At 39.2% G+C, this 106,442-nt stretch overlaps 2 protein-coding genes across 2 annotated transcripts; one reads left to right on the forward strand and one right to left on the reverse strand.

Annotated features, from left to right (window-relative positions):
• Nucleotides 1–45,179: 45,179 nt before the first annotated feature.
• On the forward strand, nucleotides 45,180–98,034 carry coro2ba (coronin, actin binding protein, 2Ba). Its single transcript, XM_073464443.1, has 12 exons — nucleotides 45,180–45,234; nucleotides 79,291–79,491; nucleotides 87,286–87,402; nucleotides 89,009–89,158; nucleotides 89,363–89,527; nucleotides 90,792–90,908; nucleotides 91,087–91,191; nucleotides 93,331–93,427; nucleotides 93,716–93,828; nucleotides 94,033–94,123; nucleotides 95,069–95,208; nucleotides 96,107–98,034. Exons 1-12 carry the CDS (start codon nucleotides 45,220–45,222, stop codon nucleotides 96,239–96,241), a joined length of 1,446 nt encoding a protein of 481 aa, XP_073320544.1. The 5' UTR covers nucleotides 45,180–45,219; the 3' UTR covers nucleotides 96,242–98,034.
• Nucleotides 98,035–99,541: 1,507 nt separating this feature from the next.
• Nucleotides 99,542–106,026, reverse strand: anp32a (acidic (leucine-rich) nuclear phosphoprotein 32 family, member A). Its single transcript, XM_073465188.1, has 7 exons — nucleotides 105,846–106,026; nucleotides 103,118–103,267; nucleotides 102,912–103,034; nucleotides 102,630–102,828; nucleotides 102,411–102,526; nucleotides 102,271–102,325; nucleotides 99,542–100,795 (listed from the first exon to the last, which is right to left on the reverse strand). The coding sequence occupies exons 1-7, from the start codon at nucleotides 105,897–105,899 to the stop codon at nucleotides 100,728–100,730; spliced, it is 765 nt and encodes a 254-aa protein (XP_073321289.1). The 5' UTR covers nucleotides 105,900–106,026; the 3' UTR covers nucleotides 99,542–100,727.
• Nucleotides 106,027–106,442: the final 416 nt, after the last annotated feature.

A 106,442-nucleotide genomic window follows, 5' to 3' on the forward strand; every position in this document is an offset into this window, starting at 1 on the left:
CATGAGTAATGTTCATATACAGTACATCCAGTGTAACCCATATATATATATATATATATATATATATATATATATATATATATATATATATATATATATATATATATATATATATGTATATATATATATACACACATATATATATGCTGATTCAAACATTTTTAATAATTTTTTTTTACTGTACTGGAACCATTGTGGCTCTTTGGGATTGATACTTTTCACTAGGAATGTTAAATCCATAGTTAGAGTATGGAATCCCAACTTGAATCAGTCTCCCAGTGCGGGTTTTAAAGAAAATAATAACTTGTTTTTATAGCCTTTTGATATATTTTCCAAACAAAATTTCACCTAAGCTTACCTCATTCAAGCAATCATTTGCGAGTTGCATCCCAAGCTAATCGAATTCCTGAAAAGCTTCAATGAATAGAGTAGGTCAACTCAGAATTTAAACAACTGTGCAGTCCAAGTGAAAATTACAGGGGGAGCAGCGGGCAAAGAAGCGAGTCCCAGTTCAGCCGTGCCCCAAAGGAAAGACACCCGACACCACTTTATAGAAAAAGCAGACCACGACCAACCTCCTGCAATGACTTCTAGGTCAAAGTCAAACAATTAAAGAAACACTGATCTTCAACTGAGGAATTTTTAGGTCAGGCTTGAGATCCCGACAGTTTCAAAAACACTTTGGTAATAGTTACGAGGAAAGGCGTGTACTCAGAACTTCCCTAATAATTGCATAAGGTTAGCATGACATGATAACACTACTAACCAAAGAGGTACTGCAGCATTTTGCATTTGATATAATTTATTAATTTGAAGCTGAACACCTTCCAGTATAAAGATTATATTCAACCCTGCACTGACAATCACCATTTAATAAATAAGGGCATGACAATAACAACAGATACAAGTTCACAGTCAATCAGAACAGATGGTTCATTTCTTCCTCCAAAGCGGTGATGCCTTGTCCAAAAAATGTTTTCTTTCATTTTGCAAGTAAGTCTGATGAGGACAACTAAAATTTCAAATGGATTCATCTGCTTGTGCAATTAAAGCTAAAAACCTGCAATGTAGTATAAAACATAACATCCATACCTTAGATTAAGTTTTGCTATTGTCCCTACTTTGACCTTTCCATTTGCTGTTTTAACCTCAGCAAGCCTCTCGTTTATGAATACACACATAAAGGACACACTACTGTATATAAAGTGAAAAATACCGTTTAAACAGACGAAAGGTCCCTGAACTATTTAGAAAATTGGACATTTGAGCATCATAGACAACATTCTACATTATATTTATGTTTAGGTGCTTTTTTTCTTTCTTGTCCAATAGATTGTGATTCTATTTGTTGATCTGGGTAGAAAGCTGTTGCATACAATCATCACCAGTATGTACTGCAGGGAAAAACAAATTTGTCTCAATTGAAAACTGAATCTGAAATTCCATGACAAATCGAGTCAATTTTATTTGTTTGGTGACAAATCATAACAGAAGTTATTTTGGGGCCCTTTGATTTACAGCAGGATAGACCTTAGTCTCCCACCATGAGTAAGCACTTGGCAACAGAGACATTGTAGGACAACTCCTGCTGAAAGAGATTGTGTGACACACTTGAGCTCCAGTACAGAAGTAGAACTTGTGGTGAGATTGTTTGTTTCCAAGGTCAAAAATGAACTTTGAGTTTTCTTCAGTGTATTTTGTGGTCATGTCGCATGACTGCTTGATTTTTAAATTTCTTTTAGGATATCTGTTGATGTGATGTATGGCACAAGGTATCAGTTATGATTTGATATTTAACAGCAGCAACTGAGGAAATGTTGGTCAAACAGTTCATCGCTGCACATCAACAAGTGACTCATATGGAAGTAACGCCAATGTTATTGCTCCCAAAGCCAACAGTTAAAGTCTCACAGACTCTGGAAGTCCATTTCACCCCATCAGCTCCAGCAGCGCTCCTATTTTCATAGCTATTAATATCAGCATTATTACTTCAGTTATTGCTATCCCTTGGCACTGCAGACACAGCAGCACAAGTTCAGGTTGGGATACAGCTACCTTGATGAAAAGGGACCATTGTTGCCTTTGACTTGGACGCCTGCCTCTGGACCTCCTGAATTTCTCCAGAAGCTGTTCAAACAATCATGTTCCAGAGCTCATTAGGATTGAATGCTAGCCTCCGTGCAGCATCACTGCAGGAATGTTACTGACACTGAAAATAAAAACTTGACTCAAAATGAATGTGTGGACATTTCCTACCATGGTTACAGAGGAATACAGGATTTTGGGGTTTGAGGAAGCGCCATCCTCAAGCCCAGGCTGTCATTAATGTGGTAATGTTTTTCATATTTGGACGGAAGAGATGTATACGCTGTGAAACCACATCCCTGCCCCAAACATGAGTGTGCTACTCCGATGTCAAGCTGGCTCATCACATTCCATTTGTCTGCATTAACAGGATATGTGTTCTTTTGCTAATGCTGCCTCATAAATCAGAGGAATCGTAATGGTCACATAATCATTTTCCAAAGGCATTTATTTATTGTGTCTACTCCATTTGAGAGCATTGGCCAGGGTGAGTGGATGAATTGTGAGAAATCTGCATGCACATGCTAGCTGCCTTAAGTCATTGTCCCACAAAGGTCTTTTTCAGCTCGAACAATGAGGCATCTTTATTTTATTTAAAGATATATTTTTAGCCACGTTAGCAGTATAGCTTCCAGGAAAGGGAATGTTGGTTGGTTGACCACTTTCCACCATACTGAAATATTTCAATAAATATTAGCTGGATTGGACTGGATGAAATTTAAACAGACATTCAATGTCCCCATCCTGTTGTTTTTGGTGAACCCCCAACTTTTCTTCTAGTGCCACCAGCAGGTCAAAGCTTTCATTTAAAAGGCTTCACATGCCTCCAAAATACTCTTCAAGCTACATATGTATACAGAAGATGTGGAGCAGCTTGGTCCGTAGGGACTTGGCTAGGGGAATAGAGGGTGGCTGGCTCAAGACCCTGTACAGACCAGTCAATAAACAGTGTGGACTGGTAGCTGGAGAGGTGCCAGTTCATCCCCTAGGCACTTCCAAGGTGCCCTTGAGCAAGGCACCGAACCCTTAACTCCTTGGGGTGCCTGACTACAGGCAAGCGTGACATGGTAGACATTATACACTAAAAATCAATATGTTAAAATTGTAATCGTGAGCACGGTGACATTAGCATTAAGCTCAAAGCACCATTGTGCCACATACAACCTCAACCCTATAACATGTACTGTATCTAACTTCTGACTCAAACTGTGGAAAATACTTTAAGCCGATAACGCAGACATTACAGTCACGTCACTGTGAAAGTTGTGTCCAAACTAAATAGATCGATTTCTGTTTTTCTACCTACCTCAGGAGGCATAAAGACACTTTTCTTTGCAGCTTTTCAAACAGGCTCAATAAAGGAAACACTATTTAAGGCCAGTGGTGAAAGACTGCACAGACTCCCCGTAGTTCTTTGTGATGTGCAACTCGTAACTGAGCTAAGGAGTAAAGGTCAGGTCTCCATTGAGGAGACCTGGTTCAACAGTAGAAAAATAAACAGTGGAAATACAAAGTGGGAGGGTTATGTGGCGCATGACTCAAGTATGCAGGTCCGCGTATCCCATCAGGTTTAAAGACCCAAGCTCTTTGCAAATTGGAGATGATGTGGCCTCTTCTGAGCTCCCCAAAGAGTGTCTGCTCTGGCAGAGTGTTTAGAGCTCCATAATGCTCAGTAGACACGTGAGGAAATGACACATTCTTGACATGATGACCTTTCCTCAACTTGGTAGCTCCATCAGCAGTCATGGACAGAAACTGTCAGCAGACCTGACAAAGATGTCTCAACTTCTTGATGTGTCTGAGGCCAAATATGGTGAATGTAGTATTTGTTTTCCTGCTCACTTAAATTTTGATTTGAAGAATATTGTTGATTGAAGAAAAAAATCTGATCTTCTTTTACACTAACTGTTCTAATATCATCAGATACATCAAAATGATTGTAAAGAACTTAAAGAAGCTCACTGGAATCAACAAACTTTCTTAATTTGGAGCTCAAAGAAAGCCTTCTGACTGTAGCTGCATGTCTGCCTTACTTCAGGTTCAGGTCATAAAAAGCTTTTCTCACAGAGTCACTTTCCAGCTGTGATCCTGTTCCTATCCAAACACAGAGCTGAGGGTTTGAGAGACAACTCTGGAAAAGTTGACAATGCTGCACACAGGCAACATCGGTAATTTTAACAATTTTAAATCCCCTGAATGGTAAGCTGATGTGAAACCACTTAAGGGGAAAGTGGAGTTTAGAAAGTTAAAAGGCATCTAGACTGTCCATTGCAATTTATTCTGCAAGTGTATGACTAACAGTTTTCTAACTGACTAATCTAAGTGGAGTCATATTTGTTAGTAGGGTAAATATAAACAGTCTCATAGGCAGTCAGATAAAGACACAAAATCAGCAGAAATGCCCCCTTAAGTGATGGGACTTGTTGAGCACATGTGCTGCTGCAGAGTTGGTGTCTGAAACTTCAAAGATGCATTTTCTTTCACGTGAAGCAAAAAAGAGCTGATTCCGTCCTGATGTGCAGAGATCACTGCCTCATCAAAACATTCACCTTGGGGAAAAAATTACAAATCCCTCTCAAACTTAGTTGACAGATTTAAAAATGAGAGACATGTGGAGGTGAAGTCATCATTGCTAGTAATCCAGATAAGACTTCAGTTCAGTTCAGTTCAGGGATGACTATTGGTTCTTTCACAGAATAGAGATTTTTGTAGTTGTAGATTTTTGTTTGACCAAGTAGAAAAAAAACAAATGACATATCACATTATAACAATATCCAAAATCTAAGATAATATAATGTCATATCACCATAACAATGTATCGATATATTGCCCAGCTCTACTTAAAAACATAATGAATCACATAATTTAATCCACGAAAAAGTATATAAAGCAGTTAAAACAAGAACACAGAAAGAGCAACTGATACAATGCATAATGATGCAATGCAAACGATGCAATGCATAATGTGTTGATAATAGCCATAACGTTTTTGTTTGTTTTTTACATACAATTCTGAATGCAGTACTTCTGCTACTTTAATGGAGTATTTTTATGTCATGGTATGTTATAATTTTACTTAAATAAGGAGTAGGAGGTCACATGCTCACGTCCTTCAGCCAGGCTACCACTGGTGATAGATAAAACTAACCTGAGCAGCAATATCTTTGAATTGGATGTGGGAATGTGGATTAAACAAATCAGGTCTTGTTAAAAATGAAAACATTATTTTTTCTTTTCATTTTATTCACCTTTCACACTCAATTATACTGTGTTTTCACATCTCCCTCAGATCCTGCAACATTCCTTTAGTCCAGCTGAGAACTGTCAGACTATGCATTGCACACACACACTCCCACAAACACACACACAAATATACAGACAGTCTCGAGATTGTGAATACAGCTGCATGTTCACATACCCACACCTACGCACACTGCTGCACTGACTAAACAGCCTCTTTAAAACTAAACTCCACAGGATGACCAACTTGTCTGCTGGGAAGACGGACGAGTCATAACTGTGGTGTAAAACAAGTGTGAGTCTCAGCACTGTGGGTTACACTGGGTTCAGCTAGACAGTATACTGAACAGTCACCATACTCAAACAATGCTTTATAACATTGTTAACATATATAAATGAGGGAGATGTTTCTTCTTCTTCTATCTTTCTATTCTTGCATCAGTTAGAGGACTTTACACAGCATCGCTGCTTCTTATGACTATCTTATTGCTCAGGCAAGGTACTTTTATACAAGATGTATGGACACCTAATAAGGATGACAAAATCCTGATCTCAATAGATCCATTTAGCTGGATGCTGTTTGCACAGGCTGTGCTACACTATTCTTTCAGTGAAAATGTTTTCACGTCGTTCTCAGACATTTACCTCAGGCGAGGAAGTGTCTCTGGTGACCTTTATTCCACACAAATCAGCCTCATCAGACCTTTTCCGTTCTGGTTGGCTGACAGTTGCTCAGAATGGGAAAGAGGTTGGATTTTACTGTGTCGCTGACATGTGTGCTCTGTGGCAAAGGAAGACTTGGACTCCTTTGAGCTGGCAGCTATCTCTAGTTTGTCACTTCCTTCGCCAACTGTGTCACTGTCCCTTCCTGTACAGGAAGAACACATATTCAGTCCCTAACCCCTAACCTAAACCTTAAAGGATAACACTAGAGGCAGTCTATATTTTACCCCCATAAAAAGACTAAAGCCATCACTGGGTCAATATTCTCTGATTTCCCAACCCTGTGTGTGGTTTCTACGAAATACTTAAAGATATAATATGTGACATTTCTGCATTTAAATTTCTAAAAACAACCTGACCACTGTAATATATTTAGAGTTGGGTACTTAGATTATCCCCAATGTTTCCAACAATATTCAAACCCAGAGAAATCAATATATCAGCTAGGCGATAGTATCGGCCGATATTGGATTACCCTGTGGATTTATCACAGATATCGGTATCGGGGATTAGATATTATAATGCAGAGAAATTTGCCTGGGATATTTTATGATTAATAAATTAGTAAGTAGTAAATAAACCATTTCAGTGCACTGATTTAGCCAATGAAGTTTATTGTATATGTATGTTTATTGTATGTAAAATATCCTGCCTCCGTTACATATCTTTGTCACAAGTGTTTGATAACCACATCAGACGGCGATCATGACTAAACATAACATGAATAAAATTCTCCCATAATCCAGCGCTACTTCCCGACGTCATCATCCATACATGTTTTCTTTTCATTGTTCCGACTGAGAGCCCCATAGTGGCAGAAAACACATAGTGTTCCTTAAAAACAGGTTAAAAAAAAAATACTTTTTTGTTATTTGTTTGTTGTTGTTGGGGACTTTGCGTTGGGTTTTTATCTGTAGATTAATACATGTGGTGTGTGGACTGTGTATCTTGGACTAACTCGCTCATTAACTACAGTGCCAAATTTCATTATAGTGAAGGAACATGTCACCCAGTGAAGAGCGTGGCTCATTAATGTGTTTTACTAGCTTTTGGACAATATGAAGGCTTTTGGCCCAGATGAATAACGCCTATCAGGCTTTGGCTACATATACATTGTTAGTTGGGTCAATAAATTGTTGTTTTTTGTCTTTTGTGGGATTTTTTGACAAAGAAAAAGACTTTAGCAGACTTGACCCACATCTCACTCCCATGGTCTAACACTTAAATTGGGCCTCACACTGATATAAATGCACAAACACATCTACACACGGCTCTCAATCAGCTTCTAGCATTTCTGCCTGTGAGGTTACGAATAGACAGTCATCTGCAGAATATAGTAATTTCACTGCCAAGTGCAATATTCTAAAGCTTCTTTATATGAATACAATACTCTCTCTCTTTTCACTCACATACACATTCAACACTGTAAACCTCAACCTGCCCGAGGAAAACAGAAGATGGATAACTTGCCAAGAGGAACAGTAAAAACAATCAGCATGGGACAGAAGGCCCAGTATAGTATTTACTGCATGTACACTGGTCCCATTATGTTTGCAGAGCAGCACTTAGTGTTAAAATTCAAATGATACCATTGGGCTGTTGTTTTGAAGGACATGGTGACAGATCATTTCTTAATGAGCTGTAACCCACTTCTACCACAATGTTGTTGCAACAATAATTAGATTAGATACAATGTGTATGGTACACTGCTATCACAAAGATTTTTGCATACAGGGAATGGGTTTGTTATCTATTTCCTATTTTAACCAGACAAATTCTACTTGCGGGAAGCATCAACAAGCTCTAATACTTAGATAAGAAAATAGGTCACCAGAACAACTCCTACGACTTTTCTAAAAAATCACCGAAGTGGTTAAGGTGGAGGGTTTCCAGATAAACAGTTGATAATCACTAGCTGGACACACGTTTTAACCAATAGAGTCTGTATCAAGTTAAAGTAAGTTAAGGTTAGATCATGGACAGGGTAATACAATCCAAAAAGTCCAGCTTGAGTCTTTATCCATGTATTTGACATGCAGTTTCGATTATTATGAGGAAGGATCTTACTGCCTGGGAAAGTTCACACAGTGGCAACCGATTACACTCACCCAGGAGATCCAAGTTTGATTCCTGTGTGTAACCAAAAGTCAAAGCTGACTTGTTTGTAACTTATGTAACTGAACATACATATTTTAGCCCGAATGATGTTTTGCTAAGCCTAACCAATCAGTTTTGGTCCCTAAAACTAACTAAGTCCAAAACTAAAATATGTGAAATGTTTGACGGAAAGCTTTATTTTTAAAGTCCAATTGAACTTTGCATATTAATTTGACTGGGGGTACATACAACATCATAGTTTGAAGCTTAGGGCCTCTGACCAAAGCTGCTGTAGTTTACATGTTGGGTGAAAAAACATGTTGTCCTGTTCAAATGAAAGAAGGGGCTGCATTTTAATTCAACTTCTGTGCTTAAAACGTCGAATGTTGGAAGGAGAGAGGATTCAAACCACGGTCAGGAGCCGATGCTGCAGGCACTGTACGCCCAACCATCCACCCTATCAAACAAAACTGCTTAGATGGGGGAGTCATTATTAACACAACTGCAAGTGATCACTCATCAGGGTACTGTAAACAAAGGTTGTTGCAATTTAACAAAAGACCAATGCTATCATTTTTCTGGTGAAGCGAGTCTGGCAGCCATTGACGTCAGAGAGAAAAAAATAGACATATAATTAAAAGATTTATAAACAGAACTAATGATTTACACACACAGAAGCACAACTGGAAGTCAGCATGGTGCTTGCACAGTTCCTGTGACCAGACGTTTCGGGGATGCCAGAAACTAATTTTGGCCACCACACAGTGCCAGTTGGCCTAATAATAGTGTGCATCAGGAGTTAGTTTCTGCTATGAGGTAATATGATGAATGTGAGGTATCCAGCTCAGAACTACAGTTTGTTTTGCAAGCAGAAATTAATGGGAGGAAACTTTGCACACCACAGAGGAGGTACGGTAGATCACTATCTCTCCGGGGGGAAAAAAAATCTAACTGCCAAGTCAGACAGTCTGTCAGCACTGTGTGTGTACAGTCATAATGTATTTGACCTCTTAATCTTTGCCTCAGATTACAAAGTCCTAAATTCTAAATTCTGGCAGTTTTACAAACCCTTAAATATACATCAAAATAAGAGATATTGTTATTTTATGTCGTAAAATATGGATGATGAAAGTGAAACTGTAATTCCAGTGGTTATTGTATAGTTTCGGAATAATGTCAATAAAGCTGAAAAAAGTATATTAGACACAAATAAAACTTTGCTGTCACATAACAGCAACAGGGCTCCTCTGCAATGTGCTAAACTTGAAGTTGTGGTGATAGTTTGCAAATAAGACAGAAATAAACGTATTTTTACAATACAATGTTGGCCACTTTGTATGATAAATCCGGCACTGATCAGCAGAATTTAACATAAAATCTTTGTAGTACTTAGCAGGCGCAAAACATCAACAAGCTACATTATTTCGCACAGCATCAATTTGTAAATCATAAAAGTTACTAACCACTTTTCTCCTCCAGCAGCCACGTGTTGCTGAACAGTGTATCCAAACTGGGCTTGTTTAGGGCCTTTGATGATCCTGTGTCTCTTTGTGTCGATATTGAAGCAGTTGTGGGACCCTTAAAAAAGAAAAGATCATTTTCATCAAAGAAGAGCTTTACATTTCTGTTGTAAAATAGTGCGTCAAGTAGCGTGGGAGTTGTCAGCTTTGTAGTTAAACAACAACTATTGCAGATAAAAATCCATCTAGTTTTCAGTGCCACGTGGGAGTATCTCAGCAGTTTTATGGGCCCCTGTACTGAATAATAACATTAAGATTAATTAGACTAAAGCATCCGGCCTAAGTGCAACAAACATTGGCAGACTCGTCCTTACTCATCCTTAAAATAATCCCTACTTTGTCTCGTGTCTGTTTCTCCCTTTGCATCAGTCTAAACACAGACTTCCCTCATAATGAAACAAGAGTTGCAGAGTAGCTGGGCTGCCGGTCACATTGAACTGACATTCATCCATCGTACATTTGCAGATCCAGAGGATTTTTCTCTAAACAATGTGGTGTCTTACACAACATATAAGAAACCTCAATGAAAGATATAAAATATGTGATTTATATTTCAGTTGTGGGGGAGTTGAAAATTTCTTCTATAAGACAAAATTACAAAAATACACTACACTATATAGATACATTATAGCTTGCAATTGTAATTAGCGTTGGTCAATACATCAGTACAATATCATTCTCGTGATTTGAGACTATGTTGTCAAAAAATTTGGATATCTTTATATCTTGATATGTCATAAGTGTTGTCTTTTCCTGGTTTTATGGGCTGCATTACAATAAAGTGATGTAATTTTCTGAACTTGCCAGACTGCTCTACTTGTTCTAACACTTGCTTTTACCAATTTTGTCATTATGTCCTCTTTAAGGGTGATTATTTATCAAAAATCTTATTGTGTTCATATTTTGTAAAAGTACCAATGGTTATCCCTACAGTAATGCTGCAATATCAAGATCAAGGTATTTGGTCGAAAATATTGTGATATTTGATTTTGTCACCAGTCCTAGCATTTATGAAGTGCTTGTCAGGAAATTTCAAAATATTAAGATATACTTACATTGTATATTGTAATAAGGCCTAAAAATGTTGTGATATTATTTTGAGGTCATATCGCCCCCCTACTATAATCTATGCACAACATCTAGTTTTCAGAGCCAACAGTTTTATGGAGGCCTTACTGAGCTATAACATTAACATCAATTAGACTAAAGTAGCTGGCCTAAGTTCAACCAACAGCTTTAAACTATCCTTACTCATCCGTAAAATAATCCCTACCCTGTCTTGTATCTGCTTCTCCCCTCACATCATCCATCGACTTCCCTCATAAGGAAACAAACATCAACCATATAGCTGTTGCAGAGCTGCTGAGCTGTCTGTCATAATTGATTGACATTCATCCATCAGGCATCTGCAGACCCAGAGGAGTTCTGGCTAAGCAGGATAAGATCAACATGACCACCTACCTGACCAGTGTTTACTTCCATACAAACTGTTTGACAAGCACCAATCTGCCTTACCTCATCTAAGTCAAATATGTAAAATATGTGATTTACATTTCAGTGATGAGGAAGTAGAAATGTCCTTCCATATGACAAAATTACAAAAGTCTGCACTATACAAGTACCTAATATCTTGCAACTGCACTTCTAACATTGGTAAACTCAGACTCAGCAGGAGTTTTGTTTTCATATTGCAGTTAATAGATGGTGAAGTGTAACCTGACAAGTAGCAAGATGGTAAGAAGTAAAAGCTGCTGTGGGACACGATCAAAGCAAATCTGTTTTCCCGATTGTGTACTTAAATTTCTCTCACATCTTTAGGCAGCTTACCAGGTGGTAGAAAAGAGCAGTGAACGTCTGCTTTCAATTAAAATGCCAGTCTGAGGAGGTATTTTCAGATTCTGCATATCACTAAGTTTTCTGTCATGGCTAATTATTGGTGACAGCATCATTTGGCGTTTTTATTTCCATCAAAGGAGGAGGACTGTATGTGAGGACATGGGGGTGATGAGATTTTCCTTTTGGCAGACGTGAAGGGGAAAAAATTTAATCGTCTACCACTCTGACTTCCTCTCAATCCATCTCTCTGCATTCATCTGTCTTCTGCCTAAGCTCCTGCTGATCTCTGTTTCACCAGTCGCCAGACCAATCATGAGTGTATCTGCTGATCGGTGTTGCTCCATTGATGTTTCAGCCACTGTAAGGTCATAGATCACGTTGACTTTTAAACTAGAGTTCACTGATAGTCTATATCCTAAAATAGATTGGAATAAAATGCATAAGGAAAAGTATGTAGGAGGGAGCATTAAGCAGACTTTATGCTTAATGAGACACAGAGATTTGTTTTCTAGGAGCTGAAGATTATTGCTTTAGAATAAAGTATTTTCTCACAGCTTGAGCTGCACAGCTGAGCCGAGAGCACAAATGCCTCTGCTTTATAACCACCACAAACTCGCCCACTTCTTACATCTCTGTGGCTCTTGTCCACACACTGTTGGGCTTATTCAATCCCTCGCCCTCACGCTAAATGACCCCACTCACAGCTCACTCCCCATCTGTGAGGCTCCGGGGTCATGTCAAGTTAAGTGGGTCTTTTTTCCCTGCCAGGGGAAATTCAGTTAAATGTAAACAACAAGGTGGAGGAATGCTCAACAAAGTTGGAAAACAAGTAAAATTCAAATTAAGCCATAATAAATGACAGCTGAGTGCAATTAAAAGACAGCTGCATGGAGGGTACTCTCATAATGATGTCAATCAGAGTAAAACCTTTTATTAAACTCACTGTATACAGTATATCTCACAAAATGATGTGAGTGTTCCTGGCAAAAATATATAACATAAAATATATATTACACTTGCGCTATTAACAACTGTTATAAACAGAAAACAATTTGAGTCTTTTAATATGATTGCTGTTGACCAGATATTGTTGCTATGTAATCAAATAACTAATTGTGAGTATAACATCTGTTTTCACTTTTATCCAAATGATACTTATCTGCATTGCCAAGATAAATCAAAAACCCAAGTTGCCCACATTACATAACTGTCTGGTTGATGTGAAGGACTGAGTGTCCCAAAACTTACCAGATGTAACAATAAGTACCAGTCTGCCATTAGGAAAACTACAGTTGAGTCTTTTCAACACACCTCACAGGAGCTGCTTGCTTTTCTTGGCCATCAATGAAAAACAATAACTATCAAAGTTTGCTACTGTCAGCTAGATGGAGGAAGAACAGAGCAACATTTTGAAAGATGAAGTAAGCAAAAGTTACAGTACATTTTTTGTCAATATTTCCATGAGATAACAGACTGTGGGAAGTTGTAGTTTGATTCCAAGTTATGTTTTCATAAATTACACCTATACTATATATTTCTAGTTGATTGTCTATTCAGTGTCAATGGGTTCTTTTGGAGCTGTGTGAAAAATAAAAGTTTGTGTGCGGTTTAATTCCACAGGATTTTGCTTTAGAGGTCCCTTAAGGCTGCGGTATACTTAATCCGAACTTCTGTCATGGTCTGATGATGGAAGTGTTGTCCCCATATTTATAATATTATTGCATCACCTCTCTCTTTTTTCACCCCGCCATCCAGTGTGGCTGTTTTGGAACGGCCATAAATACTGCAGGTTTCTGATGTGCTCAGACAACTCGTGGTATGGACTACCTCTTTCCTAGCATAAAAAGAACTAGTCTGTGCCTGTGTGTATTTTTCCAACTCAATGTCTGACTGATGTGAGAACTCACTAGAAACTCTCCTTTTTCCTCTCGTCTCTGTGCATTCATGCAGCACATTCATAAAGCCCCGGAATACACACAAATTTTACTTAAGCCGAAACATTTCCATCTGAGCTGACAGGTCTTAGCATCAATTTGCACCATGGCAGGGGAATTAGCATCTAATCCTATTCTTAACATTGATGTGGTAAGTAATTGTGCAGGCGCTAAAAATTCACTTTGTGTACATTCCAACACAGACTTAGGAGTTGATAATAGAGCACCAAAAACTAATGGCAGAGCTTTCTTGAACAGATTCTCACAGTTTTCTGAGGGAACTTTTGGGACTCACTATATCATATAAAAGCAAGATGATAGCAGATGGACCTCACCTGTACAAAATCTGATAACAACTTTTAGTTGAGTTTAAAATAAAATACAATACTGTGTACAGCTGCATCTCTACTACAGGGTACAGCTGTACTAACACTGGGTACAGCTGCATACAGGGTACAGCTGCACCTCTATACTCAGCTTTTTGTCTGTTACACGCTGACAAGATTTATTTGTTTGGGTGTGCAGTTGTTTGCACTTTAAAACACAGAGAAGAGGTTACATATTGAGCAGCTGTTTTCCTTGAAGGAAAAGGGGCCCTCAAATGTAAAATGTGAAGATGTCTGCATTCCTTAGATACTGAGTATACAGGAGTGTTAATAAGTTGTCTAAACAAATAGCAAAGCAAATATCTACTCCCGCTGTTCCCCAGCGAGTATCTGTAAACCTGGGAGTGATATTGAGGGTTTTGGGACTGCCGGCAGAGTCGAAAACACCACCACTCAAATTTTACCGCAGGACATAATGTGAGTGGAGTGACAGCCACAGAGTGAATAAGTCATTCATTTTACACATCTGTCAACTGACCAGGAGTTTATCACACCTTGATTGGCACAAACATAGAAAACTTGTTCTTTTTCATGAAAACCTCCATTAAAATAAATGGCCATCTCTACCATGCAGACTCTTCATGTAAATATTGACACATTCTCCACATTGCTCATTTCCTGTTAAATGAATGGTTCAAATGTTCGGCTGGTGTTTGATCCCAACCCTAAACATCCTCGCAAGATTTCTGTTTATCTAAACACATAAAAGGGGTGACTGAAAATAGATTGTTGGGAACAGAAAGGTGTATGAAAAATAAATACAAATCAGTAGGTGACTCTGGCCAGTGTGTTGCTGCATAAATCATTTTACAAATGATGGGAAGCCAGCTGTGTCTTTTTGAAGTCTATCCACCATTGTTCAACTAGAACACATAAATGTTAACAACTCTGGTAGCTGATTTAACGCTAGGATGACTTTTAAGTAGTGAAAATAAATTTCCCGAGACGCAATCGCAGATAGGTTGAAGTCTGACCAAGAAAACCTAAGCTAAGCTAAGACAGAGAAAGGGAAAAGTGTCAGGGTGAGAGCACGAGAATGGAGGTGATCCAGTTTCCATTTCAAGCTACTAATGTGGCAAAGCGTTTTAATATTCCCAGTAATATCAGCAGCTTCTGACGCAAAGGTCGGAGTCTTGCTGGGTTTCCTGTGTACCGGCTTCAATGCCCAGATAAATAAACCTCAGGCCAGTGGCTGCCGGTGCGACCCACATCAGTTCGCTGCTGCCTTTGGCCCAACACCAAGCTGCAGGAGCTCCACCGCAGACCCACTGACATAGGGCAGGCGTGTGTTGTGCAAACTGTTGGCTTGGAGACATCCTCATATCAGACATGCATGATGCAGCACTTTTATATGTTGATACAGCATTTTATGGTTTTTGTGAATTCATACGATACATCACGATGTTTCTTCATCTCACTGCTTCTTGTCTACGTTAATCAATTCTGGTATCGTATGTGAGTGTTTAGACACAACATTATGACCAGTAGCTTTTAAACAAATATGAGAACACAGACTCTGCATAAAAATGTACAGTTTTTCCATTGATCCATTCTGGGTTTCCATTACAATGGTTTTCTCTGGAAAGACACTTCATGGCTGAGAATACACTTTGAAACATTTGGCACCTCATATCACTATTACCACACGCCAACAAAAATACTCTGGGAGGCACGGGGTATCTAAAACCAGATGTTCCCAATACACAACAGCCAACTGGGCACTGCGTAACAAGCTGCTAACCATCTGAGCCAACAAAAGGCACTCCAAGGATTCAAACCAAGTCTCTAGGGAAGCATAATACAAGATGTGTACCACCGGCTGTCACACACCACTACATGACATTAAGACATTTGCATAGAGTTTGTCAGAGAAATAGCATGATGTGGACTTATTTAGGTAGAGTATTACTGTTTTTGGCCAGTGTAACATTACCGGAACACTAAATCTTCAACAGCCTATAAATATTAACGTTGTAAAACTAAACAACTTTTGATGAATGAGCAGGTATTTTTGTAAGTAACAGTAATTCAAACAAAAAATTGCTCCAATAATTCATTTTGATGTGATACTTTATTAACTACCCGCTGGATATCTGTTGCTACCAACACATTTAGTCTCAGTAAATGCCAACAGATAAGACTAACTTAAAAATAAAAATAAAAAAGGATGTGGACACAAAGATCCAAAAGTCAGTCGATACAGCTTGAAGAAACGAGGGAATCCCTCAGGTGGGTCCTCACCATACTATAATCATCTGATTCTTGGACCAGTTGTAATCAAATAAGATATCTTAGAAAGAAAACAACAGAGTTGTGTGAAACATAACCTCCTCCCACAGTTGTTGGCTGAGGTACAGTAAATACGTAGGATTGCTGGAAGTCCCTGGAGGGTTTTCAAACTTGGAAAATTGGTTCTTGTAAATGGAATAATTTCATTTCATGGGATTTGCTGATTTTAGAAACAAATTGGCAATTAAAATCATGCAACAGGACGCTTCACACAAAGTTTGGGTCAGTTGTTTCACACGCGAATCAACATTTCTTTATATAAATCCAAGTGAAGGGGGTCAAAAAGGATCATCCAACTCAGATGATTTATGAGCTATCCAGCCTTTTTAGCCATTGGTTTTGTTTTATAGAAATTCACAGTGTGGTTCAGTCTCACTGCTCTCATCAACCACAGCAGCAACAAACTGTGTTTTTTTCAGTAAAGAGACTATTCTCCCAAGTACAAGTATCAATTGTTTCAGCAAATGCCCCCAAAATGATGTAGATTTATATTCAAGTGACAAAGCCCTCTAGCAGCCAGAGGAATTAAGAGGCTTGTTAAATGATTGTGAAGGGGAGAGATGCATAATTATTACAAACGTGATTACTGAGCCACAACATCTGCATAAGGAAGAGGTTTGGGTGGTCGAAGATATCAATAAAACATTGGGTTTTTTAAATGGGAGACTGCTGCTGTGTGAATGCTTCCAAGATGTCTTATAACCTTGAAGGTGCTATTTGTAAGAAAAGTTGATTTTCGAGTCTCATTCCCAACTCATTAAAAACTGACGCTTTGGGATTGTAGGACGGGTTGGCCGCCATCCCAAAAGCGTTTTTGATGACTTGGGAAACCAAGCGCGCCATTATTTGACAAGTTGGGAATGAGACTCAAAAATCAGCCTTTTAGGTCTTATGTGAACCCAAACCATGATCTTTTCCGAACCCTCCCCAAGTTGTTTCTGTGCCTTAACTCAACCAAATCTTAACCAAAGTGTTGATACTTCATAAAGTCTAAAGTTATTTGCAACCATTTTGGAAAGCCCAGACAAATGGCATCATCCTGCTGATTGGAGCATCAGATTAGAAAAACAGTTTCATAGGGCAGTTACATATTAGGTATTTAGTTGTTTCATAGGACTTATTGTCAACAAACAAGCTCCAATAAACCTGTTGTTCACCACCTGCCCTGCACCAAACGTTAGCCAGACTGTGTTCAAATTAGCTGATGAAAACAGTGGAGCATCAAGCAGCCAAAGAGCCACATACTTTGCTTTGGTTTTGGACTGAATAATGGACTACATTTATTATCAGGCAGAAGAATTAATTCAAATTGAACACTAATGTTGCCCCATGTTAGCCATAGCAACTTTGTTGTTTTCATAGCAACTAAAGACTGAGTGTCTGTCAGATTGTTCTGGAGTAATTCTGGCCTCTAGTGGCCAAAACTATAAATGTAGCTTATACTACCATTAAGTAATACTAACGTAATGGTAAGGTAGGTGACAATAAGGCAGATAGCTCTAGTGTGGCACAATATGTAAAGCTTCAGGCTGCAGTATTATTAACAGAGCTAAACATGGGTTATACTGGCTACCAAAACAGTAACACACTGTCCCAAATTTCCTTTGGGAAGTGGCCATGACATAATTGCTACCGTGCACTTTGAGGTTTCCGCATTAAGAAATTAATGGACTTGGTCTCTACTTCAGTTATTATAATGACACCTCATGGAGCATTATTGTTTATTTAATCCAGCCGGAATCTGGCAAACTTTAGTTTCTGCCTTAATGGAAAATAAACAATGTATTCTGGAGGGCCTTCAGTATTGGCTTACGTTATTGTTAGTATTCCAGTAATTAATTACCAGTATAACTGCCCTTTTTAAGTGCACTCTTCATCTTCTACAATCCCAAGAGCAAAACAGTTGGGATGCTGTCTAAAACAACTAACCGCCTATCCTTGCTTGTGAACGACTGAGCCTTTCGAGGATGCCCCTTTCATACCCAATCATGATACTATCACCTGTTACCGATGAACCTGTTTACTGAAGTAATGTTCAAAACAGGTGTTTTTGGAGCATATCACAATTTTCTCATTCTTTCACACACGTTTGAAACATGTTGTTGCCATGAAATTCAGAATAAGCAGATATTTATAAAAATCAATAAAGTTGATGAGGTAAAACGTTAAATATATTGTCTTTGTGCTGTTTTTAATTGAGTATATGTAAAACAGGATGAGCAATTTCTAACATTCTGTTTTATTTCTGTTTTACACAGCATCCCAACTTCTTTGGAATCAGGGTTGTACATCAATATGAATGTCTTCGTGGGAACTTTTCATGAAAGCTGCATGGAGTGACCTCTAAAAAAAGATTCACACGAGTTAACATTCTACCAAACAGTTTAAACAAATTCATTAAATGTTGGCTTGATTTAGCAGTTTATTTATTTCAAATGGTAGATTGTCAAGGTTTCCAACTCACAATGACGTGTCATCTACATCTACATGAGATGGCTCAACTCAAAGTTATATCTGGATGGGATGATTGATCCAAAGGTCCCAGGATTCCACAAACATCAGACTAAAATGCAGCCTCCTTCTTATGTGGCTGCCAAAACATCCCACACCACAGCCAGCATTGAGTCTTTCTCCACAGACTCCAGCTACAAGGTCAGAGTCTCACTCACTTTGGTATCGGTCCAAACACTGGTTCCAACGAATTCCAAAATCAAACCAAATATTTATCATAGCGATTTCCTCTGCTCCACTCCTTAGTTTTGTTGCATTTACCAATGTCTAAATCAAAGATTAATGAATTTATTCTACTAAAAAAATCCAGTCTTGTCTCAAAGTTTCTTCTTCAGTATAACCTTGGAGTGATGCAACATAACAGAAAAAGAGGAATGCTTTATGGTTGCAAAAAGAATTGAAAACTATAATGGTGCACAGTATTTTATGGAAAAGTTGGCCAATGCACAGCGGGTTTAAATAATGTGGTTACAGTTCACTGTATAATGAGCTCAACACCTAACCATATTGATATCCCTACTGTGGCACTGCAGCAGTAGCTTAGGGGTCTACAGTATATTTAAAGGATGCAGTATTAGCCTTCTTGTTCTTGTGGAAATTATATTTTAAGTTTTGTGACTCATGTTAAAGGGTTGGCTTTGAAAAAAAACCCAAACATATATATGCTTTTGGTGCCTTTTATTCACTCTCTGTCTTGATGTGTTCCTGCTTTAGTGATTTCACCGGTAATTGACCACAGTTCTGGCTGAGCACCAACAGTTCTCCCTTCTCTGGAAACTCAACTTTGAAAAGATAGCATCAACTTTCATTTGAGAGAACACGCCTGCCTCCAATGAGACACAGAGCACCTCTGTAGACCTGAGGGGGGACAACATATCCCTCAGTAAAGTCACTGAGCTCTGCCTTCCTGTGTCTGACCACGATACTGGGTCAAGATGTCAGGTTATGATGTCATTCACACAAGCAGCCATTCATTCACTTAAAATATTACAATATTATTGTTCCTTCAAGAGGAGAATATCTTTGCATATTTCCATTTTAGATGAGTTCAGAAATTAAATCTTAAAATACTAACAGAAGTTTTCTAATGCAGCTTTTTAAAAACCTTTAAAAGCAGCAGTCTCAAAGTTTCCAGTTGCTGTTGGAGCAGGTCAAAGTATAACTAACAATTATAGTGCTATTACTATACTGCAAAGCTACTTCCAGAAAGAAAGGAGGTCAGGTTCATGCATCAGCAAAACACAAGCATGTGAGGATGCATACAGCATACACTTAAACAATAACACACATACATAAACACCTTCTACTCACCTAACTGCTGGCAGCAGATCCAGAGCAGGAGGAAGCAGTAGTACTCCATATGTTTGCCGGTGCAACCGTGCATGTGTTTGTATGTATGTATGTGTATGTGTGAGTGTATGTGTGTCTGTGTGTGTGTGTGTGTGTGTGTGTGTGATGCCTGCCGTGAGTGTGTATGTGGTGGGCTGAGGCAAAAGACCCAGTGGCAGGCACAGTTAAAGATCCCACTCTGATTGACTCCAAGTTAAAGCGCTGCCTATATCTTGGAGAAGTAGGAGGGGACTGAAGAAGAAGAAGGAGGAGGAGGAGGTCCACTCTGACACAGCAGGCACGAAAACTCTGTCTCTCACATACTCATTCAACTCAGTTTGACTGGTGGATACTCTCAAATGGTTCATCTGCAGGCAAAGTTTTTATAGTGGGCATTTCTGTTGTGGATACTTACGATGACACACATTTTAAGGGAAATTGTTTTGAGCTGTTTCGATGTAAATTCATTAGAAGTAAATCTTTATACTGAAATATTTTTTTTTCTTTTAAAAAAAACACATTGTTAGTGTGGAACAATTTAAATGAAAATGGTTACACTGATTTGACTAAACAGAAAAGTCTGATATTTACTTAACTACAGCTTGGAAGACAGCAGAGAAAGAAATCAAACAATGAACCAGCATCAGAAAGGCATGGAGGCATACATATATATATATATATATGTATATATATATATACACACACACACATACATACATACATACATACATACACACAAATATACACAGATACTGTATATATGTATATATACATATACACACACACATATATACCAGTGTATAAACATCATTAGTTAATACATTTTGCATTAATAATCTAAATCCCCAAGATAACTAAAGCTGTCTGACAAATATAGTTAAGTAAAAGCACAATATTTCCTTCTCAGATGTAGTGGAGAAGTAGAAAGTATCACAAAATGGAAATACTCAAATTAACTACAAGTACCTTCAAATTACTTAAGAGCAGTACTTGAAAAAATGTAGGTAGCTACTCACCACTACTGATAACATTACAGTACCATGATGACATATCTTCCCAAAGACTTCTCAACAAGTGAGTATAAAGAAATCTAAAGCAGATCAATAACACTGCCAGATCTTTTCTCATCACAGGCCTGAAACGTCTTCTGTCAGGCTCGAGCTATGCACCACAAATGCTATCATCATGGCACAACCACAAACTAACCAGTGTATTAACAGTGGAACGCAAATGTGGGGTTTGTATGTTACCTCATACCCTCGCAGTTGAACCATCCAGTCTTAACTACTGAACGTATAATGATCCCACTTACGCAATAAGACATCGTTTGTGTACATTAGCTCTCCTGAAATCCATTTGTGGTCACCTGGTAGATCTCCAATTCACTACTTAACCACTTGTATGTCACATAAATGCACATCTTTTCTTTAAATAGGCCTCATTTTCACTTTGGTTTGGAAAATGGTTTTTACACTGACAATGACTGAGACTATGTTTGAGTAAAATACAACACCTGCATATTAAACAGCTTACACACTATGTACATATGAAGCTGTTTTATAATATATTTAACAATCTGTGTCAGATTTGTGCCCACTAATACAATGCCATGATTACTTTGTTTTATTATTTTATCTAATTATTCTGTGTGCATCGTACCAATATTTATACTACAAAAATAGTGCTATTACTCCGATTAGCACTACCACTACTGCTACTAGTATTGATTACATTGCGGACATTGTTGAGATCTATCTTGGTGTTTTCTCCTGTTCTGTGAGGCATGTTGTACTGTGTGATGAGGGTGCTCGGTGAATAGAATACAGCATAAAACTGCTTAAATGAATCTTTTTAAATTAACAATTAACAAATAAAAATGACTGTCTATTTTGAAAGGTTGTAACGACATATGACAGGATGCATCTGTTTTCAAAGAAAGAGCTCTTAAATCTACTGTTATCTATGACAGACAGTCAAAGTTAGCTACTAGCTGTGGTATATCATGCACCTTTAGCCAAACAGATATTTCAAAAGAAAGTGAAATTGGACGTGAAAAATTCGACTCCAAATGAATGCTGATGTTGCTCTGTAACTGATGCATGTGTAAGTAAGCAACTTTTTCTCTTATAAGTTTGTTATACCAACTTAAAAAGTGACAACATATCAATGTTGTGTTCACACCTTGTTCCACAGTCACCAAGAGACCAAAAAATCAGTTACTACTGGTGTACGTAGATGCTGCTTATTGTTGGCATCTGGAACGTCAAGCAGTATGGTAAATTGGTTCATACTGAGTCTTGGAGTTGCAAAAATTAATCTATTAATCGATTAGTCGATCAAAAGAAAATCAGTTGCCTACTATTTTCATCATTGATTCATTTTAAGAAAGTAGTTTTTCAAGCAAAAATGGGGAACATTTACTGGTCCCAGCTTCCCAAATGAAGGGATTTGCTACTCTTCTTTGTCATTTATGGTTTTTGACTGATATCTGAAGATGTCACTTTAGGCTCTGGGAAATTGTGATGAACATTTCTTACTTTTTTGGGGGGATATTTTATACACTAAACTTACTTGATTTTTTTGCAAAAAATAATCTGCAAATCAACTCATGATGAAAATATTCAGAAGTTGCAGCCCTACTGTGAATATTTATTAATGGTTGGCTACCATGTGGGTACATGGAGAGAGTGGCTTATTTTATTGGATAAAGTCAACTGGGTAGGTATTGTTGATGAAGGTTCTCAGTCATCCTGGTCATGGTAATTCTAAGCGCTGTATCGTAGGCAACTGGACGTGTTTCAGTTTCTTGAAGACGTCTCACCTCTCATCCAAGAGGCTTCGTCAGTTCTAACTAACTGGAGGGGAGCTGCAAAATTTTAAACTCTGTGTGGGAGTGTCCTTACAGAGTCGTTGAGGACACGTGTGAGCTCTGAGTTTCAGAGTTGTTAGGGCTACTTGTGGGTCGTTGACTTAACTGGCCTTCATGTGGGTTTCTAGCACTAGGTGAGCCCAGGTATGAATGGTGGTTAAGCTGTCTGGGGAGGGAACTCAGTACTGCATTGTAGGTGGGTGATAACTAATGTCCTCTTCCACCTCCTCTGTTCAAAGACAGTTGTTCCAGTGGGCTGAGACCATGTCCACAAAGACATAGGGGAAGGAGAAGGAACAGAGAGCACATCAGGGGAGCACTTTAAACCTGTGGCTACTCAAACTGGACCTAGAAGAGACAGAGAGGGGGAGATGGAAAAATGTAACAACATTGTCATTCCTTATGTCGCTGGAATATCTGAGAAACTCAGGAGGATCTTCAATAAACATCATATCCCGGTTCACTTCAAACCTACCAACACACTGAAGCAGAAACTCGTCCATCCTGAGGACAAAACACCCAGGCATAAGCAGAGTAATGTAGTTTATGCTGTTCAATGCAGCCAGGACTGCACAGATTTGTACATTGTGGAGACAAAACAACCTCTCCATAAACAAATGGCACAACACAGGAGGGCCAACTCCTCAGGTCAAGACTCTGCTGTCCACTTACATCTGAAGGAGAAACATCATTCCTTTGAGGACAATAATGTGAAAATCTTGGCCAGAGAAGACAGATGGTTTGAAAGAGGAGTAAAATAATCCATCTATGTCAAACTGGAACGACCCTTGAACAGAGGAGGTGGCCTATGACATTACTTATCATCCACCTACAATGCAGCACTGAGTTCCCTCCCCAGACAACTTAACAACCATTCACACCTGTGCTCACCTAGCAACCCACATAAAGGCCGGTTTGGTCAACCACCCACACATGTCCTTAACGACTCTGTAAGGACACTCCCACAAAGAGTTTAAAAAGCCTGCAACTCCCCTCCAGTTAGTTAGAACTGAAGAAGTCTCTTGGATGAGAGGTGAGACGTCTTAAAGAAACTGAAACATGTCCAGTTGCCTAAGATACAGCACTTAGAAATAGGTAGGTATTGTGTCTTCCATCTTAAAATGTCAAAATGAAAAGATAAGACAGTTTAATAAGGAAAATATTTTGTATGAGTGATGTTTACAGGCACTGATGAATGAAGACATTAAGGAGAAAGAATAAGTAGCCTTCACAATAAGGTGTCCTGTACAGCTTTCCATGAGTACCTCAACAGACAGATGTTCAAACAGCCCATGTGAGACCAGGAGGTGCCTGTGAAACTCATCATGAAGTTTGTCACATGTCCAGATCTGATATCCATCCTGTGAGCAGTTGTCTATCTGAAAATCTGTCAAACTGACAAATATATGTCATTGGCTCGAACAGACACTTTCACTTGGTTTGCAATCACAGTCTCTTTTTCTTTTTCAACACAGAGCAACCACACATCACACAAATCAAGCCGCTGTTTGTGCTTAAGGACAAGGGAGCCTTCAAACACAAGAACGATTCAAGACTTGCTTTCATTAACGGTGCTTAAAAGCTCATTGGATTTTTCCCCCTTCATCATGTCTCCTCAGTAGACTGCTGTTTCTTTTAAGACAGGAAATTAAGCCTCTTGCTTACCGCTGGTGCGTGAAAAAGTTCACATAGCACTGCAGATGTAAATATCACTGGGCAGGGTTCTTGAAATGAGTTACTGCATAAGGTGAGTGAAAGGAAGCGATACTCCATGGTTGGATACAGTTCAAATGTCTGCATTTGACGTTAGGACTTTTCCTCTGTCTTAAACTATAAATACATCATCATGACACTGACATTATGTTGTGCTTCCTGCTGACATTATATTGTTTTAAAGCAATGGAAAGACTACAGGGTGTACCACTTTACATCATGAGCATATACAGTAATTTCCTCAGGCAGACTAACAAGACAATACAACAAGGAAGCCTTATAAAAAGGCAGCATTCCTTACCCATCGAACTCGGAATAAACATTCCCAAATTGGAGTGGAAACAAGAAGTTACAGGGGTTTGGCAGTCATTATAACATAAAAACTTATCCACAAACATGAAAAGTTTCATAACAGTAATTGTTTCATCCAGTATTGTGGGTACAATCTCAGAGCTCAAGAATCTCCCACTGTCATCTTATAAGACAAATGATATATCGGAGAGGAACCTGCAATTAAGAGGTGCTTGGGCTCTTTGTTGTTAGCGTTTCAAGAGCAGAAGGGGGTGGTGGGCAATTCTCCCCAATGCTCTGCTGCTAACCTAAATTGCCATGTAGATATTTAGCTCACTGTCAGTAAGGGGGGCCTGAGGTTAGGGGGACCGGAGCTAAACGGAGTGTGAAAAAATTGGTTTTGGTCCTATTTTTTTTCCCCCTCCTCCAGACCATATAAGCCATACAGAGTCCCACTGTGAGATGAAGCCAGAAATCAATTCTGAACAGGAGCTGCACTTACCTCACCTTTCCAGAGCCCTCTCTAACACCATACCACAACTGCAAGCAATTACCTCAATCACCCCAGGATTATCTGTTTGTGTGCGATATATGGCTGTCTCCTCAGGCTAGAGCGGGAGCTTTGGCCAGACACAGGACAAGTCTTCTGGGATCAAATGTAAAGAAGAAAATAGCCAAACCCCCGTCAGAGTTCAGGCTGGGTATGTAGAGAGCCAGCATCTATCACCCATCATTTGAGACCTCCAAGCCTGGTCTCTGGGGCCTTTATTCAACTACTTCTGAATTGCTTCTTTCTGAGGGATCATTACTTAAGTATAAGTTCAACAGTAAGCAAAGGTAAGAGTTGAATAATGCAGGTTTGAAGGGCCGTACCAATTCTGAAGGCTATATTTAAATCTGACATAAATCTGTTTTCCAGTTTTATTCATGGCTGAGTGGAAAAATTATTTACTGAAACACAAGCTCTTTATACTTAAGAAGCTCTTTGAAAGATGCATGGATTGATTTATGTCCACTAGGGGGCTGGAAAAACATCAAACCAAACTGACAAACACAAAGCACAAGTACACAATTCTCCTGAAGCTTTAACGCTAACCAAAAGTGTCATGCCTGGGGTAAGGGGGAGCAGAAGTGAACAAAGCAGAATCTGAAAAATTAAGTCAGACAGCCCCTTAGTGCATGTAAGTTTACATATCCGAACAATTCCAACACAACAACACAAGAGTAAGCACATTGCAAAACAAAACTAACTCCAGTTTTACACAGAAAAATATACATGACAATTTTTTCTCTGAAGAGATACAAATGTCTACGAGCACCCCTTAAAGCTAAATACAGTACTTTCCCTGACACCTAAACCTGCCAATAATCAATGCAATACAGCAGGCCTTTTGAAGCCAAGCAGGCACAAAGAACATTCAGTTTCCCAAGTATCCCCAAACGGGATCCAAGCAACAAAACAATGCGAGGGAGTGTTCGCCCTTTGAATCAAAAAGATGAACCACCAATTTCAAGGGCACAGATCTCATTAGAGCTAAGGGGAAGACCACAAAAATGGAAGAGGGGAGATCAATAGTATTACCAATGTGTATCAAATTATGTGCCATAACAGACACAGCAAATAAAAATAGCTTAAAATATATAGGACTAGTTGTGCTACGCTGTTCAAACAAATGCACCCCCGGGTTGTTAGTGGAAATTTATGGGCATGATCAATGGTTGCTTCCATATCACATACTTTTTCTTTTTCTCCTACATTTGACCCTCTTGCTAATACGTCCATCACACTTCATAAGCTAGAAATAAAACGGATGTCGATGTGACGGATCATTCACTGCGCAGAGGATTGTGGGTCAGAAAAGCCAGACAAGCATGCGCTCATACTGCAAACTGCAACCTGAAGCAGTAGTACATCCTGGTATTATTGGCAAAATGATTTTGACATACTTTGTATAGGTCCAAAATCTCTCACTTTTTCTCTTTACCTTAGTACATACAGTGCCTGAACTTCCAATGTACATAGCATGCATAATGAATATTTTGGAATGCAACTGGGACATAACAATTTGTCATAACTTTGCGCTTTTAATTTTTACCATCCCGCTCATACATCTGTTGCAGTCAATAGCATGAAATTCCAACGCAGCAAACGTAACATTGGTAAGCGAGCAAGCTAAACCAGCTAGCTGTCGCACTAAAGATGCAACTCACAGTCTACAGAGATGCTACAGAGATGGAATCTCAGAAACGTAAACCAGTAGAAAGCAAAGGTATCAGGATGAAGTAAACTGTCAACTTCATTACCCAAATTCCCACTGGTTTCAGAATGGTTCAGACCACTGAGCAGGATACATGGGGGGAGATGAACAATACCTTCAAAAAGTCTTGCGTTTTTGTGTGAAATATCAAAAGTGGAGTCAGCTTCTATTACATATATATCTACATTTTTTTTTTATACAATTACTTTTCAGAGGTTGGAGGGACTCTTCCCCTCAGACCCCCCGCAATCTTTCCGCAACGCAGAAACTAATATGTAGGTGTGAGGTCTCCACCATCTACTGATACTGGAAGTTTCATATGCAGCCTTTATGTCCACAGTCTCATATCCTGTTGTCAGAAGTCTTCTCCAGTTCACTGTTACTGCCAAAGATATTTCTTGGAAACTGTCCTTCAAACATTCAACTGTACATGCTGAAGCTTATTGCCCATGGAGATGTTACTTTCCGCAAATCACAGCCAAGTAAGGCAAGGGCAGCATGAAACAATGAATGGTTTTAAGACCAACAGAGCACACAGTCAGAGTTCTCCGAGGAGCTTTTTGAAACACATTGCTGTTCCAGCAGCTCGTTTTTTGGCCCCGTATCCTCTGCTGTGAGGACGGCAGGGAGAGATTACTGTGCAGTTCCAACAAGTAGCCCTGCATAAAGCATTAACCTGGAGAAAGTGTTGGGAGGTCATCTGCAGGAAGTTGTTGCAGAGCTGTCTGTCAAGCATTATGTGCTGCAGAATACATGAACCAAAAAGGGCACTATCTATCATCCACACAGAGAAAACTTCAAAATGTAATCATTCGTCAGTTCAAAATCTCAGGCCTGTATTCTGGTGTAATTTCATATTTGATGTACATTGTTTTTTTCCCACTCATTTCAATATGAAAATAGGCTAACTGGACACATGTTCTTATGCAAAAGCACTAAAATCTTCAGTTAAAGTCTAGCTTTCTATATGTTACTCCGTCAAAGGTATAGTACACCAATTATTAGCACTAAAATGTGGAAAAAACTGAAACTAAGAATAATCATTACATATTACAAGAAGACTTTCGAGCGTTAATCCAAATGATAAGTTCATAAAAGAGTCAACAGCTGTTTAATATTGTAGATGGCCTAAAAAAGGGCAACATTTAACAACTTAACCAACATTAAAGTACTTAATCTGTAACAACATAATCCTATTGTATACCAACAAAGAGCAACAGTATCCAGATAAATGTGGTGAAGTAAAGAGAATAATTCTCCACTTTAAAAGCTGCCATGAAAAAATATAAAGTTGCACAAAAAAATACCCAAGTAACTAACATTTTTTACTTAAACTATATATTTGAGTAAATCTACTGTAGTAAATTCCACTGCTGTTACATAAACATACTGTTTTAGGATTAAAAATACACAGTGTCAAACTTCATAACTGATTATATTTGTTATGGTTAAAGTTTCAAAACCAGGTCGTAAGTCTCACCAAATGTATTTAATCATCTTTCAGGAATGAGAGGAGATGGTAACCAATGTTGAAGCAATAAAAATCAAAGCAATGCGTGTTGGATTTGGATGAGGAAAGCTTGAGTGACAGTATGCAGGCCGGGAGGAATTTTGTGGTTTTCGGGCTGCCATGCAAAAAACTCCTGTTTCTCTACAGAATGCAGTCTGTGTTTTTTTGGGGGGCTAATTTATTTTTGGGGGGGTTACAGAATATCTTGAAGCCTTTCTTGTTGTTTCTGTATGTTGTAAGCATACGTGTGGCTTGTGAAGACCCCTTTGTTGTAAGAAAGTGATGTGTATACTCAACCCAAAGGCAAAATTATACTGTGATCAGTAAATAAACATAGCAAGGATCTCTTTCTCTCGCTCGCTCTCTCTGTGTGCGTGCGTGTGTGTTTCCTTGTATGTAAGGTCTTTGCTTCGGTTGTAGATGTAAACTCAACATGAGATCTACGCTTGTAAGATTCAAAGACTGTCAACCCACAGCTAAGCTGAAGTGGAAATAAATGTTATACATCCCACATATCATTATGTGGAAGTCACTGTGGTATCTTTGGAACTGCAAATCGGAAAACGCAGTTATATGCTGACTTCCGTTAATTTAGGGGTAAATATGCAGTGCTGGATAAAAAACAGGCACCTTTAAATAAGTATGTTAATTAAAGTTACATACCTGATGTCAGTTAGGTACGTTATGTAAATTAAAATTGGTCAAATTGGCTCTTGGTTTGACACCAGGAGCGGTCCCCTGGGTTAAAGTCTGGGTGTTTGAAAGATCTGTCCACTCCAACCTCCTCCATATGCATCTATATCCTTGACTTCCTCCTTTGCTCCTGTTATAATTACTAAGGCCAGTGGAGGTCGCTGTCTCACAATAAATTTGAAGATGGGATTTAATCAGCTGCTTGCACAGACGACCAAAGCGGTTGCTTTTCTGGTGAGGATTGACTGTTTGTATAAAAAAGATGTGAGCCTCAGCCTTGTTGGATGGGACTTTATTTTTCTTCTCAATTTGACATTTAAAGTCAAAATACAAACATCACCACAGTACTTATCGTGTTGACAGAACAGCTGAAGAACCAAAACTTTGGCAGAAGCATTGACAGCACTGTGTTATTAGCCACTTAATAGTTTGTGTTGGGATGTAAATTCATCAGTCTCAGAGGATCTTGCTCAGCGTCTCTGAGATTTGGCATGTTACTGTTCTTCAGTCATCTACTGCTGCTGGATCCAACATGGAGGTCCAAATCAGTTTAGGACTTTGAAAGGGAAATAATCACAAGAACCATGAATCTACCAGTGGTTCTAAGACGCCAAGTTAACTTGCACAACATTACCATGTCCACTGCATGACTTCCCAAAGAGTAAATCAATTATTCAGTAACTGATACAATCTCATTACTAGTTTAATACCAATGGAAAATCTCTATATATTGTGTATTAAAATGAACATATTAAAGAGCCACATACAGAGAATGAGAGAAGTAAATGTTTCTGTCTGAGCTTAAGTGAGTCATTCTAACTTTTCCAGATCTCTGGCAGAGCATTGTGCAGGTTGAGCTGTGCCAGTAGCAATAGTGGGAAATAGACTAATGTGGAAACTAAAGCCACACGCCACAAGATGGACGACACTTGAATGCCGCAAAAGCTCACACATCCAGATTCAGGGCAAAGCCGTGTCTCTCGACACCCAGCTTAAACACAAAGCCTTGCTGCCCATATGAAATTACTTCCATGGACGTAGTAATGTGCTATATGTCAGTAAGGATTTCTCTCAGTCTGACTCTTAATAATGTCATAGTCATACACATATAATATACAATCAGCTCTTATACAAGCCTTATTCTTGTAGTTGTGTAACTTTCCAGGAAATATGCACAAAAACATATAAAACATGAATTACGATCACTCGCCACATTCCTATATTCAATCAGGCAACTCAAAACTCAGAGGTCTTCACACAGAGACTGAGGTCATGCTGTCCTGTGGTCTAACATAAACGTCGGCCTCCGTCATATCTTCATCATGGGAGAACACACGCTCCTGTTTCATTGCGTTTGGATTAACATTCATTGTGAGACAGATGGAAAAATTGTACTACAGTAGGCTTTTTTCTTCTCTTGGATCTCAATGGAAAACCAAACTGTCTACAATTTTCTGCTTGTAATTATTAGGTTTCACGAAGCTTATACGCAATTGTCTGTTGCAGGTTGACCACTCAAACACCAAGTTAAGTCCCTCGCACATACTTTGTAAATGCAATCCTTATGACAACACAGTAACGGTTAATGCAACACATCTTGTGGTGTGATGTTTCCAAAGGGAAAGTCTACGTGCAATGGTATTTAATGTTGTTCTACACCCTGGCAGCTACTGTTACAATGAGAGTTTAAATCTTCTGTTTATTTTCATATCAGCCTTGGCAGTTCATTTGCACAGGAGAAGACAGATTTAGTTTCCCTAACTATGTTTGTATTTTTCAAAGAACTGTTTAATTTGGCGAGCAGAAGGTGTCTGCCCTAAATGGGTTCTAATCCAGTCATCGTTTGTGCTGTACACTGTGTTTGAAAGGATCTGCCAAGATCAGAGTGGAGGCCTCATAGGGAGCACAACCTGCTTTCATTGCTTAGGTTGAGATTTAAAAAAACTAAACTGAATGGAAATGTGATTACCTCAACAATATTGAAACTGTTCTCCATGCATTGATGAAAACATATGTATTATTTTGATTATAAGTCGAAAAATGATTATATCAAAATAACATTGCAGTTTACATCGGTGCATCCTTCTTGCAGTCAACATGGTCAGTTAAATCAAAGTTCAACAACAATTTGTAAGGGACAGGAGTGAATGTTAGGTTTACATTTTGGGCATGAGTCATGTGTCACTTATTCTTTTATGTGTAATATGAGAGGGGGTGGATAAATGACCAAACATTTAGGTCTGGTGCAAGAGGCCTCTCGCCATCAGAGGCCTTACCCTTTGGTCAGCCAGGCCCCACCCTTTGTCAGGGGCCCCTGGACACTGGGGGGAAATTTGAAATGTAAATATGAATGGGGGAAGAAATGGCCTAAAGGTTAGACAAGTGGGCTTCTGGCCTGAGGGTTGATGGGTCCCCAGACTGGCAGGATGAGTCTTGGTTTGCCCCTTCAGGGCTGTCCTGAATAGCCCTCATTTCCCGCATCCGGAGGGGGTTGTACTCTGCTATTTGTGTAATTATGATTCTAGTGAGAGATGAGGACAGGAGGGGAGAGATCAGCCACTGCCCATTCCATCCCTGCCTCCAAAGTCTCAAAAGACAACTGGACAAGGGAGCAAGTGTGGAGCTCTTGCACTCTTGTATGGAGGGTCCGGGACAGCAATTGTGCAGGTGGAGCCCAAACGCTCTCTCATGAGGATGGTATTCCACTTGCGAATACTTGTCTGTGCCCGCGTGTCACGTCTGCGTGCCTGGTTTTATATTGAGACTAGCAAAGTCTTGCAACATGCACCTCTCCAGTGTCTAACACATGCTTGTATGAGGTTAAAAAAGCGTTTCATTGGAATAAATCATAGCACACATTTCAGTAAGTCTTTGGTGTCTCTGGTCAGCAAATGTTCTAAAGAACAAACAAATTTTATCATCAACTATTAAAACATTACATGTGTGCAAAGCCCAGACTGAATCAAAAGCAGACTTATGACAGAACTTATGAACTAATGAGTTTTGTGCAGAAAGAGAGATAAAGATAGATTTGTAAACAATCATGTATCATGGAGTGATTAGGGACTATGTTGATTACAGACGTTAATGTAGTATCGATACATGCTGTATGCTGTCCCAAGGGGGGAACGCCGATGTGTCACATTTGTCACATTTGTCACATGTCATCATATTTGTTGATTCTTATGAATACAGTTGAATGTTTTCTAACTCATAAAAGTCACACATTACATAAACTGTGATACCTTTAGGGACATTTGAACAGGCTTAGATTAAATTGTGCGATTAGACATAATGTCCTGGGCAATACCTGGACTATGTAACATTTAGTTGGCTCCATACACATAAAGCACAACCTTGCCAGTCACATCAGATAAAACTACATTAAACATATAATGAACATCATATACCGTCCGCAACAAAGCCTGAAAAGTGAGCCATGGAAAAAAAATGCACAGCCACCTTTACCAAAAACCACCAAGATATATAGCTGGCCAGAGCCCCATTTTTACTCTGCTAAACAGCTGGTGTCCAGGAATGAATTGTTTAGCTGGAAATACCAACTCATACTTTTAAACCTTTCCAACGAACCCTACTGCTCTGTGATTTACAGTTAGAGGATGGCATGACTCCAGGAGCAGGGTCCAGAGCTGCACAGGGTCCCTGCCTGCTGAGCGTCTTTCCTCTGTCAGGCACAGGTAAATACGCCCCCTGTGGATGTTGACAGCTGGAACTCCCCTGTTCTATTACACAGTTTATGAGTTCATTCTATACCTCAAGACTTCTGGTTACAAACGTGTCTTCAGTTTCATAAAGTGTTCCTTCGGCTTTTATATCACTGGTCACAAGCCTTCAGATGTCTTGTCTCTTTTCATCATTTACAGTTTATCAGTCTCTGTTCCTGTCTCATCAGATAAACAGAACTTGGATGCAGAATGAGTCAGTCTGTTTCAAACCCACAGATTTGGACAATTAAATTATTGTTTTTTGTCTTCAACTGAGGAAGAAATGCTGGTCGGCCTCTCACCTAATTAGTGTGGTTGTAGTCTCTCTCACAGCTTCAAACACTTGCTCCTAACACCAGCTGTTTCCGCACAGATGTGACTGTGTAGACAACTGCTACATGATGATGCATTAGAGAGGGATGTCTACACCCTCATAAGGCAAGCAGATTGCAGACGGACTATTTTTGTCACAATGACAAAACACACTTTTTTTATCTGTATTTTTATAAAAACGGAGCAGTCAGAGGTACTTTCATCATCAACTCCAGAAAAAATGATGTGTTTAATTCTTTTTTACCCCTTGCCTGATCGGTGAGCAACCAATCCTTACTATTAAAGCCCTGACAAGCCCATTAGGAGTGTGCCATATCATATGGCTCATGATAAAAATTGTGTTATTTTGAATATGATCACATTGTGATAATGGCATTATTCCAACTTGATGACATAATGACGACAAACTGCTACTCACAGCAACTACAAGCATGGCTGGAAGAAAAACTACTACCAGCCCTACAGTAGAGGAGTTAACTCAAAAAATGGGAGTGATGTCAGAGTCTAAGTGGTTTGGCTACAGATGTATAACAAACTGCAGTAATATGTAAGAAGTGCAAGAAGACTGCAAACCTATTACGCCCACCTCAAGCAGAAGCACCCAGTTGGGTACAAGAAGAGCCAAAAATCCTGCAAGGAGAGCTCAACAGCTATTTAGAGTTCCTGACCAAAATAGTTTTTCAATATTTTAACATAACGTCAAGGATATCATAATATTATAACAGAAATACCCTGAAATATCATGCTAATATTTTAATGCCCATATTCTCCTGAAAATATAAAATCATAAAAAAATCCACATAATGATTTATTCAAGGAGTACACCCCCTGGGGCAAAGTTATGATTGTATAATATATCTTTGAGTCTTCCCTTGATATGATCCAATACCACTGTCGTGGGAAATTACATGTAAATTGCTTCACGTCACAATAAATCAAGGCAAATACCCAGTTTGAACAACACTGTGTCACTTGTTCCATGTGGTAGCAACATGCCACTGGTTAGAGACGGCTGGCACTAATCAGACCTCGCATGCATTCCAAGTTTGATCACCAACTCAAACACAATCAGGACGAAAGTTGGAACGCAGTCAATCCCCGGCAGTTAGGATTCAGGCATTTGTCTGATATAAACAATGCAACAACAGACCAGACTGCATGAGACAAAGAGACACAAGAGACACAAATTTACAAAATTGTAAGACATCCTTAAAAATCACAGAGAACCGTTTGATTCCTGAACCACCCAGAAGTTGTTCTTACTCATTAAATAAGAAGACAATGCCTTTTTCTTTGGAAATTTTTGAGTTTCAAGTGACTACCTCGACTTTTTGACCCTCAAGTGTAGGCAAACATGATTCAAGAGTCTATGTTTTCACTTTTGGGAGTACACTGGAAAAGAGATGCAGACTTCCGCAGAAGGTTCAATAGCATTCCACTGCTTTTATGATAAGCCGTCCCTGTTAAGGAAAAGCCTCGAGTAAAAACTTCAGGCTCACCAGAAAGCTGTGTAAGCAATGACGGGAGCATTATTAATTGAAGAAAGAGCATCTGACTTAGTGTTGGACTAGGACCCTAGCCTGTGTGTCGTTGCCGCTTGTGAGATAGGAAGACCACACAACCGCATTAACAGCACTACTGTTTTTGTTACACATCTCAACAAAGGATCGAAAGTGCCATGCTTGAGATGAGCTTAGAAGAAAGAAGAAAAAGATGAAAGAAAGTTCCATAATTGTTTTGTTTCTGTACTGAGAGGGTGGATTTAAATGTGACTGTGATGATTTTTAATACAAGTTATTCTTTCAAGTCTCAAGTTATTCTCTCTTCAAGTGTAAACATTTTGAGAGTGTGTGTGTGTTGAGGAGCAATCCTTGCAAGGTAGACCCTCAAAAAGAAGACAAGGGAGGATGAAATGAAACAGGACTGCAGTCAGCAGGGTGAAGAAAGAGGATGAGCAAGTGAGACAGGAGATAAATGTCAAAAGTGGAAAGGTCTTGCACCAAGTTGAGTGAAATTTGAAAGCTTATCTCTTCTTCTTGGGAACTGTTTCGTCCATATTCAGTGATAAACTGAGCGGCAGAAAAGGCTTGAGCGAGCGCAGTGACGAGACGCATGTCAGGCAGAATCGTTCCACATGGCTTGGTGACCTCTGCTTCATGGTTTGCCAGGTTCCACGACATACATCCCACACAGAAACTGAAAAATGGCCTTTTGATTTGAAAATCTGGATATAGCATCAGAGATAGAGCACTGTTCATTCCTATGAAAGCTGCTCAATGGTACATGAAGCCACTTTCCGGGTATAAAATGTTGGTTTGGGGCCCAAAGAGCATGCACACTAGAAACGTCTGCTGACTGAGATGGCTAACTTCTGGTTTAACACCCAGCTAACTTGAATGGGGGTAAAATGAATTAATTCTTCAAATGTTCTCAGACCGAATGGCTAACATTATCATTTTGCAGGGCTCGTGTGATCAAAAAAAAAAAATCTACTGTTTCACTGCTGCTTCTTTCACAGTGTAAGCTCATGGGAAAAAGTTTTTTTGGGCCCCAGTGCATCACGTCATGTAGTAATTACATGGTTTGGTCACTACGAAAGTTGGCTTCAAAGCCTGCCACTGTTCCTGGGGGCTTAGAGAAAGGGTTTAAAACAGGGAGACTCCTACAAAGGTCAGAAGTGTGGGAGGTATGTATCTATTTGCCTCAGCACTTCTATGGCACAGCAGAGCCATAGAATATAAAGAAACATGTCAGAAACTTGTCAAGTGCGGCACCCTTTCACTTGGCCCCAAATGGAGACCAAATGAACATAAAAGGCATTTCATATTCATTGGTGGGGACAGAGCTGACCAGAGGAATATTTAAATGCACAGCTTCTTCCAAACTGACTCACTAAATCAGTTCAGTGACTGATCCTCTGAGAATCATAAGTGTTGAATGTGTTTTCCCCTTGCTTACTGACTTTTATGAGAACCAAATATATAGTCTCTGGCTATTGTAACGAGAAAATGAGTGAGCTAGAGAAGGGTAGCAGTTTTTATTTTTTCTCTCTCTACTAATGTCTTACAATAAAGAGGAAAAATTTGTGTCAGAGCTTAACGAAGCATATGGGGCAAAAGTTACGTCCTTCTCCTGTCAAATATGTACTTGATGAGAAGTTGTTTGCTGTGTTTCCAGTATTTTTTCTTTATTTTAGGTCTACTGAATTCCAAAGGTCTGGTTAACTGCTACCACATGTCAAGCCTTTGTACTGCTGTCATTGACTTAATGTGAGTGTGTTGTTTTCCAGACTCTGTGTGTGGTGAATGTGTACGAGACAGGCGAAAAGAGACGGATACGCGGTGAAAAGGAGAGTGAAATAAAGAAAGAAAGAATGTATACGTGTGTCTGGTTACTCAGTTTGGGGATTTTTTCAAAACGGGGGAAACACTAAACCCTAAATCACTGATACAGCATACCTCACTCCTTAATGGCATGATCTATTACCTTTATAAATCTATTTATATCCCATCATCACGGTTACTAAGGCCATTTTAAAGAGCAGGAAGGGAGGATATGCAATATTTTTAAAACTAAATAATGAGAGCATCAAGTTTAGAAGCATCTCTCCTTGACACTGACATGAATCAGGGTCTGGTGAGAGGCTGAGAGGGACTGCGGCTTTTTTCCATCAGAGGACTCCCTAAATCTGCCCCAATGACCGGCAGGTGAAAAAATAGAGCAAATGAGAGGTTCTGGGAAGGGAAAGAGGAGACTTGGATGAATTTAAAACCAGTGGAAAATGAGTGGAAGAGAAGGCAAGACTGGAGGAATACATTTGTGCGTTGAGTGTATAAACTGTGGAATTGTCTACTCATGGTTGAGCAATGCATCCTCCACACAAAGAGGCACACACTCGTGAGGACCCCACAGTGTGCGCTTCTAGGAAATACACCAGACTGATTGATTAGAACCTCAATCACTTGCTCTTGCACTTCCTATTTCTGTTGACCTCTATCAGCTGCTTTTGCTTGCCTCTTTCCTTTGCCTTATGGTCCTATTTGCCCCTTCCCTTCCCTTCCCTCCTCTTCTTCTTCTTCTTCTTCTTCACTTCGCTTCAGATAGAGGAAGTGGTTTGTGTGCAGACTGCGGCTGGCTGGAACACTGTGCTGTGCACTGGGGAAGCCGAAATTTGAGCCCCTGTGCATTAAATGTTCCACTAGAGCAACAATTTCTGCGAGGGGAAATCATGCGGTGGGCCAGTGTTAAAGGATCCGAAGGGGGGGCTCAGTCAGGGTAGGAAGGAGAGGGTGAGAGAGGGAGCTGGGGGTAGTAATGGGGGGAACTGCTCATGACTCTAAATAAGAGTTTAACCATTCTGGTGGTTGGGATGGTTTTGGTGCACGCCATATACTGTAGATCTGGATTAAAGTCAGACCACATACCTTTGTTGCATCGTCTTCTTTCTCCTCCTTCATTCTCATCTCTCTCTCTCCCTCTGCTGTCAGCTCGCCACTAAAGCAGAAAAATGAGAAGAAATTAGTAGCAGAGCAAATTATATGTGAAGGATGTGTGTGTTACTTCAGGACACAGACACAGCGCCACCTGTGGAAAGGACTCATTCCAGGACATGTTTTGTTGTGTTTAATTTTAATCCATTGTAATGTTTTAACACATTGCAGCTGTTGAAGACTTTGTGCTGTGGATTTGTTGCTATGTCAACTGCTGGTGAACAACGGATTTACAGATTTGTAGTCAAGGTTTTCTTTAGCCCACAAAGGCAGCTCTAACAACAGGTTTACTGATTAAACAAACATACAGCAACCCATGTAAACATAAATCTTGATGAGGGCCGCGACCGATTATTATTTTCATGATTGATTAATCTGCCAATCATTTTCACGATTAATATTCAGCCTGTAAAATTTCAAAAAATTGTGGAAAATGCTCATCGCTTCTTTTGTCCAACCAAAAACTCAAAGACTCTTCATTTATTATCACAAATCCCAAAGAAAAAGAGCATTTCCTTAATTTTAGGGAGCTCGAACAGGCAAATGTTTTAACAATTTTGCTTGATAAAAGGCCAGAAACGATTAATCGATCATAACAATAGTTGGCAATTTCTTTTCTTTTGATCAACTAATCAATTAATCAAGTGATGGTTGCAGGTCTACTCCTGTTTGATGGATCTCATTTGTCAAATTATGACTATAATTGAAGCTACATAGAGTGATACTTGTATTTTGTGTAGATTTATGTCAGACATTTGAAAACAAAATAGGTCAAAATTCTCTGATTCCAGCATCTTAAATATGAATATTTGGGTTGTGAACCAAACCAGACATTTAACGATGTCCTCCTGGGAAACAATGATCAACAGTTTTCACCATTTTCTGACATTTCACACAACTGGAGTTGAAGAAAATAATCTACAGATTAATCAACTATTTAAAAAAAACGTGTTAGGTGCAGCCCCACACAAAGACACATTAGTCACTGGATATGTTTCTGTGATGCTGGATCGACTGTTTCGACCTGATATGTGAGCTTCACCTCAAGCATATAATTGTTTTTACATTGCAGTTTTTAAGCTGCCTATGCAAGCAGCCTCTGGTCTGCAAGATTAGTCATCCGATTGACTGTCGGTTAAATGTGGTTTCTGAATGGTGAGTCAGCTGAGAGGCCAAAGCTCAGGGATCCCTACGGGAGGTTTCTGATTTTTCTAGTGGTTTGCACAGCCTTGCCAGTTTTCTATGAGAGGTAGTCAGCTAGAGACAGTGGCTGGTTTCATTAGATTCATCTGTTTTGTCTTTTCTAACAGTCATCTGCTGAGTGGATTGATTAAATAACGACTTACAGAATAATACTACCCCCCACTTCAGAGTGAATCATGAGGGATTCCACTGAGTCCTGATGAGTATTAAGGGGATGAGTAAGAGAATGAAGGGATTCCATGAACAAATATATTAGAAAATGTGAGGCCTGCAGGCAGAGACTCAGCTTACTAGAAATCTAACTACGCATCTTATTGTTGCATGAGCTGTGGAGAGCTCACAAGCTGCTCTCTACAACCTGCCTATAATGTGTAAGCGCACATTGTGAGGGGGTGGATATGAAGTGGCTTCCATATGCTGTAAAAAAACACAACATGTAACAATGCAGTAAATAATTAAGTGGCATACATTTTTGTTGAACACATAAGAAACATTTACATTTACTGGGTGAGTAAGTATTCATATTACGCAGCATGTGTAGCACTTATTAAAGTCCTTACATTGTCAACAAGCCAAATAAATCATCCTGTAAACAAAGTTAGCAGTGTTTTGACAGCCATTATACACAAACAATTACAAGCTTTCAGTTGTTGACTTTAGACCCTTGTTTGTCTGGGAAAGGTTTGCCAAACCAGCCTAAGAGGTAATGCTGCTAAGTGATGACTATATAATCTTCATAAATCTGCAAGTATGGATTGGCAAAGTGACAATTTATTTGGCAGCCAATTCACTGAGCGGTTTAACACAAAACTAGATGGTATTTGCGACAAACTGAGACATTCTTGATTTGAAGAATTATCTTTTAAATTGACAAACATCATATGTGTAGTTCATGGCACAATTCAAGCAGGATCAAAAAAATATTTGTCTCTGTCCGTTCACTACCATACAAAGTTTTTCGGTAATAACGTCCCATGGGGCAAACCGGAATGGGCGTGGTTTGTTTGAAGATTCTGGCGTCACTCCGAGTTCGGTGTTCTGACAGGTGATGCTTGGTGACGTACCGTTAGCTAGCTCATTCTGCAAGGTAGGAAATATCTATCAGAATGGACAACTAGCCTCACCTCTATTTACATATATAATTAAAAATAGCTCACTCCGTCAGGTAGAAAATATCCATCAGAATGGACTAATACTGACAGCTCTATAAATGTAGTTAGCTAAAAGTAGAGTAACATTAGCTTAGCTCGGTTCGTCAGGTAGCTAGCTTGGTGGATTGGTCAAAGTTGACGTCGGCAGTAAGTTAGCCAAAAAATGAACACTAACGTCAACTGTAATGGTAGTATTAATTTGTGGCGAAGACACCATCTATGACCAAGATGTACTTTACTTTCAGGGTTAAGCTATTTTTTAAGTTAAGGCCAAGTTGCTGCCGCATTATTGTCTAGCCAACAGCGGGGATTTACACACAGATACATAATTGTTGTTAGATTTACATGACTGCCAAAGTGTCAAAAACCTCACCTGGTACATGCCAAGCTATTAATTAGGTTATTTTCCACTGCTTCACCAGCGCCCATCACACCTCTAGCAGGTACACCCATAGACATGTACGTAGACGCCGCATTGAGTCGCTGGACTGTACGTCGACGTCGCCGCCATATTGGATGTGGCAGGTCTGCCCTGTAAACAAATACAAGTAGACGTGAAAGCTGGGTTTTCTGAATAAAACGCAGTAACGTTTACATTTAACTGATTTTGATGAATCATTTTTATATTCAGTGATTTATATTATTATAGTAATAATTACAATCATGGAGACAAAAAATGAACAATATCTGTAAATCAAAGTAAGACACTGCAACTGGCAGTGAGTCTGCTTTCTTTTCTTTTAGCAGTTAGTGATATACTCCATGACAGAAAATTACACACGTATTATATTGTATACAATAACATTTCATGGTAAAAAAAAAAAAAAAAGGAAAGTAGCAGTAGGCTACGTTTATACATTTGCACCATATATTATGCAAGTCAGTTGTCCATATTTAAAGTTAAATTAAATTAAACAAGCTGACAGTAGACAGTGACATGTAGTAACACTGGTATGGATCCTTTAAACATATGTGGCAGCCTTTATGTCCACTAAATTTCCCTCGGGACAAATAAGTATGTAATCTTGAATTTTAGAACTTAGTCTTCATATGATATTGCTCAAACAAAATGTAGACAACTGACTTACATAATATATTGTGCGTTTTTTACCATAAAATGTTATTGTATACAATATAATAAGCATAATATTTTCAGTCATGGAGTATATCACTTCACTGCTAAAAGAAAAGAAAGCAGACTCACTGCCAGTTGCAGTGTCTTCTTTTGATTTGCAGACTTTGTTCATTTTTTGTCTCAGTGATTGTCATTATAAGTACTTAAATGAATATAAATCACTGCATATAAAAACGATTCATCATAATCAGTTAAATGTAAAAGTTAGTGCTTTTTATTCAGAAAACCCACAGTTTTCACGTCTACTTGTATTTGTTTAAAGGGAAATTCCGCCATACTCTGCCTCTGATTGGTTTAACCAACGAAGGAAGAGGCGGAAAGAATGTTTAAGAAATCGAGAAATCCCTTTAAGAGAGCATTAGCAAAGTATTGTAAAAATACTTAGAGGTGTTGGTCAAAGATATATATAAGATATATATACTTATTCTGGCCTTTAAGAAAAATAGGTGCTAAGCTGGCTCTGTCAACTCCAAGGTAATTTACAGTGTCTGTAAAAAACTTAGCTACCAGCTAGTATCTTACAATTAACACTCCTGCTGATCTATAATATGATTAGCTAATTAAATGATTACATAATTTCTATACTGTAAATATGTTTACTTCAGCAACATTTTATGTCTAAAAAAATGTCAAAGGTATATATACTTTCTTTGTTGTGCAAAAAATGTAAATTAATAGCATAGTGAAAGATTTTTATTGTTTTTGTTTAGCTTCTACCTTGGTAGTGGCGAATGGGGGGTGGGAGAACATTTAAACCTGAGACCATAAATCCCGTTGGTTTACATTTTTGTGACAAAGTCTTCCAAAAGTCTTGAGAAAGGAGGGATATTTCAAATCCATTGGCAATCTCTGAGCCAAACGACATGGAAGTAATTACATGATTTCACCACAAGATGGCAGCAAACTGTTAAATATGGTGGATTCCCCCAGGTTACACAGCTGTCAGAGAGTCAGAATAGTAAACAACAGGGAAATGAAATTCCTAATGCAAAACAGACTCACCATAATTTACTGGAACAGAAAGGAATTGTGGATTTAAAGCCTACAGCCAAGCCAGACGGTGGCCTCTGTTGTTTATTATTCCTTATTTTAAAATGAAGGTTGTTGACATCCTTGCATATGAAAAAAAAAAAAAAGTTTTTCTCCTCCCACCTCCATTTTCTTTTAATAGGAGCATGCAGTGGTCTGGTGGAACATGTGAGACATTGTCTGGTCTGCAGGTTCCTGTATTTGCCACCTCCACCCAGTGGATGATGTCTGTTTCCAACACCTTTTTATGATGTAAACTGGACGATTACGTACTTCCAACATCCTGTAAAAATGAACTTCAGTGGCACAACATGTAAATTTCACACTAGGTCACGCTCCTGCAGGTTATAGAACGAACTTGCTTATATTCTATTCATTCAAATTGACTGTAATACCAAACTTCATGAGGATTTATCGAAAATGCTTTTAACAAGATTGTCAATACATTTATTTTAACAACCTTTATGTGTTTCTTACAATGAAGTACAACCTGTCATATTAGTCTTTAAGCTTTGGCAAGCAATAATACATGCTAATTGTGCACAACTAAGTACTATTATTGCCTAACTTTGGCAATAGACTACATATTTCCAAATAGATTTCGAAGACCCTCTCCCCCTACTCCTAACATGCACACAGACACAGGAAATACTATTGTTCTTGACAGGAAATGCTGAGAGTGGGGCTCTTAGATGACACTCCTAAACACTGAGATTGAGGAGCAAAGTGACCACTCAATAACAACACGGGCAAGTGTGATAATATCACAGGAAGACCCAAAACCATCATGACCTGCCTGCGATGGACAATTTCTATCAGGTGACTCAGTACGGACTCCTTCTGTCTTTGTCTTATTACTGACCTATTACTCACTCCAGCTTGTGCAGACACTTACAGTACACACACGCATACATGAACATACATTTGAAGACACAGAACAAAGCCAGTATTGTGGGTTGTAGCCACTGGAGAAGAGTCTCACACAGCTACGGGAAGTTAAGCCATGGTAACTGCGTTGGAATCTTGGCTTGTCTCGAGCATCCCTCTCTTTACACAATTAGTATGACAAAGATGTGTTGCTCTGTGAGTGTGGGCGCCTTTGTGCTACAATACTCTTATCCTTACCAGGAAAACATGAAGTACTCCAAACTGAAGATGTCATAGCATTTCTGATTTCTTTGAGATATTTATTTGGATTTTAGACTTCGAAGTGTCTTTGAGTTTAAGATTAGAAGGCTTAGAGTTAGGATGTAGATTACAGCGTGTAGCATTACAATCAGTGTACAAGTATCATGACATTATTAAGGATATTTTGTGATAGTGATTATCATTTCAGTAAGTTTTGTTTCACTCAGACAAAACTTGTCTGAGTGTTAGTTTTTAAGAGAGATCCAAGACTTAGAGGAACATTTCAATTTAAAATTAGAGGGTCGAGAGTAAGAACATGAGTGCACAATTTCAGTTTGCATTAGCATCAGTGTATCAGTACTATGAAGTTATGAAGATGGGTGAAGTTTCATAGTCCGCAAAACATTTTTGGAGCTCCACAGCAAAACAGTTGCAGCAATCTCCTTAACAACTGAGGTAAATGGGGACTTAAAACTTTATTTAGCTAAAAGGATTAGCGCAAACCCCTTCTGAGGTGCACAAGCTCAACCGGTGTTGAGGGTATAAATAATGTCTTTTGAATTTAATTTGGGATTATCCAGACCAGCTGTATGGAATCATTTAATGTTTTTTTCATCTGTTTTTTTACATTTTAAAACAAGTCTCCATCTACTTCAGTTGTTTTGGCAAGTGCTGCAATGCTGTGACGCTCCAGAAATGGTTTATGGACTAAGAAACTTCACTTGACTTTCCATGAATTTTTATTTTTGAGTAAACCTATCCTTTAATAACTGATTTTTGTTCAGTTTGATTCCATCTGAATTGATTTAAGCTACTGAACTTCTTAAAATAAGTGCAATATGAAATTATCACTATTTAACTCCACAGAAGAGGGGTTGAGCCATAACATAATTTTTTTGCTCAGCCCTAGTTTAGCGTGAAATTAAAGGATACGTGCAGAGGCCGACGGTGATACATGTAGAGATAAACAAAGAAGTCAAAGAGTGTCCTCATAAGTACAGCGTTACAACTTTTACCTCTGTAATCTTAGATTACCTATATTGTTTCCACAAAGAGAAATAACTCTATTCAGTGTGATGTAGAGTTAACTTGGTGCAAAAATCAAAAAATGTCCTTGTCTCCTCCCATTAATGCCTGTGACACTCACACGCAGACACACGCACGCACATTTACACACACCGGATGACGTGCAGCCGGCTCCATGCCTGAGTAGCAGACTGCGACACAACGTCCAACTCCCTCCCTCCCTTTCTCTCTCTCTGTTTCTGCAGTCCTCTCCTTTCCTGTCCCAGGCAGCACTGCTCCCGCCTCCTCCTGCAGCCGTGCCTGACTGCTCATCAATAAGCTGTATTAGCCCATCACTAATCATATTGCGAGAGACAGAGAGTGAGAGAGTAGAGCAGCCAGATTTTGAGGGCATCATCAGTTTGCATGTGTGTGTGTGTTTGCGTGTGAGCAGTTAGGGACGGAGGTGGGAGGGGTGTATCCTAGCGAGGAGCTTTTCCCTGTTGTAGTAACCAACCGCACGCCGGCTGCCAGCCATTACTTCACTGCAGCAGCAATCAGCCCTTCCGTACTTAGTGAGCCAGACACACTAACCTGTCTGTCCCCTCCTCCTCTCTCCCTCTCTCTGCATATTCAGCAGAGCTGCCCTCCTCTCCTCCTCATCACTCTGCCACTCCTGCGGCGCTGCTCTCTGCTTGAAGGGGACACTGGCCTGCTCCTCACCCACTGATTCTGCATGACTGTCACAAAGGTAAGACCGCTGTGGATGGGGAACAACTTTAATCATGTCACCTTGTGATTTGGGCTTTGGGGTTAGATTGGACTGTGAAGGTTATTTAAGGTGTAATTCTCATCGTGTGTGTTTGTCTGTGGAGGAGTGAAGATGAGTTTTTGACTAGTGCTGGAGTTGCCGGGTTGTGCAAGGTTATCAGGATGCTGCTGCTGCCTGAGGATGTGTGTTAATATGTATGACTGTTCTCCTATTAGAAATCCAGTCTGGTTATGATAGAAGACCAACATGAAATTCTCGAATCTGCAGCATCTCAAGGAAACAATTTATTCTGGGTGTGAGGAAGTTATTCCTTTTTATCCATGTAGGAGGTATAGAAACTTTAGAGAGAGAGAGAGAGAGAGATTCAGAGAAGAAATTTCAAAATTAGGCCTGGTATTTGAAGACTAGAATGTTTCTTAAAGGTACTGTTATTTTGTACAATACTCACTTTCAAACCCAGTTATCATACGGATTGTTGAGAGCTGTGGTGTGGGTGATAATATTTGGCAGATTTGTTTGTTTAAGGTATTTCATTCATTCTATCTATAAGAATATGAGAACTGGTAAGCATTTCCATACTGATTCTGTGTTTTGTTTGCTAGCAGATTTGGTGAGTACAGCGTATCTCCTCAAGTCCCGCTGTGGCTTCGACAGATAGTGATTTATATACTAGTTAAAAGAAAGATTCCCAGCACGGTATGCAAATTCTTGCTGACAGAGGATTTCTAAGCACTTCCACTGAAGACATAACTTCAGTATTTTGGATTTAGGCAAGTGTCAGTGTGCGTCAGTCATATTGTGGCTTCTCTTCGATCTGTTGTGGCTTGTGTTGCACCTCCTTTGTACGTAACTTTGGGCAAAAGATAAATAAATGTAAATGTAACTGAAAATACTGTCACATAATGACGACTCAGCCATCATTTCAGGATGAAAGCAAGTTCCTACAAGGCAGAAATTTAGGGTTAAGACAAACCCAATAGCCATATTAAATGTTGACAATGTACGTTTTTGCAAACCACAGATATGTTGAAACTTATAGTCTTTATGTGCCAACTTTATGATTCTTTAGGTTCAGTTTTCAATTTCATGTTGTGATAACACCATGCTTATGGTCTGGTTAGGTTTAGGCACAAAAAACACATTGTAAGGGTCAGAAAAAGATCATGTTTTGGCTTAAAATACCTGGTGTCTCGTTAAAAATGTCCAAGTTTCATGCTTACAAATGTTGAAATGCCATCCTGAACAGTGGTCCCTGCTTAGCCATTTTGCCTAGCTGTAATGGCATTAAAGTCAGCTCATATACATGTAATGTTAATGTGATATGACATAGAAATGTCATTATATTACATATGACACAAACGTACAATGCTAACATTTTATTGTGGCTGGTTAGAACCTGATTTTGGGTTGAAGCAATTATCAGTTTCAAGATGATCTTAAAGTAGGTGTGTCAGCCTGTTTGGGAGAGACTGTTTATGTGCGCCCATGTGTGTATTGGTGGTTGCAGACTGCGCTTAACGCAGCGGCAGCCGGTTGAATCCTCTTAATCAATTAACAGAGGAAGAGAGAGAGAGAGAGAGACACTAACAAAGAGAGAGAGAGGGAAAGAGAGAGAAACAGGAGGACTCATACAGAGAGGAAATTAGCACACCTACTCCCATGTAGAGAATTAACCTAGACCAAAATAGATGACCTACTGTAGTCACAGGACAATGGCCTATTTACTCACACTGGTGGTCACACACCTGCAAGTTCCACACAGTAGTTGTGTTAATACAGAATGGTGTAGTTTCCTGCCTGCAGTCTCTAAGCACACACATTAACAGACGATTGCTCTCCAAGTACAATTTTCCTCCTGTGTGTGAGAGCGGTGTGTGGGAGGTGTGTGCGCCGCTGCGTAGGTGGACGCTCTCCACTATGAGAACTGAAAGAGGAAAAAGGTCAGGTGCCAATGTGTTGGCTTTGAACCAGCACCTAAATCTGACTGTAGACAAGGCCAAGAGCATGGAAGAGAATTTTAATGAATACGCCCTTGATTTATGTTGTCTTTGCTGGCATTTTGATTCCTACCTGCAATTATGGAAATGATTGAGGAGGAAGGAGTGAAGAGAAAAAAAAGGAAAGACTAAAACATGCTTTGACATCTTTGTAAAAAAAGGCATGAAAGCACATTACCCAGTGGTATCTAAAAGATGATGGGTGTGTGGGAGAGGCAGAGAGAGAGAGTGAGTCTAGGGAGCTGTTTTCATGGCTGTGCCTGCCAACAGCAGAGAAGTCACCTTGGGAGGGATACAGGACAAGAGCCTCTCTGCTGACGGGGCTAAACAGCCCTCTACCCCTCAGCACACACATACAGACTGACAATTTTCTGGAGAGACAGTCCCTGATACTTAGTATCAGACCAAGATTTGTATTGTCTGGTTTGACCTCCAACATTGCAATTTGCAGTGATTTGCAATGAGGACAAAGACATGTGCACATGTGGCATAAGCATGACAGTGACATGTCATGTTTATTGATTCGGCTTATTAGCACCAGTACAGTGTACTTAAAGGAGGAGGTTTGCACCTTGGATTATCTACTTATACTCATTAGCACATCTGCATACCTGATCAATCAGAAACTCAATTAAGAGCTCAATAGAAGAGTTGTCAGATGGGATTCTAAGTGAAGTGTCTGTGCTCTAATTTAGTGAGTCATAAGCTAATGTTTTGCTGTCAAACATTTAACATCAACAACCCATTAAGTAAGACAAAAGGAGAAATAAATTGTCAATGACTCATCAAGTCATGTATGTTTTTTGACAAAATAATAAAGGTCAGACCGGCAACTTGTGCTGGTATCAGACCAATCAAACAACAAAAGACTTTTTTTACAAGAGATGCTACTAAATGTTGACTTTTTTAGGGTCTTATCACATGTATGATGTATAGCATGTGAAGTCATGTGCTTATATGAAAGACTCAGTTGGGGCGCCCTGGTAGCTTAGTCGGTGGTGCATGGGCCCCATGTACAGAGGCTGTGACATAAACTTTGATTTATTTACATTACATTTTCAAAGAAATCAAAGCAGAAGAAAAAAGCGGTGAATCTCAAAACCACCATATTAAAAAACTCAGCTAATGACATCACAGTTGGTGGTTGTCATAGTAACACAACATACTCAGCTCAGGAGTTTTCAGTCACCAGAATAAACATTAAAAAATCTTCGCAAACACTTTCTGTTTTGTTTTGTTTGTTTGTCCTTGAAGGAATGAAAGAAACGGTTTTGCAGATTTAATTATTTATTTATTAGAAAGTCTGCAGAACACCTGATGAAGCAATTGAGAATGGGCATGTATTATTTAAGTTAATAAATTAAAAATATAACATAATATAAAATCTAAAATTGTAAAGGTGTCAGTGTAGATACTGTATATGCATGTTATATTGGGGGTTGGCTGACGCAGGGTTCCATGACAAAAAAGTGGTGCTGTGGTTTAAACAAATTTGGGAACCACCAATCTTATGTATTGTTAGTGTGTGTGTGTGTGTGTGTGTGTGTGTGTGTGTGTGTGTGTCAGAAACAGATAAAAATGGGAAATGTCAAATACTGTATATGTATTTGTGTCTCACCATGATAGACAAAACAACCAACAGAGAGAGACAGACTACTGTTCACTCTCACAGAAGTAGATCATTGGATGTTTTAAATCCATGGTCTTTGCTTTCAAACATGACTTACTGGACTGCGTCTTCTGTGCGAGGACACATAAGCTCTTTAGCTTTTTAACACCAACACTTTAGTCTTCTGGCAATCATTTCTTTGGGCCTGGAGGTTTACCCAATATATTGCTTCCAAATATCATAAACCCTCAAATTGAACATCATAATGTGATTTGTAAAATACCTGAGGCGAATGCATTCTCTAAATTGCTGGATGATGTTATTATACTGTAGGTTCATGAGCAGAATCATCCCTCTGTGTATAACTTTGCCCCATAAATGCTGGCTCAGTGCTGTATCAAGGACTTTTGACACTGCTGAGGAGTTGCTAAGGAGATGGATAATGCACTATTGACTGGAGTTTACATGAATCAAATACTGCAAAGAACAAACTACATTTTTAGAAATATTTTTCAAATCTCTGACTTATGTTTTTGCATCTTTTAAAATGACGAACTGGAGCTGCAACAGAGGTGTCAAGTAACGAAGTACAAATACTTTGTTAGCTTACTTAAGTAGAAATTTTGGGTATCTATACTTTACTGGAGTGATTATTTTTCAGCCGACTTTTTACTTCTACTCCTTAGATTTTCACGCAATTATCTGTACTTTCTACTCCTTACATTTTAAAATTAGCCTCGTTACTCCTATTTCATTTTGGCTTGTTTTCATTCCGGCTTGTCATCGTTCAAAAAAAAAATAGAAAAGAAAAAAACTATCCAGATAAATCGCGCCATCTGGATAGAGTGAATTTGATTGTGGTTGGATGAGAAGTATAAACATATCCCAAGCCCAAAGACTCTTCATTTACTGTCATAAATGACAAAAAAAGCAGCAAATCCTCACATTTAGGAAGCTGGAGCCATCAAATGTTTGAAATATTTGCTTGAAAATCAAATATCAATTCATCGTCTTGTTGTGGGTAATGTAGGTGCCAGGCCTTAAAAGGAAGAAGAATGTATGGAATAAAGAAGATAATATCTCTGGTTCTGCTGTATCGGTTTAGATCATTTGTGTTTGAACTGTCCGTAATGAGTCCAATAGTGTTATAGAATTAAAGTACAATGTTAGACCAGTGGACTGCTTTTCAAAACCTGGTGTACACATAACCCACAATGCAACTTAGCCACTGAGTGACATCACTAGAGGCAAGTCATAAGATTACATGCAGCTTCCTCTGGATCCACAAAAGGCTTTATACTACTTTTTTCACATATGCAGCAGTATTCCCCAAGACCTGTAAACACACTTTATTGAGTAAATTTGGTGTAGTTACCCTTTAAGCTTCAGTAGTTAATCATTAGAGGGAGTTTGCCTTGTATTTTTGTCAGTGTTACTGTATCATTGTGTGGGAATGCTGTTAAAAAGGCTGTTAATGTTCATACTCCACTCTTGTGACGTGAAAATGAGTCAAATATTGTAACGAAGTGAAAAGATTTCTGCAGCACTCGACATGCTGCTCTCAGCGTTGTTTCAGAAAACTGCCAACACAGCTCACACATCAGGGCACGGCATGGGATTATTATTACTATATCTGGACACTCTGTTCTCATTTGCTTTGTGATTGCATGTATGTCTGTGTGTGTGGAGAGTGTGTGGACGTGGGTGGGAGGGCACAAATGTGAGTTGGCAGACACATTACAGTATGTGTAGGTGGGTGGATAACTTCCACCACTACTACTAAATCAGCACCAAGTGTTGGAGATCTTGTGATATCAGTAGAAGAACAAACCTGTTTATCTGCTGTCTTTTGACCTAAACTCATGTGAATGTGTGTGTCTACATCCTCAAGACGGCTTCATCTCAGAGAAGCTAAATTAAACCCTGCAGTTCACAGCTGCTCTCTTACATAAGATACAAGTAGGAAGAACAAACCCATACAGTAGATCTACTTAGTTTGTTCAATAAAAGACCACTTCAGTGTCCTCCAACAACACAGGGGGCAACAGTGGCTAGCCCTAGCATTGATTGTTGCCCTGAGTTACCTTCCTGTCAGTTTTAGTTTTGCTCTGAGTCCACGGGGCTCAAGGGAGAGGCACAATGGCCACAGTGGGATTTCTCTGTGCTGGAAACTGACCTCTCCAGAAGGCTGAGGTCACCCAGCCCTCTGTCTGCCAAATGACCTTCAGCCAGAGATGTTGGGAAATAAAAGCACAGACGGCCTGAATTCTGTTTCATATTCAAAGCAATTTCTGAGCATTTAGCAACCAATTCAACTATCCCATAAAGCATAACGGCGAGCTGCTGGCATCGGAAGAGTTGCTCAGACCGTTTGGACTGTTCTTTTGAAAACCCTATTTGATTAGAAAGCTGTGATTTGCACGGCAGCCCCTAAAATGGTCCAGTTGTTTTTGGTTGGATACCACAGAAAGAGCAGTGTGCCAGTGCAGGGAAGGGGGGTGGGGAGAAGGACAGAGGGACGCTGAGGGAGGAGAAGAGTGACTAAGATGAGGAGGGGGAGGACTGGCCTTCGGAGTCCCCTTTTTGTTCCTTTAGACACCAGCAAAACTGCTCCCCAGCTGACACTAAAGGGAGTCCATGTGGTGATAAATGATTGTCTGTTCCCAGAGGATCGACACACACACACACACACACACACACACACACACACACAAACACATACAGATGCACATACTTATGCATGTATTACTAGAGGACCCCTTATGACTTGATTAATTTTCTGGCTCCTAACTCTAACCCTAACCATCTGCACTGCACCCCCGACCTCGCCCTAATCCTATTTTAACTTTAGCCCTCAAATTAAAAGTCTCGCCCTCAAGTCAGATGCAAATACTTTTACCCATCAGAACACACCAGTGAACAGTGTCAAAAATTAGCACCGTCCACCAGGCAAATGCTGGTAAAAATATACAACTGTATGGTAGATTTGCTTCACTCACCAGCCCCCCAAAAAACATATTAATCTGCTGAACATTCACTAACCAATTGGCCATTAGAGATTAAGATTACATTTTTCACCTGACCATGAATGAATGCATAAAACGGTCAGGATCAGGTCTTGTTTTTTTAACATAACCAATTTTATGAAATTGGTTTTCACAAGAGACTACATCACATGTGGTGTGCCCCGTCTCTGGGCGTAACCTAGTGCTTCTCCTGCATGCCTCGAGACAGCCAATCAACAGCACTATTAGATATTGGCAAAACAAGCATGCTGCATCATTATTGGCTCACTGGGGCTGATGAGATTAACTCCTCAGGTATTGAAATTTGGTATCGAAATGACAACACAAAGTATCAAAGCTCGATACCCAGCACAACCAGCCACTAGCATATTTTACCATCATTTGGCTGGTGGATGAAGCTAATTTGGAGCCCTGTGTTCATGTCATGAAAACAGCAATAAGCAACATAAACAAAACCCAACACATCCTTATACCTAAACAACTTAATAGGTTGATTCCCAGTGACTCCCAACACAACATATATCACCATTCCCAAAACAACATGACTGTTGAAGTGTATCAGCAACAAGCTTACCGGACCTTTGTCGTACGGATGTAGTTTGGTGTCGTTTAGGCAAGAAAACTACTCGGTTAGGTTTAGTAAAACATCGTGTTTGGGGTTAAGATAACTACGTTACTTATGTAACTTCAGTTACAAACGTATCTACATTACATACATAACTGCAGTCAGGTTATGTACGTGACTTTTGGTTTCTCATTGGACAGAGTGGTCTCCTGGGTGAAACTCCTGTGCTTGTTTTACCCAACCACCATCCCCGACCACCTTTCAGTTCTTTATACTACTTCAACTGACTTCCTCCTTTGTTGCAGTAATAATTACTTCAACCACTAGAGATTGTTGCTGAACAAGAAAAGTAAATAAGGGTCGTAGTAAACTGCTTTCACAGTCGACCTAAACTGTTATTTTCCCGATGAGGACGAGCTGAACAAAACACAAAAATTGGAAGTGAGAAAAATTGCATACAAAGCAACATTTTCACATACGATACATGCAATATAAACGGTAACAGTCAGAGCCATCACAGAGATAAAAATACAAGAACACACACATGTACATGCCTGTTTTATCTCTAGCAAGCACTTTATATTTAACCATCCTGACGTGAATTCTATATAATTCAAAGTAGCGTTCCAGCTGTGTTAAGTGTGTTTGCAATTACATATCTGCAAACACCCCAATTATGAAGGAGGCCCACGCCGCTCTGATGTCAGGCACACGTGTGGTTGGAAAGACGTCTGAAAGCCATTTTCAGCGTGTTTATGGTACAGCTTCTGCTGTTAACTGAAAGGCTGTAAAGACTCTCATTGCATAAAAGATATGTTTAAAGATATGAAAGCTCTGACAAATCTTGTTGATTATCGTATTACATTTTTATCTGCTTTTATAGTGATTTTATTTGTACAATTAAAATAGAAAATACACATTTACACACACAAATCAAAGCACATCCACACTTTTACCATCTAAATTCTTTACTCAGGGCACCTCGCCCACCATAAATCTTAATTGAGTCTGATTTAGACCACTGGCCATTTGTCAAGCTGAATGTTTACCCGCACACTCTCACACACACACCGACACACGGACAGACACATTAAACTGGGGGCTAAATCGCCAACCTAGCAACCCAAAACCTGCTATTCCTTTGGTAGGAAAAATACACAACAGCTTATCAGATTAAGAATACTAAATCCAGAATTAAGCTTTTTTTGTTTCTTATATTCACTCTAAATGGAGCAGATAGAAGAATTACACTGGGAGAGCTAGTTGTGTGTGTGTGAAAAGGGAAGCAGACAAAAAGTGTGAGAAAAAAGGAAAATAGTTGTGAGAAAAGCCACAGAAAAGCATTCACCACAGGAAGACATTCAGATCTCATGAGCTCATTGCCTGTCAGAAAGCTTCCTAACCCCACTCAATGTGTGTGTCTCTCAGTGTGTGTGTGACTGTCTGTAAAAACTGTACTTTTCAAATCGGAGTGAAAAGCCTGTCGTGTATTTCCAAGGAAACCCTTCTCTCCTTGTGTCACTGCATGAATCATCGCTCCACTGCAAAGGCTTTCAGACAGTCCAGATTCTCATATAGCAGATGACTTTCTCACCAAAATATGACTTGAATCCATTGCAAAAGTGCACAGAGGAGTTCTTTGTTGTAGCTTTTGTTGAATTAAAAAGTCAATTTTTGGATTTCCCTGTGGGAGGGTAGCTGGAATAAAAGAGGACAGATTCATGTGAAATTATTTGTGAATGTCCTCCAGAGGAAATAAAGACACAGGAGAGAGTGACTATTACCAGCGTCCCCTTTCCCCTCCAGCTGAGATTAGGTGCATATCCCATGGAATATGTGTGTGTGTGTGTGTGTGTGTGTGTGTGTGTGTGTGTGTGTGTGTGTGTGTGTGTGTGTGTGTGCAGTCTGTACAATCAGGACATAGGATGTGCTTCCTGTTTGTGGGCCTGGGGACAAAGCAATAACTGCATCGAGACAGATGGGGGTTTGACTTTGTCTGTGCAAGTGTGTGTGATGTGTGGAGGGGTTGGGTAAAAAAGTTATTTTGTGGACTATAAATTTCCCATACACTGCTGTTCAAGACTTATATATGAGTAGGATAATTACTCAATTCCAAAGAAGCCTCTTCAAGAATTTTGGAGAAAATGTTTGCCGTATGGAAATGTAATATATCTCACAACATTTGCATTTTATGTAGGAAGAAACTGGTAGTAAGACTCTATACTAGTTGTCATGATTGATGACGACTAGGGCTGCACAGTTAATTGAGATATAATCAAAATCACAATATGGCTATGTTCAAAATAAAAATAAATCTTGTTCTGCAGATGTAAGAAAACATGTTTGTTTGGTACAGACCCCAAAAATGTCACATCATCATGACTTTATTAATTTTGATAAAAATAGTGATGTAAAAATGATCTTTCCAGCTAATCATGAATCATATTTCAATGTGTCAATTTGATTTTTTTTACCTTATCGTGTTGCCCTAGTTACAACCTTTTCCAGAGCTAATCATTCTTCTCGATGGATTCAAACAGGGTCTCTATCCTTGCTTTTCCTCTTAGCAGTCCGCCTTTCTCGTGGTTAACCTTTCGTTTTATTTCCTTCACTTCACTAATGCTACATATCCGTACAAATCTCCAATTTGTTCCTGTCTCTTGTCTCCTCTTGTAACCTTCAGTCTGTATTATACCTTAAAGCTGCAGCTATCTGCTTTCTTTTTTCTATCAAGCTATCTGTCTGTCTGTATCTTTATCTTTCTTTTTCTTTTTTTTTAATCTCTGCGTCTCTCACTCATTCAGAGGGTCCTAAAGCTCCTGTGGCCATCACAACAGAGCTATGGTGAAAGAAACGGCTCTCTTGTCAGATAGCATCTGGCTTTAGTACACTGAAACAGATTGAATGGCTTGCAGCAGCAGTGTGGATGTTATTTATATCAGAAAAGCCAGTAGAAAAAAGTAATGGCTATTGAATATTCCCCTCTCATTATTCTTTGGTCCCACAGGTGATAATCACAGTTTTAGGGGTCTAAGGGCCTGCTCAGACATGCATTTATGACCAGGACATTTGTGACAAAAAGCTCCTTTCGGTGAAATGGTTATTTTGTCCAAGACATTTATATCACAAGGGAAGGCTAAATACCAGAAATAACTCAGTTTACAGTTCAACAGTCCCATCTTGATGTTTTAGCTGGGCGTACCTAATAAACTGGCAACTATAATAACTTTGTATTCACCAAAGTAACTTCTGGGATGTGGGAACGCATTAACATTGTTAGAATTCATTGTAAAGAAGTCAAAACAAGCAAAAAAAAACCACGACCAGTAAATTGACCAGACACATTTTAAACAAGCCAACATGCTAGCCAAGCTTATTCTGAAGTAAGAATGAAGGGCAAATGGTACATTTTGACCCAAACATCCAAAGCAGTTGACAGACCAACTTCCCAGTTCAACTTTTAACCACTGTACTTGATGTAATTTTGCACACACACTGTCTTCTCAATTGGGATTAACAGCATCTGGTGAAAAAATGTCAGCTTCTAGGCAACTTTTTTCGTCTGACTGCTCATCTTTCTTTCTTCATTGGACTTCTGTGTGCCTATAGCTTTGAAATTTATTGAGTGTAAATTTCTCATAACTGATTTGAATAATGTCCATAACACCCACATTGCATTAAAATGGAATCATCCCCAGAAACCAATCTGTCCCTTTAATAGTCACAAAGTGAACTGACTCAATGTACAGAGCTTTTCAAGCAATAATAATAGTGCTGTTAAGTGAACAGAGACACTGATAAACAAATGCACTCTTTGAGCGCACTGGTGACACCGCAGTGGTCAATACATGTCAACTATGAAGGCCGCTGCAGTGCCACTGCAGTGAGAATCGGGTGGTCCATCCTCTGGCGGAGCTACCTTGTTGGGAGGCTCGATGAGGTGTGATGGAATCTACTTACATAGTTTTATCCCACATCACACTCGCAGGCATGAGGATAACAGTAGTGCTGTGTGATGTGCTGTGTTCACATTTCTTGCATGCTAAGCAACGTCAACTCACATTTGTGGTACGGTCTATCATCAGTGCTGACGCCTAATGGCTTGTGATTTGTTTATTTCCCACGCATCGTGTGGTAGTCAGGCACAATGTCCTGTGATGTATTTTGCTTTTCATAAACATTAGTAAGACTTTATATTGACGCCCCTGTAATAAACATTATTTATTAGATAAAAAGTCTCCTTAGAAATGTTATCAATGCATAAAAAAGTATGCATTCATCTCAATAAAGCAATAAAAAGCATAGTAGCAAAGTGTTTAAAAATGTCTGTTATCTAATAATTAGGGATGTCCCGATCCCGATTGCGGGATCGGGATCGGGATCGGGATCGGGATCGGGGCCGATATGGGCATTTTTTCACTGATCGGGATTGGCAATTTTGAACGTGGACCCAAGCCCGATTATTTTTACGTCAGCTGTCCTCAACGGAGCACAATTTGTGGCAGAATGCAGTCGTGCCTGTAACGTTAGTCTGGAGAACCTGTGGATAGAATGTCTGCAGTGTGGAAATATTTCAAATTAGAAAGCGAAAGAAACGGCAGCATGTAACATCTGCAATACGACCGTTTCGCGAGCTGGTAACAAAAGAGCTGCATTTAGTACTACAAATTTGATACGGCACATAAACAAAAACATTCAAGTTCACTCAAGCAATACAGGCAAAGGCACCGAAGCAACAAACACTCGTGGATACTTTCAAAAGGAAAGAGAAATATCCTCGAGTCAGCGACATGGCCACAAATATTACAGAGAAGGTCATTGAATTCATCGCTCTGGATAACCAGCCCACCTCTGTGGTAGAGGATCAGGGTTTAGTTACTGACTTTGTTTACTTGTTGTTTTTGTTAAAAAAAAAAAAAAAAACAATGAAAACCAATGTTGCAATAGGATATGCAGAATAAGAAAGAGCCATATGAAAGTATTTACTTTGTTTTAACAAAATAAAAAAAGCTATTAAGAACAACTTGGATGCAGGTGATATTTTTCTTAATGCAGCTGTATTATCTAAGAAAATATTAGTTAGGGCTAAGTATCGGATCGGGACTTGGTATCGGCAGATACTAAATATTAAATGACTCAGATCGGGATCGGGGTAAAAAAAACCTGATCGGGACATCCCTACTAATAATGTTAATAAGCATCTTATAAGGACTTACTTAAAGGTGCATTATAACCCATTACTGAACTCTTATTATTATAAGGACCTGAATATAAGGGGTAACCTAAACATGACATGAACATACAGATTATGAATTTATCTTTTGCTGTAGGTAGAACTGCTGCACTGAATGAGACGGTGCTGAAGAGTTGAGTGAACATAAGAGAGCAATGAGTGGGGAGAGGGGCAACGAGTGAGAGCACATCCATGGTGGATGATACTACCACCCACACTCACACACTCTCTCTCACACACACACTGATGCACACACACAGACATCCTCACTGGAGTTCATCAGGGTCAAATCCAGCTCTGTATTTTGCCTATGGGAACTGATAGCAGTGTAAATATAGATAATAGTTTCCCTGCAGCACAAAATACTTCATGTGTTTCATTTTCATTCCTCATGTGCCTTCTTTCTTACTTCATGTCTCTACTATGCTTTATAGTGAACATGTTGTAATAACCTTAATACAATCCATGCTATGATATGTTTAGTGTTACTACAAATGAGATACACAAAAAAAATGTAAACTCTTTTTAAACATCTTTTATGCTGACATGCAGCCCAAAGTGCTTCACGGTGCAAAATAAACCAGCAAGCACCAAAAAAGGAGGAAAACAAAATTGGATAACATTACATACAATTTGCAAGACTCACAAGAATCACAAAAATAATCAATAAAATATTAAAATAAGTAAAAGTTAATAAAATATATTTAAAAATATAGACAATGGATTAAAAGAAGTATTAAAAACAAATGATAAAACATGACAAGGCGCCCTCAGTAAAAGCCAGACTATAAAGATGTGTCTTGAGGTTTCTTTTAAAAGAATCCACAGTGAGAGTCCCTCAGATCCACAGGCAGACTGCTCTAATTTTAAAGGTAGTTAGTCATGGTGGTTCGCTGTTCTGAACAAACTGATGAGCCCATGAGGAGATCACATGAAGCATAAATACATAAGCCTCTTATAAAGGCAGCAGTATATGGTGAAAGTGTCAGCTCTGAGCCGCAGATAAAGCCTGGTACGTCAGCAATTTGTTACATTAGTGCCAGAGCAATCTGTTTCATAAGCATGGTTTGAGTTCAACTGGCGTTTGGAGAAATCAGGCGCCAGGTGGTGCAGAGACCTAGGTTCAGTTCAGAGGTCTTACCATTCCTGTTTTGGATAGTGTTCATAGGTGGGAAATTGGTGGAAAGAGTGCTGTTCTTACTGCAGTACTGACTCCTGGTGGTTAGTCAGGTTATCTTGAGTAAGGAACAGGATTTTGGATGGATTTGCCTGTCTTCACCCAACTGTTCCAAAATTGGTGAAAGAAAACGCCCCAAAAAAGACAAAATAAAAGGTCTATCCTAGATGTTAGTAATCTTATATGTTGATATATATACATCCTTTGAAAAGTTGTTTATATCTGTGTGTGTAGGCAGAAACATGAAACAACACTGAGTTTGATTTATACTGGTTACTTCTACTGGTTACTGGTTATACTATAATTTGTTAGAACTTTTTTTGTCCACCAACCAAATGGTCAGTCAAATTTTGAAAAAAATACCATTGCTTTTTTTGGCTGGTGAGTGAAGCAGATCTACCAGCCACTTGCATATTTTAAAAGCGTTTGGCTGGTGGCTGGTGTTAATTTTGTGCTTCAGAGTTTTTGCCAAGTATTTTTTTTTTTTTTTTTAACCACAACTGAGAAATGTCCTTAAAAATGTCAGTCTGTTCTTATTTTTCGAAGAATTTGTTCTTAATTCCAGCTGTCTGGATTTCCATTGCTGTCACTATGGTTACACAGTGGGTATGTAACAGTTCGACAACAGAGGCGAGAAAACAAAGAGCCCTTAGAAATTATGGGACATTAGAATTCATACCATCCCAGTAATATCAAACACAAACTGTCTTCTCTGCTACTTTGAATACATTGCATACTTTAAATATTCTGTAAAAGAAACATGCTTGAAGCTCGATCTCTCCAAGGACATTTTTCTGCACATTCCTTAATCCATTTGTTTAAAAACCACCTCAGTCTTCTGTCGAGTTTAGTAAGTTTTTAATGTGTTGGCTTTGTGATAGGAAGGTTTATACTACTCAGGGAAACCCCGTGAACTGCATTGTTAAATGTAGACCTGCTGTATGCATTTTCTCTGTGTGTTGTTGTTTGCTGGACAGATTCACCAGCTGAGAGCAGTCTGTGTCTGCATTCCAGCCCCTCGCGTCTTCACCGTGGGTGCTGACTGCAGCTGAGACGGTTTGCTGGGTCTGTGCTGACGTGCCAGGTCATTTATGCAAACGTCTCATGGAAAGAGATGAAGTAGAAAGGCGGAGAGCAACACAGAAGCAAAGAGGGTGAGGAAAAAATGCAGAGACCTGATCAAAATTTAGCTCAGATCCAAGCATTGCTAATAAGACATGGTAATTAAAGAGGAAGTGGGCAGCTCTTGTCTGTTTCATAATATTCCTCCACAACAAGCTGAAAAATGTGACAACAGCAAGGTCTGGATGCTCCTTTTTCTTGAATTCACACATGCAAACCTTACCTTGAAGCCAGCTTTTATTGTTGTTTTGTTTGGATTTGGATAATAATTGAGAAAGGTTATGCAACTAAAAGAAAGTTAAAGTTTCAGAAAGGTTGTAATCATGGTCAAACTAGACAAACGTCAAAATAAAAATTGAAAAAATAAAGCACCATTATCATTAAAGTTGAGTAAAAAAAACTCCCTGTAATGTAAAATGATTGTTAGTACTGCTGATCCCACTGTGAACCAACACCTCACCTCGAGATCTTTGCATCTTTTAGCTTGTTGGTTTGGTTTGATGTGTGACTGGTGAAATAAAACCAAAGATTGTCTGACCAAATCACTTTGACCCGTCATGAGCTTGATGTATAAGTATGCAATTGTTTGCATCAATACAAGAACTTCATAAGTTGAAATATACATGCAACTCTTTTGTTTTGTAGTGAAATGTGTTTCGTCTCATTTAGAGATTGAGGTAAACTTAAACACCTACACACCACCCTGTAATCATACTTTCCACCATGCTAATTGCTGTTAAAGTTGTGCCTCCTTTCCTGCAAAGTAGTTAGTAGTTAGCCAGTTTAATGTAGATCTATTTAACAAACTGCTTGCCAGGTATTTAAGTTATTTTCCTGTAAGTCTCTGTATTCCTCATGTTGGTCACATAAGGTAAAGACTGTAGCCTAGCACTGCTCCTGACAATGAAGAATGGGAGCTGTTACCTCCTGAGCTTAGGGTAATAAAGGCTAAAAGACATTATTCCACATCGTCAGGGGGAAAAAGCTGTTGTGGTTTGGAGTGGAAAGGTGCTGAGTGGAGCAGTAACAAAAGGCATGCAAAAATGAAGCAGGTCCTTGTGTCATGGAAAGATAAAATGAGAATAGGTCTGCAAATATATCTAAAGCATCCCCGACCTATCACACCACTGCTATTTTTCTGTGGCAGAGAGGTGTAATGAATTTGCTCGGTGAAGCTGGCATCCCTTTATTGTCACTGTGAAACTGTAAATGGGCTGGACTGGAAAAAAGTGTCTTCACACCCACGAAACCACAGGAAGACAGCAAGGTGATTCGAAAGAAATAACTAGGAGAGTTAGCATTTTTCCAGTACCGCTCATGATATTAGCTACATGTGCTGACCTTTATACTGTCGCTGGATTTCTGTTAGTTTGCTTTGGGAAAAAACAAACTCCCAGACAAAAAAGGCTTCTTAGTTGTCAAGCCACCTATTTGGCGTTTTGCAGCGTGTGCAGAAGTCTGGTATTGTTTGTTGGGATTTATGATTATAAATGATTGTTGCATGTCCATGTAGATAAGAAGCTTTGCAATACAGCCTGTATCAATTTTTATTTTAAGGAGATAGAAAACAAACGTGTTTGTGTGTCAGTACTTCCATCAGCATTTTGTTTAATTTTAGGTTGTTTTAAGGTATTGGGGATTTTTCTGTCAGATTGCTGATAAAATGAACTAATATAAAAATGTGCTACTTTGGCTCTGATGCAGCATCCTCTCACACAATGTCCCATCCACAACTATATCTGATAGCTTCAGTCAATCATAACACATAGCCAATAAACACACTGAATAATCTAAATCTGCAAAGTAACTTGTAACTAAATCTATCAAATAAATGTTTACATGTTTACAAAAATTTTTACATTTTTACTGCAAATGTATCGGTTCCGGTCTCCTTGATTTCTAATAATCAGTATCTGCCCTGAAAAAGCTATTTCGGTCGACCCCTATTCAAAACCATTCAATATGTGTTTTGTGTGTAAGACAGAGCTTCAAATCTAACAAGAGCAGTCGTATATGTTATACATATCTCAGCCATGCCACTGCTAATCAGTTGTCCCAGTTCATACCAGTGTCAAAAGCTCTCTATACTGTTCTGTAGGAGGAAGAAAGTTTTAGTCACAGACGATATATATTTCATAGGGCAACTTGACACGTTGTTAGAGGGGGGTATCAACAATGTATTGTACAACCCAGCTTTAATATGTGTACTCTTAATATGTGTCATCCTCGATACTTAACAGTTTCTGTGTTTTTGATCTGTTTCACGAGATTACTGCCCAGTCCACCCAAAGCACTGTAACAGACAAAAAACTGGGACGCACAGAAAGAAGGGTTGTGCAGATAATACAATAAGCTAAATTATGACTCAGGAAGTAAGCAGTAACATCCAGCAGGGAGAAGATGGAGCCAATAAAGAATCCCGTCTGGAATAACAGCCAAAATTAAATATTTTTCCCCATAGAGGAAAGTGAAATGAGGTCTTTGTTTTACAATTAGCTTTTAAACTGGGACACATACTGTAGATATACTGTATTGTAGAGGTCCAATTGACGGGCTGGTAATGAACAGATCAATGCAACAGACTGGAAAGATGTGCATGAGTGAGCATATAATAGATATCCAACATATTGCTTGCTGGCCAAACACTGTCCTGCCATGTGAGTGGCATGCTCTTATATAAACTTTATAATAAACCTGTTCTACAATGGAAGACTTCTAATGAACAACTAGAGGCATGTGGATGTAGATTGACAGCAGCATTAGTAATTGTAGTCATGTGGTCGGTGTTCTTTGTAACCTCATCATCAACAGAGTGGCTCCTCTGAAATAGGTCAAATTCACAACACATTAACCTTCAGCCACATATGGGAATACTGTCATTTCAAATGTTGCTTAACAAGCTCACTCATGGGTGCAAAAGCGATTACTGATGGCTGTTTTTCTCTCTCTTTCAGTGTGTGTGTGCGTGTGCATTTTTGAAGTAGAGTAGGGATTTTTCTTGATTGACACAAAAGCTGCTAAGAACATTATTAAAGAGGCACTTGAGAAATTATCCAAGATGTGAAGGAGTGCAAATAATAGTTTTGTACCTGCACTTTGAGGACATTCCTGCTTTGTGAGGACATTTTCCCCGGTCCCCAATACTACAGTACACAGTCACCACCCCCACTCATGATTGACAGCAGTTTCATTTCTAACCCTGTCTTTTTTGCCTGTGGAAATAAATGTAGGCCAACTACAGTTGTGGCTTAAGCTGCTCACTTTGGTAGAAAAACCCATTAGAAGTCTTTCCACACAGCCTCTGCACTGAATAAACAGGAACATCTGGAGTTTCCCTCCCCCACTTTAAAGCTGGCAAAGGTGCCAAAATTGCTGCAGTCTGTTTGTCCCACAGATGAGACCTTCTTTGTATCCTGTGCCTATGATAATAGATTGTGACACGCCATTTGCATTGAAGAACCAACAACAGGAGAAACTCATTTGGCGAATTAGCCATCTTAATAGCATCACAAAGAAGCTCTGTCCTTTCTATGCTCTGTAATTTTGCTACAGTTTTATTTCTTTTGCGCTTCTCCTCATCTCACCTTTTCCATATGATAAACTGATACATATGAAGTGCACATACTGTCACTATTTTCATAGACTGAATATTTCCTGTAGTTACCCCATGGATCCACCTTCAGTATAAATCGACTTGTCCATTAAACTGTGTGTAACCGTAAAGATATTACAGAGAACTGATGTGCACTAATATGATATTGATGTGTTTGAGGTTCCTGCACAAGGATATTAGTTATCTCATTGCCCTGGGTAACTGTATCAGGCTAATAGCTCTGTAATGGCTTTGCACTACTGGTATCTGGCATCTGCACCTTTTGCCAGTCAGTTAGTCTCTCCAATAATTTGGTCCAGATCCAGATTACTGGATTGATGGCAAGAAATTTGCTGTGAAAGTTGAAAATCAAATTTATGGTGACTCCCTGACTTTTTGTGTAGCACCACCCTAAGGCTAAAAGTCTCCATGTTTAAAAAGCCAGAGAGCAGTTAAACAATTAAATTTTCCTATTCACGGTTTCCAAGAAGATCCTTACAGTGCTTTTTTGTCCGTCAATTAACTTGGGATCCTAGGACCATTTTGTACCGTTACAATATATTATAATTGGGGCTATCAATCCATTGAATAGTTTAATCAATTGACAGCCCTAATTACAATTCAGTACAGGTGTTTGCTGATAGCCTGTGGCCCATCATAAAATTGTAGTTTTGGCCCTTCAAGGCAAAAGGTTTGGGCCCACCTGCCCAAACTTGACACTTTTAGTCCCATTGGTTAGGTCAACAGAAAATTTGCAGTATATTATTTGTTCCTCACATCACACTCTCATATTGTGTGATGCGAGGAACTTTGCTAGGGACCACCAGCAAGGCTTTAGACTATTAATCTTGCTTACTCTCCTCTCTTTTGTTTGTTGACCTATGTTGTATACATTGTGGCCAATCCCTGATGTCGATATATGCACATATTTTTTGTCATATAATTGTAGAGAACATCAAGTCTCTCTTGTGGTGAAATTAACATATTATTATGCCTTGTCTTATCATGATGACCCACTTGTGGATGCAGAGGGCCAAAATTAAAGAAACCTCCATAGTTTGCGTTGCATTGTGCATAATAAAGGTGTTATCTTATCATCCTATCATCAGCTGATACCAATGACGTGCTGATATTATCATGCGTCCTTCAAAAAAACTATTGTTTGCTTTGTGTAAATTTGTTTTTGGCATCAAGACAACTATTGGAAATAGGGTCGAACAATATCAGATCTTTCTGCTTCTGTTCCTTCTTGGATTAATTATCACATTCTTCTTTGACTTTCCAGGCAGTATTACATGAATGATAGAAGGTCAGTATTCCAGCAGCACAAACTGTTGTTGCCAAGGTTCAGATGGTCACTGTCTGGAATGGAGAAGTCCTTGGCCAGGCAGATGGTCTGGCACTTGGCTTGGCTAAGTTCTCTGTCTAGGTTCGCTTTCATGCTCTCCATCCATCTAATCGTGCGAAGAGAGACAGAGTGAGAGAAAGAGAGAGTGAGAGGACGTAGGAGAGAGAGTGCAGTGAGAGCAAGACAGACAGTGATTGATTAAGGAGGTAGAGATACTGAAATGATGTTCATCTGGTCGATGACACAGACAGGCAAGATTTCCTGGCACATTGAGTCTCTGCAGGGCAGAACTTCAAAGCTTTGTGTCTCATCTGTTTGGATGAACAAACAGATTCCCAGACTTGTGAAAAACTGAGCAATAGAAATTCTATATACTTTATGATGATTTTAAAATATTAGAGATTAATCAGGTTTGAAACAGTAAATGGTTTGATTGATGGTTTTAATGGAGAAGAGAAACCGGGTGCTGCCCAGGCTTTTGGACCTTTTCATGTTGCAGGCAATGGTTATGCTTTCTTTTTAGAATGTGTTTACTTTAACACTGTTCGGATGCTTAATTATCATTCCAGTTTGGTTATTTCACAGCAGACATGTTGATTTGTCATGGTAAAAAGGCACAGGTGTGCACAGGTAATCATGTTTCTTTTCTATTCAAGTGTCCTGATAAGCCATGACAGTGAGACCAAGAGCCAGCATGAACAATACCAGGACCCTGAAACTGAAATAGCTAAATGGAATTCAACCATCATTCATTTTTACGATTTACACGTGTTTTTTCATCCGGGCAGTTGTCAAAATATAGTATAATGCTGAGTTTTTGAATCGATTAACTTGCTTGAAGGACCCTTTTTGCTCGCTTAAAGTTCACCTGAGGTCAAAACTGATGTTGAAGTGTTTTTATCACATATGTTTTGCTTTATATCTCACTTGCCAGTATTAGGCCCAACAATGGCAAAACGTTGTTTTGTTGGTATTCCTTTGGTATCCAAAGCAATGCTTTCATATTTTTTATGATGCTGCTATGGATGTATGAAGGCTGATATATGCTAATACGTAGGCTCCACCCATAGCCTACACCGTAACCTACGCAAGTGGTCCACACTGTAGTGAGCATTTACACATGTGCGCTAGCATGTCTGTGCTGGTGCTGGTTTGCGGACTGCCAGCTCAACTTTCCCCTTGAAACACACCAACTCCCCCTGCATACACTTATAGCTAAAACGACTCTTTTTTGGCGAGGTGGCTGTCAAGATATTGTTGTCATAGAGACAAGACGCACATGCAGTGTTTATATCTCCCAGTGCTCAAGCGCTTCATCCCAGCTTTCCTGAGCACACAGCCAGCGCTTTTCCAAAAAAAAAAAAACGCGATTTGGACACGGGTCCTAACTGATGCTAAATGTAGCTGCTACAACAAGACCCTCCCTAGCTGCTTGTTTTTACAAGAAACATGTAAATATGCTGACGAAAATAATACTGTACTGGCAATTTAATGGGAACTTTACTTAAACTTTGATGAAAATATTATTACTTTATAACTGAGAAGAGAACAAGCACCAGGATTTTGTATTCGTGTTTTCAGAAGATGTGTGCATGCAATATCTTATGAAAAAACAGCTCAGCCATCCACAATTTCTTAAGTGTTAACATGCATCAGACAGAGCTACTGTTGTTGATTTTAATACCAGCCTCCTGGCAGGCTCTGGATCAAATGACCGATGATCCAACCTCCTGCCATTCATCGTGTTCCATCAGCAATCACCTTGAAGTTTCAGAACGCAATATCTTAACAGAACTGAAATCATAACTCAGGCACTGATTAATAATTCCTAGAGCTTGTTTCTGTGCTCCTACTTCAGTGATGGATTTCATTAATCTGATGAAAGTGTATCTCCCGCCCCTGCATCTTGGGCTTGGCGCCATTTGGCATTCTCAACTTGAACCACTGTTTTTCACAGGATTTCATTTTAGAGCTGATGATATTTTTGTACTATGACATGAGTCAACTTTTTTTATTGATGCTTCTGTTTTCTCCTTAAACACAATGGTATTGATTATTATCTACAGGAACAAGGATGCACGACATGACATCTCAATGGCATTACACTGCTGTCAGGCTATTGTTTTATAAAAGGATAAAGCTTAAATGCTTCTTGGATGTTGATATTTTAATAATTTAGTTGCTACAGTTGTGAGTTTTAGATACTGAGAATATTGATATTTATCTGCAGACAGTGTTAGTCGTGCTGCAGAGCAGGCAGGTGGTCTGACAGAGGGGGAGTTAATCTCTGTCTGCTGAGGGCCTCCTCGGCTCCTCTTCTTTGTCTGCTTGTCTTCTTTGTTTCTTTAAATATTTCATCATTCTTTGTTGGTCCGCCCCAGTCCTTTCCTTCCTCTCTTTTCTCTTATCTTGTCTTCTCTTTCACCTTTACTGCTTTATTCTCTCTTTTAAGCAGCATCCGCCTCCCTTTATCTCTGTTTCTCTTTAGTCACATATCCTCCTTTGTTTCTCTGTCTTTCCTCTGGACTTTTCCTCAACCTTGAGTCTACAACCCCCCTCTGTCAGTTGGGGTGTGAGGCCCAGCTCGAATCATTATGCTCCAAAAAGCATCAGGCAGAAACTCCTGGGGGAAAAAGAAAGGCAAGCACAGGGGAGATTATTAATTTAGACCTTTTTTCTGGTTTTCAATGCCTGATGGTTAAAGTGGAATAGGAAAATGATGTCTCTGATTTGTGTTTGAATGTAAAATGTTGTATGTATTAGAGTAAGGGATGAAAGAAGAGACCCGGAACTAGTATTTTTCAGCACATCAGCAAATACTACAGTATATATCCAAAGTATGTATAATACATGCTGTCAACAAGCTCCTCGAAGCAATGGTTAGATTCCTGGACACTCACTCCTCCATATGTACTTGTGCTGTGATAAGTGCCCTTCAGCTGTGTTTCTGGGTTTCCTGTGTACTCTTTGCACCATTACCGCTGCTTAATGGGGCTGGCTTAAAGCCCAAGAGCTGCCATTAGCTGAGCATGTGCATCTCCTGTCATTATCGCAGAGTCATACCCTATCATCATGAACACACACTCCAAAACTCATACAGCACTGGCTGCTGTTTCACTGGGCCCATATTTATGGCACAAAGAGAAATCCTTAATGTAACTTACTGTTGTGTACTGTGTTACTTAGATATTAACACAGTCTGGTTACTGTATAATAAGGTTAATGTACTCTTTACACGAGAAGTAGTGCTATTGGACAGTGTTTTGATGAGCCGGTTCCTGTCTTGTTGTATCATGTCACATGAGTTAACAATATTTTACCTTTGAGTTAAGTGCTAACATCACATTGCTAACAAGCTTGCAATGGCAATGCTATCAGCCATACATTTAGCAGGCACAGTGTTTACCATAGTCAACATTTTGCTTAATCATGTTAGCATGCCATGCTCGTCGTCGGAGGGGTCAAAGGGTACAGATGACCCTGACCCAAAGCCCTGGGGGGCCAATGAAAAAGCTCTGTGGTTTACCCTTAAATGGAATCAAGTACAACAATTTACTAAATGACCTATAACACTGAATTGACAATTTATATGTATTTACATGACAAATAAGGATGCACACAGAGCACATCACTTCTCAAAGTTGTGAATAGTATCTTCTGGGAACCATGAATATCTGTAGAAAATTTGATTACTTTGAAATTTCACTCTGAACTACAAATGTCAAAGTCAGGAGTTCACTAAAGTCAGTAAGATTCATCCTCTGGGGACCATGAACGTCCGACTGACAGACAGACCAGCAAAACATACAGAGTGCGGATGTAGCACTCAGCCAGCACACTTACCCTCACTTAAATATGATTTATTACACTTGAGCCTTTTTGGCGTGTTTATGTGTATTTTTAAATTGCTTGATAAACTCCAGAAATGATATAATAGGCACTAATGGGCAGGATAAAGGAGACTGAGAGAGATCCAAGAGCTTCTGTGACCTCTCTTTTCAGCTGATTGAAATTAATGCAGGCTCATATAAAAGATTACCTTTCCAACATTCCTTAACTGGCCATCTGGAAAATCCGACAAAAATCCAGCTGGACTGATTCACGTTGGGCTGCTGGAGCAGGTGTGTTAAATCTATTCTGCTCTCTTTTATTTTATTCCATTTGCCACTTGCCCACAGCTGCTGCCGCCTGCAGTGTTAGCTGTGCTCCACCGTTTTTTTGTCTTTTGTGTGCATGCAATGCTGCAAGCAATCATTGCATGCACGGCTGTTGTTTCACTAGAATGTTCTTTATGCATCAGTTTCAGCTGAGTTTATGTGTAGTAAGATTTCTGTAAGTGTGCTTACGGTCTACCGTCTAATGGAAAGTTGTAAGTGCACCTCGCAATGAGGTGCCAACTTCTCCTTTATTGACTGCTCATATTTTTGTGATGACTTACAACAGCTTCCATTCATTGCTGCCAACTATAGGGCTTGATTTGCTTGATACTTTTCTTATGGAGAGCCGAAGTAAAGACACTGACTTCGGTTGCTCAATACAATCTCTTATTAAGCATTTCTTTCAGCAGTATTTCATTTAAAATTAAAAGTTTTCTTTAGGTTTATTTTGTACATACTACAGCACTTCCTTTTAAAGCTGGGGTGGGTGGGTGTAAGACTGGAGAAAGCTATAAATCTGGCTTTGAGACATAAGCTAGTTTTAAGAAAAAATAAAACAGAACTTTATTTTATATATATATTAAAGAGGTCATATTATGCAAATGTTTAGGTTCATACTTTTATTTAGGGGTCCTAGTAGAAAAGGTATACATACTTAAATCTTCAGGAAACACATTTTTCTCACATGGTGCATTGCTGCAGCATCCCTTTTCACACTGCGTAATTGAGTTACAGATTTTTTTCTTGGATTATTTATGCCACAGTGTTTGTGTCCTTAAGCATTTACCCCTTGGTACGAACTACTGTTACTGAAAATTTAGAGAAGGCATCGTAATATTTGAGAATTAAATAAACTTCAATTGTAAACTTGTAAGAAAATGTGACTTATCTGTATGAGAAAGGGTTAGAGTCAACATTGCTGCTCTGATGAGGATTAAACCAAAGGATGCTGACTGTCAGCTGATTGCTAGTAAAATGCCAATTCTTCACTCTATTAATCTCCATCTTAACAGCACACAAAAAGCCTTTTATAACCACAACTGTCCCTTCAGACATTGCCATAGCAGTGTGGAAAATATCCCAGCACTTTCAGCCAAGCTGTGACACTTCCTGTGTGAGTGAGAATTAGAGATCCCACTTCACGCTGAGTGAAAATTTGTCTAAAAAACCCAATAGGATTTCTCTCTTTTTGTGATATCCTCGCACAGATGGGGAGTCATCAGAAATGACTGTACCGAGTCACTGTCAAGGGAGAGGAGGAAGAGAGGGAACATGACATGGAGGCTTGACAGAGCTTCTCTATGTCTGAGTGGCAGGACATGCAGTCGTCCTGTGGATTTCCCTTTTGTGTCTTTTGAATGTGAGCTCAGATGGTCCTACTTCCTTATTTGGCAGCAACATTGAGAAAATCTTGATTGGAATAGTTTAACCCATTGATTTGATTTGGTGGTGTTTGAATGGCCTTTTATGTTTCATAATGTGTCTGTATGCAGCCACTGATTGTGTATAATTTGAGTAGAGAGTGGACGTTTGCGTGCAGCTGGGATGATGGAAGAGTACAGCCACAACACAATCAAAAAAATAATCGTTGACAGGATACGTTTCTGCAGAACCACAGATAAGTTGAAACTTAATGTTTCCTCAGATAATGTCTATTATTATCTTGTAACAGTGCTGTGCTTATGCTCTGGTCAGGTTAAGGCACAAAAAACTTGGTCAACTGGCCAAACATCATGGTTTGGCTTAAAATAGCCTACCTATTTTTGTTGCCACAAGCACTGCTGGACGTGTCCTGAGGTCTTGTTAAAAACACCCAGTTTTGTCCCCACAAACATGGCTGATGTGATGCTTATAAATAATGTCTTCATCAGAACTATCTAGTGGATTCACACTTACATATGCTGAAATGCAGACTTGAACTGCGGCCCCTGCTTGGCAGCCTTGTCGCTTGTAACTCCACTACCATCCCCTCCACATGCCAATATGAAAGTAAGGTAATAAACATGCAATGTGAGCAATATATGACATGTTTTGTACAAATGTCAGTATGGTATATAGCCTGTGACACATACTGTACGTATGGACCTATCTGTGGTATGCAGAAACATTAATTGCCAACATTTTATTCTGGTGACTGGGCTGACAGCCAAGTGATTACCGTTTAAAGCCGGGTTCTTGAGCAGTGTAACAACTGGTTTTATATTTTGTTCATTGTTTTCAACTGAGAAACAATGGTAAACTTTTTGTCTCTTCAACTGCACAGTTAGTTTTTGAAGATGTAAGTGCTGTCTCGTCATCGTCTTGTCGTAGTTATTGAAAAAATGGTCATCAGTGAACACAACTCGTCATAGGTTTTGTTGACAAAATTAACACTGAGTCTCTTGCAGTGGGATGGTGATGTGAACATGATGTGACACAAGGCAAGTAAGTAGGCTATTGTATGTGAAATGCTAATGTTTCAGCCAGATTGTAAGCTTATGTAAAACAGGAGTTGGAAGTTCAGTTTAAAACTACGCCTTGCAACCATAAACACACACATAACACATACTTGGCATGCATGTGGTGACATAAAACTACTGTTTATTCATCCTTCACATTCCAACAAAATGATTTTTATTTGATTCGACTTTAAATTGATACCATTAATAGACCAGACATTTTCTGCAAAGCTGCATTCTTAATCATTCAACCTGTTTTTTTATTATCAGATAATGATAAGATAAATGATTTTGACTACACTAGATTGACTGAAATGTTCAAGATAATCTGATGATTTTAAAGATTATATTGACTAAAAAGACTAAACGACTTCATAAAACACATGGTCATGGTTTTCTTTGACTAAGATACCACTAAAATGCCCCGACTTTTGTAGACTACAACTAAATATGATACAAACTAACAAGGATATTTGACACAGCACTGAGACTAAATATAAAAAATAACTGACAACACTAGAAACAAGGATTTGCAGCTTTTGGGAAATCTAAAAGGGAGTTAAAAACTTAACGACAGGGGAGGAAAGAGAACGATTGAGTGTGCACAGAGCAGCAGCAGCAGCAGTGCCTTGAAGCCAGACATAAAAACGCTCAATAAACACACTCTGCTCTCTGGAGTGGTCTGCCTTACAGCCATGAACACTACAGTAAATGTATACTGGTACAAACAGACAACACATGGTCAGACATGGACATAGGCACGGAAACAGACACACGTGCAAGACATAATAAAGGCAAAAGACTAGTATACTTCACACACACACACACACACACACACACAGCCAAGAGACTAGTAAACCTCCTTCACAGAGAAGCTGCAGGGCTCCACCCACATTTCAAACACACAGACAATCATCAGGGGAGGCAATTTTCACTACAACACCTGCTGCAGTATATCGAGCTGACCAGGGGTCATTTCAGAAACTGATAAACAGACTTCAGGGTTCGTCAGGCAGTGATTTCAGAGCTGGAGTCATTCACTAGCCTACAAACAATTCTATTTCAATATTGATTTATCTGCTGATTATCTTAATGATTAATTGATTAATCATTTAATCTATAAAATGTCATAAGATTGTGCGAAATGCAGATCACAGTTTACCAACATTACCCAGTCAAAACCCAAAGACTCTTCAGTTTCTATCATAAATGACAAAGAAAAGCAGCAAATCTTTAAATTTAAAGAAGATGGAACCCGCAAATGTTTGATGTTTTGCTTGGAAAAATTGATATTGATAATTGATAATCAGAATAGCTGGCGACTGACTTGGCTGACTGGCTTTCAATCAATTACTTATTTATTGAGTAATCGTTCCAGCTTTATCATTTACACAATTACTTCCAACTCCATTAATTCTTTAAATGTGTGTTTGAACCGGATGCAAAAGACATGTTTTAGGATTTACAGGGGAAAAAAATCACATATTAATTTCAAGGAAGCTTTGTGTTTCTTACAAAATGTAATTGTTGTTCTATATGGAGTCTTCGAGTTAGAAAGGAACAAACACAAATTAACTTCAGCTAGTTCAAGTGTTGCTTCAACCTTGTTGATTCAGTTCAGACCATGGTAACATAATGATTGCAGTATGTGGGTCAAAGTGGCTGCAAAGTGCTCTAATAACTATTGATATATTAGCTGATGACACTGAAGGGCTTTATGCCAATTAACAAAAGTTGATTTCACATTGTCAGTCTTTTTTTAGTCATGCATTATTGGTGAGTAAATTATTAAAACTATATTTTTGAAAAACGGGTTTAAGTAATTACAGTGTGTAACAGGACATGGACTCGCAGCAATTTAATTAGATGAAACACACAGTATGTAACTTTCTTTCTCTCAATCAAAACAATACAAAAGAAGTAAGTAGAGTGGGATCATGGGAGTTGATGTCTTCATTGTTAAACAACAACTACGGACAAGGTAATGTTGTTCAGTTTTATTCACAGTCATGTTCACAATGTCCTTCTTCACTCTCTGACTTTTTCGGATGTTATAGTGACAGGTGACCAAATGAAACACACCATTACCTTTCATAAAATTATGTTTCTGGGCTTAAACATTGTTGGAGACATTTGAGATAATGTAAGCACACAGCTAAACAAAATATAAAATAAAGATCTTGTCGTTTTTAGATATTTTAATGCGGAAATGTTACATATTATATTTTTAAGTGTATTGCTGTGTTCAGACCAAACGTGATGCGACTAGATTACATACAAAGTCAATGATTAGACGCGAATAGACTCGATATCGTGTCTAATCGCTGCAGGCAGTGCGAATGACGTGACACGTTTGAAGTGTCAAGTGACAATTGAGTTCACGAGTTGAAAATATTGAACTCAAGCCAAATTTTCACGTGATACTGTGTCGTGAAAGCCTATCGGTGTTGACGTTCACACTGATGTCATGATGTTCACGCCGCTGATATCTGGACATTGAACATGAACAACAATGGAGGAGAGGATAATAATTACTAATCGTGGCCGTTTGTGGACACCCAGAGCTGTACGATAACACATCTACTCGAACCGAGACAGGACAAATAAGGAGCTGCTGTGGAGGGAAGTGAGCGAGATAGTCAGACTACCTGGTAAGTTTTAGAAAAGTGTCACCACAGCACAGCTCTGATCGATCCGAACTCCAATCAGGGCAAACAACAAGCATTTTAAAAGTTGTTTGCTTGTCGCCTGGCCGACAGATCTGATGAAGCATGAGTTCAGGCTTTTTACAAGGCGATATTATGGTGTTGTTATTTCGGCGTCCTTCTGATCCATTAATTGCAGTCAGATCACAGAGAAATCTCTTTGTTCTCGGTTATTTTAAACCCACAATCAAACTTGTGCGAGTAATGCAACGCAAATATTTTCTTCGCCAAAAAAATGTGGAAACAAAATACAAAATGTAAAAGCTGTACCACCCCTATAAATACATGTAATAACTAACTTTTTATTATAGCTTTAATTGAAAGCTAAATTTATACCATTTTAAGCTGGAAAATAAAATGTTATCTGCCTATTTTAATACTACTAAGATTGTTCAAAGAATGGAAGATTTATTTTTTCCATAAACCATATTTATGTTCTCATTACATGACGTCAAAGAATGACAACTGACTTGAAGAAAAGATATTGAATGTCTGATTGTAGCTACTGTGTAAAGTACAGACACAGAAGAGTTAGAGGGTAGTTTTGGGGTTTTGGGACATCTGTGTATTGTACAACTCCTTATTGGGAAAGTGTCCTCCACATCCTCATCTATAAATGTTTTAAAAGCTTAAAAAGCATCAGTCTTCATTGCGTTGCTATTTCTGAAAATGGTAGCATTTTGCCTTTGGCACTGCTGCAGTGGCCAGCTAGGTCCACAGTTGCAGCCGTTCCTTCTGGGCTCCACCTGCTCTACAAAAATTAGGGTAGCTTTCATACCTGTGAAGCGACGGATTAGAGTAAAGAAGGGTCAAGATGAGAGATTAATAAAAGAGGGGAGGATGAAGAGGGTGAGGAACTGCTGGTGGTGTTGGGAGGCAGCCAGGATGGCCGTGTGATTCCAAACAAGCAGTGGGTGGGAGAGGAAAGAGGATGAATGGCTACTACTCTCACGCTGCTGCTCAGCCTGGGCCGGAGCATGAGAGACTGACTGAGTGGCAGGATGGGAGAGAAAAAAGGGTAAGAGGAGGAAGGGGGGAGTGCTAGCCCTCCAGCTATCAGTACCAGTAGGAGGAGGAAGAGGAGAAGAGTTTAAAGGGGAGGGGTGAGGAAAAACATGAGAGAGAAGGAGGTAGAGCAGACACAGGCTGCCTGCTTGGATTTGAAGGGGAAGGAAGGAAGAGAGGAGATCCTGGTGGTTCGTTTAGAGAGGGTGGATGTTTGCAGTCTGAGAGGGCCGCAGAAACACTGTGACTGTAGTGTCACTGTAAGGACACTGGTAAGGTAAGGTGGCATTTTAAATAAGGGGATGAGTGAGATATCCAGATATCTGATTATTTTAAACATGAAGGAGGGATTTTTACTTGAATCCAACTTGGAAAAATGAACAAAATATGGTTAAAAAGTGCAAAAAAAACTGTCTTCAAAGTTAAGAAGACCTCACACAGTTTGACCCCAGATGGAAACATGCTCATAAAGCACAAGTCTTGTGATCTGTTGATTTTTACAAAGTCATTTCTCTTTTGAGTTGCTGTGTTTTTCTGTACGTGCATGGTGCTGCTCATGGTCTGTGTGTGTGTGCATGCTGCAAACCCTCGTGAGATAAGGAAAGACGCAAACACACACAGACATCCTCTCTGTGCCATACCCCGGTGACCAATGAATGAGCATCCTTGTAAAGAGAGCTCAAAGCAGGCGAGTCTCGTCTTTCCCTCTCCTTCTAATCGTCCCTCAGGCTGCTCTCTGCTGCTCTTCTGTTCTGCATTAATTCTTTAACAAGCTGCCATTATGCTGCTCATACAAACATGACTTCACAGTAGACGATCTGGGGATGAATGTGATGTTGGTGAGATGTTTATAGATGGACAACTCGAGAGCCGAGAACGTTTTCATAGTGCTTGTGTTGTCTGAGCAGCAGTCTGACACCCAAAGATATTCAGTATAAAGTTACGTACTCAATACTTTAATGTAAAAATACTCCATTACAAGTGAAAAGTATTACCTTTTAACTTTTACCAAGTGAAAGTGTTTTCAGTAAAATGTTCTTAAAGTGTCAACATGAAAATGAATTGCTTTGCATAATGGATACTTTGACAGCATTTTTAAATATTTATTATGCAATTATTTTATTATTAATGACTTATAATCAAGTAAGCAGCATTGTAATGTTGGAGCTGGTTGAGTATGAGCTCATTTTAACAACTTTTTAAGGAGATTTTTTTTTAAAAAAGACAAAAAAAACAGTCTAGATTGTTATGTCTCATTATATTTAAAATATATATATATTTTTTCTTTATTTAGACATTTTCTTCTGTTTGTTTTTTTCCTTTTTTTAGTTTTGTAAGAATTTGACCTTTATATAGGTCAACGTTATAGGAACAGCATGTACCTGGGAGGTTTTTCACTGGAGCAAGAGAGGCAGGAGCCATCATGTCTTTGTTCTGTGTTTTCTTGATAAAGAATACATGTTTTTACACTGGTTGAACTTATTGTTTCATTTAGGTGCACCAGCACACATTTTAGGTGCACCAAATCAATACATTTTAATTTAACTTCTTAACAAATCATGTAAATTATTGTAAACAGGAACACATTTGTTCATAGGCAACTGTCTAAACACCCAGTTGTTGCCAAATATATTTTTATGGGCTCCATATTTTAAAATCTGACCCACTAAATATCAGGTGCAGGTGAAAATGTTTAGTCGCGGTTCACCCAAAAATGAAATTTCAGTCAATAACTAGTCCTAAGCTAAAAGCATTAGCTTGCACCATGTCTGTAGTGTGTGCTCAGGGTTGAGGGAGCCTCAAGGGTGTAAATAACATCTTTGCATGGGGGTGAGTAGATATTGCCTTAAATTTAATTTTTGGGTGAACTAATCCTTTAAGCTGAAAGAGTAACAATGAACTAGCTCTCATAGAATTATAGTGAAGTTTAAAGCACAAAACTCCTCTAGAGCAGCAAAAGATTGTCAATTGACAACTTAAATAATCAAGTAATAGTTCCAGCACCATATTTAAAATTCAAAAACACCACAAACTTGATTCTCAGCTTATTACCCTATAATAGCAGTGGTGCTATACTGCTGCAGAGTCACTGTGGCCACATTGGAGTGCTGAATTGAGGGCAAAGTGACACCATTGTAGCCTACTGGATGCCATTTCTCCAGTCGTCTGCTTTTAGACGGAAAGGGACGAGGAAAGACAATGGCAGCAGCATGGTCTGAGGATGTTTCTATTTGCATGTGTACACCACTCCCACCAGTTCCCCTCCACATCCCTAGAACAATGCTGAATGGAGGATTGCCTGATTTCATCCGGCATTGCTGCTACTGATCTGAGCAGAGTCATAAATCCTCTCCCCTCAGTTCCTGTTGTGACAAAGTGATATGGTCCATCACTGGTGTCACTGGAATTTATACTCTGAATTTATAGACCCGGTTATAGAAAATGTCTCAAAATGTAGCTATATTCATTAGCAAAAAACTTCTCTTCTTATGGGACAAAAGGCATTTGACGTCTACTTCCTGTGTCTGGGTCAATTTTAAAGTCCTTGGGCAGAGCCAGCTCATGCCAAAAATTCGAGAGCTCCGTCAATGCGTTCTTGTGGTGGAGAGACAAACAAAAGAAGCGTCTTGAGTGGGACGTAACCATTTGTCTTTTGTTGTGTGTGGTGGCTGCGAACAAAGGCTGCTTCTCTGCTGTACAAGATGTATGTGAACCAAAATATAGTGACAAGCAACAGGACATACTATAATAATTTGAGTATGACAGAGATTGATTATTTTGTTTATGTGTCTGTATTTTTTGTGATGAAGTTATTTGGAAGAAGAAATATCATTACTGCTGGTTGTCCTTCCTGACACATTAATCACAGGCTCCAAGGAAACATAAAATAGTGTCAAAACCATTTTCACCCAGTTTTCACCCTTCGAAAGTCTCACACCCATGACCGATTTGGAGGTTTTCCCACAACTGCACGTGTGAGTGTTATCATGGCTGCACAGATGGGACAGCCCACCCTGCAACTGTGGGTTTGGTAGATGAGAAATCGACATGAGGCATCACTGACTCTGTATGGTCATCAAGTTTCAAACCCTTACAGGATAAAGATAATTTTCTCTTACAGTGTCATTTGATTTTTTTTACTAGAGTAACAACTTGACATTTGTTCTTCTATTCTCCCTACACACAATGTCAAAACCACTACTTGATTTACTGCACTAGACACAACAGATGGAACAACTAAGCATAGCTAGAATTTAAATGCAGTAAATAAAATGTACAAAATCATTTAATGGATGGATGGTTTGTCTGTATTGATTTTGCTAAGTAAAAGTATATACTGTACATGTTTATTAAGGAGTGGGTACAAATGAATGTCTTACGGTTTGCGGCTGTTTGTCCGACAATACAGGCAATACATTAGTTTTGGCTGTGGGAAATTGTGAAAATGTTTTTACTATTTCCTGACACTATTGACACTTTGTTTAAAGATGTACATTTACTAGTGTTTACATCAACTTATTTTTTATGCTCATTTTGAAGTGCACTAGAAAAGGTTGAAATTGCAAAGTTGGAAACTACTTGGGTAATTTCGACAGAAGTTTTTGCATTTCCTTGTGGTAGTTTTTGGTCTTTTAGAAGAAGAGGTAAAGCGTTATATGTGAGATGGAAACATCTTTTCAGAGTAAGTTCTGACTTAGCGAACATTAAACTCACATGACTGATCAGCTGCCTCCGCTCTGACGGACTAAAACAAAATGATAAGAAATAAAATCTGCATCCGCTGCCAGTGTTTTCCCTGGATATTCCCATAAGATTCCCATTACCAGATTAATTAAAGCTTCGTGTAGCCTAGTTTGATGGAAATGCGTTGAATTCATATTTACTAATTATTTTCTTTTTTGCAACATTTCAAAAGTTCTCTGCAAGTTTGCTTGACAATTAAATGGAAACACAGCTGCTGATAACAAATAATTGTTAGTTGCAGCCCTAATAAAGAAGCTTAAGTAATCTATTAGGATGTTCTGTTAAACTTGCATATTTATCTATTTGTTTTTCCACAGATGTCATGGCGTCCGACCTACCGAAGCTCCAAGTTTCGAAATGTCTACGGAAAGGTGGCCAACCGGGAGCACTGCTTCGACGGTATCCCCATCACCAAGAACGTCCATGACAACCACTTTTGTGCCGTCAACTCCAAGTTTGTGGCGGTCGTCACAGAGAGTGCCGGCGGGGGTTCTTTCATTGTTATACCTTTGACCCAGGTAACTCTTATACTCTTGATTTGCTGTTTGTCAATGGAGATGCGATTTATTATGTGCTAAAATACAGCAACTACAGGCGCGATTTAGGTGTGACAACAGGGAGAGAAGTGACCATGGCAGCTTTTAAAACCATTAGCGTAGATGCTGCTATAGCATCAGTTATATCAGAACTGGAGAGTGTATTTCATTAAAGGAAGAGCAAAGAACGACACTGAAAGATTTTCTTGATGGAAAAGTTGTTTTCTCCCTTCTCTTGACTGGCTTCGATAAAAGTCTCGTTTTCCAATGTACTCCGCTGGTGGTAGCGCTCTTCTGCTACGTCATTTATTTTGTTGAAATGGATGTTGGATTGGTTGAAGTGAGCCTGTAATAGACAGATGGTTCATTGAATTATCAGCCAAGTATTTTTTGAATCTGCTTGCCCTTTTTCCAAACTCTTTCCAAGAACGACTTCTCAGATGGTTCTGTTTAAACCATCTGGCGCATCAGGTCAGTGTATTTGGGCTAGCTTGAGTGATTTGTTGTGAGCCAAAGCATTCAAGAAGTTGTGGTGTATTTTACTGTGTATTTGTTTAGGGTTAAAGCCATTCATTTCTTGCTATAGATTAATCAGATTACTGTGGTTTCAGCTACTTCACAGAACAATAAGATCTGAAGTTTGGAAACTGTTCTCGCGTATATTCAGCACAGCCCATCCCTGTTGCTCCAGAGCAAGCCAGCCTTAAATCCTCGAGCCAGAATTTAAAGCTGAAGTTGTAACAGGGTAGAATTGCCAAAAGGATCACATAAAGGTAAACTGGTATTGCCCATAAACAAGACAAAGGAGCACTGTTGCAATGGAGAGCGTGAATTTCTTTGTCGTCTTCTGAGAAAAGGCTTAATTCTTACTGAGAATTCTCTTCACATTCAGCAAATTAATGCAGCTTTACCGCTGTTGCAGGATTATTCATTACACAACAGTATTTAATATAGAAGATAAGCCTTAAAGTCGCACATTTTAGAGGTTTTATACAGATAGTAAAGTGATGAATCGTTTGAGGCTTTAGTAGAGGATTTCCAGGAACTGCATTTAACTGTTTGCTTACATTTTATGTGTCGTGGTGATATTAGGTTAGATATGGAGAAAGTAGAATACTCTCTACATTTTGCTATTATGCCCACACTGTATGGCATGAGGTGCTCATGTCAGTTTTTTCCTATGTGATGCTGTTGGTAGTTGATTGTTTTTTTATGTATCTGTATTATGAACAGCAGGTATTTTTCCATGAGGCTATTGTGTTGTCTACATCTCAGCCACTTTGTAGAACAGCGCGTCTGAGAAACCATAAAGTGCTCTGCCTCTTTAAAAGTGACTCTGCCAAAGTACTTGAAAAGCTCTTGGCTGTCGAGCCGAGTCGAGTCAAGCTGTTATCAGGCAGAAGAAGTATACAGTAGGCTGAGCAGTTCTGCTGTCTTAATGCAGCAGGGGAACCTCAGCTACATGTTACTTTACATCATCATGAGCTATGGCGTCCAGTCATGGAGAAGGACAGACAGTCTATGTATATGTGTCTGTACGGTCTGCCATTTAGAGGATTACATAGTTAGTATTTAGGGGAGAGACAAAATATCGATACAGGAATATATTGTGTTACTTCCTCTTGGGATACAACATCGATACACTGGCGCCAAATATTTATATTACAACATGCAGGTGCTCTAAATTATCCTGAAAGGAGACTGAATTGTCGATTTACATCACTGTTTTCTAGTGTTTGTGTGCTAAAGAGGCACTAAGCTCAGACTCTACGCACGTTCCTTGTTTCATCTCAGTTTTCCTTCAGACATTGTGATGTACTGTAGATGATTGTCTTGCAATCATAATACCATCGTTATCATGGGCAACGTATCGTGAGTTACTCTGTGATTCCCACCCCTATTGGTATTATTGTCTTTGGATCCAAAGTCACAAACTAACAGCCGTGCAAACTGTCACAACATAACTTTATATAATCTTTCATAAGAAAGGTGTTTTTCATTTCGTCTGCCTGCACTGATAACTCAGTTATGGCTTCAAAAATTGGTGAGGCTGCAGGTAACACTCAGAGGTGACTAATGTTACCGTGCTGACTCACTGTGCTGCATGTCTGAGTTCTTTCATGTATTGTACTATGCCTTGCTGAAAAACCAGTTGCCTTCCATGGACAAAATATATTTGAAAGTTAAAGCTTAAAGTTGAGGTCTCTATGCAGTTAAGATAAAGTGCTCTTTCCTTATAAAACTCTTTTTTTTTTTTTTTTTTTTGAGCTTTTGGATATGAAGAAAAGCTTCACAGCATTCCAACGCATTATTAGCAAAGATTCATTAGGAAAAGAAAAAAAACAGTTAATGTACACAACAGTGATGATAGGCTATCCTTGATCCCTTATCCAAATCACCTAACAGTACACTAAATAGCTGTGCGACACCATTCTTGTGAGCCACAGTGGATTGTTTGTAACTTATTGAGCAAGAGACTCTGACAAACCCTAGAGCTCAGAAACCACTGGAGAAATTTTCTAACATGCCTAACATTAGTCATGCTGCAACTGCTGCTGACTTGCTTATACATGGCACGTTATTGTAGACCCAGTTTAATATGCAACAGAATTTTAAATAATATATAGTAGGGGATCCCTGCTATGTCTCTCCATTACCTAAAAATGTTGCAGACCCCTGATCTACAGTAAGTAACAACTCTTGAACTGGAGCTCATATGTGGTTCTTTTCATGCTGTGTAAGGACTCCATCCACGACCCTGTCCACACCATAACCGGATCGATTTCCTCCCTGTCAAAGTATTGCACTCAAGCAGTTCCTCTGGTTTCTGCTGAGTTGACGAGTTCAGAAATGGTGTTTATCATATTCAGCAGCAGCACTGATGACAGCTTCTGGAGGATGATGGCTGCTGTTTTATGCTCTAGTCAAGTCAAAAAACAAATCAGAAAACTGAAGCCATCCTTTGTATAAGATAGTGATATCTTATAAAGATGACTAGTTATACATATAAAGATGAACTTATCCTGTTGCATTTTATTTTTATTTAATTCTTTCCAGCAGCAAACAGAGGAGAACCTGTGTTGTTGTTTATGCTGAAAGGATGGTGTCACTTTTATATGAGCAGCTCCAAACATACAGAAATTTTATGGCATACATATAAAGTATATTTGTTAATATGAAACATGTGTGACATTTTGGCTACAGTGGTGGAATCAAAGTTGTTTGTCAAAAGTAAATCAAACCGCTGAATCAATTAATGGAGTTAAATGTTAATAAGAAAGATGTGTGGGTGTGCAGAGTGATGTCACCAGTCACACTTTAACCAAAATCAATAGGAGTTTATCAGATGTCATCATGTGTATAAGATCACTCATTGAACTGTTTTCAAGAAATCAAGAATCTCCCTTCAGTTTTTCCTTCTTTATAGAAGGCACCCTTACACATGTGTGCTTTCATAATGAGCTTCTCCTCCTCCATTTCAAATACAAACTAATCCACGGTGGGTCCGGCTAATGGCAAGGTGTGAGCATGGCAGACATATTACAATGACAGCCGGCGAGACGGCCATATGGTTTCCTCAGACAACGCCACAAGCGAGTGGAGGGACTACCGCTGGCACCACCTGGCACACAGACCGGCCCAGAAAGTGACACACAAGGTCACAAACACCTCGTCATCACCTCAGACAAAGACAGAGAGTGCAGTGGGTGTGGTGCTTCAGTCACTGCTAATACTGCTATATTTTTACTGCTATTACTGTGTATAATTAAATAAAAAATAATCACAAACACAAACATATTCTAATAAGTAGTATTAAAGTCATTTTTCAGGACAAAATGCAGAGTAATTTTAAGTTTCAGCTTCTAAAATTTGAGAATTTCCTGCTGTTCTTTGTCTTATCTGATAGCAAATTCAATTTTTGGTACAACAGAAACTAGCAATTTGTAGATTTGTATTGGTGCTCCATAATATTTTGATGGGCTTCACTATGTTCTGACACCAAACCAACAATTGATTATTCTAGAAAACAAATATCAGATCAATCAATAATGAAAATGTTAGTTGCAGCCTTAAATAAACCTACTACACTTTATTTTAACTGCTGGTTTTGCTTTGTTTTCAGTCCAACGGCAGGAATTATTATAAAGTTTCATATACTATGTGTATTGATGCTTATTCTAAAGTCATCTATGTAAAGTAATATACCGTGTACATGTTTAATTGCATGTATGTAAAGGGAATTTCCAACACAATGTGCACAATGCTCATATTCATGAATAAGGACAGACATGTGACAGCCCCCCAGTGAAATTAATATAATCAAACATCCCTTCTCTCTACGTCACCACATGAATGCTCAGTAGTAATTGTCAGACATAGCAGCAAACAGGAGGATCCTGCTCTCTGAGCAGGGGGAAGAGAGACATAGTTTACTGACCAAACACTCTGTAACGGTGATTACTGTTGGTATATAGAGCTATTTAACACGTATTTTAAAAAGAAAACATCACTTACAGCAGCTTAAATATTTAAACTGTAAACATAAAATTAGTACGGTCAAGTCATTCGAGTCATTGTGTCTCAAGTCTTCAACCTCCAAGTCAAGTTGCAAGTAATCAAAACTGACTCGAGCCCAACAGTCCGCTTTAGTTCAGTCAGACTAAACTAAACTGCTGCTGGATCTGGATTGATGTTTGAATCCAAATCAAATTGTACTCACTCATAGATACCAGCTTCTGAATATGCCAGATTTTTTTTCATCAAGATCCATGTGTTATTCCCTGAGAAATTCACGAAAATGTTGAAAAAAAACCCAAACCTGCAATGTTAAAGAAAGTGAGAGATAATTCCCGGATCTGGCCCTTTATCCAGATCCGCACCAAAAGTTAATGGGGTCTACACTGGGTATCAGTCTCTCAGCATGTTCTTTTAAGGTTAACAAGTGACCAGCCATAAGGGAGGATATGCTACAGAGTTGTTATAACCTCCTCTGCTGAGATCTGTAGTCTTTTGAATCAGCCACAATGAAATCTGTAGAGAGGAAACTTACATTGACAGCAGAAGAGAAATCACACTTGTATTATTGAATACATTTTAGTTTTTCATTTCCTCCTGTCCTGTAAGTCACTTAAATTATTGCATACTATAGCCCCAGGAATCAAATTATATTTTCAAAACGTTAATCTCCTGAAAGGCTGCTGTTTGTTATGCTGTAACCACAGAGCAGAATCCTTGTTAATGGAGATTTATTGGGAATTACAGATCAATAAGAGTTGGTAGTGATCACAATGTGGTGCCTCTGGCGTACTGAAGCTGTTGGCACCTGTCCTGCACATCTGCGTCACAATGATTCCTCAGCTGAGCCACAGCTTCAGGAAATGAGCTGCAGAAAGAAAATGAGGTCTAACTTAGAGTGGATCTGTGTCTCTGTCCTGCCAGTCATCCAGATGAATATTATCACATCTCGTTTTTTTCATTTTAATGTTTACTCTTGACTGTGGTAGATAGAAAGCTGTGACACCAAATGTGTGAAGCACTGAATGCAGCTCATCTGATTTCCTCGTTATACCTCATGGACCCTCTGAACCCTGTGGCTCCCAGCAGACATTATTTCCTTGCAGGTAATTAGTTCCACCTAAATTGGGAGTCCCTTATGTTATTAACTTTTTGAGGCCACATTAAAACTCCTAGTCACCGTAACAATTATAGAAAAAGCTAATGCGTCATCAGAACCTGTAGCCTGTCTTTTTTTTTTTACATTTTCCATTGAGAAGGGAGAGTTGTTTCATATTTTCTTGAAATTGTACATTCGCACACATACATGTATGAAGATTTGAGTTTCCATGCGAGTGTGGTGAGAACCTGAGGGGCAAAGTTAATAGAGAAGATGTCAAAGACCTTCATTGCCTGCTCATATAAAGTGTCGGAGTTTGTTATGCTTGTGAATCATTCTGTCTTGCTTAGTCATGCTGTCTCCACTTATCTTTTCCTCTTATATTGACTGAATTGATGTCCCACTTCACTTCAATGTCAAGTTTTGGCAGAGACTGCTGTCTATTGGTTTTGGGATGTGTCTCTTATCTTGTTAGCAAAGCCTTTAGTATCTTTGGATGTGTGTTAAATGGAATTTTTCTGTGGGCGGACTTCCTGCTTGCTGCCTTTAGGCTGACATTCAAGACATAATGAGTTTGTTTGTAGTTAGCACCTACATTACGTCTGACAAACTGTCACAGCCCTGGGATTTGTATTTACGACAGTGGCGTTGCACTGTGGGGGGGAACCAAAAAATGATTTGCTTCCTGCAGTGTGAAGGGGAAGTTTGAAACATCTTTATTGTATTTATTTAATGTTTATTTGTATAGGGACAAGTATGCAGCATAAACTGATGCCCCACACTACAGCATTTGTCCCTAGATGGGCCTTTAAAATCCATAAATCCCAACAAATACACAAGAGACAATACAAACACAAGCTCAAGAATAAATACATACAAAGAACAACGTAAAACACACATTGAAAAACAATACATGCACAGTAAAACATCATAAAACCAGAAGCAGCAGATCATTCATGACTACATGATTGATTCCTCTTAAAAAAACTGTTTCTGTTTGAGGTAAAAATGATCCGAGTCAGGGTCAGTCTTTTAGGTTTCAGGTGCAGAGACACTGCTGATACATTTTCAAGACCTTACTGGAAGACATAAATATTTTATTATTCTAAATAGAGTTTGTTACGGCTTGATAATGCATCTGGAGTGAATCTTCAGGGTTCAGTGAGGACATTGCATGTAAACACACACACACACCCACAGGATTTCAGTGAGGCATGACCCGACGCTCTTAAACAAATCTCTGAGGAAATAAAAAAAGAGGTCAGTGGACTGAAGTGACATCAAACATTGATGACATCATGACCGACATCAGGAGGTTCCTGTCAGCTGTTGTTATGAGCCACTGCCCCTCTGTGGACTCTGTGGGTTATTGCAATAACATGAAGGCTGCCTCAGATGTCCCTGTACAATAAGCAGGCCTGCTTTGTTCCGTTGAGTCATCTCACTGATGTGATTTCACTTTTATTGTGTTATATTGGTCTTTCATGTTGGCATCAACAACAGCTAAGAATAGTTTTGTTCAGTTATATCATAATACATGAATACAGGTAATGAATTACTTCCCCTCAGTAACACATTTTTTTGAAGTATTTTTTTCTTATCTTTTATCTTTATTTATTTTATTCTAATGTATTGATTTAAATCCCCACTTACATTATTTTTTATAATAAAATATGGTGTAATATGTGCTGATATTTTTATTTTTTTCCCCTACATGTTAGGTATCAAAAAATAATCAAATTAAAGGCAAAAAAACTTTTAAATACATTACCCCTTCCTCCTGGAATAATCTACCGAAGGACCTCAAATTGTTAGAGGTGATTACTATGGGGGAGATCATTTTCATTTTCAAGATCATTTTAAGACTTTAGATTATGAAAAGAGTACTCTTTGTTAATGTGATTGCATTTACATTTTACGGAAATCATTTTAGAAAAAAATACCTGTTTAAACATCATTATAAAATACATTTTTTCTTCGTTTTGCTTGTTTTTGTCCTTTATCTTGTATTGCATTTTAGCTGGATATTGTGTTCACACCTTTCTAATTTGTGACATTTCAGGTCACTCTTGAAAAAGACATTTTAAACTCAAAGAGGCTTTTAGCTGGTTAAATAAAGGGATCTGTAAATGTTAATGAATCTACTTCTGTCACTGTTTCAGTCCGGCCGCCTGGAGTCTCATTACCCAAAAGTGTGTGGCCACCAAGGCAATGTGCTGGATATCAAGTGGAATCCCTTCTTTGAAAACATCATAGCATCGTGCTCTGAGGACACATCCGTAAGTAACACCACACTCTTTTTTCAAGTCTGTTAACTCAGCGTGATTATAGAGGGTAATGGGATGACTTTGAGGAGGTAAAAACATCATGTATCTGTGAAATCACGAGTCTGTTAGATATTTAGGTTGAGGTTTTGCCCAGAAGGCAAAGAGGTTATTGATTCAGAGTTTGTACTGAACACACTGGTGATTCGATTTTGTCTCACAGCTGCTCTGGTTTGTTGTTATGAGTCTGAAAATGGCAAACAACAAATGTGAAATGTGTGTGAGCAAGGCACAAATCCACGACTCTGCAGTAGCTGACTACATAAATGACGCAAGACATATTAAAAAAAACATCAATCACTTTTACTGTTAATCTCAGATGTTGCCTAACATACACTAAAAACCTGTGAGCCTTTTTTCCGAGTACATGCACCTGTTACATTACTCTGCTGAGCATAGTAAAGCCATGATAGCCGTGTGTCCTGTATAGTGCTTTCACTTGTTGAAGGATAATCTCCTCTGGTCCCACACAGAGCATCGAGCCATAGCTGTAATCCAGATTAATCCTAATGCAATGGGCTGCATTGATACTGTGTGCTATTTTTGATCAGTGGGATTTCTAGCTGTGTCATACTGATTGTAGTTTGGAGCTCATATTAAAGAGCTATGAAAAATGTGAAGTGGCATCTGACAAAAACAATACAAAACCTCAAGGTCTAAAATCTTATTTTAGCTCAGGTTACGATGGCTTTAGGATTTTAGATATTACAGAAACATCCTAATTTAAGAATTTCATAAGATAGGATGGCATAGATGTCTTAAATTAAAAAAACAAAACACTTTTGTTAGGTCTGTAGGCTAACACGATGACAAGGAAGATACGGATAAACGCTGAAAAATTATGATTGACCGGCCACCCTCAAACCATGACTGTTAGAGATGCTACCACTGATGTTAACACTGATGTTAGCCTGTTGGAGAAGCTAATATCACTGTTAGCCTGTTGGAGAAGCTAACACTGATGTTAGCCTGTTGGAAAAGCTAATCTCAATGTTAGCCTGTTGGAGAAGCTAATCTCAATGTTAGCCTGTCGGAGAAGCTAATCTCAATGTTAGCCTGTTTAAGAAGCTAAAACGGACGTTAGCCTCATAACTTCAAACTTCCCAGACCATGTATTAATGGGAATACAGTATATCTTCTCCTCCATGACATGATTAATGCCTCCGACTAAGCAAAGCTAAAATTGAAACCCTTTCTTTCCTTGTCCATAATAGCTAGCTTGTCAGTCACAAGTGAAGTGAGACAGCTGTACTCATGGATAGAGGCAGCCAGGTTGTGTACATTCTAAACACAGATACAGGCGTGACAGGATGAGTGCTGATTGAAGAATAAAGTGAACAGTTCCAGTTAGGATTTCTTTAGAGAAGATACCAGGTCTGATACATGATACGACACAGCCAAAATTTTAGGATTTATTTTTGTATGATGTGTTATCTTTGAAACTTGGTGACACGGTGAAGACATTTTTCTGTTACGAGGCCCTTTAGGTATGTTTGTGTGTCCACTTTATGATGAGAGACTGTGTGTTCACTTATGTTTTCTGTGTGTGTGAACGTGGCAGGTGCGAATATGGGAGATCCCAGAGGGCGGTCTGAGGCGCAACATGACGGAGGCGGTGCTGGAGCTGTACGGCCACAGCAGACGGGTGGGTCTGATCGAGTGGCACCCCACCAGCAGCGGCATTCTCTTCAGCGCTGGCTACGACTACAAGGTACCATCACATCAGTAACTCCAAACACAACAAGCAGGAATCAACACAGTTTATCACTGAGTATCAATGATTAACGAACGTTAAATAGCAAAGAAAAACAAAGTCAGATTCCATTCACAAGCTCACAACATAACAACATCACTGGTTCAAGCACTGCAGTCATCTAACACCTCCACCCGAACAATCCTCCCCTGACTGTATCAGATTCTGATCTGGAACCTTGAGATCGGCGAGCCGGTGAAAATGATCGACTGCCACACTGACGTCATCCTCAGCATGACCTTCAACACAGACGGCAGCCTGCTGGCCACCAGCTGCAAAGACAAGAAGCTGCGTGTGATTGAGCCGCGCTCCGGGGTAGTCCTGCAGGTGAGAGGGAGGAGGGTGGTGTTTTTATGGGAGTGTGCATGTACATAGAGGGTATCATACTATCATACTTTTTTTATGCGCTTTATCACATTTGAATAATATAAAAAGATCATACCACAGGAATTTAAAAATATAGTGTAGTGACAAAATGTATCTGTGCATTTAACCTCACATATTATCATTACCTTGCACTATTTACTTTACATATTGACTTTTGACCTCACGTTTTATTACTCACTTAAGCACTATATCTGTGCAAGTTACTTTAACATGGGGTGAGCAGTGACCTATGTGTGTGTGTGTGTGTGTGTGTGTGTGTGTGTGTGTGTGTGTGTGTGTGTGTGTGTGTGTGTGTGTGTGAGAAACTGTGTGGGCACAATAACATTGTGTTTAGCCATCTGGTCTTTGTCTCTGAACCTCCCTCTTTGAATTAATATCTTTGTTGTCTATAAACTGAAGTATGTGGACACTTTTAGTCAGGACCCCAATTAAGGGAAATGTTAATGAAACAGCGTATAATGATATTTTAAGCAGTTGTGTACTTCGATGTTTTACATAAAATTTGGGGAAGGCACAGTGCTTTTGCAATGTGACAATGCCTCCAAGTTTGGTGTGGAAGAACTCGCCTGCACTGAGCCTTGACCTCAGTTCCATCACACATTTGGGATGAACTGGATCATCGACAGCGAGCCAGACCTTAATGGCCAACATCAGTACCCGACCTCTGCTGTTAAATAAAACTAAAAAATGCTACAGCTGGTTCCAACCATTTTTCAGCCACTTAATTAACATTTGGCCTTGATGGTCTTGCTGCCTGATCACCATGAAATGGTCTCTGATTAGACGCATGTGCCGAACCCCTGCTGCACCAAGTGGAGGTGATCAAAGCCAGACAGCAGGAGGAAGAGAAAAAGGGAAAAATCATGAAAATGTTTTGTACCTGAAATACAATTTAACTTCAGAAGATTCCAACAGAGCTTTAGTTTGTCTTTAAAAATATGTTTGGTGGTTTGCAAAGCTTGTAGACTGGATGAATTATTAAAATCTTCATGCCATTAAAACATTCACAGTATTCCCATTATGGAGCCTATACCATCTGGGTTGTCGCCTGCTCAAATAATAATCATAAAAATGCATTTTAAGTGTTCCTATGCACTAATCTTTAACCTCCAGTTGACAAAAATTTAGCTCAATGAAAGTTGTCACATCCTTTCTTTGTTTTATAAGTCACAAAAGTGATTACTTGCTGTCTTTGTTTCACCAGCAAGCCAGTTGTAAGAACCACCGTGTGAACCGAGTGGTGTTCCTGGGCAACATGAAGCGACTGCTCACCACAGGGGTTTCTCGCTGGAACACCCGGCAGATCGCTCTCTGGGATCAGGTTAGACGACACCGCCATATGGCTCATGCCTGTAATGCCTGAGTGGGTGGAGCTGGTGTGTGTGTGTGTGTGTGTGTGTGTGTGTGTGTGTGTGTGTGTGTGTGTGTGTGTGTGTGTGTGTGTGTGTGTGTGTGTGTGTGACTGTGTGTTAATTCCCTGTGTGTGTTGCTCTTCCCAGGAGGATTTGTCTATGCCAATTGTGGAGGAGGACATAGACGGCCTCTCGGGACTGTTGTTTCCCTTCTATGATGCTGACACACACATGTTGTACCTGGCAGGAAAGGTAATGGGTCACAACAAGGAAATAATTGTTATTATGACTGTATATATGACTTATTATTCTCAGAGTTACCAAATTTAGACACATATTTAACTCATTTTGGTATATTTTTCTATCATACAGTCTCGAGAATGAACACAACTGTGTAGTACATTGAGGTTTTCATTGTTATGAATAATAATAAAACAAATAAAAATGATAGTGTAGTGTACACAGGTGTGTAGGAGAGGTACAGGCAGAAACTCCACACACTGTTCTGGAGAAAATGTAATAAAACATCTTGCTCACAGTCTAAGAGAGACAATAACATTGTGGTATATCTGATATTGCTCTGCTGGTGTTGCTCCTACAACATTATGATTAATGTTGTTCCAGGACCACCATTGCAACTGACCAATCGTGCTGTTGCGATGTCATATTGTTAAAACTCATGTTGGTGATATGTTATGTTGCTCCAGGACTGTCATTTCAACTTAGGAGAAACCAATGAAGCTTAAATTTGGAGCAAGCTATTGTGGTTGAATGGGTTAAAAACTGGACTCTCATCTAGGAGATGAGTGATCATGTCCCATTTAGAGCATATTATTATACTGATCACTTATTGTTTTTACACTAAACCCACTTATCATCTTCAGTTTATTTTCAGTGTTCTGTCACAGTTTGGTTTAGGCAACAAAAATACTTGGTTAGGTTCAGAAAAACATGGTTGGGTTAAAATGGACCCTTTCACAATGTTAAGCACGTATTTGAAAGGATAACTTGTCCCATGTGTGTATTTTTTTCTTTCTTTCTTTTCCCCAAGTCACAAGTAGACAAGTCCCAGTAGACCACACACACACACACAACTTCAAACGGTGTAATCTCATTATCTCAGTGTGCAGTGGTGTAAATATTCTCGTAAGTGTGCAATAGTGTTATATTTTTGGAGTTTTTGTTACTTATTTATATTGTTTCTACTGCTTTTTACTTATATTTATAGATATTTTTTACTTATTCATTGCTACTGTTTTAATTGATGCTATTTATTTTTGCTATCCCCTTGCTGCTATAATATTACAAATTTCCCCGTTGTGGGAATAATAAAGGATTATCTTATCTTATCTTATCTTATTTAAAGCTACGGCATTACAGAATCATGATTGATCAGTTACAATGATTCTCCAGGAACAACACCAACACAGTGATATCAGATTGTTCCTCACAGGGTTGTAGGCAGTCAGCACAGATTTAGAGCGGCAAATACCTCACAAAGTTATAAGCTTTACAAAGGTAAATATGTCCTTTTTGTAGCCATAAGAGCATGCATGCATATACATAATTTGCAGTGACAAATGAATAAGAGAACTGAACTGGGATTGAAAATCTTTTTTAAATTCGGCCATTTTGCATCCTTATAACTAAAAATCTAGAGAAGTAGGAAGTGCCTCATAAATGAACAGAACAAACAGATCAAAGTAATATACTAATAATATATATAATTATTATATAATATATAATCACTAAAATGATTGACTGAAATATATGTCTGTAATGACTGCAACTGACTGAATGCACACAGCACACAGCACTTTACCATGAAGCACAGAGCACTTTGACTGTGACGGTCACTGAAAATACTGACTATAGCACTTTATATGATTTTATGTTGTTGATATTCTGTTTGTCCTTTTTAATGATGCTGCTCTTCATGCCTTTTAAATTGCCCCTCGGGGACAAATAAAGTGTTTTGAATTGAATTGAATTGAATTGAATTAAATTGTTCTTTGTAAATGAGAACAGTTTGCTGAATGTCTTTAAAAAATGTAAGATTTCAGATATCTGTTACTTTGAAGATGCAAAGTCACACATTTCCCCACATGTTACTGCATTGGCATGTTTAAAACAGCAAAATACTCTGAGAAGTGCTGTAAGGTTTTAGATTATTAAAATGCCTTTTGAACTGGTTAGATGGTCGCTCAACAAAAGATACATTTGTACTTTCCTCATCTTCAATACCCTCCGTTACTTTGAACTTCAGTAATTTGAAGATTGTGGGTAAAACATTTAAAGCAGCAAAATCTAAGTCAGCACAGTCAGCACGAAATAAGATGACAGATGACATCCTGTCTGTGATGTAATGGCCACAATCTGGTGTCCTAACAGGGGGACGGCAACATCCGTTACTTTGAGATTACAACAGAGAAGCCGTACTTACAATACCTGATGGAGTACCGGTCCCCGGCGCCACAGAAAGGACTAGGTAAGTCATTTGTCGACTAGTAACGTATGATCTCTCCCGCTTAGAGCAGAAAGAGAGATCCTCACCTCTTCATTTGCATCCTTTAGAGATGGGGTCTCAATATTGCTCTAATTAGTGTTGCATGGCTGAAAGGATCAAAGAGCCATATGATTCTAAATATTCCCTAATTACAGTTTTATGAGCTTCTCTAACTGGTCATATTGCAGCAGGTTGATGTGACTACGGTTAGCTATGAATTCTGGGAAGTCATTTCAAGTTGTCACCACACGCCTCTGTTCTCATCTGCAGGTGTGATGCCAAAGCACGGGCTGGATGTGGGAGCTTGTGAGGTGTTCCGCTTCTACAAACTCGTCACCTTGAAGGGTTTGATTGAGCCAATTTCGATGATTGTGCCAAGAAGGGTGAGTAAGTGAATGAAATAGTGTAATTAACTCATTTGATTCTCTGATTAAGAATCGTTTCAAACCCAAGCAGAGCTGTTTGAGACAAAGAAATCTAGTTTTAGACAGTGCATTATAACCCTTTTTCCTCTAAATATTAGATAATCAACTATGTCAGATCTAATCAATAATATGAGAATGTATGTGGTGTTTCCTGGTTCACAGTCAGACACCTACCAGGAGGACATCTACCCCATGACAGCAGGAACAGAACCTGCACTGTCCGCCAGTGAATGGCTGAGCGGCAATAACAGAGGTAAACAACTCTTGGATTGGTTTATACTGCTTTAAAGGTTTGAGACAACATTTTAACAGAAGCACCCGTTCTATTTTTCCCAATTATGAAGCACGTTTTCAATTTAATTTTTCGATTAATTGATTAGTTGTTTGGTCTATAAAAGGTCAGAAAATTGTGAAAGATGTCGATCAGTGTATCCCCAAAGGCCAAGATGACGTCCGCAAATATTTACTGTCATAGAGGAGGAAAGAGAACAGAAAACATTCACATTTAAGAAGCTGGACTTGGAGAATTTGGACTTCTTTTTTCCCTTAAAAAATGACTCAAACTGTTAAACTGAATTTCAAGTAGTTACGAGTCATTCGATAGCCAAAAACTGATCTATCAACTCCTGTTGCAATCCCTGTGTCTTTCTTTTTTGTTTTGTTCTTCGTTGCCAACTCTCTCACACAATCTCACCGAACATATGGCTTCTATTGTCACCAACATTGTGCAGACTCCCACAGATACTCACTTTTAATCAAGATCATACAACTTGAACCAGGCTCTAATTAGCATTTTCACTGGGTTTTTAAATAAAGCGTCAGCAGGAAGTGGTTTTTTTTGTTATCATCTCCATTCTTAATGGTCTGTCTGCTCTTACCATCAGTATATCTTATAACAAAGGCGGACAAAGAGAGCGTTACCTTCTCTGATGTGGAAATAATTTCATGTTCATCAAACATTCAAACACTAGAGACTCTAGTGTGAAGGCCAGTTTGTAGATGACCAGAAGACTTGCGCATATGCATGTCCACAAGCTAAAAAGCTGTCCCAATTAAAGGAATTAGATACACCCAGTTGAAGACCAGTACGGAGCAATAATAGATTCCCTGTGGTGATCTGTGAAGGACTTAAGCCTCTTTGTGCTTTGTGTTGGTTTTCTCATGTTTAGGAGTGTTTTTGGTCCTTTGTGTAAAACAGACCCAGTCTTGATGTCCCTGAAGGACGGTTACCACCGGCCAAACCAGTTAGTGTTCAAGGCCCCAGTAAAGGAAAAGAAGAGTGTGGTCGTGAATGGGATTGACCTGCTGGAGAACGTACCACCCAGGACAGAGAATGAGGTATGAGGAGGATTGAAGCTGGGAATCACTCTACACCGGGGGTCCTCAAAGCTTTGATGACTGAGGGATTTAGGGAGTCAGCATGTGATTTAGGGAAGCACACACTGTTCTGTTTTCTGAAGTGCTGTGTCTTCTGAAATTTTGTTGTGTTTTGCCCCTCAGGGCCGTTGTTATTTTAAGATTTTTTTCACCACAATATGTTTGAATTCACTGGATTATTCACTTCATTTTGCAGCCGATTTTCAATCAAACAACCATCACAACCAGCTCCCACCACCTGATTAATGATTTCCAGACAGGCAAATTTATAGCTCTTGAACTGCACCCTAAAAAATGTTGTGCTTTTCATATATTACTCTGCCTTTTTGTTATGTATTTAAAAAATACAAACTGCAAACTGGAGACAATTATCATTTTAGCTTCTCTGTGTTAATTATAAATTGGATGGGGGAGATATTTTGGTAGTATTGGGATCCAGATGCCACATTATCTGGACTTTGTGGACTAGGTTAAAGTAGTCAGTTTATTACATGGAGAAAATGACAAACTAACAGACTAATTGAGCATAAGTGTAAAAGTAGCCCTGGAAAATGCCAGAAATGCCAAAATTATTTTGTTAAGCTAACCGACTAATTGAGTTCAATCTTGACCTTGAAAACAGTCTCACCTCAAGGTCCATTTAATAGCTGCTCTAGAGCTTTTGATTATATCACAAATATGTTATTAAATATAATCATTTTAAACAGCAGGATAATTAATCCATACTTAAGGACTTCCTGTTGTGACCACAAAATGTTTTTCCATCTCTGCACATTTGACAAATTTCCTCCTCGCCTTTCGCACTTGCATGTTAAAGTGTTTTTGTTACATGCATGAGTTTCTGTTTTTCTCCACGTAGCTCCTGCGGATGTTCTTCCGGCAGCAGGATGAGCTGCGGCGGCTGAAGGAGGAGCTGACCACCAAGGACGTGCGAATACGCCAACTGGAGCTGGAGCTCAACAACCTGAAGAACGTTAGCCCCAACAACGTCTGACCTCTGACCTCTCAGCCTCCTGGACTGGCAAAGCTGCTTCCTTTGCCCCCAATTCTGACCTCCAACAAGCTTCTGAGCCCTCCCACCCCTCTCTTTTGATATATCATAACTTCATTCCTGCTGCCCTGCATAGTGCACACGATAACATGATAACTGTTGGATAATGTCTTAACTGGTGCAATTACTGGATTATTGTAATAATTAAAGAAATGATAAATAATGGAGGCAAGGCGGCGCTCATTGATCCCCACCTTAACATGAAATCGATGAGAGGGAAGGTTTAAGATCCAATTAATTGAGGTATTATCTGTGTTTATACAACTTAATATTCCTGATCCAGCACACTCTCAAGTGTTAGGATCAGTTATATTGTATTTTCTGCCAGATTTCCTGTGTGTTTATTCACTATGCCTCCCCTCGTCATTCACATGGCAATACGTTGATCACCATGCAAAGGAGCCCCCACACCCGTCCTCCTGTTACGACCAAACCATCATCCTGCGCTCACTTTTTGCTGAGGCAAAACTGGAGGATAAAAAGACTGCCACACTGGCTCCTATTTCTCTTCCCTAAGGCCTTAGACCCTGCTGCAGACACAGATTGCAGCGAGCTGCAGCATCCTCTCAAAATGGCTGACGTGAAGTGGTTTTGCAACTGACAGACGAGACAAGCTTTTGCAGAAATGGATCATGTTTTCCCACAGAGCTGCTTTCCCCCTAGGTCCCCTCTCACTTACGAATGTTGTTGGCTGTAAATTTACTTCACAATACTGACATATAGCTACACAGTTGCAGTTGTTCTTCTCAAGGAATGTGGATAGTTCACTCACTGGAAGTATTTTCATTCTTCATTTAAAACGGAGGGAAAGCAGCGGGGGAGACATGGATCCAGAGGTGGAGGACTTGCAAAACTACTCGAATATAGTCTCAAGGGAAGCTTTGCTGGCTGTTCTTGGTTTTTAGGGCTAATTTTGAGGATGGGAGGGTAATGTATATTTGCTTCTATTTATTTGTCACATTTGACCTTTTTAGCTAATAACATGTATATTTGTTAATCCCTTTGTTTTTGTACGATGTGGCTGCGCAAGTTAATGATTGTGATGCTTGATAGATTTTTGCTGAATGTTTCTGGTTGAAATGGTACAAGATGTGTGTGACACTGTACCTTCAACGGTATTAGTTCTTCGACTCCAACAACATAACTTCACATAAGTTATAGAATTGTATTCTTGACTCTTCCTAACAGTGCAGAAAACTGTAATAATAACCATCCTTTTACATTTAAACTAAGTATATCACTATTACTGAACTGTGTTTACCTGTAGATGTGTGATTTTGCTCTAGAGACTCCGGTTCATCTACATCTCCTTCTGCACTTGTACCATCAACAGACTTTAGGCTCGATTACAGTTTAAATGCCTCTGTTTTACCAATTAACTGTATTCTTGCCTGCAGACTGAAGTTTAAGAGAAAAGGACACTGGATTAACATTTGATTGTGCCACCCAGGTTCAAGCAGTTACCAAAAAGATGCTGCTAAACATGCCATGTGTCTTTAATCCAGGTTCAGTCAAATTCAGCCAGTTCTTAGCACTGTTTCTGCTCTTTATGGTCACTGAAGAGGAAAAGATGAATTGGCTGCTGGTAGAGCATGAATGGATTTGATGCCCAAAGGAAGTAGAACATAAGTTAAGGATTGAAGGACACAAGTCTCACATCATGGGGGGGTAAAGGCTCTTAAGCTTTTGAGCTTCAGTTAAAACAATCAGAATAAAAACCCTTTGAAAGTAGACTTGAACCAATGACACAGTCATGGTAAACGTGTGTGTGTGTTTTGCAGGAGAAATTAAAAGGCTACAGTGAAAGTAGACAGTGGGAAAAGGATCTACCAGAGACAAATCAGCTTCAGAGGACAAACGGGTGAAGTTGCAGTTGGAGTAATGGCGTGTCAGGGCTTCTTATGTACAGTAGGTGTAGTGAGGACTTAAATCCACCACTTAACTGTTCATTCATGGGAGGGAGGATTTGCAGGACAGAAAAGCTTTCATTCTTTTTTAAGATACACATTTTTCCTCTTACCTGTAGTGCTATTTATCGATCTAGTTTTGCTGTGACTTGCCAACTTTTGGAGATATTGGCGAAAGTAATGGAACTACATGGCACTCAGCTCGTGATGTTCCAAGCACCAGAAACAAAAAATAAATTTAAAAAACTGAACAGCAGTGTCTCTTTCCGGAAATCATGACCCTGTCACTCAAGATAATCCACAGTGCTTGTTGTGAGCAGTTTCATGTAGGAACTATTTTAAGTATCACTGTGCCAAAGAAGCACGCATCCACTCATTGTGACAGAGTAATGTAAACATTAATGTCCACCTCCTCGGCTGAGCTGTAACATTAGCTAGCCTCTTATCCAGTTAGTAGATGCACGCTTCCTTCTGCACAGTGATACAGTGGATTATCTTGAGTGGCGGGGTCATGATTTCTTGAAAGAGACATTTGCTGCCCAATTTTTTAAATGCATCATTTTGGCTTTTTGAGCACCACAAGCTGAGCGCCATCTGAGTTCCATTATATCTGAAAGAAAACATCACCAAAACAATGGTGATTTATAAATATAAATAGCACTACAGATGTTATAGTTTATGTTTATGGAGGGCTGAAACTGCCAAAATCTGAAATAAATGTATTTCTGCTTCAGAAGTCAGTGGCCCTTTAAATTTGCATGATGAAGCAGATATTGATAAAGAAATGTAAAAATAAAATAAATTAATAAATAAATACATTTTTAAAGAATTAAGAAAATTCATAAATAAGAGAAAATTAAGTGGTTAATAGTTGAATTAATACAAAGGCAAATTAAAGCAGAAATATCAATTTATATCACATTTTATTATAAATAATGCCTAAATTTAATGTCAATATCATTTTTGTAGCATTTAATGGCATATTGATTAATTGAGCTATTTATATATTTATTTTTGATTTTGACAGTTTCAGTCCTCCATGAAATGTCCTTTAACAATGACTGAAACGCTCCTCTACATTGATAACCTTTTTGAGAAACAAGTAAAACCCCATCTTTACTGAGCTTAGTTTGGTCTTAGGTAGTGCTGTAGGTCTTGTTCATTATAGAGTTAACAGTATCTCACCTGTCTGCTGTGAAAAATAAATCCTTGTTCAGCTTTCCATGTAGAGAAACAAAATGATCATACCTGATGACTTCAAACTGGAGCTTTTCTGTATATACACTTTACCATTTGACTTGACTGTCGTACAAGGACCACAACGCAACAAAACACATATATAAAAAGGGATTTATTGAAGTGAATGGGAGGAAAAAAGAAACAATTTGGGCTGATGACAGTGGATTTAACATAGAGTGAAAAATCACTGAGGTAGGCCAATTTGACCATGACGTATAATAGTGAAAACAAAGTCCAAATAACTGACTGTTTTCCAGAGTTTACACTTTGAAACAATAAATTTTCAATGCACATAAGTTGCGGCTGTAACCTCCATTTATATCAAGTACTTCTCTACACTACCACCACAAATTCAAACATTGCCACCTGTGTGTCACAGAAAAGAACATGGAGAAAGTGATAAATGACTTCTGATGTCAAACAGTTCTCTTTATGGAAAGATTATGCATACAAAGTTATGTTCAAATTCAAGAAATGTCACACTGCGTTACTTTAGATAAAGCAGCATACATATTTAATATCTTATTACAATTCATAGTTTCACCTCAGTTGTCTGTTCAATGTCTGCCGTCATCAAAGAGAATACAAAAAAATAGATTTGGTCATTATTTACAAGAACACGTAATTTCCGAACTATCAAAGCTGAGGGTTTAAGGAGGAGGAGCGGCTTTGACAAGGGCAGACATTTTTTTTGTTATGATTTAAAAATATGCCCTGTGAGGGTCACACTGTGCATGTTCAGACACAAGTTTCACACCAGGACAGCAGAGAGTATTGGCATACTGGTGACACTACAAATACATAACTTACATTTAAAAAAACAGAAAGTACAATGCAAAAAAATAAGTTTAAGACGAGGAGAGGACAGCCATACATGAAATCCAGTAGTTGACTTTAAAATGTATTAGACATGCACTCTTTTTTTGTTTCGTTTTGTTTTTTCTTTTGAAGGGGGGTCTTAAAATACATCAGAAACTGGTCTTACACAAACGGTGAGAAAACAAAAAACATTTCTTAAAAAGGTTTATCTTTGCTAATATTTGATATTACAAAATTGGTGTCCACAAAGCAGTTAAAAGTGGACCGTAAAGACTGGAACACAGGAGCATCAAAGGTACATAAATTTAACTTATTTCTGCAGACAACCCCGTCTACCTGACTGGCCGATAACAAAAACCAATCCTACTGCAATATGAAACTGGGGGAAAAATACATGGGGTTGTTGGGAAGTGACTGGGAGATACAAGTTTTAAACAGTTCACAACTTAGCTTCGAGAGGACTCTCAATCGTCGTCATCTTCCTCCCCTTCTTCATCCAGTTCCCTTTTTCTCTTCTGACCTCGCTCTTCTTCTAGAAAACAAAGAGGCGCATTTAAAGACAAACACCACGGTCTAGTGAGTGACTGTTTCCTGGTAAACTTCTCTTTCAGGTTAATGCGTCATGACGACAGCAATGCTGGCTCCTACTGTACGCAGTTTTCACATTACAAGACAGATTTACGTCGCTTTGTGATGGACAATAAAGATTTTCTGAATCAGCCGAGTCCCAAATCTGTACTATGTACTAATTGTAAGCTTGGTTTAGAGCTGGGACACATATCCTGTGTGAGCATACAGCCCTTCACCTGTTATTCTTTTCATGTCTGAGAGATATTCTGCAGATATAGACATTAAAATTGTAGTTAAATGCTGGTATGATGTAGATACGACCATTTTTGCAGAGACTGGTGTGGAAAAAAATTGCAAGACATTTAGGAGCTTCCAGCTAACAGTGCCTGGTGTTAAAACAGCTCCAGTAACACTTCAACACTTCAGAAGAAAAAAAATGACTATTTCACGTTGGTAAAAACACATTTCTGCTTCTTTGTTGTTCTTCTTGTTGCACAGCACACAATGTATTATTTCCTGTTAGCATAAATCGAGGGTTCCTGCTGAGTAGCACTGTGGAGCAGTGTTTTTACAAGTGGGTCCCTTTGTTTGTATCGTGCACACGCCAAAGGACACAAGGGCAATTGCACAAGTAAGTGGGCACCATGGTACAAATAGGAAGCGAAAATCCTGTGTTTGACGTGATACGAAGTCTTGTGAATGTTTTTTTCTATGCTGCTGTTGCTGCACATCACATGCACAGACGCTGTAAATGCACCAACAGGAGCAGTGAGCTAGTTAGCAAACTTGGATGCAAGCAACGTGCGATTATGCCTGTCACCATAATTACTTTTTGTTGGACGACATGTTGTCTCAGTTATTTATATCATTCTAAGACTATTTTATGCCACTGATATGATAATATAAGAGGATAATAACATAGGTGAAACATTTCAAAGCACAATTAACTTTTAATTTTTAATATTCAGACATTGGAAATAGAGTGTGACATTTTCTTTTTAAAAAGTGCAATATGTATAATTGCCTGCCTATTGAAGTCATGCTCCAAACAAATAGGGGGCAGCATATCACCAGAGTAACCGCTAACTGCTGCTTAGTGTAGCTGCTGTTAGCTCATAACCGTGCAGCTCGCAGTCGTATTCATGGACTCTGGACTGGGAGCTCGGAGCACCGGGGCAGTGTCGGTGTTGTTTACTATCACACTATCACCTCTCAAGGTACAAACTGGCTAGTTGGTTAGCATGCTAACTTCAACAGATATCTCTGCAACACAATACACAGATGACCTCGACACAATGTCAAAAATGTTATTTCTCCACATTCTGTTTTAATTTAACTTTAGTTAATTTTCTAATGTTTTAAACCAAACTTAATATACTGTATGGAGTTGGGAGGCGCCTTCAGAGGTGAGGTCAGCCACTGTTCTGTTTTACTCACCTTCATCATCTTCATCATCAACCTCTCTGTCGTTCAAATCTTCTTCCTCTTCCTCCTTTTTAAAAAGACAAAGTTAGTCAAGATATTTCAGACAGAACACTTTTACATTTACTAAATGAAAAATCTCATTCTCATCCCACCTCTCCACTGAGGTCCTCCTCTTCTTCTTCTTCATTTTCCTCTTCATCCTCCTCTCCCTCCTCTTCCTCCTCGTCTCCTGGTGCTGTATCTTCATCGTACTCCTCCTCGTCTACATCTGGGTGAAAGCAGTCTGTGGTTAATTATTAGCCAAAGGAAAGCATTAGCATATTAAAGAGATGCTAGAAAGAACAAAGCTATCCACATGACCTCTGACTCACCATCTTCATCGTCCTCGTCATCGTCCAAACCCTCTGCGTAAACCTCAGCGTCAGAGTCTGGTGCCTCTTTGTCGTCTTTGTCGTAGCCGTCCAGGTACGTGAGCTGGGGTAGTAGCTTGAATACGTTGTCTCTGTATTCGTTCAGGTTTGTCACTTCACAGTTAAACAGATCTAGGCTTTTCAGCGTCCCCAATTCTTTCTGTCAAAAGAAATATCAAGTTTGATGAATAATACAGCCAGCTGCTTTACATCGAGTACTTTTTTAAAAGTACTCTCACTTACCAATGGTTCTATTGTGCTGAGGTCTTTAATCTTGTTGCCACTGAGGTTGAGATGTGTGAGGTTGGGGCATTTCGCTGCCAGAACTTCCAACCCTCCTGAGATCCTGTTATCGCTGAGTTCAAGCTGTTGATCAATCAAACAATGAAAATATGTAAAACCTTAAAGCCCAGAAGATATATAATTGCTTTACATAGAAAAACACCCACCTTTTTGAGTTTATTTAGCTTCGGCAAGTGGGCAACTGTCGTCAGTCCGACGTTGATTGTGCTTAGAAACTCCAGCTCCTCAAATTCGTCTGTTAGACCTTCGATCTTTCCTTCATTTGAGCGACAGTTGTCTAGCACAAGTTCTTTGACCTGAAGAACAAACAGAAACATCTAGTCAGAATATGTCAAATGAATAAATAGCTGAAAATATGTCAAAGGTCAGAGTGCATTAAATACGTTCTGGGTGTGTTCATTTCTTTGTCCGGACATTTCAAGGTTTAAACTTTTTTGATAAAAGTTTGGTTTCAGTCGTTTTATTTGGAAGAGATGCTCTAATTCCTAGCAAAGTTGAATGTGACTTTACTTTTACAAGTCACTTTGGACTTAATTGTCTGCCAAGTACAGACTGTGAAAATGTAATGTAGTATTTGGCACATGAAATCGATTGTGTTTCAGCTTCTGGAAAGCTCAAGATGTTCCATTCAAGCAATTTTCCTGACTAGGCTTCATATTGTGGAGAGTTAAATTCAGGAGCAAGCTAACACAGATTGATCTACATTAATTTTACCTTAAGGCCATATCTGTTCTCAAAATAGCTTATGGTATATTTACTCAAGTGCTTGTACCAGAGTGGCACCATTTACTGTCACTTTATACTACAGTTAGTTTTGGAGAAGAAATTCAAACTCAAATGTTAATATTTACATTATTAATGAAGCTACAAAGGTGGCAGGGTCCGCCACATATAAACAAAGTAAAACAGTAAGAAACTGTGTTGTCCTTTAAAGTCAGTTTGTTTATTCAGTCATGAACATTTAGTTTGTTTAGCCATACAAAAAGAAAGGTCGATTAAAATATCTTGTGCAAAACAACACACAGCACCTTCACAGTTGGCTCTACATTGACGAAAAACATAAAAAAAAATGCTGCTTTCAAGTTCAACTTGTAATAACAATCTAATAATGTAGGCTATATATAATAATATAAACGTTATTGTTGATGAATGATAGGCTAGGTGTGTGCTTTATTTAGGCGCAAGCAAACTTTTGAAAGCAGGACTTTTCATTTTAAAGGAGTAAATATTTTCTAATTGTGTGGTATTGCTGTTAGCTATTGCTATTAAGTATTAGTATACTTCTCTTAACACTGTTTATGCCTACATAAGACTGCTTAAGCATTAAATAAAAAAACTTGACAAAAAAATAAGAAAAATGTAAGAAAAAGGTTCTTACATGAACCTAGTCCTTCGGGGCTAGCTAAACAAAGGCATCACAGCCTGTACTACAGTGTAAGAGCGTGTCAGCGCATTGATATTTCATTAGTGTGATGTGCGGTCACAGGTGCGCTGTTATCGGATATTTTACTGCGGCCTTGAACGTGACTCAGCCAATCAGCACCGAGGACCGGAACTATAAACACTACCGTCCATCATTAGATCAATACTCCGTTCACACACATGTCATCAAGTATCGCGATGCACTGGCTCTGCTTTCATTACGTAAATATCACATTTAGCTACTTTTCCAGTCCGAGCAGATGTAACGCGACGGTTCGTAGGCGTTTCTTTTCGAGGTGAAGTGTAATGAGAGATGTGTGTGAGCGGCGCAGATGCACATTAGTCAAAACAAGTCGGAGTGAAACAGACCTACGAGTCGTGCACAGGGTCATTTGTGAGTAGGAGGGGCAGCTGAGGCAGATTAGATAGCTGCCAGGCAAACGTTTCATTGTGTCTTGTGCTAAACAGTTGCCGATTGGATCGATGGCGTGTATAGACTCCTAATAATACGAAGGTATGATGAATCGTTCGTCATGTGTGTCGAATGAACGGGGTGTTCGCTGTGTTTCGTATTGCCTTTGTTTCTCGGTAAAATGGCGGCTTGTCCTAGTTCTGGAAAACTGGAGCAACGACGCGGCTCGACGATTTGTTGTCATTGTGTGCCTCGGCCTCTCGTCGACACCGACAGAGCCTCGATGAATCCGGTGGACGAGCACCGAGCGGTCCAGAACGAGGAGCGGGAGTGTGTTCGTGCCTCGCGCCGCCGTGTTCACGGATAACGGTCCATGCTAGCGCCGCTTTCTTCGGGGCCGTCTGTGCGCACCGCGGCTCCGCTCCTCGGCTCGCAGGCTCACCGGTGCCGAGCTGCTCCGTGTTTGAATGCACCTCCTGCAGAAATAAGCGAGCTCGGCCGGACAGTTTGAGCGACCGTACGTGCAGAATGCAGCTCAGATCGAGGCTGTGATCTTTATGCATCATTGATAATGTCATGACTTTGAGTATCCGCATCCCTTAACGCGCCAAGCGCACGGCTTAAACATGTTAGTGTGAAATGCATTTTTCCAGTCAGTCACGGCACAATCAGACGACGAGTAAATAAACAACAAGAGGGGGGTTTAAACCGAGAAAGGGGCTGCGTTCGTAGATGAAAAGTTACAAATATGGCTCCTCGTACTGCTGCTTGCCTTGTTTATACCGCTGGCATATAGAAAAAGCTGTGCTGCATTCTCAAACTGCTCGTGAAAAACGTGATGTTGGAGCCGCACAAAAGTTCCAGCAGCGTCCCCGCAGCACCTGCCGGCTGTAAACACGCTCTCAGCAATGTGACCCGACCTCTCCATCATCTTTTAACTTGTAAGAAACTTTGACTCCCCCACGCCAAGACATCACACGAAAAGATTCTCCATTAGCTGAGTGTGAAACGGTACCGAGCGAGATGTGAGGCCAACTTACGTCTGACGGAGTGCGGTTCCGCAACTCTAGATGAATTCTTTTCTTCATGTCCATCCTGGATCAGCGCGCCCGGGATATGATACACACTTTTAAAAAATTACTGCAAATGCAACTAGCACCTCCAGAACAGACTGCTGTTGTTCATTCAAACTTGATCCGCTCGGTGGGCGGGAGCACGTCTCGGGATTGTCGTCACCGCCGACCAATGGCAGCGGCTAAATAAAGAGGGAACGGATTTACAGAGGCACGGGCCAATGGAGCCTCCCTTATAAAACTGGGTGGGGTTTTGTTGTCGAAGTTTGGTTGTTTTGTTAACTTAAGTTTACATGGTTAATGCAATACTTAGATGATTAACACTGAGCACAAGCGATGGGAGAGAGATGCCGCATGTTTGTCAGTGCATGAATAATCAACATCAAACCCTCCACATGACTTCAAGCCTTGTTTAGAGCTGGTGATTATGTGGAGCTCTTATTTATTGTCATAAAACAACATACACATAACACATTTGTCCCAATGTTTACAAAACAAGTAAGAAAAACAAAAGAAAATCACTCCAATAGAGGAATTTTAAAATAATATGTAACAAACAAGATG

This window comes from Pagrus major, chromosome 4, assembly GCF_040436345.1.
Source record: "Pagrus major chromosome 4, Pma_NU_1.0".
In the NCBI taxonomy this organism is placed as follows: Eukaryota; Metazoa; Chordata; class Actinopteri; order Spariformes; family Sparidae; genus Pagrus; species Pagrus major.

Bases quoted from the DNA above. Each gene is read 5' to 3' on its own strand.
- coro2ba (XM_073464443.1), top strand. The intron at 87,403-89,008 runs GTAAGTAACACC...TGAACGTGGCAG, and splicing joins CGTGCTCTGAGGACACATCC to GTGCGAATATGGGAGATCCC. The intron at 90,909-91,086 runs GTTAGACGACAC...TGCTCTTCCCAG, and splicing joins AGATCGCTCTCTGGGATCAG to GAGGATTTGTCTATGCCAAT.
- anp32a (XM_073465188.1), bottom strand. From the start codon at position 105,899: ATGGACATGAAGAAAAGAATTCATCTAGAGTTGCGGAACCGCACTCCG. The intron at 103,035-103,117 runs GTGGGTGTTTTT...ATTGATCAACAG, and splicing joins AGCTAAATAAACTCAAAAAG to CTTGAACTCAGCGATAACAG. The intron at 100,796-102,270 runs GTGAGTAAAACA...TTTGTTTTCTAG, and splicing joins TGATGATGAAGATGATGAAG to AAGAAGAGCGAGGTCAGAAG.